Genomic DNA, 120,705 nt, shown 5'->3' with positions numbered 1-120,705 from the left:
TGGTCTAGCTGGTGGACCAGCATATCCATGCTGTTCTCAAGCAAAATGGAGGTGGTGATGCTAGTTCACCAGCATGGTCTTGCAGGCTTGAGTGTCAGTAGGCCTACTAAGCCAGCTGTCCTTATGCAAGTAGTGTTTTGGGGAGTTTTTCCTTGCATATTTTTCTATTTTACACATTAATAATGCAAAGGAAAAGCATATAAGGTTAAAACATGATTTATTGAATTATACGATAACTATGTCTTTTCTTTGCTCCCTTTACTGAAAGTAGTACTGAAAATTTCATAATCAGTTAAGCAGTTTGTTCAATAACAGGGGTTATAAGAGGAGATCTTTCAAAGGGATAGTTAAAGGGGTCATATGATGTTGCTAAAAAGAACATTATTTTGTGTATTTGGTATAATGCAATGTGTTAAAGGTTCAAAAAACACATTATTTTCCATATAATGTACATTATTGTTTCTCCTCTATGCCCCGCCTTTCTGAAACGCATCGATTTTACAAAGCTCATCATTCTGTAAAGCGAGGTGTGCTCTGATTGGCCAGCTATCCAGCACATTGTGATTGGCCGAATACCTCAAGTGTGTGATGGAAATGTTACACCCCTCACCATACTGTGATGCCATCTCCCACCAGGACGAGACTCAGTCCAGCTGCTCTGCTTGTGCACATACCATCATCGGTTCTCTTTTAGCAGTTCAGTCAATGTACTGTTGAATAACTGAATAACTCAGGATATTGGTTTGTTTCGCGGCAGAGGGAGTGTCAGGCACGTTTATAAACCAAATAAATTAAGTAATTTGTGGATTAGTGCGTACTGGAGACACGAACGGTTTTAAACAATTCAGTTCAACTCTTAACTTTTATAAAAAATATCTCTTTGGATTTGAGACTTTAGTCTTTGCAATTTTACAGATCTTCTTTATGCACCAAGAGCTTGTAACACTTCAAAGAGAAAGATTGAAAGCACATCATATGACCCCTTTAATAACAACTTGATATTGAAAGTTCAAAACCAAAAGTAGCTGTTTTTAAAGATTTTCATACTTATCTGGGAAGTCACATATGTCCAAATCCAACTATCAGTAACTGATTTCAAAAAGTGCACATTGAAAAGGTATGCCAGTGCAGTGAGGTCCATGAAATATTATTGAAAATAGTAATAGCGTGCACTTCTTACAATTGCTGAAACAAGAGCTAATTCGACCAAAGTCAATGGTGAAATGCCCAGTGAAAATGAACACTAATCACCATAATGGTAACATACCTCAGCAACCTTTGTACATGTACCATATGAAAGAAATAAACCCAAACTGGTTTGCAATAAGTGAATATGGTAATTCTGTTTTTGCAGTTGTTTAATCATCCTCTGGTGAGATATTGATTTCATCTAAGGCTGTGTGGCTGTAAGTAGTTGGGTTACCTCTTCGCTTTTTTTCGGTTCTTGCCGTTCCTCTTATTCTCAGTGATTCTGCTTGTTGACATGCTCAGCGCGTTGCGCTCATATTATGGGCTATATTCTGCTTGTCTGTAAATAATTGTATATGCTTTATTAATATGGTTTGTGTTGAACTTGGTCCTCCAAACTGTTTTAAGCCAAATTAACTTATTTAAGAATGTCCCGTTTATCATTATAGACCACTTTCCTGTGACCATTGTGTTTATAAAGTCATCAAGTCAATTTCGACTTGAAAAGTCATAATTTCACCTTTTAAGTCATAATAATCTCATAATTATGACTTAAGACATAATTTCAACTTTTTAGTTCTATCTCATAATTTCGACTTTTTAAGTCATAATTTCGATTAAGTCATAATTTCAACTTTTTAGTTCTATCTCATAATTTCAACTTTTTAAGTCATAATTTCGATTAAGTCATAATTTCAACTTTTTAGTTCTATCTCATAATTTCAACTTTTTAAGTCATAATTTCGATTAAGTCATAATTTCAACTTTTTATCTCATAATTCTGACTTTTAAAGTCATAATTTTGATTTAGTAAGTTATTTCAACGTTTTATATCGTAATTATGACTTAAGTATGTCATAATTTAGACTTTTTAAGGCATTAATTTTTTTCTGACGTGGCAGAAATGGGTTTCCATAGCTTTCAATAGGTGTTTACAGAGACAGTTTATTTCTTTAAATTTGCTGAAAATTATTTGCACTATTAGATTATCTTCATAATAAATAACTCATGTAGCTGACTGATTCAGTGATTTTAAATGTGTGCAAAATTGCACGTCTGACATTTTACACAGATCACATTTCCTACTTCAGCTCTTCAAAAACAAGCGTGTTCAGGTAAAAAGTCTTGTGGGCTGTGCTCATATTCAGTTTTTCTGCTGTGAGGTAAATAAAACTATTTGATGGAGTGTTTTTAGTCTTCATACTGCATTTCCATCCTCTAAATCTAACAGCAGCTTTCTAATAGCCTACATCAGCTATTATAAGATTTATAAGTTGCAGATATGACGTCTGAAAACCCGCCTAAAAACACACACTGAACGTATCTATATTCACTCAGAATTAGACCATATTTCCTACTTCCGCATTAAATTCAGAGTTACTGATATAACTCTGTGAAAGTGAATTGATGTGACCTGTGCTCATATAGAGTTCAGCTGTCCTGCATTGAGCATCTGGATAAGGAGTTTTCAGCTTTCACATTTCTAACTCCTGTATTTTCTAATAGCAGCTTTATTTGAATGTAAAGGTAAGTGTCTTTTATATGAAGTCAAATTCATTTAACCATCATACAAACAAGAGTTACGCATATTATCGGTGTACTGTGGGTGTGTACATGTGGCACAGGTGTGATGTGAATATAATAAATGCCATAGGTTACATAATTGTTACTTATTTAGAAGTTTCTGTTGACCTCTAGTTTCTGCTCTAGCTAATGTGTAAAACTTAATAAATCAACAAGTGTGTCACTAAGTATTTGTTTAAATGAATTTTTAATAAAAAAGTATCATTTTCTCAGGGTGGATTGATTTTCTTTTTAATTTCCTTTTAGCTCAAACATGGAGACCCTGCAAGCAGGTTCTTCAGCTGAACTGTTTTCAGGGTGACAATATGCCTGTTTCTTGCCTGACCACAACCCACCCGCTGGAGTCTCTGACAGTCAAACTACACAAGAAAAACCAAGTTAAAGTAATTCTGATATATCCAGACATCTCTCCAGCATCAGAGCACCAGGGATGGTCTGTGAGGAAAGATGCTGGAAATGTTACACTTGATCTGAAAGACATCAGATTATCTGATGATGGCTTTTATGACTGTCAGGTCTACAAGAATCAGGACTGCCTTCATTTAATCAACTCCATTTAATCTGAGTATTATAAGTGAGAATGCAAATTATTCAAAACAAGCTAATAATCACCATTAGAGAGTCATATACATGCATAATATGACTAGTAACGTGTTTCTCTGATTTCAGTGTAAAACTTTGGACTCTGTCTATTCAACACCAGGCTCATCGTTGTTGCTGCTATGCTCTAAGTATCCTCTACAAAACAGAACTGAACGAGTCACTTGGAAAGTCATTACTGGTCACCAACTAGCAGATATAACTCAGTATCAGCCAAACAAGCCCTCAAGCAGCACAGAGAAACTCCTGAAGTCTCTGTATGAGAGAGCAAGACAACTAGCAAACAGATCTCTGCTTATAAGGAATGCAGTCCACACTGATGAATTGTGGTATCGGTGCAGAATGAATGAAAAAACCTGCTATGAAGTGAAGCTGCTGCTGAAAGGTATCTTTTCAATCCCTATTTTTAAGTCTTCATACAGATTCTCTGAAAGAGATGAATTAGACTGAAAGATTAAGTTAAACTATGCTATCAAAATGTGATTTGTAATACTGTATGTTAGAAAAAGTATTTTTTCCAAGGTAATAAACATGATAAAATAGGTAAAGTATGTTTAGGTAAGGTTTAGATTAAAATGATGTGGTGATTATAGCATGTGGTTAAAGTGTCTGTTTGGTAATACAGCAGATGAGATGAATGTGTGAATTTTTAAACTTGTAGAAGGTAAATGTTTTTATACCCGCTGGAAAACGTAGATTTAACATTTGCATTACTGTTTAAATATGTATGAAATTATATATATATATATATATATATATATATATATATATATATATATATATATATATATATATATATATATATATATATATATAATTTTCAGCATCATTACTCCAGCCTTCAGTGTCACATGTAACATCCAGTCTGTCACATGATCATTTAGAAATCATTCTAATATTCTGATTTATTATGAGTGTTGGAAACAGTTCTGCTGTCTAATATATTTGATGAATAAAAGGTTAAAAAGAATTGCATTCATTCAAAATAAAAATTAAAATTCTAATAATATATATTCTAATAATATATTTTCTTTACTATCACTTTTTATCAATTTAACACATCCTTGCTGAATAAAAGTATTGATTTTATTTAAAAAAAAGAAAGAAAAAAAAATTACTGACCCCAAATTGAATAGTGTCTCAGTGTGTTGACCACAATAGTAATATATGTCCTCATATCACTGACCGTCTGTGTCCACAACTGTAGTCCTGGAAACTTAAACACTATTGAAATTATCTTAAACATCATATTTTAAATAAAAACGGCTTATTGGGGAAAATGATGAGCCAAACATACACATTTTTATGTGTCTTTTGTTATTATTCTACTGATCAGTTATGACAGAAGTCAGGATCTGCTACACCGATCTTACATTTGCTCATTTTGCAGTTGCTTTCTTTCAAATTAGTGAATTTAATTTCTGTTCTTTGAGCAACTGTATGATGTGCTATTACTATGTTTGTCAGTGAAAGCAAGCAACCAAATAAATGTATTTAGAATTGTAATGTTTTAAGTCTTCTAAGATTGTTTTGCAATGAGACATGAAATACAGTTCATGTCATGCCTTTATGGCGATGAGAGTCCTCATGTTGGAATGAAAGGCACATGGCAATATTGTAACATTTATGCAATATTATGATATTGATCAAATGGTAAAGTACTTATTTTTGTATCTTTTAGTTGAATTGAGCTGCTGGTCTACTGTATATTATTCCAACATTTCAGGAGGTAAGTGATATTCATTGTAAATCCATCTTTAGATGAACATAACAGGACCAGCTTTGAGTTACTGCAACAGAATCATTCATTTCTGTCCTAAACAATCTACATATTTGTTAACAATGAAGCTGGGACCCAGGATCCTGGAAGTCACATCAAATTGGTTTGGGCCAAGCTTTATATCTTAAATCCATATACAGTAATATCAGTTAATAACATGGACACACATGTACTGTATATGCAGAACACATCTGCAACTGTGCATGATTCAAAAATGACTTTTTTATCAAATTATTTTTTGTGCATTTTTTATTTAAATGTGCTTTTTTGGTGTTGTTTTTAGAAATAAGGTATCACTGATCCATCTCAATCTGGGGAAATTTGCTTAGTATCAGCTTTCACTCTGCTTCTGTCACATAGCTGAAACTATCTGAGTGACTTAATATTACTAAAGGGGAAAAAAAAGCTTTTTCTACATTTCACTCACAGACTTGCTGCATTTGGACCCAATTTTAACAAAAATGTTACTGATATACAGCAGGCGTAAAAGACTTTTCTTTTACTGCTAACAGTAATGACATTTAAAAATCATCCACTAAAAAAGTGATAGAAGACTTTACTGTAGCGTGTCCTTGAAAATCTCACTGGAAATTATGATTTATAGAATAAACTAGTTCTTTGCAGTTAAAAAAAAAAAAAAAAAGATAACAGGTATGCATTTTTCTACAGTACAAACAATCATATGAGAGACACAAATGGCAACTTTTTTTTTCTTTGCACATTCTTTGATTTTGCAATAAACAATCCTGAACAGACTTAAACTTGTGTTCTTGTGTGTGACTTAAGTTATTCCCTCCATAATACTTTTTTTCTGTAACCTGGGCTGACTGTCAGAAAATAAAACATGTTAGCAAAAACCAGTTTAGCACCACTAGATAAAGAATGAACTCAAGTAAGTGTTTGACTGAGACAGGATACAATAGTGCAGTATTTAAAATATTTTTTTGCTGTTTTGATGTGCTTGGTACAGTATTCAGAATATGATCCACAGTATGTGCATGCATCAAGTTTATTTTATAATGTAATGCTCACTGAGGCCTGCAGAGGGCAGTATGTGTCTCAAAATACTGGCGTGTCCAGACTGCTCACATCTCTAATCTCTTAAGGGCTTTAGCTTTCCAAACCTCACTCACAAATGATCTTCCCTCAGATCAGCTGCATACACACTGCTCATTCCTGCTCATACTGTGAAAAATCACTGTCGCACCCATCACATCATATGCACATCCTGGAAATCACAGAATCTCTTTCTAAATTAGTACTGTAAATCTAAACCTTCTGACTCAGTGTAGATATCCATAAATTAATTAACCATAATACATTTTTTTGAATCCAGCAGATTCAAGAATTGAAGAATTCAGATAGGAATTACTGTTCCAAATAATGGCTATAATTTTATTAAAAAGTCATTTTATATATATATATATATATATATATATATATATATATATATATATATATATATGACTTTTTAATAAATAACTAATATATATATATAATGACTTTTTAATAAATAACTACATGTTTAATAATTATGCATATACTTGTATAATGACCAACAGTCAGCTCTGGAGTCATCAGTTCTCAGCTCTGTGGATGATGATGATGATAGATTGTATGATCATTCCAGCATAACCTCTAAAACCTGCAGACCAGTTCCTGCTAAAAACAGAGACAGGAATCTGTGGAATGGGGTGTGAATGACAGCTGCCTGTTGATTAAGTACATACAAGGAAAAGAACTGAAGCTTCATTTTTGGACTAAATAACTTTAGCCCTGCTGTAAAATTAATAATAGATAGTGAAACTCTAGTCTTTTGTTTTCCATTCTTGAGCTTTAACTGGAACACCACATCACCATAATCACTGTATAAACCAGATGTGCAGTCTCAGGTTAAATTCTTTTCTGTCCATAAAACAGGGGAACGGCTTTTCACACACTGAGACACCTGACATTTTAACTGTTACTGAGTCAAATTCATTCAGACATGGCTTTATTATTAATCTAGACATCAGGTCCAACTTTAGAGGGTCTTTTGTGAAAGCGCTTTAATGATCCCTTTAGTTTGAGTTTTTTTTTTTTTCCAGAGTTAAAGCCAATTGAATTGAGAATATAACTGACCTCCGCAAATATGAGCAATTTAGACAATTTGACTTAGGGATACTTATGTATAAATTGAAGAAATAAGAAACTTTCGTTTGTATAAATTGAATGAATACAGATGGAGGGAACATGATTGAATTTAGTTTTAAGTTTTCACTGACTGATTATGAGCACTGATGATTTCATTAGGTCTGTGTTAAAAGAGGGAAATGAACATGGCAGGTTTGTACATCTTTCTAAAAATGTCAGTTAGCAGAGAGTATTCATAACTTTTTTTTACAGTGTAACATAGCAAAAGTAACACAAAGGGAAATTCCATTAATAATCCAAAACATTGTGTTCCTGTTTTACAGCTCTTAGAGATGAGAAATCACGGTTTAGAAATGAATGATTTCATTCTCTAGAGTGCATGTTTTTAATAGGTGTTTAAAGAGAAAGTGTATTTCTTTAAATATGTTGAATGTTATCTTTAAAATAACTACCTCATGTAGCTAATTGTTTCAATAATTAAAATGTGTGCAAAACTGCAAGTCTCTGACATTTAAACACAGATCACATTTCCTACTTTGACTCTTCAGAAACAACTGTGTTCAGGTAAAAGGTCTTGTGGGCTGTGCTCATATTCAGTTGTATTGCAGTGAGCTACTTGAAACTATCTATTTGATGAGGTGTATTTAGGCTTCAAACTGCATTTCCAATCCTCCACATCTAACAGCAGCTTTTAATCTGCTATTATAAGATTTAAAAGTTGCATATGACGTCTGAAAACTCCCCGTTGCGTACAGAAGCTCACTGAAGGCCTCTGTATTCACACGGAATTAGACCATATTTCCTACTTCCGCATTAAATTCAGAGTAACTGATATAACTCTGTGAAAGTGAATTGATGTGACCTGTGCTCATATAGAGTTGAGCTGTCCTGCAGTGAGCATCTGTATATGATGAGGAGTTTTCAGTCTTCATATTTCCAACTCCTGTATCTTCTAATAGCAGCTTTATTAGAATGTAAAGGTAAGTGTATTTTATGTGAAGTAAAATTCCTTTAACCACCACACAAACAAGAGGTATGAATATTATCAATGTACTGTGGGTGTGTAAATGAGGCACGGCTGTGACATAAACATGATCGATGTCATTCATGTTACATAATTCTTACTTGTTTGAAAATTTCTGTTGACCTCAATTCTTAGTTGTTGTGCTAACAAATGAGTTGTGTTCTACATTTTAAAGCAAGAAAGCATGTCATTAAGAACAGTATTTGTTTTATCTTTTTTTTTTTTTTTTTTTCGATTAACCCAGACAGATTAACCCAGACAGTACATTTATATAAAATTGATATAAAAGTCAGTTTATGGATTTAATATTGTTATACACTTGCAACCAAGTGGATCATTTGAGAATTTTATTACCCTGTGGTGGTTTCCTGTCTTTCCATGTCTCAGTTCTCTCAGGATGTCTCATTTCTCTTTTTAATTCCTTTTTAGCTCAAACGGAGAGACACCGCAAGCTGAGTGTTGATCAGTTGAACATAAACTGTGTTCAGGGTGACAGCATGACTATTTCTTGCCTGACCACAATCCACCCGCTGGAGTCTCTGACAGTCAAACTACACAAGAAAAACCAAGATAAAGTCATCCTGATAAATCCAGACATCTCTCCAGCATCAGAGCACCAGAGATGGTCTGTGAGGAAAGATGCTGGAAACGTTACACTTCATCTGAAAGACATCAGATCGTCTGATGATGGCTTTTATGACTGTCAGGTCTACAAGGATCAGGACTGCCTTAATTCAACTCAATTTAACCTGAGTATTATAAGTGAGAATGCAAAATTTTTAAACAAGTAACTAATTACCATTGGAGAGCTGTATACATATATAATAAGACTACTTCTGTGTTTCTCTGTTTTCAGAGTGTAAAATGTTGAACGCTGTTCATGCAACGCTTAACTCTTCAGTGTTACTGCCATGCTCTGAACATCCTCTACAAAACATAACTGATCGAGTTACTTGGAAAATCGTTAAGGATCACCAATCAACAGAAATAACCCAATATCGTCTATACAACCCATTAAACACTAAACACTCAAAGCCTTTGTATGAGAGAGCGAGACAACTAGTGAACGGATCTCTGCTTATAAGGAATGCAGTCCGCACTGATGAATCGTGGTATCGGTGCAGAGTGAATGAAAAAACCTGCTATGAGATGAAGCTGGTTATGAAAGGTGTGTTTTCAATGCAATATTTTGAAATCTAATCTAATCTAATTAAGCAATATCACATGAGGAGAAAGAGTGGTGTTCTTCCAAATATAATGTGATTCAAGCACTGATAATCAGCCACAATAATATTTAGACCTTAATAGTCCTATACTAACAAAAATAGTTCTAAAAGTCAAAGTAGGAAAAACTATTGCTTCTATGAGGTACACAGTCATGGTGTTTAAATGAATCAGTTGATTAAATGATTCAATGAGTCAGGTTTTGCCGCTTACTGGCATAATTATGTAACCTGTATAAATCCCCTTTACAAGTGCACAGACAGTCTACCTATAATAGTTTAATAGTTTTAAACTATTATAGTTTAACATTTTTATTACAGTCTAAATATATTCTGAAGAGATTAATAACACCAAACACTTCAGCATACATCACTATATGCTTTAGATTAAGTCTTTGAAAGGCCAAATATAATTACACTTAGGCTGCTGGCTTTATAAAAAGAATGCTGAGTTTAACCATACTTTTTAGATACATTTATTAATATTTTTTAATTTTAATTATAGATTATGAGACACCTTGTACGAAAACACTTTCCACAACATTGTTAGCCACAGGTAAGACCAGCACCTGAATATGTGTGTGTGTGTGTGTGTGTGTGTGTGTGTGTGTGTGTGTGTGTGTGTGTGTGTGTGTGTGTGTGTGTGTGTGTGCGTGTGCATGTGTGTGATCAAAATAATCTATTCAAATGATGTGTTGTTATGGTCTTTTCTTTATTGATCACATATGTTCCAGCCTCTGCTGACAGTCCTTTTGGCCAGACTGAAAGCAACACTGAGCCCAAGAGTGCAACAGTGACAAATATTCTGACAATAGTAGTGATGACCACAATAGTGTCTCTGTGTCTCTTAATATCACTGACCGTCTGTATCATTCTGTATTTCAAAAAACGAAGATGCAAATCCAACAGCCAAAGTAAGTCCACAATTGTATCCCTGAAGCGTAACACTATTGTGTTTTCAATGTCAGAGCAATGGCTTATTAAAAACCAGAGAGGAAGTGATGACTGTTATTGTCATCAGAACAAAGCTTGTATGTGTATATTATACTTCCAGTTATATATTTATCCTTGACTCTGACTGAACATTTATTCAGACAGAAACCAGAAACAGCTAACAGCAGCTTGTTTTGCAGTTGTTTTCCTTCAAATGAGTGAATTTAAGAGTAGATTTTTCTTGTGCAACAGTAAGATGTGCAATCAGTATGCCAGAAAGCTAAAGTTAAATTTTAAATGTAATAAGGATTTATGTAAGAAAGAAACATGTTTAAACATAATGTAACTTTTATGCATGATTGTAAAGACTCTTTTCTTCTCTTATAGCTCAGCTAAATGTATATTACTCCTATGTTGCAGATGGTAAGTGGCATTAATTTTAAATGTTTAAATGCATAAATAAAAATTAAAATGTATGTAATTGAATAGAATCTCTCTCTCTCTCTTTTTTTTTTTTTATTTTTTATTTTGACAGGGTTTGATGTACCATTGCATTCTTTAACTGGACAAAACACAGCAACAATGACCACCTGTAAGTTAATGCAAAGTATTATTTCTATACACATGCTACACTGAAAACGTAACCTATTTAAATGAATTAAATTAATCTTCAGTTTGTTTAAACAATTCACACAGAATTTGCAAATGTAAACTTGATTCAAATAATACATTAACTGATTTTTCTTTAATAATGGCAGGAAGTGTCAAAATTAATTTTTTAACTTTATCTCCCAACAGTTGGTGCTGAACAATCAGAAGCTCCTGCATTTAAACCAGATGACATGTATGAAAAGTCTTTTTTAGAAATCAGCAGTTAGTAATTACATGGCATCTCTCACAAATTGTAATAAAGGGGAACATCTTTTATACTCAGATAGTTCTGGGTGGCACTCGTTGAGGCTCCTTGTCATGCTATGATGTTTTTATTGTATTTTTAATCCTGTAATGTGAAACTATTATGTTGTCACGCAACTTTAAAACCTTCAGTTCTTTCAAACTTTATAAAGACGGTCAAAACAACTATAAGCCTTTATATCAAAACAGACATGCTGTGACTGATTTGTTTAGTGAGGGACAGTCACAGGCTGATGATCTGATAACTGATATGATGCAAGACTTAAAAAGTGAATGATAAAAATAAACATTATAGATTCCAGTGTCATCATAGCAGCAAATTTATCAAGAAATCTTTGAATTAGGTAGAACGTATTATTTAGAATGAAGAATGTAGAATAAACAATATGCAGGGGTTGGGCTCATATAGATCATGAGACACCTCATACAAAAACACTTTCCACAACATTGTTAGCCACAGGTAAGACCAGCGCCTGAATATGTGTGTGTGTGATTGTTTGTTTATGTGCATGTGCATGTGTGTGATCAAAATAATCTATTCAAATGAAGTGTTGTTATGGTCTTTTCTTTATTGATCACATATGTTCCAGCCTCTGCTGACAGTCCTTTTGGCCAGACTGAAAGCAACACTGAGCCCAAGAGTGCAACAGTTACAGTGACAAACAATCTGACAATAGCAGAATTCCTAAAATAATTTGCATATTTCCTCTCAGACCTATTGGTTACGTTGATAAAGTGCTAATTGTCAGAGATTTTAACATTCACGTTGATAATACAAATGATGCATTAGGACTTGTGTTTACTGACCTAATAAACTCTTTTGGAGTCAAGCAAAATGTCACCAGGCCCACTCATCGTTTTAATAAAAAATAAAAAAAAATAAAAATATGTTTCATTCATCCAATTAAAAAAAATTAGGGTAATGATTCACATCTATATTTTTTAACTTGAGCCAATGGAGAAAAAAATTTAATTGCCCTAAGAGCAAGTTATTTATTCTTCATTGGCTCAAGTTAAAAAATATAGATGTGAATCATTACCCTAAATTTTTTTAATTGGATGAATAAATCATTTTTTTCAGTGTACGCTAGATTTAATTATATTGCATGGAATCGATCTTACTGATATAGATATTGTACCTCAAAGTGAAGCTGTTGCCCCCATCAAACTGAAAAAGGTTAGAGTAAAACGTACTGTGCCATGGTACAACAGTAATACCCACTCTCTAAAGAAAGAAACTCATAGTCTTGAGCACAAATGGAAAAAAAACTAACTTGGATTTTTTAGAATTGCGTGGAAAAACAGTATGTCCAGCTGTAGACAGGCTCTAAAAACTGCCAGGGCCGAGCATATCCATAAACTCATAGAAAATAACCAAAACAATCCAAGGTTTTTATTTAGGACAGTGGCTAGATTAACAAATAATGAGACGCCACTCGATCTAAATATTCCCTCACAGTTAAATAGTAATGACTTTATGAATTTCTTCACTGATAAAATAGATAACATCAGAAATACAATAACAAATGTAGATTCTACAGCATCTTATACTTCAGCTTCATTCATCGCACCCAAAGATAAACTGCAGTGCTTTTCAACTATAGGACAAGAAGAGCTAAATAAACTTATCACTGCATCTAAACCAGCAACATGTTTATTAAATCCTGTACCCACTAAATTACTGAAATAGTTGTTACCTGTTGCAGAAGAACCGCTTCTCAATATTATTAACTCGTTGTTATTTTTAGGTCACATATTAAGCCTCTTATTAAGTAACCACAACTAGATCCTAGTGAACTGGCAAATTACATACCTATTTCAAATCTTCCATTTATATCAAAAAATTTAGAAAAAGTTGTGTCTGCTCAATTGTGCTCCTTCCTGCAGAAAAAAAAAAGATCTCTATGAAGAATTTCAGTCAGGTTACAGGCCCCACCATAGCACAGAAACTGCACTTTTGTTAAAATTACAAATGACTTGCTTCTTGCGTCAGACCAAGGCTGCATCTCATTGCTAGTTTTACTTGATCATTCGACACCATTGATCACAACATACTCATAGATTGATTACAAAACTATACAGGTATTCAAGGGCAGGCTTTAAGATGGTTTAGATCCTACCTGTCCGATCGCTACCACTTTGTTTACTTAAATGGGGAGTCATCTCATTTATCACCAGTAAAATATGGAGTGCCACAAGGATCTGTCCTAGGTCCTCTGCTATTTTCAATAATGTTGCCCCTTGGTAATATCATTAGAAAATACGGGATTAGTTTCCACTGTTATGCTGATGATACCCAACTATATATCTCAACGAGACCAGATGAAACTTCTAAATGATCTAAGCTAACAGAGTGTGTTAAAAATGTAAAAGACTGGATGACCAATAATTTTCTCCTATTAAATTCGGATAAGACAGAGTTATTACTTATTGGACCAAAAAACAGTACACAGAATCTCATAGATTACAATTTGCAACTAGATGGATTTACTGTTACTTCCTCTACAGTCAAAAATATGGGTGTTATATGAGACAGCAAATTGTCTTTTGAAAACCATATTTTCCATGTTATAAAAACAGCATTCTTCCATCTTAAAAACATTGCCAAGCTACGAAACATGTTACCTGTTTCTGATGCAGAAAAGCTAGCTCATGCATTCATGACCTCTAGACTGGACTAGCACTGGCTACCTATTGAGTTCTGTATCAGTTACAAAATATTATTACTTACCTACAAGGCCCTTAATGGTTTAGCTAGTCTTCTACCACGCTACAATCCATCACACTCCCTAAGGTCACAAAACTCTGTACTTTTGGTAGTACCTAGGATAGCAAAGTCCACTAAAGAAAGTAGAGCTTTTTCGCATTTGGCTCCCAAACTCTGGAATAGCCTTCCTGATAATGTTCGGGGTTCAGACACACTCTCTCTGTTTAAATCTAGATTAAAAACAGATCTCTCTGGCCAAGCATTCAAATAATGCATCTCATAATCTTGGATTGCAGTTCAACCTGATCAAATGCGCATTATTATTCTTTAGCTTGAGTTAAACAAATTAATTTTACTTGGTTGGAACAGCAGCTACACTAATTATGTCTCTCTTTGTTTCTCTGTTTTGCCACGGGATGTCTAGGATTTACACAAGCTCCAGTCTGGATCCAGAACACCTGAGAAGAGATGATGCCTACCCCTCAGAGGACCTCAGAGGAACCCTGAAACAACATACAGGACTACCAAATGTTGCTATAAATTTGATTGCATCATATAATAATTGCTGTTAACAGTGTTCATCGTCTGTTTGATTACGTCTTTAATTAATTTTTTCCATACATTTATGCCATATGTAAACTGACAGTCACCACTGATAAGCTACTACTAAATATTGTAGAAACTTAATTTTCTGTAAAGTTGCTTTGCAATGATTTGAATCGTAAAAAGCGCTATAGAAATAAACTTGAATTGAATTGAATTATATCAGAAAGCAAAAGTTAAATGTTAAATGTTATAAGGATTTATGTCAGAAAGAAACATGTTTAAACATAATGTAACTTTTATGCATGATTGTAAAGACTCTATTCGTCTCTTATAGCACAGCTAAATTTATATTGCTCCCATGTTGCAGATGATAAGTGGCATTAATTTTAACGGAGTGTCTATTTACACTAAGTGCAAATAGCCAGCCTTGCTGGCAGAGGCTATTTACACTAACTCCGCCCATCAACGTGTGATTCGGTTAGTCAAAATTTCAAAAGACAATTAATAACCATCAGCTTCAGGCACAGATGGTAAAACATGTGTTGTACTCATTTTGACGAGATCGACCCGGGTTCGAATCCGCCTTTTGGCAAACTTTTTTTCTCCCTTTTCAGATTTCAAATCATATCAGAAAAGCATTTATTTTCAATTAAAATGAAGGAAATAATGAAAAAGTTGAAAATAATTTATCGGGTAGGGTTAGGGTAGGTGTAGGGAGGGCTTTATTGTCCCAATAAGGTGGCATCCATTTAATAATTTTAATTAAAATTTACACTAAATAAGTTACTATTGCATACTGTTTTATAATGTACTACAATACTGAGGTGCAGATAGTTGCCACTAATTGCAATAAGTAGTATAAATAGCAGAAAATCCTGCTATTTTAACAGTTTAAATAGAATCTATAGCTATTTGCACTTATAGTGTAAATAGCATCTATTGCTAAGAAAATGTGCTATTTTCACTTAGTGTAAATAACATCTAATGCCTCTATCCGATTTACACTTAGTGCAAATAGCTGCTGCCTAATTTTAAATGTTTAAATGCATAAATAAAAAAGAAAATGTATGTGATTTATTACAATATCTTTTTCTTTTTTTTTGGACAGGGTTTGATGTACCATTGCATTCTTTAACTGGACAAAACACAGCAACAATGACCACCTGTAAGTTAATGCAAATTATTATTTCTATACACATGCTACACTGAAAACGTAACCTATTTGAATGGATGAAATTAATCTTCAGTTTGTTTAAACAATTTACACAGAATTCGCAGATGTAAACACGATTCAAATAATACAATAACTGATTTTTCTTTAATAATGGCAGGTAGTGTCAAAATTAATTTTTCAACTTTATCTCCCAACAGTTGGTGCTGAACAATCAGAAGCTCCTGCATTTAAACCAGATGACATGTATGAAAAGTTAACACTGTGAAACGAATATTGGCATTTTTAAACTTTTGTGATGTCAAAGTCTTTTTTAAAAATCAGCAGTTAGTAATTACATGACATCTCTCACAAATTTTAATAAAGGGGAACATCTTTTATACTCAGATAGTTCTGGGTGGCACTCGTTGAGGCTCCTTGTAATGCTATGATGTTTTTATTGTATTTTTAATCCTGTAATGTGAAACTATTATGTTGTCACGCAAACTTTAAAACCTTCAGTTCTTTCAAACTTTATAAAGACGGTCAAAACAACTATAAGCCTTTATATCAAAACAGACATGCTGTGACTGATTTGTTTAGTGAGGGACAGTCACAGGCTGATGATCTCATAATTGATATGATGCAAGACTTAAAAAGTGAATGATAAAAATAAACATTATAGATTCCAGTGTCATCATTGCAGCAAGTTTATCAAGAAATCTTTGAATTATGTAGAACGTATGATGTAGAATGAAGAATGTAGAATAAACAATACACAGGGGTAGGGCTCATTTCTTGTGAAAAGCTTCTTGTGGTTTTCCATGTTATCCATCAGTATCACATGATCATGTTTTTTTATTATTTTTCTTAAAAAATCATGGACCGATTTAATCATCATACTCAAGTAACATCTTTTGGTGCACAACCAGAAAAACAGATACCTTACAGTATATACAGTAAACATTCCATTAAATGCTGAATCTTTTTGTGCTTTACAAAGAGGAGTCAAAATCCACACCCTGGACACACAGAGTATAGTATCACTGATTCGTGCCAATCTGTGGAAATGTATTGCTTAATATCAACTGTAGCACTATTGCTATTTATACATACATCAAACAAACCATAAAAAAAAGGATCATTCATTGTCAGTCAAATTAATGCCGCTGGCAAATTTTCATGAATGCTTTTTTATATTTATCACTTAACAATCTATATTTAAATACAATTTAAAGCCATTTGAAGTCCTTGTTGTATTTAGACACATTATTGACACAACTGGGATTGCTGTAAACATATCTTTTACTTTTATATTACTTGAGAGTCTTAAGGGGCCACGGGTGCCTTTTTTCAGATTTAATTTTGGCTCAAAAGATGTAACAGGGTTGAAATTTTTTACAATTCAGTTTGACATCATTACAAGCCATGAGTGCAAAGGTTTTTGAAACTGCAAGGTACTTCTTATAAAAGAATGCTCATATGTCGATACATATCTACTTAAAATAGTTATAAATTAGTTTACTAAAAAATCAAGGTAACAGTGATGACATTTTAAAATCATCCTCTAAAAAACAATGTCCTTTACCACTTGAAAAAATGACAAAGTGACAAAGTTTTATTGATTTATAGAATAGTTCATTGTTGTTAAAAGAGAAAACTGATAACAGGGGTGTGATGCATTGTTATACACACACTCATATAGTATGAGAGACACAAATGGTTTTGTATAGAACTATTTGCTATTATGCTTTTTATTACAATTTAACAGAATTGATGCAATTTAACAACTAAACAACCTTGAAGAATGATACAGACATGAACAGATAGGGATATAAATGGAAACATTTGGATTTTTTTGTGGTTCATTATTATTAACTTATTATGAAGTTATTCCCTCTACAGTATTTCCTTTGTTGCATATCTGGGCTATGATTGTCCTTCAAACTCCAGCTCTCAAGTTAATACCAGTCGTGTCTGCTCTGGACCACAGTGATGCAAACTTGTTAAATATGTACTTTCAGTGTTCATCCAATAATTGCAGTGTGAAACATCAAATTCTAGGACTTAGAGATGGGATTCAGGTGAATGTTGACTATTACTCACAGGCGATTATACCTCAACTGAGTCTGATTTTCTTTTTCTCTATTAGCCTACTTCTTGATGTCCTTCGACTTTACTTTTGCTTTAAAGCGTGTCTGCTGACTTACCTTAGGCAGGCCTATGTTTTCAGGCTATTTCTCTGAAGAAACTGACTAACTTTTAAGATATTTTCCATCAAATCGCATTGCTTAATTTTCCGTAACCTCGGGATAGTGGAATGAGATCGTGTCGCTCAGGTGAAACACGCCACATGACGCGGTTCCCGCGGGCTGAGGCGAAACAAACGGAGAGAGATGCCGAAGTTATGAGGTCACAGGACAGATTTCATTCTGACGCTTTGTTAAGACCCGTGAAACCTGCTAGAGGGAGGGGAGGAGAGGAGTGTCTGACAGAACCGTTCAGCTCGCGGCGTGACCTGCACCGTGGATATATATTATTCAGCGTGACTGACGATATCAGAACACAACAACACACAACAGCGACGAGTTCGCGCGCGCAGCAGGATATTCAACTTCTGCTTATCTGGCGATATTAACTGAAGCAGGCTACTGTTGTCTTTTGAGTTTTGATACATTGAGCTAAAATGAATCGAATGGGGAGTATGTGCACATTTGATGAAATCAGATGGGATGACAGAATGGTATGCAGGCTATCAATTTATTCATTACTTATTGTTTACTAGATCTTGAAAAATAACAAATGTGATTGTTTTTACTTAATTTTGTCTGCATCGTTTTGCACAGGTCTGGTTGTTATCTGAAACAAAGTTACACATACAATTCTTGTCAATATATAATAGCCTATATGAATGTGGATGAATAAGCACAAGTGAAATTGATTCAAATATAACTAAAATAGTTAGTTTTGAGGGGAAATGTTAACACGTGTTGCCAAAGGTTTCTAGGTCGTTTTCTCATCATACTCATAAAAGAGAACTTTGATCCTCTGTAACGAATCTTCCTGGTAAAATATTAAATGCGCTACGTGTTCCCTCAAGCCTATTTACAAATTCCAGTGCTTCATTCATGCATTCATTCATTTTTACAGTCAAAATGAAGTTTGTAAAGCCAATCTATCTCAGTTTAAATGTGACCCTTTATTAAATAACAGTATTTATAGTGGCAAGCTGCACTAACCCTCCTTTGCCTTCCTTTGCCCTTCTCTGTATGCACAACAGATGCTTAATCTGGTTTAATGTCACTTACTTGATATTTGGTTTCCCTAATAACCTGTAAGAGGCATTTGTGCCAGCACAGGGGATAGTTAAGCCAAATACCAGCTGTGTCCATGTCTGTTCAACCAGCACTGTATTTAAAAATTGTAAAGGCAGGTTGGATGATTATTAACCTGAGCTTTCAATCAGGTTGCTGGGCAGCCGTTTGTGCCCTTACTGGTTTTATGGCTCCACAGAATATATATTTCATGCTTTCTGCAAAGTGGGCAAGAAAGTATAGGAAGTGAGACCGGGCTCAAGTATTTGCTTGATTGTGGAAGGTTTCCTTCCTTTTTAACATTATGGTCATTCAGACTGATTCAAAATCTGGCTTGATAATGCAGCCTATTGTAGCCTATGTTTTTCAGCAGCTACTGTTTTTGCATATTTTTCATTTGCTAATATGAGAACAGGATATCATTCAACAGGAAGCTCTTTAATGAACTAGTCATGCATCACAAGGTCAAAAACCATTTGAGATGCATTCTTTGGAGAGTCATGCACTTACAGATTACTTTTAACGAATCCATGTAGTTCTCTAGTAGATTAGGGTAAAGAAAACTTGGTAACACTTTAGTATAGGGACTAATTCTCACTATTGACTAGTTGCTTTTAGCATGCCTATTTTTAACGTATTGGCTGTTTATTAGTAGCCCAAAAACAAATCACAAACTATACATTTTTTTATATATACAATATAAAACATACAAAACTCCCCTTTATAAGATGATCCTACATTATCAAAAAAACTCCTGATGATCTGTGGTTATGTAAGGTGCTCCTGCTTTTTTAAAACATTTTTTTTAAACCATTGTTCAATCAGCTGTGTCAGTATATTTACTTTCTCTCTGCTCCATCTACTCTATTTATTTTGTTCATTTACCGCTCCCTTGATCAATGCCTCTTTTGCTTTTAGCATAGGCTTAGGAGTGAAACAACAAATATTTATCTTCAAACTTGTATTTACTCACTTTTTATGGGGCTTGTGTGAAAGTACAAATTTTGCATCTCTCATCAAGTTCTTATTATGAAGCAGACTGCACTGATAGTCATTAGCCTCTGTATGTCTATGGTACTTATGCTGGGGTAATGAGTACATACAATACAGTAGTTACAAATATGCACACTATGTGGCTTGGCTTGGCTGTGTTGGCTTGAGGTGACAGAGTTCCACAGAACACTGTGGTGAAATTGACTTGTATTTTCTCTTGTCTTGTCACGACAATGCTGGAAGCAATTCTAGTACACTAATGAAAATTAAGAACAATGTAAACTCATTCGTTTGTTGCTAATTTAATTTTTATTTATTTATTACTAATCTAAACTATTCATTCATTCATTCATTCCCCTTCAAGGATAATTAGATTTTTTTTCTGGTCTCAAAATATAAAAAATAAAAAAAATAAAAAGGCTCAAAGGGTATCACAACCATATGAAAATACTTTTGATAAAGCAAAACATTTATGAATAACATTCAAGTACATACTGTATGTCAATTTAAAAAAAAAAAAAAACTTTAGCAAATTAATTAATTAATATATTGATAGAATTAATTGAATATTGATAGAAAAACATAAAGCTTCCAACACCAAGTGTGGGATTAAACATTTTAGATTTGACTATAATGACATTTGGCATTTCATAATTTATTAACTTAATATTTTCTTTAAAAAAATCCCAGTTCTTTTCATTCTATCATGATTAATGGTGCTATCATTAATGTTTCAGTTCACTCAGATTCAGTGTTTGTATAAAATCACCATTGTCTATATACAGTCTCAGGTTTCCAGCAGCTATTCAGATTTCTCGCGTGACCTGTACATCTTACCGAGGAAAAAACGCTTGTGTGATTAGCTGAGTCTTTTGTCTGTCTCTTTGAGAGGGCCAGAGGCCTGTATCCAATGACACATTCCACTCAGGCTCTCATACAATCCCCCTATGTTCCCTCTCTTTTTCACCCATCCTTTCTCTATGTCCTGTCTCTCTCTTGAAGCTCTTCTCGTTCTGTCTCTCTGCTTTGTACCTCACACCTGCGTTCAGGTTTCACTCTGACCTGGTTTGATTTCCAGTGAACAAACACCTTGCACTCCAAGTCTCTCCATCTCTTATTAATCGTCTATTTGTTTTCTTAATACCCAGGTGCCAACGCCTCTTTTTTTTCTATTTCCTTGGTACATAAAATATGCAAATCTCACAGAGCTCATATATAATTTCTAAATAATGATCATTCCCATCAGCCAGAGACTTTGCATGCATATTTGTCTGCATGTTTAAATGTGTCCACTTGAAAGAGAGATGTCGTGTTATCAGATAGTTTTGGTATTTGACGCTCTGTTGTAATGAATAGCCTGTTCTGATGCCCCGAGCATAATCCTTACAAACTTCTTTCCAAATAGATTTTTTTAATCCTCTCCCATTACAGACATGAAAAATGTTTTGTGCTGGGTGAGTGTCATTTTGCAGGTGTGTGTTGTGTGTCTTTGTTGTTTTCTTGGGTTGAGGTGTGGTGTTGAACTTGACTGTTCTTGACTCTCTAAATGCTGCTTTGCCTTCTATGGAAACACCCGATTCGCACACAGTCACAGGACTTCCCTGCAGTAGTACCTGTAGATTTGTTCAGGTAAATATATTAAGGCATAATTCATTGACTTTGAATTTGTTTAGAGTCCTAAACCAACTTTTGTTGATTTGGTTGCCGTTTTGTTGATACTGACTATTCAGTTGCCTTTACGTCGAGTCTGTCCGTCTTCCTGCTGCGGTGTCATTGTTGTTTTGTCTCATTTATGGGATTATGATAAATGTGTTGTTTTGGCCAGGTGGGTTGAGGTGTGTCTGCGTTTGGTCTAGTGATTTTGTAAGTGGTACAATAGTAATAGGTCTTTTTTTTTTACTCGGACAGATTGCGTTCACAAACCTGCATCACAGACTAATGATGTAATCCGTCTTTGTGACATGTAACACAGTGGTGTGTAACTTCCAGCTTTACATGGAATGTTTTTGACAAAACATGTCGATTACAGAGTGTGCTGTGGTCATTTGGTGAACTGTGTAGCATCATGCTTATCTTGTTTTGTCATGATCATGACTTAATATTTGCCTGATCTCGAAATTACAATAGATGCTGTCTCATGATCTTGATTTGAGACAAAAGACTGGTCAGCTGCAAAGAATTTAATCAACATCTGTCAGACATCGTTCTGTAAACATGCAGACGTCCTATTCCCTTGAGGTGGCTGACTAAACTGAACCACATTTTCAGAGACAGTATAGAGTCTAAAATGTTGTAGCCTCCTCCTTTAGTGTCAGACACTAATTTGGAAGTGCTATTTCACATACTGGAGTCAGTTCCTGATCATAGTAAATCTCACAGCTCTGACTTTTTTCATAGAATTGCAAGAAAAATGTGAGAGAATTTTTTTTTTATTTTTAATTGTGTTATGCTGTGGCAGAAACAGGCTTCGGACATTTCAAAGTTCATGTGTATGCATTATGCAAATTCATTTTTATAGATTTAAACTCAGAACGGTGAGACATAAACTTGTGAGATATAAATTCAGAATTGTGAGATAAAAAACTCTCAATTCTGAGAAATTTGCAGTATTGTTATGAATCACTGCAGCTTCTCTATTTGTACATGATGTCAGTTTTAACTATAATAGTCATCTGCCATTATACCCCATTATCACTGTTCACCTCCTCTTTTTATATTCCTTGTCATTTGTATCAAACTGGTCTCTTGGCTTCTATACCCACATTATTTTTACCCTAATATTGCTAAAATAATACCTGCCCTAATGACAGTAAATATGAATCCCATCTAATCTAATACCGATTGTGTCTCATGTGAATGTGTAATGTTCTCTATCACCTTTGCTCTGACCTTTAAGACATTTGATCTTCACCCCAGTGATGACCAGGGAAATTTTCACAGTCGGACTGGGCCTGTCTCACACATACTTAATAAACATGTCACAGTTTGTGCATGCTGTCTACCACACGCTCACTTTCAGGACCTCCCGTCCCACTGTGACTCACACAGACTACTTTTAGAGTCAGTAGAATGTTCTGGATTTCTGCATGGACACACACAACCATTTTTCCAATGTTTATTGTTTTACATATTTCATCAGATTATGTTCTTTAAGATGGTTCTTCAGTTCAGTTTCTCTTGATTTGGTCATGTGGATGTTATCTTATGCATGAGTGTTGTCTTATGAGTGTTTCCTCTCATCTGTTTGTGTGGTTGCTTTATAGTCTCAGCTCTGTCTCTTCCTGTGTCCAACAGACATAGTTTATGTTGTTGATGGGTCTCCCGGTTGTCATGGTGATATTCCGTTCTGCGCTGGAACACATTGTTCCGTTTAGATTTGTGGCGTCCCGCCTCCATCTTTGTGACGATTTAAATTTACATTCAAATACAAAGCTTGGCGAAGCATGCAAGGCTCCAGAATTTTCCAGAAGCTGAGAAACCAATCAAATCAAACTTTGTATATATCCTAGAGACTGGACTGTAAATGCCTTTCGCTTTCACATTAAGTAACCACAGACCTTCCTGCCAAACTTTAATGGGCCACTGGCCTCCAGTGTCTCTCTCTCTTTCCGAGGGCATTACTCAGTTTCTCCTCCCCACATGTTCCCTTCATCCATACAGCTCCCACCCTTTTTCTTTCTATAACGGTCTCTTTGTTGCATCCCTCACTCACATTTGTGCTTCTCTTCATGTCGTTATTCAGAACGGGCACAGAAAGCTCAGACTGACTCTCCACGAGCAGAACCAGCACCAGCCGCCAACCACAGATAAGGTACATATCTGTTTCTTTCTATTTTACACATTGTCAGATAGAGATGGTCTAGTTTTGACATGTTCAGATATCACATTCCGCTTCTGATTCAATGTTTTTAAGCATTTATGTATGATTTTAAAATATATTCAATGTTTCAGACCATGGGAAGAATGAAAAAGTGCCTGTTTGAAACCATTCCTGTATTAAATCTCTATTGTTTATGCTTTAGCTGAAGTTATACCAGAATGTTCTAGTATAATACCAGGACAATTTTAGTATTATTGAGCATGACTTAAATATATTTTTAGTATGTATTTATATTTAGATCTATTTATTCATACCAGTGACTGTCTGCATAAACTGCTTAGTCATTTTTTTTTTTAAAGACATTACATAAAAGGTAAATTAGTCTAATCTGAATATGAAAAGTAAGACTTATTACCTATTTTCCATGTGCTAGTTGTTCAGACTGGTTAGCTGGCCACCAATACAGTATTGGATGTTTTAAAGTTGTGTATTGTATGCTTATCTCTACTGTTGTTTATGAGCTGATTATTTCTGGTTATGTTGTGACAGTGATTCTTTAGAATCAGTTCGGATTAACTTCAGTGGAATTACCCCCACCCCACACACACTCTCCTTGGTCCATTTCCCTCTGTCTGTCTGCCAAAGCTCTATAAACACAAGGAACATGTGGCTGTGTTCCAGGGGACGTTCTTGTAGGACCAAAGGCTCATTGTTTCAGATTCCAGAAATTGCATAACTTTCCATGTCCCTTTTCCCACATTCTGAGCACATTCCTGCTCTTAAGGGGTTTCCTGCTACTCTTTGTGTGTTGGAGTTATTTATACTGTACTTATTGTTTAGAAAGAAGCTTTTGTTTTCTGCAAAGAGATGCCGATGTAAAGGTTGATTCTGAGAAAGTATAGATTGGAATTCAGTTCTTATTAGGAAATCGTATAGATGAATCATATAAAATATTTTTTGCTGTATTTTATGTCAAAATAATTCTGTAAATTTTAGAGAACTAAGACATCATACTACTTTAATAGGTAGAAGTCCTCTTGCTCAAGCCTCTAGCTGTTGCATGACATGAAGGTGAAGTTAATAACACATGCATACAATAGGGATTTAATATGTATTTTTCATGTCATTCCAGCCAATTGGCAGAGCTTTTGCTTTGGTACAACCAACTTATGAGAGACAGCCATTGAAGTCAGATTTGATCAAGCAGTCTGAAGACCAGGGTGAGGTCATCAAGGTGGGTTTGTCTTTATAACATTATTATATATATTTCATTCAGGCCCTTGTTGAAATAAGTGATGTCAGTGCCCATGTTTTTATGTTTTTTAAATCTTTGTGTTTACTTGTCAGGTATATTTGGAAGACCGCAAAGAGGCACAAGTCAGACACCAACAGAGTCTAAAGATGCTTTCAGAGGAAGTCTCACAAATACAGGAGGTCAGAACAAAAATCCTCAGTATCAATTCTCACTTTTCTACGTTTGTATGTTTTCAGAACATGTGTATTAATAGTGTTGTACTGTGTGCAGGTGAGATACTGTCTAAAAAACCTTAGAGAGCAGATGGCAGCTAAAAGTCACAGGACAGAACATAAGGTGAGACAAAAAACACATCAATCAGCATATACTTCTTTTAAGCTATATTAATCATAAAATGTTAACTAACTCTTCTTTTCTCACCCTCAGTTGGTGTTATCTGGTCCCAAAAAAGTTAATGGGACTCATTCAGCACTAACAAAGGCTCTAAACGGTTTAGAGAGACAGGTGAGACTTTTATGTGCAATGCTGCTTTGCACACACACTTGCAGGTTATCAGTTGATACTGGATATTTAATTGCGCATGCTTATTTCCCCTATTTTTACATTTAGATGACCTTTGTCGCCTTCAAATTCTAAACTAATAATTTTTTAAACTGTTAAATGTGATCTTTAGCAAATATCTAAATTAATAAAAATTTTCATACTGTAATTTCTAATATAGTGATGCCTTAATTCACTTTTAGTATGTAAAATAACTGCAAAAGCATTTTATGTTTATTTTCCTTTTTTATATATATATATATGTTTTCCTTTCATCAAACACTAATAAAACTAATAAGAACTGCTGAATTTAATCTTTAGAAAATATCCAAATAAAAATGTTTCATACTTACGTTTATAATAAAGCGATGCCTAAATGAATTGTTAGCATATAATTGGTTTTAGCTTTTATTGTTTTATTTTTTATTTATTTAGAAAAAATAGTGTACTCAATTCCCCTATTTCTATCTTTATATTACATTTGATGTCAAAAACGCTAACAATTTTTAGCAGTGTTTAATGAAATATTTAGTAAATATCTAAATTAATATAATTTTACATTACGTACATACTGTACATTATAATATTGTGATGCTTAAACTACATATAGCATTTAAAACCATTGATTTTAGCATTTAGTGTTTTTATTTATTTTATTATTTAATTGTATTTTTTATTTTATTTCATTTTATATCATTTTATTTATTCCGAGAAAATAGCATCAAATTTTTATATTTGCCATTTACTGGTTATCAGCCACAACATGACAATAATTATCAATTTATTGATATATCCCAAAATGTTAATATCGGTCATCCCTCATTTTCATATTAACAAAGATATTTTCTATTCCCCTAAACCCAAACCTACTCCTCACACAAACCTGTTGAAATTATTAGATTTAAAGTAAGACATGATTTATGAGCCAATCAAATAGTGAAGAGCACTTCAGTTGTTCTACAAGCATCTATTTGAAACGACCAGCATGCTTCAGTGCAGCTAAGTTATATAATATACTGTGTTAAAAAAAATCTGTATCCCTTGGGTGTTGATTAGGTAATTGGTTATTCACAACTACATTACAAATCTCAACTATCTGTTAGCACACAACACATAAACAAACCCGCAATGGTAAACACCCATTAGTATGTATGTCATCCAGGAGACAGGAATTAAACACCCAGGAAACCACACAAAAACACACAGCTCAGGGAACAAGTTAAGCCGCCTGCAATAATTATCCGTGATTCTTTATAATCAACAGTTTTTGTTCAACAGGTTTTAACATTTCTCACATTCTTTAAATTCTTAACTTTTGTTGCTTGGTGAAAGTAAATGCGGTGGCAGCACATTCTTTTTGGGATTGAATAGTGTGGATTAGCCTCCCAACGGGATGTGTGCTTCTGGTTAGAGCAGGAGAACGGGTGGAAAAGCTGAGCTATGACAGCATACGTCAGTATTTTACTGTTAGAACACACACCCTGTTGACGCATGCACAGAGAAGGCCCCTCCCTCTTTCTGTCTAACTTACATCGTCCTCTCGCTCTCACACACGTCTAAAAATAAGTGCTGGGAGAGATGTGGGCGTGTTTCAATAGGCATAATTTGTAATTTGTTATAATTTTATAATTTGTAACTGTGGGATACTGACTTGGTTCAAAATGGAGTACAGTTTGCTCATATTTTTTTATCGCCTAAACCACTGGGTTGCATAACTAATTCAAAACACATGTGAGAACTACACAAACACACATACAAATTTGACTGAAACCAAACAAATCCCACATTCCTTGCATTAAAGTTTTGTCACTGTATTCTCTCTCAGGATAGTATGGATGAGCAGGAAAAAGAGAAGATGAGGGAGGCTAGTAAACGTCTGTATGCTCAGCTCCAAGAGGCCGAGAAGAAACACCAGGAGGAGAGAGAAAAACTGCTGGTTAGTCACTTAGCATGCACCTTCTGTTTTCCGTTTCTTTCTTAACATATAAGGATCCTAATGAGAGCACACAAAGGAACCTTTGTTAGATTGTCTACAGAGAAGGTGAGAGGTGAGTTGTACTATGCAGTGCCAGACATTCCTGCTGGCCAGCTGGGTCAGATCCAGGTTGGGAAAGAACAGTGTGTGCAGGGGTGAGAGTGCACATTCTTTCATGATGATGTGCAGTTTCCTAATCGGCTACTGCTTGTGTCTTATACATCAAGGATTTCAGTGTTAAGCAAACAGCTGATGTCAAAATGAGACAGTGAAAAATTAAACAACATCCTGAAATTGTCTCTGTTGTACAAATGTAGGTATCATGACAAGTTGTTTTAAATTAAATACTTTTTTACCGATAAGCTGGTCAGGATTCTGACAGAGGGGTTTTATATCATCCTGAAGTTGTTTACATTCCCTTTTTCCTTTTTTCTTTTCCAAAATGTTGCTTATAGTGACAGATAAAGAAATATCAGTTGACCAGTCAGAATTGAGTATTGCAGAAAGATGTGTAATAGTTAAACATAAATGTCTTATGATAGAGTTCTTTTGTTTTTTCTTTGTTGCTGTAGGCAGAGGCACAGCAGTATAAGCAGCAGTTATCTGAGCAGAGCGAGTATCTGAAGAGGGTTCAGCAGAGCAAAGAGCAGCAGGATCAGCAGATCGAGGACCTGCAGCGTCTCATGGGCGGCATGGATCAGGAGAGCTCCACCCTCAGAGACCAACTCATGACCAAAGAAGCTGAACTCCTGCAGCTGCGTGAACTGAGGGAGGAGGGCCATGCAGGGAGAGAGAGGTAGGAGACATGATACATGTTTATTGTACCGATTTTGTCATGTAATGTTGCCTTTTTTTAACTTTAAGCATCATTTGGGTGTTGCTATAAACAGTCGCTTAATCATTTAACAGGTTAGAAGAGCTGGAAAAGGAAAATGCTATTCTGAAAGAGAAGATTCATCACTTGGATGACATGCTCAAAAGTCAACAGCGAAAGCTACGGCAAATGATTGAACAGGTACATGTGTATGCACACAAACGCAGACTCTTGTGTAAAAATATGTCTTGTTTGGTTCACTTGCTAACTCAGGCTTTCCATCCGTGTGTCGTCTAGCTTCAGAACTCACGCATGGTGATTCAGGAGAGAGACAGAGCGATCAGAGAGCTGGAGGAAAAGGTGGCCATGCTGGAGGCAGAGGTCAGTCCACAGGATTTAAACAAACATCAAACACAAGTGGGGATTCACGATTCCCAACAATTCAGTTCAGATTCCTCTGAATGATTCAGGTTCCTTAACGATTCATTTACTGCAGTACTTTTCTTTGAGCAGTAATAAACACATTTAAAAGAATTATTGGAAAAGGTGTGTCTTTTTTTACAGAGTTCAGTCAGATCATTGCCTTAACTACACTGAAAAAAAATGCAATTTTTACTTAAAAATTGCTTGTAAATTTTACAAATAATTATAAAGAATGGGTGAGCAACATATTGAATTTAACATGGAATTTTAAAGCAGAAAGACTAAAATTGTAATTTCTTGTACCCTAATAATGTTTATTTACATCTTTATAGATTACAGTGTATGTATTAAAATATTAAACAAACAAAGTGTTAAAATTTGATTCATTAATAAGCATAAAGCATGCTGTAGGCTTTGTTTGATTCACTAAAAAATAACTGATTTATTCATTCAGGAATCTGCACTGGATCTAATCCTGCATCTAATTAATTACAATTAATGGCAAAATTAATGTTTGGAAATGTAAACTGATATTTCCTACTGACACACTACAGCAAAAGATAGAAATAACTGACTTTAAACCATTTTTTTATCTGGTGATAATACTAGTGTTCTAATAATTTTGGCCACCAAAAAAAAGAACAGATTCTTTAGAGTCATTTATTCAGGAATCAGACTAAACTTGTTGTGCTGTTTTTAATTCACTTAAAGGAACCAACTGATTTGAGTCATTTAGATTTGATATTTTAAACCGGTTCTGAAATAGAACCAGTTCTTGGTTCCTAACTTTAGTTCTTCTTAATTATTTTCGCTAATGATAATTTCATGAAAATGCACACAAATGTTTCTTTTAAACAGAATTCATTTTACCGCATATAAAAGCAATTAGTAAACTCACCCTTTAATCTCATGAACGTTTCCTGACGTCTGACCTTTGTGAATGTGCTTTGTTTACAGAACAAACAAATGCGTGATCAGATGGATTACTACCTGGGGAGTCAAAGGTCAAACTCATACCTGCCATCAGACGGCAATGCGCAGATTGTCTACAGGTAGGACATGCAAATGATCTCGATAGCTACATGCAATTTTTTTATGCAAATAGGCACAAATGCTTGATAGCGGACATAGAAGCCCACACATTCAAATTCAATTCATGTCTTCTCCACAGCAAACCACTGAGACCATCCACCCAGACCAACAAGAGCCTCCCCTTCATCAAGGTCATTGAAATTAAATCATGAACATTACCACAGCAACATCACAGCTCTGTTATGACAACCGTACCATCCAGAGTGCAGAGGAATACTAGCAACCTAACCATCACAGATCTTCACCAAATGACATGTGATTGCTTTAGTGTCTAATAGCCTTTTCTGCAAGAATACTTCTAACACTGTAGAGTTACTGTTATTGCCATTATTACATACTCTAACTATGAATTATCCATGTAGATTTGACATAACACGGACTGTTAAAGAGCATAATGAAGAATTAATATGAAGACAAATGAAGAAAACAAATGAAGAACTCATCTTTGCATTAGTATGAGACTTGTAATGGCTTCTAGATGGATTCTGGGGGTATTTAGGTATTTATTTGAGGCTGGCCCTCTGAAGACGATGTCTTTCAATCAACATTAATAGACTGACAGATTGTGTTGCTAAACGCCCTCATTGAGCTCTCCTTATCTCTCGTAATCTCCTTCGGTATTAGCTCAGCTAAACTTTAGTGGGTTTCTGAGTTTGTAGAAATCACAGGTGAAAATCTGTTAAAATTATAGAGATGATGGATGGGAAGAACCTTTTTATTATTATTTTATTTTTTTAAAGAAGGACAAAGGTATGTGAATTAAAGAAGGATGAAGGATTTTCGTATCTTATTTGTATCTATTTGTAAAGGCAGGAAATGTGTTCTGTGGTACTGTTTCAGCTATTTATATTTTTACAATAATTCATCCCCCGTTTCATTGATAACTGATGATGAAAGAGCTGAAGGGGAGACAGTGAGTCAAGTTCATTCTGAAACAAAAACTGCAACAAATATTTATTTTTGCTCTACATGCTTTTCTCAACCAAAGAGACACAGCAGGGAGAATCCAATGACTCACCTTCTATGCAAAACAAAGACGCCTTGTGAGTGTTTCATAAGTTTCAAAAGATTGTAACACTTGTCCTCCAGTGAGCCAGACCAGTTCAGGCCAGTAGGGCACAGTGTGACCTCTGTTATCCAGTCCAGCCAGCTTCTGCAGTACAATCTACAGTTACTCAGTTAGATATTTCCAACATTCAGTAAACTGGTTTTATAACACCTAGTTAGAGAAGTGATGTGATTGGCCGGAGCACCTGCCCACCTCAAAGTAACGTCATGTGAACCATTAATAATACAACAGCAGAGACTATTTATGCTTTGTTCATTTATATCTGGGCAGGGCTGTGTTGAAAAATGCACTTCATAACCATGTTTATCCACCTTCACGTTTGTAGATAGTGTGTATATTTTCTCTTTGTGTGAACTTTTAACCATATGTGAATTTCTTAGTCTTCATATTAGCATGTAACATCTTTTGTTAAAATATTTTTGTAGTAAAAACGAGTGGTTTGCAATGCTTGAATTAATCTCATATATTTAAATAAATGAGTTTCATGAAGGTTGTTGTTGTTGTCTTGCCTCTTCTGTGTCTGCAAAGTAATGTGGTTTATGGTTATATGGTTAGTTTTATGGCATCTTAAAAACAATGAAATATATACCCTGTCAAAATTTTATGACATGAAGTAGTACCATGGAATATGATCTCCACTGTAAACACACCAGGATGTTATTTTGTTCCCCTCACATTGCTTGTCCCCATATTTTATCTTCATGTTGTTTGAGGATCACAATTGCCTGTTAGGAGTTTGCTTGTACATACGCTACTGTGGGATATTATTATTTAGCAATTCTGAATTAAATGAATCAAAAGTCATAGTAAATACATTTAAAACATAACAACTTCATATTCTATTTCACATAAATGCTGTTCTTTTGAACTTTGTATTTATCAAATAATTCTGAAAAAAAAAAAAATCATATATGAAGCAGCTCAACAGTTTCAAACTTTGATAATAAGAAATATTTCTTTTAGAAACATTTCTGAAGAATCATGTGACACTGAACACTGGAGTAATGATGCTGAGAATTCAGCTTTGCATCACAGAAATAAATTAAATTTTTACAATATATCACAATAGCTAACAGTTACTTTAAAATGGAACAATATTTCACAATACTACCGTTTTACTGTATTTTTAATCAAATAAATGCAGCTTTGGTGAGAATAAGACAAAAAAAAAGTTTATATATATATATAAAGGAACAAAACAAAAATGAATAGATGACATCAGGGGAGCCCAGTCCTATTCCTGGAGATCTACCTTCCAGGAAAGTTCAGCTCCAACCCTTAAAAAACATGCACCAGCTAAACCAGCTAATTGAGTCCCTCAGAAGCACTTGATAATTGCAGACAGGTGTGCTGGAGCAGGGTTAGAACTGCACTGAACTGAACAGGTAAGTAGATCTCCAGGAACAGCCCTAGATTACATACCGAACCAGTGACGTCTGGCTGGAGGAGACCACTACTGGCAGAGCAGCGCAGGTACAGATGACGCAGACAGTTTATTAGATTATCTGATAAGACTTTAAAATACAGTGAAAGTCAATATAGACAGTCTCTCATACAACAACCAGATCAATTCATGACTCAAACCACACTTTTCTTCCTATACACACATTTACATCAACTCATTTAAAAATTACAATTGCACTTGAAAAGAAATAATCAATAGCACAGAAGTTAATATCATTCTCTCCCAATTTCTCATCCTCTGCACAGCTCTTCTCATGGATGTGGGACAGGTTCTTATTTAGAAACCTCAAACTGAAGTAGCCTTAGTCTAAAATTGGATAGTTAAAGGGCTAGTTTACCCATTAATGCAAATTCTATAAGCTATTTTGAAGAATGTTGCCAAGTAGCCATTGATTTACAGAAAAAAATCCATTGGAAGTCAACTGTTTTGTTAGCAACATTCTTCTTTTGTGCACAACAGAAGAAAGAAACTCACATTGGTTTGGAACAAGTGGATGGTGAGTAAATTGTCATTTTTGGGTGAACTGTCCCTTTAACATCCATTCAACTATTTTTAATTCATGCGTCTGTTCCAGTGAAGTCAATCCAGTTAAAATGTTATCATCTCAGCTAAAGGGTGCTTTGTTGGTGCTCTTTGGATAATAAAGATATAAACTTTACACTCCCTGTTCACATTAAAAGGCCATTCTCGCAAATAAAAGCTGGTAAACAGTGAAAAAAGCTCTTCCTGTTAGCTCCATCAGAAAAACATTAAAACTAAAAACATAAAATTCTCGCATTGCTTTCAAAGCAGTTGCACTGACATTTATCGGACAGATTTGGTCATATTGAGTCATTCTCACATTCTCAATGTGATCTGAGACCGTTTGACTGCATCTCCCACAGTTTTCATTTCTACATGAAGGATTTTCCAGTGAGAACTGAACATTTCTGATTCACAGTTTCTGAGTTGTATTTACACAGTTCCTCAAAAGGGTTCCTCTAAAGTGTGCTCTCCAGTGTATTATAGTTGTCTTTGAAGTTTTTGAGCTCCAGGAAGTGTTTGGGCCTCTTGCTGCGCTGTCCGGTGGACGGCAGGTACGTGACCTGAATGGTAGAGGCAGACGACGGGCCGGAGGAGCTGGTCAGATCTTTAGCTGCTGACTGGTGCTGCTGGTTTAGACTGCTGGTGCTGGAGTGGCTCTTCACACTGTGGAGAAATAAGGAAGAACAGAGTGAAAAGAGAGATCATTTGAGAGATAAACAGCAAAAATTGGACTGCAGCACTTACACAGCAGCCAGTTCTGCCAGATCTTCCTTATACTTCACAAACTCTGCCTCACCAAACACCTACAGGAAAGAAATCACAAGCCTCTTATATGTGCCCTGCAGCGCCCCCTGCTGTACATAACCATTTAACACACATTTGCACTCAGACTGACCCCTGTCCCATGACGAGCGTTGTCATAGCCATCCAGTAAGCGATCTATTAATGCACTGTGACTTGATTTGAACAGAGAGTGAGAGTTTCGCAGGTCCTGCAGCCACTTCCTGTAGCGGCGGCCGGTCAGAGCGCTGGCACTGCGACATAACTCATGAAACGGGATATCTACAGGTGGGACAGAACCAGATCACGTCAGATCAAGCAACACCTGTATGCATGCAGTTTTCTATTTCACAAGCTCATTACAAAATGATTTTCACCAGGTGAAACTTAATAATATAAAATAAGTTTAATAAATTCTAAGTTAACATTGCATATTTAATTCATAAGTTAAAAATTAAATGTGTATTCCTTTATGTGTATAATGTAACTAAATGATTAAAAAAGTTATTTTTTATCAAATAAATGCTACCTTGTTGAGCAATATAAAACTTCTTTAACAAATATTAATAAAAAATAAATAAATAAATAAATAAATAAATCTTACTCACCCCAAACTTTGTAATGGTATTATATAAAAAGAGTTGCAAAATTGTGTTTTGTGTATGTATGTCAGTATTATTAATGTTACTATTAGTATTATTATAATGTAAAAACAAAAATATTAACTGAAACAAATAAAAATGAACATACCTGAGAACTAAAACAAGAATACATTTTAATCTTTCCAAGACTAAATTAAATAAATAATGGCCTTAAAATCATTTTAGGCTTTTATGCACAGCATATTTTTAAGTACCTCTTAACTAACAGCTCTAAAATACTAAAAATAAAACAAACTAGAGTAGAACTCTAAAAAAAAAAAATAAAAGACAGAGTCAAAATAAAATTTAACGTGTAAACTGAAAATAAAATAGAAATAACTATATATTTTCTAAACTACTGTATAAAAGTAAAAATTTCTAGATCAAATCATCAAATAAAATTAAAATTAAAACTTCTAGGCCTTTACATTAATGAAAATTTAATGTAAATAAATATAAAACGTCTTTCCAGTAACCACTGGGCTTGACACAACACAATCTTTGGCTGCACGCAGTCAGAAGAGGGTCTTACCAGAGTCTCTGATGGCATCTAACGCTTGCATTCTGAAGAGGTAATTATAACAACCTGCACAAACACAAACACAGACAAGTGTTCAGATCTGAAACAGTATTTACAGAGAACTGCTTCTTTGTTTCTCTCACCATTCTGGCCTTGATGCTTCAGGCGATCGTCATCTTTAGAGAGTAAATGTGGCTCATAACGAATATCATTCACTTTTGACAAACGGGAATCAATCTCCTCTCTCAGCTCCTGTGAAAGATGCAGCCTTTCTTCAGTGCATTACAAACTTACTAGTTCCAGCAAAAAGCAACATAAAGTTATAAACAGAAGAATGATCGTATAAATGAAAGAGTGGCCAGGTATATTGTTAATACAATGCAAATTAGATACATAAATATATATATAGGACTCTTCACAAGAATCCAGAAGGTAAAGTCTGAAGACTGAAAATTACTTTATGCCTAAACAATAATCAAGTAGGAAGTAAAAAACAAATAATACAAAACATAAAACATGGAAACGTTTTACTGTTTATAATTTTATACCAACAGTTTCCCCCCAAATATCTTAGTTAATACAATAAACCAGGAATGTGGCAAGTATGGTATCGGAGGAATTCATAAAAGTAAATGTCCTCGACAAGACACAAATGATATTTTGGATTTGATACCTTTGGTGCGTTGTGCCCCAGCGGGACGTGCGGTCCTCTGCGAGACTTCATAGCGAAGCGCATAATCTGTCTTTTCACAAAGATGAAGAGCAGCACAAACACCTGCAGATGAATGACAGACATACTACACACTCAGATACAGTTCTGACACGGTCTGCCTTATTTTAAGTGGTATTCTCAGCAGACAGAGGCTCAAACGTTAGTGAGCTGCTTATAGACAGTATTTTTTAGACATCACGGGTGCCATAACAGGATGGGCAACTCATAACGTTAGGTTTTAAGACAGACACATTGCTTCAGATTTACGGCTGCTGCTGCTGTAGTAGTAGTAGTTAACACTATTAGTCAACTAAGCATTTAAGTATTCAGACTACGTTCAATAATGAAATTAATACAAATATTATGGAGTTGGGTAACTTACCAAGCTGCCGTAGGCCATAACAAGAACAACATTGACACCGGAAAGAGTGTTTCCTTCTGCCATTGTGAGATCCTTGTTAAATGCTCATGAAAGGAAGATGTCGCTCGATTTTAGTGGTCAATGGTAAAGTTCAGCTCTTTATTATTCGAGTTGACAGCAGTTTTATTGACATCTCTTGTGGTCTCTTCGTCGCATGTTTTGCACGTAAACTTCCGTCTACTCGTCTGTAACGCCACCTTGTGGCTTGGCATAAATAGCCCCCCCCCCCCACCAAAAAAAAATGTTTTACTGGCATGACTGTAAATGATACAATATTCCCAAAGCTTAGTATACATGTACAAAAATATTTTTATAAAAGAATAATATAATAACAATAATAATAATTAAATGAACATCACAGTAATAGAATGGATTATTATTATTAATATTATTATCTCTCTCTCTCTCTCTCTCTCTCTCTCTCTCTGGTTTTAATGGCGGGTCGCAACCAACTTGTTCATGTGCATACCGCCATCTATTGTACAGGGGTGTGCAACTTCAGAGCTTCATGTACTTCACAGTTATAATTTTTAAAATCATAGTAAAAATAATAATAATAATAATAAATAAACACACACACACACACAGACACACACTAAGCACACAGACACACACTAAGCACCCGTATATACTCTGCTCTAACCCTGTATCTTTAAGAAAATTAAAGAGAGCCTTACTACATTCCCACATATTCTCATCTGCTCCCAAAATCCCCTTCAAACTCCATTCTTGTTCCAACTCATATATCTTATCTTGCAAGATTCTCCTTTCTGTATTATATTTTTCACGCAACAAAACCTTGTCATCATCTTCTTTTTAAAGTTGTATGGCGGTTTAACGCTACATAAGTTAGACCCATGTCCAATGGGTCTATGCATGTCAAAATAAACTACAAGCAAATATGCCACCATTGCTAGTATAGCCTATAACAGCAAACAAAATACAAATACATTTGTAATATCTTTTTTTTTAAAGTTTGTCCTTTATCAGATAAATAATTCTCTTTTTTTCCACCTATTTTTAAAGAAAATACTTTTTTTCCTCTTTTGACCACATGACGATGCCTTTCACATTCCAGCATCCTATTTTAGGGAGTTACTCATAAGTGGTATATAGGGTATATAAACTTTCACCAGTACCACTGTGTCTGTCGTTGTTCCAAACCACAATGCTTTCTTGTCATCCTTTCCTCTGTGTAAGATTATAGCTCTCTAGGAGCTCACAAGCCATACACACATACAGTCAATGTATCCAAACACTATGCACATGGTTTTTCGGCATTCTAGACTTGATTTCAGTTAAAATGAAGTGAGCTGTCTGAGAACATTTGACTTGGCGGACAGCTGACCTTTATCGGATTGGAACAATGGCACTGATTCTTTCAGAAGGAACAGAAGTAGGTGGCAGATGCATGAAATGACAACAAGGAATGAAATAGTTTCCCAGCACCAACATACCGCAACAATCATGACTTTTTCTCAGGCCTTGGTAAAGAACGATGGAATAAACTAGAAATTAAAGCTCTATATATAGTGCAGACTGTGGTAGAAAAAAGAAAAAACGTGACAGCCACTCTGTCCTGTTAAAAATAAACCACACTAACCATTTGTATCCTGCATTTGTCAGATTTGTATGACAATCAGTGCAGAGATATGTAGTTGTGATATCAGATAAGGCATTCAATTTTTAAAGCTGCAGTGATGATTAAAGATATACAGCAGCTAAGTAGTTAAATTCCTCCTCTGTGACCGATTTCTCAAGCTGTTTTGGCTAAACAGGTTATCAAACGACAGAAGATGCTAAAAAATCTAATTATACCGTGTGTCCACAAGCAGCTCAACAATGTAGCTTATTTTGTTTACTTTATCATTCCATCCCATCTTTCATGTCAGTGTGCTGCTTGAGTTTACTTGCAATCAAAACTGGTCGAAAGAAACAGTTGCTATTACATTTTTGTTTCTCTGAAACCACAAACCAGCTTCCTCTGCTGTTGCCATCAGCAGTGTGCATGTGTCTATGTCTGTGATGCAAGACAGACTGTTGAGTGATGATGATTACTGCACACACACACACACACACACACACACACACACACACACACACACACACACACACACACACACACACACACACACACACACAAATTTATTCACAGAATGCTTGGGATTTGTCCTTTTTGATTTGGTTTGCAATATATGTGTGAAGAATGTATTAAATGTTTAATGGTTAATTCATCTTTGGTTTAGTTAGTTTGGTTAAATGTGGTGTACATTTATATCACAGTGTGTAATCAATATATGTTTATTGATCCTTATTAATAATAATAGTAATTCATTGTCTTATGTAATGGACATGCAAATGCAATATGAAAAAGCACCATAAAACATATTTTTGGGCTTGTAAAAGGTCTGGCTGTCAAGCTTCACATACATTTCAAACATAACTCCCGCCCATCTGCTCTCTCTCTCTCTCTCTCAGCCTCTAAGCAGCTCCTTTTGCTGCACTCTTCATTTGCTCTTGCAGCTGCAGGAAGTTGAGCAACTCACCCCACAAGTGTGCCACAGAATTACACCCAGGTAATCAATTGTCAAAATGTTTTGTTACCTTTTACAATGCATATAGTGTTTTTATAATGCTTAATGCAAGTAATGCATGTTTTAAAGTCAATTACACCTTTTACTACATCCTTTAAGGTTGTGCATGATCAGTTTTGCTGTGTATTGGAGCCTCCATCTACAGGCTTTTGTATTTTGAATTCATGTAAATGATGCACAATGACAGCTAACATGTTTTTAAAAAATGCTCACGTTGTAGCCGTTTGCAAACAGGTCCTTGGCATTTCTAGGTCATAGTTTTCAAGATCCTAAAATTATGCAGTATACTATGCCACTGGTGTTTCTGGTTTCACTTTGGTCATAGCCAGCCTATTCAAAGTTTTTAATCTTCTTTTTCAAACACTTGCATTATTTTGCATTCTCTTTATGTAAAAAAAAAAAAAATGCTGCTTTGTCATCTTTCCTTGTTGTTCACTGTTTGGTGCTTGATACTAAGTAAGTCTTCAATATTTTCCAACATCTGGCATACCTCTCTATATTGTATGTTTATAATCTCACATTATGAGTCATATAGTGTTTCAAGTAGTGCTGTTTCTATTTGATTTCTGATTCTCAAAGGGTCTACAGCTACAGTATAGCAAGTCACTGATTTAACACTGTTTAAGAGAACGATGGAACTGTGAGCAAGTAAATATGTACAGAGGAAATGAATGAGCAAAGACAAAAGATGGAGCAGATAAAATAACAGCAAACTGATTGGATAAACATATTTCTTAGCATTAGCATAACGACAGCCAAAGACATCACTAATGTCAAGACTGAAGGGTGTTGTCTAATAATAAATGAGTATCAATGCGTGTATCTACTATTTGTGACATCATAGTAGTAGTTAATTGTCAAAATGCAGAAACTTTATTTGAATATATTAATCACAACTGGAGAGTTTATTATACAGCTGAAGACCTGATAAAATCAAAACAAGGTGTTATATTGTAGCCATGTGTTGATTTAATATAATTTCATTTTTAATATAGTTTATGGTGTTGGCAATCTGATTTATTCAAATTTGTTTGGATTCTATTACTATTAGTTATGGACTTCAGATAGGGGTGCTGAATCAGTACATTTGTTTATACATGATGACACAATGCATAATCAAATATTTAGATGATTAAGTACATACTGCATGTCACTTTTGTCTCTTGTAGTCCAACTGCTGTCCATTCAACAGGTATACATGGGCTATAACTGTATTATCTAGGTCTGATAGTCCAACTTCACAAAAACCAGACATGTACGATTTCAGTTTAACTAAAGTGTTTACATTTTAATCCTGAAACTGAAATTTTATAGTGCGCTTAAATGTTGTTTCAAACAAACGTCAGTCCATCTTTAATTCACTTTGGGTTCTGAATTCATCAAATATGTGAACCATGTTCAGAGGTCTTATAACTCCAGGACCAGATGTCTGTCACAAGAATTTACCTACTCTACCCTTTAACACTTACTGAGTCACCAAGAAACCACGGACCAGGAATGTTCTCATTAGACATGAAGGGTGTGCATGTTGACAGGTGTGTATGTGTGTATGAGACAAAGAAACTGAGACACAAATAGATGGACGGAAAACAGAGAGAGAGGCAGACAGAAAGAGATTGGGGAGGAGAGAAAGAGGTAGGGAAATGAGAGAGGAAGGCACAACAATCAAAGGGGGTGGAAAAGGGTAAGCATGTCAAACCAGTCAGGCAAGTTCTTATTACAGTAGAAATGCATTATAGAAAAATGACAGGAGTGAGAGAGAGCTTAGAGGCAGAAGGCAGGATGGGGAACACCTGTTATCTCAAAAAGCTATAAGAGACACAGCAGTCCTCTAAGGTATGTTACTTCTATTTGTAGAAGAGCTAAAACTCATGTATGGTTAGATTATGTGGCAGGTAAAGTGTATGGCCATTATTGTTCAAGTGTGTGTGCCATGGGAGAACAGGTGTTTCTGTAAACTGACACTGACCTGTTTTCCTTGGAAAGTCTGAAATGTTGCAGTCATGTGGGACTGGTAATCTTATTTTGCATCCATATCTGTGAAATACAAGGCAGCAGTACAAGGCCATTTGTGGTTATGAGCAACCATGTAACAACCTGTATTTACTGTGTCAACTGTTTTCAATCAGTTCAGGTTTATGTTCATCAGGTCTGTATTTGCGCTCCTGGAAGGTGGACGTCACACCTCCTCCTCCTCCTTCCACTCTATCTCTGCTCGCTGTTTGCTCATGTCTTTTCTTTTAAACATAACTCTTGACATATATAAATGTTCAGTTTAAGATAACAAAAGCAATCTTCACAACAGAAAAAGGTGGGGCAAACAAATCTGGACAAGACCATTACAAAACCCTGATTTAAAATGTTAGCATTTCAGCTGTTGATTCAATGTTGCCTAAAGAGGGTTAAAACTGATTTGTACAGAGATTTGCTTGTTTGATTGCATGTGACTATTATCAGATGTTACTGAAGTGTCTGAATGAATTTCAATGTGCTGCTTTGAATAATGGTGGGTGAGTGAGACAGGGTGCAGAGTTCCTGCTAGACTAATTGACATTATTCACAGGTTTAAGATACATTAATCCTGTATTTTTTTATATTCCATGTTGTTAATTCACCCTTAGAAAAAATCAAGTAGCTTTAGCAATGTGTGGACTCTGACTCTGTAACACATGTGGTGTTTGATAGGATTGTAGTCTGGTGTGTTTGACCTGTTATCTGACTGTGTATCAGGTTTTGTAAAAGAGTTCAAGAGTGTGACAGGTAGCATCAAGAATGCTGTCAGAGTAAACATAGAACGAAATGCCCATATATACAAATGCTGGCTCACTGATTTTTAAACATTTTCAAGATGTTTCAGATTTACAGCCATTTGTCCAGAGTTTCTAGATGTTTACATATGAGGGTAAGGATGCCATATACCCGGAAGAGATTTATGGACTCTCATTGTAATAAATACAGAGTTTCAGTATGTTGAAATCCTGATGTACTAAAATGAAACATTTACACTTTAAGTTGGAGATGGTGTAGTTTAGTGATTAGTCTGGACCAGGTTGTAAATTTAGGCCAGAGTAGCAGGGTAATGATCCATTCAGAATTAAAATTAAAAAATCCTACACATTTCAATTAAATTGAAATAAAAAGAATTTATTCAACTTAAAAAAAAAAAAAAAAACCCTAACCTCCATATTTTGTTATTACCTTTACATGACAGAACAAGATAAGGACCAGAGAGTACTGAGACCCATTACTAGCTCTTTTTTTGGATCCAGAGCGCGTGAAACATCTGTCAGAAGAGCAACAGAGTAAAACTGAAGTTAGCAGGTCTCCTTCACTTCCCTGGATTACAAACAGATTTATTCCAGCTTTTACAATGATGGTAGGAAAATACAGCCTGCCATTACAAGCAAAAAGAAATAAATTTTTTTGCAGAAAATGTTAGCAACCAGCTTTCAATTCCTACTGTAATGAATACACTGTGTGACATTCAGCATGAGTTTGCATACTGGAACTTTTGTACATCCGTTTCCTGAATCAGACACGGCTAGCAGCGCAACTGAAGGTGCAGAATCATCCAATGGAACGGCAGCACAAAGTCATAGTCAGTTATCTGTAAAGCCGTTTGGCTCCGCAGCTGCTAGATTCAAAATCCGCTCTGCTAATACACTTACTACCAAGGATCTCAGGACAAAAAGCATTTTTTTCAAGGGTGGAAAAGTTGAAGACTCAAGTCAGAAAGGTGATCCTAGTGAGGACCTCAATAAAGCCAGTACTTCTGCTAGTTATACCCACACTAACACTGATGACAAAGAGACAGGTAAAACGTTAAGTAAGGATACACGCAAGGACTCAACTCTTCCCAGCAGTCCTGAGAAGGATGATGTGAGCGCTAAGAAGTTAAACACTCAAGAAGACAAGAGTCAAGCAGCAAGTGACAGTAGCAGAGGAGATGAGTTGAGGAGATTTTATCAGACAAACAAAAGCAAAAGCTTAGACTGGAGAGCAGGACGTGGCAACAGAACTGGGACGACTAGTGGGACCAGAGAATTTGGCATTTTTATGAGGCGATCTGATTTAGAGAGTTTAGAGAGAACAGGGACAAATGACAAGATAACGTCATACACACAAGAGAATCAACCCAGTGGTGTTTCATGGAGGATTCAAGCTTTCAGTGCAGCCAATCAAGGCAATCAGAACAGTGACAGAAAGGTTTACCCAGTCTCTGAATCTACATCTGTGAGAATGAACCGGGTAAATTTGGCTCTGGAACAGGCAAACAGTGGCCAGTCACTCCCATCCAGATTGAAGCCAAGACTTAGCCAAGGTTCTATTGGAGAAGATAGCAGTCTCTGGCAAGGTGAATCAAGTCTTGATCAGACTGACAATAGGAAGGGATCCTGGGCCAGAGAGCAAGGATCTTCCAATGCTGAGGAAATAACTGGAAATCAAACAATAATGGAAAGAATTGCAAAACTGTATGGGGCGGATGCCAACTCTGACCCACACTCAAAGGATTCAACCAGATTAAAACGCAGCAATACTGTAAGTTCTGATAAATCCGTTCCCAAATCTATGGACACAGTGGACTCTACTCCAAGTCACAGAAAAAACACTACTGACTATGTGTTTGGAACTTCTTTAGATTATTCTGACAGCCAACAGGGGAAACCTTCTTATGATACAGTAAAAGCTGGAACATTCCCTAGAGGGTTTTCAAAAACATACTTTGATCGGAAGCAAGAACCCTCTACCAACAGGGAGAACAGAAACGATCAAAGAGACAATTCCTCTGGATTAAGTTTTTCAGTGTCATCAAAGCCTAAATGGAGTACAGAAACATCTTCTGTCAAAAACCCTCAGTCGCTTCTGCCTGATGACAATGAAGAGACAAGCAGAACGTTGTTTACAGGGTCTTCAAAGTATTGTAGTCAGTCCTTAGAAAGGACCAAAAGTAGACTGTCCGCAACTGCTCAATACAATGCTCACAGGAACCAGCCTGACAGTTCAAGCATCTCCAGCCAGGGTGTCAAACACCCGTTAACCACCTCTGAGGGAATCAAGGAGGAAACTGGCAATGACAAAGAATCAGATAAAGAGATTACAAAAAGGCTGGACATAAATGAAAACAAGCATCTTGGTGGTTTACAAGATGGAATCACCCAACCTAAACACCCACTAGCCTCAAAAGGAGCAGCACAAAATGAAATCCATAAAGAGGAAGCAAAAGATGATGTATTCACTGGTAAAACTAAAGGAAGGAGAGGAGAAAGTGTGCTAGAAAAGTCACGTTTACCGTCCTCGGATTCTGTGAAGAACACAATCAGCATGTTTGAATCTTTGGCTCAACAAAGCAAAAGCACACCAGAGATTCTTCGCACCAGGAGGGCCTTATCTGTACCAGAGCATCCCAAGCCTGCGGCTCTAGTGAAGAAGAGTGATTCAGATAAAAATCTACATTTTGGAAATTTTGTAGGGGACAAAGAATACATAAGAACACATTTCTTTAGCAAAAGCAATTCTAATGAGGAGGCTGAATACACTCTTGACCTAGGTAGAACTCATCATTCAAATTCCACAGTCAAAGTAAGACCAACATTAGAACAACACCAAGAGACACACAAAAAGAGTGTTGAGCTTGATCCAGCATTAAAACAAATGAATGAATCAAGAACTGATCAAGGTATCAACATGAGGGATGAAGATGAAAGGAGGAATGTGAATAAAAAACACACGGATGAACCAGATTCTACTACCACTGCCAACTCTGGTCTCAGAGACATAGGGACAATGGAAGAAAAAGCAAGAATCCCATCAATCTCTCAACAGTCAAATATCAAAAGTTTATTAAAGCAGAAGTCAATTAATGTAAAAATAGTTGATGATAATGAAAACACACCAACTAACTCACCTGACAGAGCCCCTCTCACAATTAACATTCAAAAGCAGAGTAGCCCTGGAGCCGTAACAGTCAATGGTACCCATCCCAAAGTGCTCCCCAATCATTTTCAAACTTCTCCTCCTATCCAGACAATATATTCCTCACTCAGTAATTCTAATAACAACAACAGTGAAACAAAGAAGGATTTGACCACAATCACTACTGGCATGGCTAGGTGGAGCTCTGATGAAGAAGACGATGATGAGGAAACAGACACTGAAGAAGACTCTGACTCAGGAGAGTCATCTGTGACTATCACAAGCAACATGAGCCAATCAGAACGCAGAAGTTTCTCTTTAAGGTAACTGATATGTAAAAATAAGTGACACAACTAATTAGAATCTAATGGAGTGTCAGCTTAGTTAACATGCACAAACTAGCAGGTTACCCAGTTTTAACACCCTACTTTTTCTTCAATTTATATCTCAACTGTATATAACACCCTACTTTTTTTCTACTTATTTACCCTTTTAGTTATGTGGAACTATGTAATTACGGTGGGGTGGACTATAAACCATCAGACGATGATGAAGATTTGCCATCCACACGCTCTGCATCCTTGAGCTCAGACATCTCTGCCTTCTCTTCTGTGACTCTGCTGAGCACTGATGAACTTGATCGTTTACTGGATGATGTCAGGGGCTTGGGAGATGACACCCTACAGGTAAAACAAGTTATGTACATGTATAATGTACAATGTATAAAAGCTATAATTTGACAATGAAATAAACTTAATCTGTCATGACGTAAATTTTGTTACAAAATAAATATACAAAGATAATTATAGATATGTGCATGCTAAGGAATTCAAAAAAATAAATTCCTTCTGCTATTATAACTTGTACCTCTGACTTATGACAGAAATATGAAGATGTGCAAGTGGTTGTGTTACACAAGGAGATGGGGAGTGGTTTAGGATTTACCTTGGCAGGTGGAGTGGATCAGAATAAACCAGTCACAGTGAGTATCAATGAATGCTATAATGCTGACTAATAGAAACAAATCCAGGTGATCAAACAAAAGTCTATACAAAAAGTAGCAAATGCATATAAATAAGTGCAAAATGTCCCTGATTGTGTAGCTTTAAGTACACCACAATGCCTGTATGTTTTTGACTTTTTGCAAGTCATTGCTATTTGACTTTAACCTAAATGGCGAGTTTCACTCAAATCTCGTCTCTTAGGTCCACAGAGTGATCCCAGGTGGTGTAGCCGCAAAGGAAGGCTCTATATTCGAGGGTGCTCAGGTGCTGTCGATCAATGGCACTGCCCTGCAGAACTCCGCCCACTGGGAGGCTCTGCATACACTGAGAAAAGCGAGGGGGAAGAGCATGGCGGTGGTTGTTCTTCAGAGCAGTAACAGCAGAAAGGAGGTCACTGAAAGACCAGGAATCACAGGTGAGTGATGGATTGATATCAAAGAGTAGGTGATCTGAAGGGAAACATTTTCTTATACATATGCATGTGGTGGTCATTATGAATGTGAAAGCATCTGGAAATCAATCAACATTGAGGGAAGGTTTTACGTTATTTAATAATAATAATTATTAAGCCTTATCTTGTAGACAAATGAGATAAAAACGTGTAAAAAAGCAGAGTGTCTTGTGGAATCTGATGCTGATATTTTGTGTGTGTATGCCCCCTACAGGCAGCAAAGTCCGTGTTATTCTGAACAAGTCCAGCTCTGATCTTGGCTTCAGTCTGGAAGGAGGGGTGGGATCCAGCTCGGGAGACAAACCTCTAACTGTACAAAAAATATTCCGTGGTAAGACCACTTTTTCCCGAAACAATCCCATTCAACACAATTATTCAAGAAGTCTGTGAAAAGATAAATGTTCATGATCCCACCAATGCAAAAGTAAGGGCATGCTCACCTCACACCTTCTTGCTATTGGCATCCCTTTAGCTTATGCTGAGTCTCATCCCAAGTCCCTAAATAACAATTAAATGTACTACTTGTTTCCAGGTGGGCCAGTCAATGAAGTGTTTCCTGGGGATGAGTTGTTGGAGGTGCAAGGTCAGAGTTTGGTGGGTTTGATGCGTCTTGAGGCTTGGAACCTCATCAAGAAACTGCCCCCTGGTCCAGTGGAGGTCTTACTACACCGTCCTCAGCAGCCACGTTGAAGACCTCTACTTTCCTTCTTGCACCTCAATTCTCAAAGAAATTCAGTCAGAATTTAAACACTGTTTTTCCTATAAGGATTTTTTTCTGTTACAGGTTCTATGAAGTTATATTCTTGCAAATGGTCAGTTCTGCAATTAGGAAGTATCATTCATCATAGTATTTTGAATTTTTTATTTTTTTTCTTCACTGATATTAAATAACTATAAATTAATAATGCCAAAATTAAGGGCATAAAAGCACTGGAGGCCAGGTCACTTATTTTAAATAATGTTTAAGCTCTCACGTTATGTAACTATTAATGTAATATTGCACTATCAGTCTTTATCAGAAGCATTACATATTTTTTTATTTTCTTTAATGCTACTATGTATATGTGTATATGTTGTCTGTACAGCACAAATCCGTCCTAATTAAACTTTTTTTCATATTAAAGACAAAGGAAGCAACTATATTTCCTTCATATGGGATATTTATAGCATTTACATTATTTTTGTCTATTTTTTTTAAATAACAGACAATCTATTAAGAAATTTAAATTTTCAATCTTCATTTTAATGAAAATTAATTGCTTTGCTTACAAAGATCTTCAATACTGCTCTAGCTCACAGGTTCCATCCCTACTGTCCTTTCATGTCTCCTTTAAATAAAGAAAGAAAAGAAAAGAAAAAAAATCTGATAAATCTTTGTATTTTGCTAAATCAGCCCAGATCCTCAACCCTAAGGCTAAAACTATCTTTTTCGAAACCAATCTTTCATTCAAACCAAGCAGAGATCAGTTATTTTACTTATCCTGTAAGAATATACTGTTTCAATTATTGCTTGGTTGAAACAGCAACATTAGTGCCAATGGTAACATTAAACATAATTTTAAACATGGACGGTGGCTTTGGGAAAGAAATTTGGGTGTACAGATATTTGAGCTACATAATTGCACAATTACCTAATTTCTATATGTTATCTAATCTTCCAGTGTCAAAATGATTAGATTATCTGGATGTACAGAAAAGCATGATAAGTGTTTTACAGCAGCGGATCATAGATCACTAATTCTATCTCTTGCTTTCCTCACTTTCTCTTTCTCCTACATGATTATTAATGATTTATTAAGGGGTCGTAGTCTGGATCAGACAAGCTATAATGTGGGTGTTGACTGCTTAATGTGGGATGTTTTTACCCTGCAAGTGTATTTAAAAGAGGGTTTAAAGGTTAGCTGAGCTAATAGACACAGACTATGGTCAGAAGATCATCTTTGAAGAGCGGGACAGCAAGTTTTGCACAAAACCTAAAAGACAACACTAAAAATGAGTCGGTTAAAAAAAATAATTAAGAGGATGAAGGTGAAAAATGAACTGGTGCGACAGATTATGGGAGAGGTCTTAGGCACCTTTGTACTTCTGGTAAGTTTTTGCATATTCACTATTAAACAAACTTTGAGCATAGTTATTGATTTATACAGTTTTTTTTCTCACATATTATTTTTCTATTTTTCAATGCTATTTCATGCTTGTGCACATTATGTTAACTAATGTTATTTTATAATTTAAAGATGTAATATTATATGTAAAAATGAACATTAACCTATCTTAATAAATGTTGTATAAGTACATTGTACTGTAAGTTAACGATAACGAATGCATTAACTAATAAAGCATTCCTTAAAAAACACATCAAAGTTACACAAAACCGATATATTTTTATATTTTGATGGTTGTCTACATGCTGTTTTTGCAACATTTCCTGGATTCTCTGAATATGGGCTATTATTAATATAGAATTTAATCTCTGAATTTATTATTTAGAAATTTAATTTATTAATTGAATTTATTATTTAATACTCTTACAAAAGGAAAGGTTACTGATAAATATTACAGCAATATCAGTGATATGTTCATGCATAAGATGCAAAACATGCAATTTAGAGTGGCTTATGTCAATGTTATCATAAATGTTACACCATAAGATAAGCTTTTACAATGGATAAATCTAATGTTCTGTTAACCTAAAGTTCTGTGAGCATGTGCTTTTGGTTACATGTGCTGACAATGTGTTTGTCAATGCAGATGTTTTTACCTGAAATATCACCATCCATAATATAATAAATAATCCAGTGCAGGGTAAATATTTAGAGTACTACCAGGGCCAGTTCCAACAGAAATATCACATAAAAATGTTACCACATTACTAAATATTACCACAGCTGCAATACAGCTGCAGGTAACTGCACTCATTGCAGACCAAGAGCATGATTGTAATGGTGATATTTTTAATTCAGCAGTTAAAAAAAACAAGAGTTTATTATTAAGCAACTTGTGTTTCTGGCTAAATCTGTCCAGTTAATTTGTATATTTGTCCTCCACCAATAAAATTGGTTCAAAAAAGTCAAAACATCAAGCTTTGCATGCCACCAAGCATTAGTGTAAAATACGTTTATATTCAACTAGATATATAAAAAATAATGTTATTATTTTTTTTCTGCTGTAGCTGTTTGGTTGTGCTGCAGCAGCTCAGGTGAAAACCAGCAGAGAAACTAAGGGGCAGTTTCTGTCTGTTAACATGGCTTTCTCTATAGGCGTCATGTCTGCCATGTACCTCAGCAGGGCAGTATCAGGTAAATTGCTAATAGCTTGGACTGTTTTGGGGCATTTAAGGCAAAATCCTTTGTAATATAAATTTTTATTTTATTTTATTTATTTATTTATTTTATCGACAACACTAACTTCTCTCTTAATATTTCTTCTCCGTTATTTCCCCCTTAGGAGCTCATCTAAACCCAGCTGTGTCTCTGAGTTTCTGTGTCTTGGGAGACCTAGCCTGGATAAAGCTGTTACCCTATTCTCTGGCTCAAATATTTGGGGCTTACCTTGCCTCTGGGCTTGTCTATCTCATCTACCATGGTAAGATAAAAAAAAGAGAGAAATGAGAAATACTTTCTTAAAGATGCATCCTATATTTTTGCATTAATTTCAAATTCTATACTTGGCAGTTTTATGTTAAAAAAAAAAAAAAAAAAAAAAAAAAAAAAAAAGATGATTGATTTCTCAACTCTACACCAGATGCGATTATGGAATTCAGTGGTGGAGTTCTGACCGTATTTGGTCCTAATGAAACAGCCAGTATCTTTGCCACTTACCCAACTGATGTGGTGTCAATGCAGACCAGCTTCCTCGATCAGGTTAGCAAAACTCCATGGCAGATTAGACAAGTGCTCTGTAGTTTATGCAAGCACTGTAGAATTACTACTGATATAATAAAATTGTGTAATCTAAAAAGTGACTCTGCTGTATATTCACTCCCCCCACCTACAATCCCTGACGGTACCGAGACTCGAACCCACAACCTTTGGGTTACAAGTCCAACTCTCTAACCATTAGGCCACCACTCTATCTAAGCAATTGTCTAATATAGATATCAGATCATGCCAAAAATAAAAAGGCAGTCATCTGTCTCCTATCTGTGTGCAGGTGGTCGGCACAGCCATGCTAATGTTGTGCATTCTACCTCTGAATGATAAGAGAAATGCTCCTGCTCCTGAAGCGCTGCTCCCTCCAATTGTAGCAACTGTTGTCCTAGGGATTTCCATGTCAATGTCGGCTAACTGTGGAGCTGCCATAAACCCTGCCCGCGACCTTGGTCCACGACTCTTCACCTTCACAGCAGGCTGGGGCATCGAAGTCTTCACGTACGTAATCAAATCTGTCTACTACATCTATAATGTCAGATTAACAAAGCCTTGTTATCTCTGCATATTTGCCTCCTACCTTTCAACTTGTATCTCCACTGATAAAATTAATTACTGGTTATATCACTTTGCTTAGCTCCGGTGTTCTATTAATGATCTCAGCACTAGTTGCCACATTGGTATTTTCACTGAAGTGTGTAACCAGAGCTTCACTTCTCTCAACACTGTCAGTTTTAAATGCCTTTTTTTTGACCCACACAGGTGTTATGATTACTTCTTCTGGATTCCATTAGTGGCTCCTATGGTGGGGGGTGTGCTGGGGTCCATCATTTATCTGGTCTTCATTCAGTGGCATCTGCCTGAGCCTGAGGATGAATCTGAATCTGAGGAGTTCAACGAACAAACAAAGGTCACGGAGCACAATGACAAAAAGGATGAGTTTTTCTATAAAATGTCTTCACTTTAAAGACATGGGGACCGCTGAATCTAGCTCATGGCATTTCCAGATCCTGTTTCCTCTCTTCTCCACATTATTTCCAGATACATTATTTGTTTTATACTGTAAATAAAAAATGAGAAAAGGCCAAAAAAAAAAAAAAAAACACTGGGGAAAATGTACTCAAGGTGGACTCTTAAATCTTTCACAGAATAGCTAAAGCCTTGATATACCAAATGTTATTTATTATTTCAACTCCTTTTCATCCCTTCTGAAATATTAAACTGGGACTTACTTTCAATCACATGAAGAAAATTTGCCTTTATGTTGTCCATTGTTTCATAGAAGTGAATTAAAAGATTTGTGTATAGTAGGCCTATGTATTGTATATTAGCCATTTTTATTCTAGACCAGTGACAGCTACACACACACACACACACACACACACACACACACACACACACACACACACACATTATATATGCTAGAATTTAGCTCAATTTATTAATTGTAATCTTGGAAAAAATAGAATTTAACCACATCAAACTCTCATATTTGTTTGTTGCCTAGTGCTCTTTCTAGTGTATTTTGCAAGTAAAAGTTGTTTATGTTGCACCACTGTTACAGTTTGCACTTTTGTGGTGTACATTAACAGGTTCACAAACAAAGAGTTTTAAAAACCTGTTTGAAGCCACTGCTGAGCAAACATTTATCTGAACTTTGTGGAATAGTCGGTATATTGATTATATGTACTACTCAGAAGGCCACCTTCCTACCATTTCAAGGAATATCCTCTGTTGTGAGCCATTATTTCACTACACATTAAATGAAAGATCTTGCTATTAAATATAATGTCTATAATAACTGCAACCATACCGCAGGAATGCAATTAATTTATATCTTCTGTCATGAAGAGGTTTCAGTAATATTATTGATCAGGGAGTTTCATCTGAGCAGAGACATTATGAGAAGGTGTATGAGAAAGTTTCCTTAGCGTTTGGGCTCACTGGCTAATTCTGGACAAACTATTCAGGCATTAGCTCACAAGATTTGCAGATTAAATGTGGCCATACTGAAAGATTTTAAAAACTAGCCTACTAATTCACAAAATCTATAGAGGTTAACTCTATAAACTTAAACACTGATAGCACACATACATCATGGAGACTTCTATTTGACGTCTGCATTTACATCTGCAAGACGTATTTTTTAGAGTGTTTGCTAATCTGCAATACGTCTGTTGGACGTTTCCTATCAGATGTCAAATATTAGATGTCTTTAAGATGTATATGATTTAGAATGTATGTAAAACTGACATCTGAAAGACGTCTTTCAGACGTTTGTACACAGTAGATGCTATTGCAGATGTGTGCTATCATCCCAGATGTTTGGGTCAATATCCACAACAACCATAAAAAATATGTCCACGTCTTTATGTTCAGGTCATCATTCCCAAACTTTAGTTTAACAACAACTTTTGATTATACCTGCAAAAAGACGGCAAACGTATAGCGCATGCGCACATGTTGTGAGCACTGAGCAGCAAATTGAGCATAGTATCTCACTTTTTCAGAACAACGGCAGCAGACACAGGAAACACCGAAAGGATGCTGTTGTCTAATTCTTAAAATAATAAATACACTATTTATTTTAGTCTTCATCGCCAATCGTTTTTATTATGTTTCAAACTGTTCAGCCATCCTGCACTAAATGAGCAGAATGATCTGTGTCCAGCAGATGGCGCACTCATCAAACCAAAACAACGAGCACATGGTAAATGTCAGTACTGCCCCCATGCCGCTCTGTGAACAAAGTTGCTGCACGTATCTGCTGCATTCATTTAAAATTGTACGTTAATCTTTTAAAAAACACAGTAAATAAAATTAATATAGATACATTCATAAGCTGTGTTTAACCACACTTACTGGAACAAGCAGAGCAAATTTGGAATCATTTTTTCGCCTTTTATCTAACATTTAAAACATTACTCTTGAGCAGTGCAAGGCTGAAAGTGGGAAACAGCAGATGCAGATGCAAACACCGCCCCTGCACCCCGCCTCCCTCATCCTATTACTGAGCAGCTCCTGGCCTATCGAGTCCGATACACTTTCACCTTTCAAGGATGTTTTGATCGTCTGCATCCGATACATAACCTATGTTGCCTTAAACCCGACGGGATACCTGTAGAGAAGGAAGAAGATCACAGAGATGCCTAAAATCAACATTGCTTAGCCTACAGGAGGAGCTGATAAAGGTACCGGTGGTCTTATATCCGCTCACAATAAAAGCATTAACGTTACCTTTAGTTCAAGACTCTACGTGAGCGTGACTTCTGAGAAAACAGTTAGAAAATACTTTATGTAAATATCACTTTTTTCACTTCTTTTTAAAACTGTTGAAATAGATTAGTGAAACTCCACCACAGCGGCGTCCTGCATATTGTAACCAACCTGCTTAAACAGTTTATTTATTTCGTAACCTTTATTTATCATCTGCAGCCTACCAATAAGCACGCAGCAGTATATAAACAATATGGCCACCGAATGCAATAGACTATTTATTGTTACAGGCTTATTAAAGAACTTACACCAAGTTAAAATAATTTCTAATAAATTTGTGAATGTCGAAGATCAGTTTTTGACAGTCGCATCTCAACTCTGAAATATTTTTGAGCTGCGCATGTCTCAAGACCCCAGATGGTTGTTTTTGTTTTTTTGTTGTTGTTGTTTTTTGTATAATGTTAATTCATAAGTTATGATAAATAGTAATAAGATGTCCATCCTTGTAATACCTTGTAACAGTATGAAGACATATTATCCATTTACTTACTTATTGACGTGGTAACTTTTAATAAGAGCATAAGAGTATTTTAATAAGAACCCATTAGGCTACTTTAATCAACATTATATAGCTAATGCTTAAACGTTTATAACTTACAAGTTAAAAATAGATAAGAGTAAGAAATGGCATGAAAATGTAAGTTTTGTGTTCTATATCGTCTCCACAGGCCTCTCTGATGTACTATCAGAGACCCCTGGTTAAAAACCCTGAATTAAAACCCTAATTATTACTGTTATGTTAAAAAGAATATCAGACTATAACAATGTTTTGTGGTTAGAGATGTGGGTTCAGAATTTTGGTTAGGTATTTTCGTGTCACTTGTAATCTTAATTGAACCAGGGATTTAAGCTAGTTCTTGAAATTCCTTTGAGAGTAAAATTCTGACTGACAGCCAAGAAATGTACTTCATTGTGCGAAACAAGAGCCAACAATGTTATAATTCCCTAGAGAATGAAAGCATATCAACACCATGCAGAGGCATGACCAATATATATATATATATGTAATCTGTAAGAATTATTACTATAATTATGCACTTTAAAGGCCATATCTGTGTGTGTGTGTGTGTGTGTGTGTGTGTGTGTGTGCGTGTATAAGAGACAGCGTGAGAGAGCAGACTCTATATAATCAGTCAGTATCATTATTGTGGTTCTGGTTTGATGGTGATTTCCTGTTTGACCTTTTAAAGGGGTCATATGATGCTGCTAAAAATAACATTATTTTGTGTATTTGGTGTAATGAAATGTGTTTATGTGGTTTAAAGTAAAAAAAAAACACATTATTTTCCACATACTGTACATTATTGTTTCTCCTCTATGCCCCACCTTCTGAAACGCGTTGTTTTTTACAAAGCTCATCGTTCTGAAAAGCAAGGTGTGCTCTGATTGGCCAGCTATCCAGCACATTGTGATTGGCCGAATACCTCAAGCATGTGACGGAAATGTGACGCCCCTTAACATATTGTGATGCCCTGTCCGGCCAGAGTGACGAGACATAAACATTAAAACCCATTATAAACATGATTTCTAGTCGTGTCCTCTTTTTGGAGCCAAACAAAGTAGTTTCGCGTTCTCAACGAAATAGCATCACACTGCGGCCTAGAGTGAGCAGAGGCTTGAGTGAGCAGAGGCGGGCGGCTTGAGAATGGCACGGCAAGCGGATTCTACGAAGGAGCGTACCTTGGGCTTGCGGCAACCACATGTGACAACCCTGGGCTGGACTCCGCTTCGTCCACGATGAAAGTCGATCCGGTGATCCACAGTGCAAAGTTGGTGTATTTCCTCAGCGACCAGCACGGATCAGCACCAGGCATGACGAAGCGAATATCATCCTCTTTTGGAAGGCCAAATAAAGTAGTTTCGCTTACACGATGAAAAACACAGCGTCTTTATGACATGGCGGTGGCAACAACAATACTACAACTAGAATAAAAGGTATGCCTTCTTTCTTTGCGTGAACATCTGGGCGGCGTTATGCAAATCTTCCCACATACTGACGTAGAGATGTGGGGGGCGTGTTAGAACGAGGCATTTTAGGGGGGCATGGACGAGTCTCAACTTTTATAAAGAATATCTCTTTGGATTTGAGACTTTAGTCTTTGCAACTGTACAGATCTTCTTTATTCACCAAGAGCTTGTAACACTCCAAAGAGAAAGGAAAAATTGAAATCGCATCATATGACCCCTTTAAGACCCCGAGTGTAAAAGATGGATAAAGAAATGAGGTAAAACAGATGGGAAGCCAATGAGGGCAGAATAAATATTGAACAATAAACTAGAATAACATGTACAGGAAAAATACATGGGCAATGGAAGTAAAATATGCTGCACATATGCTGATCATAAATTATAGATCATAAAACTCCAAAGCTTACTTGTGCAGTCTTACATGACTGCAAATAAATAACAAAGAGTGTCGTTTTCTCTTGATTCAAATGCAAAAGGCACTTTCTGGTTTGCATTGTGTGATAGACTGTGTGTGGATGCTTGCATGTAAAATATGTGAGAGAATGTGTGCTGCATGACGCTTTTTAGAGATGGTGAGTCAAATGACCTGCTTTACACCACTGCAGTCTGTTGTCAGCGTGAAGATGTGTACTAGATCTGACTGTGTTTATATTCAACATGGTTTTCAAATCTGGGTTATTTAGTGTCAAAAGCAGTCTGTTTACTGAGTCTGTCTTTAAGTAGGTTTGTGTGTGTGTGTGTGTGTGTGTGTGTGTGTGTATGTGTGTGTGTGTGTGTGTCTGTTGTGGGTCATTGATTTTGATCTGGTGGTGTGGAAGCCTCCAGTCAGATACATGATAATAGACTCTAATCATGCCTGACACACGTGCACCAGCTTGACTATCTATGTGAGTGTGTGTGAATAGTCAGAATTATTCCATCTCACCTAAGTTAACTTTTAGTGTTAACTAACTAATGTACTAATGTAACTAATGTAACAGTACTAATGTACTGTGCTTTCTTTGTATCCCTGGATTTTGTCATCTCTGGATTTGTTATTTTTGTGAGAATATTTTTACCTGCTGCAGCAGATATATTTTTTTTCTGTTCTCAACCCAGAGGTGGCCTCCTCCAGCCCAAATCTTCCCACACTCTCGAACAGTCTACTTTGATTGTCTACATAAAATGAAATCTTATCTTTATTGTAGGTATTCAAAGCAACAGGTGATTGTCAATAATCTTCTGAGGGCAGCTCAGAGACCGAAAAATATCTCTCTGATGACTTTGCATGATGACCCTTGCTGGTTAAGGAAATATTAAAGTCAATATTAGAAAGATATAAGTAATTCACTGAGGAGATGGATTGGAGCAGAAGGGCCATTTTGCAAGCCAGTTATGATGACTAAAATTTCCTTCAGGGAAAGTCAGAATGCTCTAATGTGAGATGATGATCATGGACTAAAGCACTGAAATCAAAGCACTGCTGTGTTGTTTGAGAAAAGCTATGTTTCTAAACCAACCTAAAGTAAGTGATATTGAAATTCCAGCTAATACTGATGTTACATTCATGTTATGAATGATATTATATGGTTTTGTAAAAAGATTGGAAATTAAAACTTTCAAAACACTTAGGCCTGGTTTCACAGACAAGGTTTAGACTAAGCCAGGATTAGGCCATAGTTCAATTAGGACATTTAAGTAATTTTTATTAACATGCATTAGAAAAAACATTACCTGTATGCATCTTAAGACAAAACAAAGGCACTGATATATTTCAAGATCAGTCTGTGCAAGTTTCTTTCAGTTAAAACAGCTCAGATTTACACTTTAGTATAGGACTAGGCTTGAGCCTGGTCTGTGAAACCGGGGGATACAGTAATTTAGACATCACAATATTTTAATACAATATGAAACATACATATTGTATTCCTTTTGAAACTTTCATAGAAAATAGTATATACTTTTGAAAACATAAGCATTCTAAATAATAAAGGAAGGAACCCTCCACTGGTCAGATGTAGAGCTCTTAAAGGGTTAAATCACAATTGATCACCACCTTTTTAAGTTAGTTGCCTGTTATTCTAAATCTTAAAATTTGGCACAGTACAGTAAATAAGAAAAACACAGATATCAGTTGATAAATTATATGATGTCAATATATTGAACATTTAAACCAGGCCCCTATATGGAAAATGTTATTGTAGATTATAAAACATTTCATAAATGATGCTGATGTCTACTACTGTATGTCAATGTTGGTTTGATCACTAACTGAATGATTTTTTTAATTATCTATTCATGTGACAGGAAACTGCAGTTTAGCTTTACTTTCAGTTGAGGATGTAGTCATATCTTTTGTACCTTCATGAACTATCTTGCCTTATTTATGGAACCTGTATTTTCGTCTTTTGTTTTATTAATAATACTTCATAAGCAGAGTCACACTAATATAGAAAAGAGCAATTTAGCCTCCTATTCTATAAAATGTCTAAACTATTGAATGCTCTTCTTTCTGCCTCAATATTTCCTTTCTATCAGTCATAAGAGACAGAAACCAGACAGCATGTGGCGTCTTCAGAGAGAAATTTATTGGAAACCAGACCTGCAGACATCAATGTGCTTCTGGAGCAGACCTAACCAGACCACTTTCTATCACTTAGCACTAGCATTTAGTCTTAATAGCAATGATGTTTCCAGTTTGTTTCATAACTAATGTGTATGTGTAACCACTTTAAACAGTCTTATTAATTATCTTACTATTAGCACGATTAAAGAAAAAGAGATGGACAAAAATTTGTCTAAGGTTCACAACAGTCAGGCATCAAGATTACGGCTGCAGGTTCATTAGCAGTGGCTTAGTTTTAGCTGACTGATCTGCATACTGTCGTAGTCAAGGATTAAATATCATTGAATTTCCTGAGTGAGCGTAAACTTGGTATGTCCCCTGTTTTACCCTTGAGATCCTGTTGACAATGTGGTTCTCTCTCTTTCTCGCTGTGTGTGTGTCTGCATGTCGACGTAGATTTTCCCATGGGACAGAGCGGCAAAATTTCAGAGGTGTGGAAATGTTCAGAAAGAGACCTCCCCCAGGTAAACAATTAGCTACTCTTCCTAAACACAGACATACACACACTTTTAAATTTAATTTCCATATTGTGCTCTGAATTTGAAATACACACATTAATTTTAACTATTATGTATCAGCAAAATAATGTTTGTTAATATTCATTTTAGAAATCCCCTCAACATTAAGCTCTACCTTCACTCTCATGGCAACAGTGTTAATATTGACAGCAAATTTTGATTTAGCTTTAGTCATAGTCTTTTTAGTTTAAGTCATATTTTGTACAACATATCTTTGAGTTTTTACAAGGTTTAAAAAAAAAAAAAAAAAAAAAACATACCATTCCTCAGAACATACCCCAGGCTGGTAAAAAAATAAATAAATAAAAAAAACCCTTTTAACATTCCATAACTTAACAAATCTAAAGCTTCTTCAATATCTCAATTTTTAACAAAGTCCAAAAACACCTTCCAGATATCAAAAATGTAGATTTTTTGGTTTCTTTCTTATAACATATGTAAAATCTTCAAGATCCAAACATGTTATTAAGTTTTTTAGCCATACTCCAATGGAAGGGGGTTTTAGTCATATTTTAATCATCTGAATTGTTTTAGTCTTAGTCTAGTTTTAGTTGACTAAATATCATAAGACTTTAGTCAAGTAAATCTACAGTAGATTTAGTCGACTATAATTTAATGGGTTTAGTTATGGTGTAAGGCGTTTATTAAGCATTTCTCTAAAATTTCCAAACTCATATATTCCCGCAGAAAACATCTATTACCCTGTTAATATGAATGATATTAAGGTTTGAACATGCGATATAGACACAGATTTAACTCCACATAACATCTTTATCTCAAAATTCAATAAAATCACTTCTCATAAAGAAACAAGAACATGGCCTTCTTTTCAATACAATACCAATGGTTATAGGGCCTATAATATTCATTCTTTATAATAACTTGCATACAAAATTCTTCATTCTTTCAAGAAGACATTTATTTATATAAATTAAATTTAGATTAATACTTATGAGAGCTACTAAAGTGATCCTGTCAAGAGCAGTGAGTTGATTTCCTCTCTTTCTTTTGTTTTTTCATTAACAATAAGGTGACAGATAGCAATAAGTAAATTAGGCTGTTGCCCCTTTAAAACTGACTGCACAGATTCAGTATACTGGCTATATTCTCCCGACAGTTTACATTCACTTAAGACGTAACCGGGTGTGTTAACATGAAAAGTCTTCAAAACTGACAATTTTAGATCATTTTCGTGTATTTCTCTGTTAAAATGCAAAAAACAGCTCAATTCAGTAGTCGTGATCTGTTTGAGAGGTGCTTTTCTGTGTGCGGGATTGAGTTGTGTGCACTTAGAAAACCGGACCGAATTAAGTGCTCTTTCTTGAAAAGCGTCACGTATTTTAAAATTTATACATATGTCTGCTTTTCTCTTGCTCCCAGATGGTAAAATTTTTTAACGTTTTATGAGCTGTGCAGCAAATGTATGAAAACGTATTATCAGAACGTTAGAGTTGAAATGTGTGCCATATACCCTCCTTTTTACACAGTAAGTTCGTTTTGGATGGATTTCTGTCCAATCGTCCCTCCTTAACCTTTTTGTCTCGTTATTATTTGTTGATGAAAATGTCAATAGATTTTCATAATTTTTTATTTCGATTTCATCTCATTTTTTGTCTGTGAAAAAATTTTGTTGATGAAAATTATGACAAATATTTATCATCAACAAATCTAATTGGTGAATTGGTGGCTAATTCATCAGAATTCTAATTTGTATGTTTTTATATGATCTTAACACCCCACAGACCTGAACCAGGTTAGATGCCATAATGAATTTGACTTGGATGAAAACAAGGCTGTGAGGAATAGACTAACAGTCACTAAAATAACATACATCGTATAAGGTTCTAGATCATGTTTTTTTTTTTTAAGAAATTTTGTCAGTTGGACAGTCGGTATAGTTAAACAACAGTAGTATCCATTGAACACACTCTACTTCTATCCCTCACTGCCTCATTTTCATTCTTGTCAAAAATGTAGTTTGCAACTACTTGACTAAAGTTCTATTGATCGTTCGGTATAGGACCTTCATGCTTTCTTGTCTGTAAAAATTGTACATTTCCATATACAGATCACATTGCACAGATTGATACAAATTCGCCACCAGGTAAACTGTTTTTTTTTTTTTTTTTTTTTTTTATAACATTGGATTGTTTAGCTTAAGGAGTGATGCTTAAGAAAATTATCTTAAAAGATATGCAATATCCTCTTCATGCATCATTAGACCTTAGTCAGGGTAGCTCCATATTTAATTTTTGATGGGGATGAAAACAAGGCAATGAGGGATAGAAGTGCAGTGCGTTCAATGGAGTGTTGTTCAAAAACATACAGATTGCTCAGCTGACAAAACGTCTTTACAAAAATAGAAAAAACAGTTTTGAAAAGAATGAGTCAGCAAAAATGACATGATTTAGGACATTTATACCATTCATGCCATGATAAGTCTATGTTAGTCTGTCCCTCATAGTCTCGTTTTCACTTGCTATAAATTCAATATGAGGTCTAGTCTGACTGAAGCCCGGCTCACATGATGCAGTCAGATATGAAGAAAAAAGTGTGGTTATAATACAAATATTAGCATCCACACTTTTATATATAAAATTGTGTGATTGGGTAGCCATTGGTGCGATATTGTTCCAAAGCTTGGCTCTTGTGAGTTTTCACTGTGGTGCAGTGCAACATCAAAAGTTAAAGATGTACACGTGCGTATATGCTGGAGCATTGTGTTTAACAGTCGGGAGTTTTCCATCCTTGGCACGAGACTCCCTCTCTCTCCACACACTCTGAGATACAAAACAGACATAGCACGTGCAGAGACACCTGACTAGTCCAGATGTCTTCCGCAGTGCCACCCTTTCTCACCCCCTCCTTGCCCTAAAGTAGGAAACTGTCTGTTTATCAGCCATTTTGGCTCTGAAGCTTATGGATATTTCATTGCCAGATGAGTCTATAGTTGCTGGCTCCTAACCTATACATGTTTTACAGCTCTGCAGTCTTAAGTTGCCCTGGCAACCTCCTCAGCCAGCTCCTATTGGCCACATTCTCGACCAATAGAACGCCTTTCTGATTATGTCATATAAAAACAACGTCTAGTTCTAGTGGCGCTGCTCAGTGTTTTGACAGTGTTAATATACCATGTCGTATTCAGCCTGGTCAAAAATTTATATTTTAGTTGAATGTCAATTAATGTTTGCTTATTTATAAGTTTAAAGACATATTCCTTTATTGTACTTAAATATTTAGTCAAGAACAAGCATTTTACATGAATATCTGGAACGCAGAAAGTTACTTCAGTTGAAATGGATGAGCAAAGACAATGGTGTTGTATAATGTAAAATACTCGCGCTGCGTAAAAACATTTGAGAACTAGTTTAGTGAAAGTGTAGTCGAATCACACCGAATGACCTCAACGACTCTGCGGCAAATCAAAATTGAGAGGGAGTGAAGTGTATTTTACCGCCGCGTCTGTAATCGGATGTCTTCCACGCACCGCTCCGTCTTCCGGCGCCGGTCTGCAGCTGCCGCGCGCGCGTTTCTCAGTCTCTCCGCCGCTGTGATGTCTGACTGCTGTGTGCGCAGAGCTGTGTAAATGAAACGACGGTGGGACAACATGACTATCCTGAAAGACATCCCAGAGAAGTGGTTTCCAATCATCCTCCCTCTAAAAAGGAAGAAAGAGGGATTAAGCAACGCAACAAAAATAAGAAAAGGAGCAGGTACCTTTACTTTGCGTCAGCCTACGCATGTGTCATTTGTTTACCACAGCTCAGTCTAGTTGCTAGTTGGTAGTTACTATTATTCTAATATATGTGACATTCATATTAGAATAGAGATCATTTAGACATTCAGATAATAAATGTCAAATTTATTTATTTATTTATTATTTATTTATTTAATGTTTCTTCCTCCTTTAACACTTTCCTTTCCTGTAAATAAACCACTTTGTATTCTTCCATAAGTGTGCTTGCTCATTCATTATTTCACCCTCATGACTGTCTCACAAAATCACATCAATGTCCAGTGTGTCAGTGTTTGTCCCATGACCTTGTGATTATATCCATCATGCTTACCCCAGTCAACATTCACAAATCCACTCATTCAATTAATTGAATTTAATTTTAAATGTAAAACATTCTGTATAATCAAGCTTTAGAAGGTCTTGTTTATAGTGTTATTGAGATGACTGCATAACCTTATTTCTACAGTTTAATGTCTTTTATGATCTGGCACACAATATATCTCACAATATTTATCTACCCAACTTCAAATCACTTCTCATCTGCATTTTTCCCACGCCTCAGTTTATTTCACAGTAGGTAAATGAGTAATCTGTGTGAAGTGCTAATCAACATGCGGTCCGTTTTAAATGTCGTTTATGTAATGAACACAGCCTACAACATTTTCACTGTCATGTTTTGTTGTTGCAAAACAGTCTATTTTTCACTAAAGGGAGCAGGTGTTGGTGAAATTAAGTAACTGGATACTGTTCTGGTTTGTAAAGGAATTGAGCTGGACCTCTCAGATTCTGTAAAGCCAGACTGCAAATGATCAAGAATTGCTGTTTAATTGGGGATCAACTTTATGTGTTTTTTTTTTTTTTTTAGGTCTGGGGGATTTTTATACTCAGTGGCCTCAATATATGTGTAGCCATTTCAGTTTATTAAGTGGAGTCATTTGTGCTACATTTTTGAGATTTTTTTTTACCTGTACAAAAGGCTGGAAATGATTGTGAGATTACTGTTTTTACATCTTCATCTTTCATATTTATGTCTCACTTTCCTTATGACAAGGTAATTTAAGATGTCTGTAACATATCACAGTGTCTGTCACAGCATAGATGCTCTCATTATCAGTCACTATACAGATAGCACCATCTAAAAATGCCCAGAATGACTCAGGCTACAGAGGTGGCTGGCTGCCATGTGTAGAGGTATCCAAGTTTCATTTCAAATCAAGAAGAGTCCCACAAAAATCACCTCTGCTGTCTTATTTGTACTTGCTGTCAACCTTAAAACATTTCAAATGTGATTAGACATGAAGTATGGGTCCTGACCTTCAGTCGATCTTTAAAGGCCTGGAAATATCTGTGCATATGCCACAGAAAGAAATTCAGTGTCGTAGTGGCCTTTTAAACTTAGGTAGGAACAGTTATTGTCTTAGTAACTCCAGTTATAATTGATTTCTGATTTTTTTTTTATATTTATTATAATGAACAATATCCTGTAGAATTGAGGGTTTAAATATTCAAAAGTTTTATTTATTTATTTTATATGTGCAGTTTCCCAAGTGCTTTTTGTGGTTACAATCTCTCTCTCTCTCTCTCTCTCTCTCTCTCTCTCTCTCTCTCTCTCTCTCTCACACACACACACACACACACACACACACTAAAATCTAAAATAGCCTTTATGAAACATGTTTTTGCTTATTTTTGTCGCACTGAATGCATGATTTCTGTTAGAGTGAAATGTTCTGAGATGCAGTCAGTGGGTGTTAAGCCTGTCCTTATGTGAACCCCAGTAATTCCTTTACTCAGAGAGTCCAGCTAAGAAAAGAAGAAATACTGATGGTGAGAGATGGAGAGTGTTTTCCGATATGGATAGATGAGTCAGCCAGATGGGCATATGAAGGCACTTGGCAAAAAGAAGAAGGGATGGAGAAATGGGAGCATGACTGCAAGAGGAGGGAGAGCAAAAGCAAGCAAATGTTGCACAGAGACTGGAATGAAATGAAGGGTCATGTGGAGGTCATGCGCTTTTTTTATCAAATAAATAAATGCTTCATGATGCTCAGCATATGTTTTGGCATTATAGCATAGTACACGTTCTCTGAACATATTTTTCTGGAGAATGTGAGAGAAGTAAAATTTTAAAGCAGTAAATTAAGAGAATAACTCTTTAAGCAAATGCAAGCGTTTACATGAATACATTAGTGAGTATTTGGCCTCTGTTAAGGATGGAATCATGCATTTGGCTCGTGTTCTGGCTGTTCCTCTGCTGTGTGTGCAAAAAGGTTTGAGTACAGTAGCAATTAGCTCACCCACTAAGAGGCTAATTTGAGCCTGTGGCTTGTCTCTTTTAGACATTAAATGGGACAAATGGTTTGAAATAGTGGAGACAACAGAAACTTCAGTGGTGCTTTAGTGTTGCTTTGACACTTTGATTAAATGTGCACTATTTTTGAGACCTGACTGAAAGATTCCCTTTGATAGCAATTGTTTGTGTTTTTTCAAAAGGCAAAGTTGGTGTTAACTTGAGAAGAATCTATATTATTTGAAGTTATTTGAACTTTTGTTTCTCTCACATCATGGTTTGCTCTCATTTTACTTTCTTCAGACTTCAAGGTCAATGAAAAAAGCAAGTGTCCAAGATAAAGAAAAAACTTTAAAAGGTTGTTTTATAGCATATGCAAGTTTCTTTATGCTCTTTGTTTTCCTGTTAGATTCATATGATTTGAAAAACCATTTATATAATTTTAAAGAAAAAAAAATGTGGTAAAACCATAAATATATGTGAGTATCTCATTTTAATCATTTAAAAAAAAAGTTTTTTTTTCCAATTTAGAAAATTTAATTATTATTTAAAAATTATTAATTATTATACCATCATGTTTTTAAGTGGTTGTATCACGTAATATTTAACTAACCTTTCCTTCTCAAAAAATTATATTCTCAAATATCTGATACAGAAGACTTGGGTAATGGCTGCTGGAAATTCAGATTTGCCATCTCCAGAATAAAACAAAAATATTAATATTAAAATAAAAATCAATTCTTTTAAATTAGAATAATATTTCACAGTATTAGATATTTTACTGTATTTTTCATCCAATAAATGCAGCCTTGGTGAGCATAGGCTTAGGCCTATGCCAGAATACTATAATAGAAGAAATGTATTCAATGTGTATTTAATGTATTTTTGAATAAATGAATAATATATCCAGGTAAAAAATGAACATCATGTCAATCACAACAAAGCTTCACGTGACTTTCAGATAAGTCTATGCACCACTAGCTTACACAGACATATGCATTGCAGCACTGCACATGCATAACTTTGCTGGTCTGTTTGAATTTGCACAGATTTGTGAGCTAGCGTAGCGGATGTCCTTGGCAGTAGTGCTGAATCACAACAATAACCACTCCTTCTCTGTCAACGGCTGTTTTTTTTTTTTTTTTTTGAGAAACGTCACACAAGCAACGTTTCACTGCAGCTCTCGCTTGTCCTTGGCTGTATTGTTAAAAGTGCTTAATGGCCCAGTTTGCTGAGGTGCTCTCTTGATGGAACCAGACCCTCCAACGGCCAATGCCATTATGTCATTGGCAGCCAAGAGGCAGGTAATGCATGCTCAGACTCTGGGAGCAGCAGTGTGGTTTTCCATCAGGACTGATAACAGAGAGGCAGAGAGTACAACAGATAGCCACAAGCAAAGGTAAAGACGTGACCTTGAGGAAGAGATTAGAAGATGAAAGAGTATAGGATGAGTGATGGGACAGGAAGGAGATAGCACAAGGATAGCTGAGAGGACCGATACAGATTTTAGCTTTTCAAAATACAATAAAGGAAGTTAGTTAATTAAGTGAGTTAAATGTGTGTTAAATAAAGTCCAAGTCAGTCTTCATGGTTATTCATGTTTGTATGATACTACCACAGATAACTTTCTGATGTACAGTATATGAAGGACATCAAAATGCTATATTTTTAGAATTATGATCTTGAAAAAGACGTTTTTACTGTTTATTTCATGGAGTATGCAGCTTGTACTGTAGTGTGACCCATGTCAACAATGACAAAAGTTGCTTCAGGACCAACACTAACCCAGCAGCATCGAGTTCAAGGACTGAACCTCAAACTCATATAAAATATGAGTAACTACAGAATCACTTGATATCAGGTTACACTCCCTGATAAATCTGAAAATATTCCAAACGTATCCCATTTCATAAAAAAAAAAAAAAAAAAAAAAACCCTATTTAGAGAAATACAGGTTTCATTTATTAGGCCTATCATTGGAACACAATGTCTATTCAAACCAAGAATACAGAATAAAAAAGATAACTGTATTGATAACTATATTAGCTTCACACCAATGCACAGTAATGTTCTGTTTATCTTACATCTGCAGCTTTAAATGCTTGGACTTTATAAAGTTGGATTTCGATTGCATCTCAATGTTTTTATCATTCAGCAGCTGAAGAAATAGTTTGAAAGTGATTCCCATTCCTCTCTCATTATCATTTTAGTTGTGTTATTACTTTCCTATTCTCATAGAATTAGAATGATTATTAAAACTTCTATTAAAGTCATTCTAATACTTTGTGTGAACAGCCTATAACCTGGTGCATCATTGACCCAAATGACCCTAGGAATGGTACCTAAGAATAGTTAACCCAAAAAATTCTGTCATCATTTACTCACTCTTGTGTCATTCCAAACCTGCGTAATTTGATTTTCTCTTTTTCACAAAAGAAGATTTTGAACAACGTTGAGGTCCAAACAACATTGGACCAAAAAAAACAGACATTTTTTCAATATACCTTCATTTGTGTTCTGCAGAAGAAAGAAAGACAAACTGGTTTGGAATGACATGAGAATGAGAAAATGCTGACAGAATTTTCTCTGTCTTTAAAAGCACATATTAGTACCCTGACCTACTTATCTTCATACAGTTAAGAATACAAAGGTGTACTTTTAAGGGTACTGCCCCAGTAACAGGATAAATGTTCTTATACTGGTGGTGTACACATGGTTTTTTTTTGTTTTTTTTTGGCAGCTTAAAGTGCTTACTTCAGTGTGTTACTGTGTGTTGACTATGTGGGCAGTGCATTTAAATTGGCCATTAGAGCAGCGGAATATGAGAGAGCCAAGCTGTCTTAACACAGGAAACCACAGGCAGAGAGAGTCTCGGTGACTGAGCAGAGGACCAGAGCAGGTGTAAAGGGCGCATGCAGGAGGAAACAGACTACAGACTGGCTATATCTGTTCGCGTGCATGGGTTTATGGGTTTGACCTTTTGATGCCCATGTAAATGGTGCAGATGCAGCTCTTGGCCATTCATCAGACCTCTTTCTCTTACTCCTGAGCAGGGAGTAATGAGGTCAGTCTTTTTATTTTCGTACAAGATTCTCATCAATATTATAGCAGCACAGAGTGAAACCAGACTAACCAAATGCTTCATTTTATCTTTATCTGTATAATATGCATCTTGCAAACTACCACAGTGATAGGTTATGTTGAGGGTGAGGAAGAGTCATTTTTTTCTTCAGAGGAGAGATCTGATTGGGATGTTTTGCTCAACAGTTCCTTGGTCCATCAGTACTAGCCAACAAATTCTAGAGTGTTTGGAAATTCATGCTGGTCTAAGATCTTTTCAGCAGGGTAGAGCAGAGGAACGTGTCTCCTCCAAAAAGATGCTGCGAGTCACCCATGGATAATATGATGCGCTACACACACACACACACACACTCAGGCTGTCACATGGAGTGGCCATTACCCAGCATAAAAAAACTGCAGCTGTGAGCACAGGATGTGAGAGATGTATAGCAAAGTGAATCCGACAATTTCTGTCAAAAGATGAGAGAACCAAAAGAAAAGGCTTTTCTCAGATACAACCTGGTGTGTTTATTTACTACTTTGTGTGTTTTTGTATTTTATTTGTCAGTCTGGCTGAAACGCTGTGGTGTTAAGAGCTTTGTATGAACTTTTGAAACCGTGAGTCTCATTTTCAACAGAAGTGAAAACAGCAAGTTTATGACTATGTGCTAACCGCAGCAATTTTGTCACAGTCCCGTTTTCAGTCTCATAATGCAGAAATTAATCTGTCACACTACAATTAGCCACGACTTCCTTATTCTTTGTTATGTTGAGCTTGCCTTAGCAACCACAGATCTATCTCACTTGATTAAAGCTGGTGTCTAGCATTGACATGACCCTCTGACGCATGATATATGTGTGTGTGTGTGTGTGTGTGTGTGTGTGTGTGTGTGTGTGTGTGTGTGTGTGTGTGTGTGTGCGTGTGTGTGAACATATTAAAGGCCCACGTTGTGCGTTTTCTATTTCCCTTTCAGTAGTGTTTAAGCATTTCAGAAGCTTCAGATGAGAGAAAAATCAAGTTGTTTTGACCCAGCTAACAAATTTATGTTTATATATTTATATAATAATGTTAATTAAATAATAATGTTTTCCAAATATTCTTTTTTGGTTGTGGGAACAGCAATTTTGAGAAGTTCTTAAAACATGAAACTTAATGTTAGTATAATGTTATTTTTAGGTTAGTATAATGTTCATGCAACGTTCTTTTAACAAATTTTTTTAACAACTTAACATTCTAGGAATCATTGATTTGTAACATTCCAAGAAAATAAAAATGTCCAGTTTCCTTGATGATATTAGAGTATTATAGCGTGTGGGACAGTACCATAAAAGGGTAGTTCTTTATATTTATATTTATATTTAAATGTATACTCTGGAGCACAAAAAATATATTTTGAGATTTTTTTTAATCATACACTCAAAGGGATACTCCACACCAAAATGAAAATTTTGTCATTAATGACTTACCCCCATGTCGTTCCAAACCCGTAAAAGCTCAGTTCATCATCGGAACACAATTTAAGATATTTTGGATGAAAACCGGGAGGCCTGTGACTGTCCCATAGACTGGCAAGTAAATAACAGTGTCAAAGTCATCGTCAGAATACTCCATCTGCCATCAGATCCGCAATCTGGGTTATATGAAGCGATGGGAACACTTTTTGTAAGCGAAGAAAACAAAAATAACGACTTTATTCAATAATTCCTTTGTCATCAGTCTCCTCTCTGTCTCTGCATATCTCCGTATGCTGTGTATGCTCTTCTGTGTCATCCGCGCCACAAGGATGCACTGTTTTCTTTCAAATCAAAGCTAAATACACATAGAAACAGTGCATCCTTGTGGCGCGGATGATACAGAAGAACATACACAGCATTTTATGGACCTTGACACTGTTATTTACTTGGCAATCTGGGACAGTCACAGGCCTCCCGGTCTTCATCCAAAATATCTTAAATTGTGTTCCGAAGACGAACGGAGCTTTTACGGGTTTGGAACAACATGGGGGTAATTGATTGATGACAAAATGTTCATTTTAGGGTGGAGCATCCCTTTAAAGTCAATGGACACCAAAACATTTAGTAAGTCAGAGTGGTTTAGAATGACATTATGGTGCGTAAACAATTACTAAATTTTTGTTCTTGGGTGAACATTACTTAACAGCAAATCACGTGGTTGAAACAGAGAAAACATTTCCAGACATTAATAACTGGAAAAAAAAATTAAGACTAGTTTGTAATGGTCTATCACTGGCATCAACATTGTTTTTTATAGTTTATGTATTTCAGGCAATTTTTACATCTCGGTGTTTGTTTTCTTCACAGAGGAGGAAAGGAGAGTCCGAGCCAACGATAGAGATTACAATGAGAAGTTCCAGTATGCTGTAAGTCGCACATACAGCCTATACATCACAAATATACTATAGATTAAGTGTACAGTTTTCTTCTGCATCTCCTTCACCTCTCCCCATCATCTCTTTCACTGTCCACAGAGCAACTGCATCATGACCTCAAAGTACAACATCATTACCTTCCTTGCAGTCAACCTGTTTGAGCAGTTCCAGGAAGTTGCCAATACCTACTTCCTGTTTCTCCTCATACTGCAGGTATATGAATGAATGAACTGTGACTTTAAATGCTTATTACAAGTGTAGAGAAAAAAAGTAATTTATTTTGGAAAGGTCAATTCATGGGTATGACCATGGCAATATTCCTCCATTACTAAAGCCTACAGTTAGCAAGCACATGGATGCTTATAAAAATGTTCGCACTAATTACACTAGTAACACTAGTAGGTGAATTAGTGAGTGCTATAAAAATGCTTTAAAAAGTAATTGTGTGTACGTTTTTGTCTCAGTTGATTCCACAGATTTCCTCATTATCCTGGTTCACCACCATTGTGCCTTTAGTGCTGGTGCTGAGCATCACTGCAGTCAAAGATGCCACCGATGACTATGTGAGTCTCTGGCACACACATATAGCTTACTTTAACTGCCAAGCCCCCCTTCACACAGAAATATGGTAACACTCATGCCAGTCACCTAACACACCACAACTACCACACGAAAAAGCCTTCAGGCACACACATTTCACACACATCTCTGTTTCTCTCACAGTTTCGTCACAAGAGTGACAACCAGGTGAATAACCGTCAGTCTCAGGTACTCATCGGTGGCATGTGAGTCTCATGTTAATATACACACTTCATTTTACATTGTGTTCACAAGAAAATATAAATGTTGTTGTCACAAAGCATTGATGGGTATCCTATACTTTTTTTTTCACTTTCTCAGTCTTCAGAAGGAGAAATGGATGAATGTCAGAGTGGGTGACATCATCAAACTGGAGAACAATCAGTTTGTGGCAGTGAGTGTTCCTCTATAGTCCTTAATGACATTAATGAATGAATTAAACTTGGTTTAATAAAATAAAAAGACACTTTACTAGCTCAGCAGTCTCAGACATTACTTGCAGTAATTCAGGGTCATGTACGCATCAATGTCTGATGCATTTGCTCTCGAATACTGCACTGTGATATTGATCCAGTAGCCAAGGTCTAATTCGCTGATTATGCCTTTGGTTATGTAACCCTGTCTCAAGGATGCAGTTTAGGTGTCTTGTTAATATGCTAAATGCAGTTTTGGTCTCACTGTATATCAGTGTTATTTTAAGATTACATAGATAATATTATAGTTTTTAAGTGATATTTTTGAATAGCTTTCCTTTGTGTACTACTTAAATTAATTCTATTTTTCTGTAATTTAGTCATGTGCTTTCATAATTTATTAATTTTAGTTTTTTAAAAATGTTACTTTTTAGATTTTTTTTTATTTCAAATGTAGTTTTCATTTATTTTATTTCAAATTAGTAATCTTAGTGTGTCCAAATGCAGCTTTAGAAATGCTGCATTTGGAATAAGTTTTCACCTTATATTTATATTTTATATTGTTTCAGCTTATTTTAATTAACAAAAACATTTGAATAGTTTCAGCTAATAATAGCACTGCTGTATACTGTATATGTGTTACAGGCTGACCTGCTCCTGTTGTCCAGCAGTGAACCACATGGCCTCTGCTACATTGAAACTGCAGAACTAGATGGGTATGACTGTGTTTATTTCTTGAATTTGTGTATAACATGATTTCATGCTTCCAGTGCAGCTCAGTAAAAAGTCGATGATTTTTTCTGCCACAGCGAGACGAACATGAAGGTGCGTCAGTCTCTGTCTGTTACCTCAGAGCTGGGAGATCCTAATAACCTGGCCCAGTTTGATGGTATGTGATTTGGTATTGAACACGCTCCAAGTAGATGCGAAAGTTAGCCAGAGTGGAAATGAAAAAGTGAACTAGTAAGAAAAAGAAACAGCTGAGCAATCTTGTGAACTGATAAATGAGGGAACATGTTTGCGTGCAGTATGTTTCAGATTTGCAGAAGTTTATGGAACAAAAATAGAAAGGCAATAAAAGGAATTGCATATTTTCATTGGTGGTATTCCTGTGTGAGTTGCACTCACTGATAACCACTGTTTATTTACATATTTTAGCACAGATTCACTAAAGTAATTATGCAAAGTAGGTAACAGTACAAACTCATCCAAAAGAAATCTGTGCAAAATAGCTTAAAAGTAAAATAAATAATTTTTTTTTAAATAATGACTTTATTTAAGTATGCATGATGAAGTGCTTTACCAGCGCAGATAATGTCAGGATCAATTTGATTATGGGCTGAATAGATGCGCTAAAAATGCAAAAGTGCAACAACTGTTTGACCCCACGATGAGTTAGGTTACTGGAGGAAGCGAAAACAAAAGATACAGTGAGTCAAAGTGTGCGGAAAGTAAATTATGTGGTGGCCAGTTTCTCAGCAACATTTCTTTAACACCCAACACAATATACTGCCACACACACACACACACACACACACACCATCAAACCTGTGTCAGCACAGACCACCCACGCTTCCTGTTTTTAAAGAACAACAATAAATTCCAAAGCTTATAGGTTGTACTGAAACCCAGGATGCTGAACAGTTGGTCATAACACATATTATATAAAATAATACTGTTTTGATATTTCACACATGCTATTTGTATGTTCAGGAGAAGTGGTGTGTGAGCCTCCCAACAACAAGCTTGACCGTTTCTGTGGGACTCTGTATTGGAAAGACTGCAAATACCCCCTCAGCAACCAGAACATGCTGCTTCGCGGCTGCGTACTGCGCAACACAGAGAGCTGCTATGGCCTTGTTATTTTCGCAGGTTGGTGTATGTGTTTATGTGAATATGAGTGTGCGTGTGTGATTAGTTTTCATTTTAACCGGTCATGGTGCACCTCAGGTCCTGACACCAAACTGATGCAGAACAGCGGACGGACTAAGTTCAAGCGCACCAGTATAGACAGACTGATGAATACACTGGTGCTGTGGGTGAGAAACACACTCACTTACAAACCTCTGCTGAATTTCTGAAGATATCAGTACCGAAATATATAAACAGCATACACTCTGCAAGTTAATGTTTGTAATTTGCCCCTCCTCAGATTTTTGGGTTCCTGGTGTGTATGGGAGTGATCTTGGCCATAGGAAATGCAGTTTGGGAAAAAGAAGTGGGTGCTCTGTTCCAGAGCTTTCTTCCTTGGGACCCTCCAGTGGACAACTTCCTGTTCTCTGCCTTCCTGTCTTTCTGGTCCTATGTCATCATCCTCAACACAGTCGTACCCATCTCCCTCTATGTCAGGTGAGCGAGAGCAAGATGTGGAGGGAGAAATGTCGTAATGGAGGGGAAATGATGAATTATCCAGTGGGAACTGTTCAGGTGGCACTTAAATGTGGTCAAATAAAAAAAATATGGTAAATGGTCTGAAGGAGTAACATTTTTTGAACATAAATCTACAATTCATATGAGCGGTTTTATGTCCTATTTATTTTATATGAGGTTTGTCAACTATTCCAATTATCCAAATTTTTTACATTTTAAAGTTTTAATTTTTAGGGATAAACAATGCTAAACATTACATTTTAAGTTACATTTTCCCTACAATTATTTAAATATCAGTTTAACTGTTTATTTTAAAATTGTTTTGTTGTTATATCAGGGTTATTATCAATATCTTAAACTATTAAAAACACTTTTGTTAACTGAAATATAAATCTAAATATTAAATGAAAAACTGAAAATAGATGAAATTTTTCATTGGCAAAAAACAAAAAAAATTTAAAAATAAAAAAAACAAAAACTAAAAAAAAAGTAAACTTAAACTAAAACTTACCTAAAACTGATCTGAAATAAACGCAGTAAATTAAATCTGAATAATAAAAAAAAACAAAATACAAAATGAAAAAAGAATAAAATTACACAAAATTAATTAAATTACAAATATTTTTTATAAAAACATTGCATGATTTTAGTTGCTGGATGCTGTTTTTATTTGCTGTATACTAGAAGGTCAAGACCTTAGTGTCAGGCCAAAATCTGAATCTTAAGGGGGTTGCAAACATTTGATATGTTTAGGACTAGCTAGTTTTCATGTTCAGTTATTTTTATGTCAGATACTAGTTTATCTATTGCTCCATTCCTTTTTAAATAGTCTGGAGACACCAAAGTCTATCATATTCATGAAAATTCCAATTAAAATCTACTTCTCTTCTTTGATTTAGATGCTTTTTTTGGACGCACTAGCTTAAGTTCATTTTATGCTTAATGCATCCTTTATGCATTGTGCTGTTTATTTTATTTTTATTTATTTTGTTGTTTTCATGTTTCCTCAGACTTTCCCTAACAGGTAAGAGATAGACCCCATAGACTCCCCTTTTCTCTCTCTCTGACATAACAACAGCCTCCTGTATAACACCACTAAAATCCTGACCAAATCTTTCTGAACCAGCCCTCTGAATGAGCTCTAACTCTGCCGTGTGGTCCAGTGAATGTAACCCACCTCTGACTGGTACAGACTCTTACAGAAAGAACTGCAGCATGGCACTGAGCAGCACCATGGCACAGCAAGCACATACCCAAAATCTGTTTTTGCAGTTTTATGACAGATTTGTGAAGTCTCTATGAATTAAATCTTGCTTTTAATGGTCTGGTAGACTGTTGTCCCATTGTCTGTCTCAGCTGCATACTAAATAACCTATGTCTTTAGAACAGGAAAACTGTGTGTATTTTTGTGTGTTTTGTTGTGAGTTTGCCATGTGGTCAGAGATCTGCTGGCAAATTGAGTGTTTCTACTGAAAAGCAGGTCACATTTGCATTGTGATAACCCTCCGTCTGTTTCTCTTTCCATCGGTCTGAATCTCTTAGTGTGGAGGTGATTCGTCTGGGTCACAGTTATTTCATTAATTGGGACCGGCGGATGTTCTGCAGTCATAGTAACACAGCAGCGGAGGCCCGGACCACCACGCTAAATGAAGAGCTGGGACAGGTGGAGTACATCTTCAGTGACAAGACAGGAACACTCACCCAGAACATCATGACCTTCAACAAGTGCTCCATCAACGGTCACACATATGGTGAGGAGCAACATATGGCAGTTATACTCATGGTATAATGTGCAATCAGATGGCCATTATCATATATACTGTATCAGTTTGGCATCATGTTGATGTGGTTTATGTGGTAATAATGACCAGCTGACTGTACATTACTTTATTTATTACACAGCTGCTTACCAATCAAGTAAATATGTATGTATATATAGAGAGAGAGAGAGAGAAAAAGAGAGAGAGAGAGAGCAAATAAACAGATAAAACACATCGTTGATTTATAATATAAAATTATCAACTGTTCACTTGAATTAGATACAAAATATAGCCAGAAACATTTAAAATCTTTATTATTATTATTATTATTATTATTATTATTATATTATCATTGTTATTATTATTATTTATTTATTTATTTTTGAACAAATGGCCATTGAAAGCTTAACTTTCATTTGATCAAATGTTAATCATTAAGAGGTCAAACAAACCATAAATAAGATATTTTATTTGTACATTATTAGATAACACAAATTTTAATATTAATATTTATAATAATACATATTCCTATTGGAATATATATATATATAATTTTGAACAAGTAGTCACTTAAAACTTAATATTCAAAAATGTCCAAACAAAAATTTAATGTTTCTTTTCTACTCTTTATTTATTTATTTATTTTAATGATTTAAATTACATTTAAATAAACAATAAAAAAGTAAATAGGTAATAATAATAGTATTTATAATAATAAAATCATTTAATTATTGAAAATAAAAATAAATAAAATAAATAATAATGGATGAAATAATCAAATAAAAAAATAAATAAAATGCCTAGATGGTTTAGCAGGATTGCAGATTTATAACAATTTGGTGTCTATTTTAAAATATAATTTTTGTGATTATTGTATATTTTATAGTTATCAACATTTAAATAAACATACATTAGATAGATAGATAGATAGATAGATAGATAGATAGATAGATAGATAGATAGATAGATAGATAGATAGATAGATAGATAGACTTATAAATATGTTGTATTGGGTTTTTTCTTACAGATCTCAATTCATTCTGTCTCTTGTTTCACAGGTGAGGTGATGAACATTCTGGGAGCTCAGCAGAAGGTCAGTGCATCCAAGATTCACTCTCTGGAATTAAAGAATTTGTTATTTTTAAAATATTGTTGCTCAGAAATATCTTAGATAATCTGTTATCCTCAGAGGGTCCAGGCCCTGGACTTCAGTGCGTGGAACCCCTTAGCAGCCCGGGACTTCTGTTTCTACGACCAGTTTCTGTTAGACGCAGTGATGGAGGGAGAACCAGCAGTGCATGAATTCTTCCGGGTCTTATCTCTCTGCCACACAGTCATGAGCGAGGAGAAGAGCGAGGGTAAGGATCTGGAACAGTCTTTGAGGATCGATTATCTGCCTTACTCAGAGAGCCATTTCATCCGATGGAAGGGTTTAAATAAGGTTTACTTAAGGAAGCTGTTGACTTTAATATTGTTAGAAGGAAATGATATAGTAGTTCTGGATTGTAATGTGATTATTTTATCTTATTATCTGTCCTTTTTCTTGTTGTCCTCCTTGCTTATTGTCTCTGTCTTTCACTTCCTAGGAGAGCTTCTGTATAAGGCTCAGTCTCCAGATGAGGGGGCGTTAGTAACAGCTGCACGCAACTTTGGCTTTGTGTTTCGCTCTCGCACACCTGGCACAGTCACCACACAAGAGCTCGGCAAAGCCGTCACATACACACTCCTCGCCATCCTGGACTTCAATAACATCCGCAAAAGAATGTCTGTCATAGGTAACACAAGCACACACTCTCAGTTCTGCAACTTTGTGAAAAGCTCAATATGCAATATGTCACAAAAATGAAAACTCCTCCACATGAAATCATTTAAAAAAGTAAAGTTTTGTCAGATTGATTTACTTTTGAGCCCTAACTGTGGCTAGGTACATACACACACACTTTGTTGTGTGGTTAAGTGTGGCAAACTCCAGAGTGTACAGTTTTTAAACATTATTTTGGCTGTAATGGCAGATGGTTTAGCACTGTGAGAAAGAGAAAGAGCCAGTAAAATTCCCTTAGGACTGAGGAATCTAGATACAGCATAAATACTGCCCTGCCAAGCATCATAAATAAGTGGAACATTAGCGCTAAATTCAATATAGAAAGTGTTGTTTGTGTCATATACACTCTCATAATGCTGAATTATGGCCCTTATGTTTGGGTAAGTGGTGCTTACATTGCAGCAGCCATTTCATTTTTGTTGCATATTGTCATTTATGTACAATTGATCTGTTTACATGAAAAAAGTGAGAGATTTATTGAGTGCACTGCAGATTTTTCTCTTAATAAGTTTTAAGCATTTTTTCTCCACAACAATATCCAAAATATCTTAAAAATATGATAATTTGTTTTGTGATTTATAAAATGAATCATATACCTAAATCATATACATATACAGTTCATTGCCAAATGGGTAAGAAATATGCTTAATTCAAGATACATTATCTGGAAAGAAATCCGATAATGTTAGGACTATGAGATAATGGGAGCTATAATAAGAAAAGAGCTACTCCCATCACTGCAGATGCACAAGATGTAATTTAATGTGTGTGTGTGTGTGTGTGTGTGTGTGTGTGTGTGTCTCAGTGAGGAATCCAGAGGGCCGTATTCGTCTGTACTGTAAGGGCGCAGACACTGTGCTTTTTGAGAGGCTTCACTCTTGCAACCATGAACTAATGAATGTCACTTCAGACCACCTCAACGTGAGTGTCTGGTTTTTGGGGTTTGTTTATTGTGTTTACTGTTAGCCTAGCACTGTTTGTGTGAAGTTCTAAATTACCCCACAGGCTGCTGCTATCTTTATAAGACAAACAACAGAGCCCTCTAGTGGATGTTTTAGAAATTAAGCTCTATTAATTTTTTTACAAAATTTGAATTAACTTAACATTATATGGGATTTTTGTTGTGATATAGTTATTTTTTAGGAATTAAATGAACATTTATAATAGTAAAATATGAATAAATGTATATGTAAATAAAACGCAGTTGCAAGAGGACAGGGTTGCAAAATTAGTCAAATTTAAGATATCACTATATAGGGGAAAATATATCACTACTTAGGGAAACGGTTTGGGAACAAAACATTTGTAGTATGAAAAATTCATACTTTGCATGAATTTAAAGAAAAGTATTTATTTAATCTTTTTTTTGTTTTGTTTTTTGATAACAAGTGAATGATTTCTGTTTTTGTAATACTGAAAGCAGTGCTTGTATAATATTATTTTAATTATAAATAGACTATAGTTTCTGATAATTATTACTGGTATATTATTATTTATAATAGTTTTACTACAGTGAATTTGGGGTCAGTACGATATTTTTTAAAAGAAATGAATACTTGGTAACACTTTATTTTAAGGTGTCCTTGTTACACATTACATGTACTTACTATTATAATAATACTTGATTATGCATAATTACTTGCAAGTAACCCTAATCATAAATAATAAGTGCATGTAGTTAATGAATATTACTCAGTACTTAAATGTATAATTACAAGGACACTTTAAAATAAAGTGTAACCGAGTACTTTTATTAAGCAAGGATGCACTGATGTGACATGAAAATGTGACAAGAAAGAATTTTACATTGTTAAAAAAAATGCATTTAAAATAATTGCTGTTCTTTCTGTTCATCAAAGAATCCTGAAAGAAATGTATCATAGATTCCACAAAAATATAACACTTTATTATAACTTTCATTAATAAATCATTGGCAAACCTAACATAATGCTTAAAAGATTATTAGTTATTATATATTCAGAGAGCCAGAAACATGAGATAATATGCTTGTTAATGTTTACTAATAAACTTACTTAACAAGCACATTATCTCATATTTCTAGATATGTAAATATATATTAACTAATGATCTGTTAAGGATTATAATGTTAGTTAATGATTTATTAATTAAGGTTATTATGAAGTGTTGAAAATATGGTCAAATAGGAAATAATTATTATAAATTGTAATAATACTTCACACTATTATGATTTTACAGTTTATTTTTTTCTTGAGAAACCATGATAGTCTTTGAAAAGCGATATCATGATGAGCTGATGTTGACGTGTATGTGTGTGTATGTGTGTGTGTGTATGCAGGAGTATGCAGGTGATGGCTTACGGACACTCGCAGTGGCCTATCGGGATCTGTCTGAGGAGCAGTGGGAGGAGTGGTCAGAGCATTTCCGTGGTGCTGATAAAGCCACAGACTGCAGAGATGACCGGCTGGCTGCAGCCTATGAGGAGATCGAACAGGACATGATGGTGTGTTTGTGTGTCCAATTCCTTTTGTTTTGTTTCCTTAGTCTTTTTGTTAATAATATTAACTATTTAATCCTTGTCATAGTTGTTGGGGGCCACGGCTATAGAAGATAAACTGCAAGAGGGGGTTCCTGAGACTATCGCTATTCTCTCACTGGCTAACATTAAGATCTGGGTGCTTACTGGAGACAAACAGGGTAAGAACTGCATAAGAACAGGCCACAACTGTTATTATTTACTTGACAATTAAAACCATAATAATGTCTTTTTCTCCTTTTGTGACAGAGACTGCGGTGAATATTGGTTATTCATGTAAAATGCTGACAGATGACATGACGGAGATCTTCATTGTTAATGGACACACTGTCCAAAGCGTACGTGAAGAACTGAGGTACAATGGTGATGTTTGTCCAGTATGTCCTTCCAACAACCCTTGAAATATAAGAGATGTAAGCCTTTCAGGAAAGGCCTTTTCATTTCCTCATCCTCTTATGTTTTTTAGGAAAGCAAGAGAGCGAATGCTGGAATCCACACGCACCAGAGATGGAGGGAAGGAAGCTGAAGCTCAGGGATGGGGTGGTGCTTGTGCCTTTGGAAATGGATGTGGAGGTGGCGGTGCAGCTAACTGCATGCCTGATGAGAGTAAATGTCCCCCTTCTCAGGCTCCGCCCCCCTCTTTATTGGAGTCGATCAGTGGAGAGTTCGCCCTCATCATCAGCGGACACAGCTTGGTGGGTGGAAGAGCATTCAGGAATTAGATATGAATGTTATTCATGCTCTTCGGTTTAGCTGAAGGTTGAGTTGAATTAGGTTTATTCAGTGTTATTTTAGAATTACGTATATGCTACAGTAAAATTTCTTATTAGTTTGAATGAATATTTATTATTATTAATTGGATTATTGTTTAATCAAGATTCCTTCAAAGGAGATGATCATAACCGATGTTCATCACATATGCAGGTTGATATCAATTTTTTCTTTTTTCATTAACATTCAAATTTTAAAATTTAATAAAATGGAAACAATAAAAAAACAATTCGCTAGATTAGATGATTACTTTAAGATTTTGCTGCGGTTAACACTTTCACCGGATGCGATGAGACTTGTTTTTCGGTTTGGTCAGGTGACATTGTCATTTTGATTTGTTTTTAAAATTCTATTTAGCTATATTTTTATTTAAATTTTGATTTTAGTCATTTTAGTATTTCATCTTTTTAATTTCATTTCTTTTCCAAGGCTATGTTATTGTTATGTTATGTTATTATTATTATTATTATTATAATTGTTAATTATAAAATTTTATAATTAAATTTTTATTATAACACAAATAAAAGGAAGGCAAAACTATCAAGAACAGCAACAGTGAAAAAACACAGCTCAAAATTGCATATTAATAGCAAACAGGAAAGTAGCAAATAATAAACTTAAGAAATATATTAAAAACATCAAGAGAGTTTATTAGAATATAATCCTTATTTTTATAATATAGATTATAATTCCAAATAGTTCTTATAGGGCGTCCAAACCTTATAGAACTCATTATTTTTCAAATGGATTGCACAAGTAAGATGTTATAATGCAATAAACTCAAATATAACTTTATGCCATGGTTTTATTGAAGGATTCTTAAACTAATCTATGTTTATGTTTGTCATTTAATATTTAGATTTAATTTTATTTCAGCTCTATTTCAAGTAAAGAACAAGTTTAATAGTTTTACGTTTTTGGTAATAATAACAACACTGATTTTGTTGAGAAGATATCTGAACGATGCCATTTTTAAATATCAGATTAATGGTATTCATTTCAGTTTGGATGAAAACCCCTGATTTTAGCTGGTTTAAGCTGCTCTGACCAAGCTGGAGTTTTGCTGGTTCATCTGAGTTCCCAAAACCCCTCTAAATCCAGCTCACCGACCAGTCAAGACCAGCAAACCAGTTTAGGCTGGTTTAAGCAGGGTTTTTTTTTTTTTTTTCAGAAGGGATATTGAGGAATATTCCATTTTAATCCAGTTTACCGACTAGCACAGAATATTTCCCTCTCTCTCTTGGCCAGGCTCATGCTTTGGAAGCAGATATGGAGCGTGAGTTTTTGGAGACGGCGTGTGCTTGTCGAGCAGTGATCTGCTGCAGAGTGACTCCTCTTCAGAAAGCTCTGGTGGTGGAGCTGGTTAAACGGCATAAGAAAGCTGTCACACTCGCAATCGGAGATGGAGCCAATGACGTCAGCATGATAAAGAGTAAGAGAAAAAACACTTGTAGTCTTTGCCAGGAGAATAAAACTTTCTTTTTGACGGCTGATTTGTTTTGATGTGCAAACATTGGGGTCCTCAGAGTCAAATTACTAGGATTGGTTACAGCTATAAATAAAACACATCAAAATTTGAATAATATAACATAATATACTATAATTTTGTGTATATATATATATATATATATATATATATATATATATATATATATTTATTTATTTATTATTATTATTATTATTATTATTTTTTTTTTTTTATTTATTTATTTTTTTTTTTTTAATATAAATTTTTTGTGAGCCCAAACTTCAAATTCTAGTTCCTTTTTAGCTTGTGCAAAGGTGCCCCAGAGAAACCAAATTATTGATATTCGGTCAGTCCGTTCAGTTTGTTGTTGTTGCATGTGGTTGCTTCATTTCCCTTAACTGAGCAAAAACATCCCAGAACTGTGCCAGTGGGCTCTCACAGTGTCACAACTATATTTCAAAAGGCTCCTGTGAACATGGATAAGAACGAGATGTGGAGGATGTGGTTTATGTCCAAATCTCTTTGCACCATCCTGTGCTGTCCTTAACTCAATATATTTACACGCACACACACACACACACACACACACACACACACACACACACACACACACACACACACACACACACATGTTCTTGCCCATGTCATAAGCAATGTCCCATCTCCTGTTTGTTTGCTATGGGTGTGTGCGGGTTATTTTGCTGGTGTGTAGTCAAGTGTCAATCTCAGGAACATTAAAAATGCAGAGAACACTCATTAAAAGACTGATAGACAGTGATACTAGTGTGAAGGACAAATCTCTTTCACTGATTTAAATCACTTTGGACTGCCCCAAATCTATTGTTTTAGTCTGTGGGATATTTACATATTAGTTTATCTGCCTTAACCTACCATTGAACCTGACCAGCACTAAAATGGATTATAACCAAGAGCAGGGGGCTTTCAAACTAGGCTCCAGGGACTTTCAGGCGACCTCAAGTGGGTGGAAACATAAGAAAAAAAAAATATTTGTGATCTATTTTTAGGGGTATCAAATTGAATGTGTTAACTTGAGATATGCAGTATGTTTAATGCAATCATTTTTCACATTTAATGAGTTCAATAGCCTATTACTGATTCAGAAGGCTGAATGAAAAAATTCTTTTCTCACACAGTATAAATGGGTCTTTATATATGGTGTGTAGAATTGTTTTATCTGTATTAACTGCAAACCCTTCAAATGTGTTCAATATCTGAACTGCATTATCTGAAATGGTTTGTTTCTCTCTTTCTGCAGCGGCTCACATTGGCGTGGGCATCAGCGGACAGGAGGGGATCCAGGCTGTGCTGGCATCAGATTACTCTTTTTCCCAGTTTCGCTTCCTGCAGCGTCTTTTGCTGGTGCACGGACGCTGGTCCTATCTGCGCATGTGCCGTTTTCTCTGTTACTTCTTCTACAAGAACTTTGCCTTCACTATGGTGCACTTCTGGTTCGGATTCTTCTGTGGATTCTCAGCGCAGGTAGGATTTATTCTGAGTCTCATAAAAGTGTCTCATGCATGAGGAGATGTCATAACCTTGGATGTGTTTACTCTTTCATTTAGACTGTCTATGACCAGTACTTCATCACTCTTTACAATATCGTATACACATCCCTGCCTGTGTTGGCCATGGGCATCTTCGATCAGGTAAGAAAAAGCAAACATACACCTAATGCTGAATCATTTTTGTTTACCTTTTATAAGAAACTTACTCTTACCTCAATCTTCTTCTGTCTCAGGATGTTCCTGAACAGAGGAGTCTGGAGTATCCAAAGCTGTATGAGCCGGGTCAGCTAAACTTGCTGTTTAACAAGCGCGAGTTCTTCATCTGCATCGCACAGGGAATCTACACGTCTGTGGTTCTCTTCTTCATTCCCTACGGCGTTCTCTCTCACGCCACACAGAGCAATGGAGTCCCGCTGGCAGACTATCAAACTTTTGCTGTAACAACAGCAACGGCCCTTGTCATCGTTGTCAGCGTCCAAGTGAGTCCAGCATTAGCACTTAAGTAGTGCTTGTTGATTTATATGTACGGTTTGCAGTTTATTTTTTAGTTTAAGGTTTTATATAATAGAAGCAAGGAATTTTAGAACGGTTTTGAATAGCCCAAGCTTTTTGCTATTTGTTTCTAGATTGCTCTGGACACAGGTTATTGGACGGCTATAAATCACTTCTTTATTTGGGGATCTTTGGGTACCTACTTCACTATCCTCTTCGCTATGCACTCCAGCATTCTGTTCAATATCTTCCCCAAACAGTTCCATTTCCTTGGTGAGTCAGCACTTTGGCCTAAATGTGTGGCTGCCATCTTAAACAGAAACCCACAGCTGATAACGTCTATACAGTATGTGTCACAAGCACAACTTATCAGCTATAACATCTGCAAATGCAGACAGCATTACTCTATATTCAGGTTTTGAAATTATAAAATAATAAATAATGTTTATGTATAGACTACCATTGAATATTTGGGGTCAGGAAGATTTTTTTTGTTGTTGTTGTTGTTGGAAGAAATCCTGTTCTTTTGTTCAGCATTAAATTGATCAAAATTGACAGTGACGACTTAAAATATATATTTCAAATAAATGCTGTTTGAACTTTCTATTTATCAGAGAATCCTAAAAAAATCATGGTTTCCACAAAAATAAATATTTATTAGCACAACTGTTCTCAACATTGTTAATAATAATTAAAAGCTGTTTCTTGAGCACTAAATGAGCATATTAAAATGATTTCTGAATGATCATGTGACACTCAAGAGTAATGGCTGCTGAAAATTCAGCATTGTCAACACAAGAATAAATAACATTTTAAAATAAATTAAAATAGACAAAAAAAATTTTTTTCAAAATTGCAATAATATTTCACAATATTATTGTTTTTTATCTGTATTTTTGATTGAGCACAAACGGTTTCTTACAAAACTATTAAAAATCTTACTGACCTCAAACTTTTAAATGGTATTGTACGTCAAATTCCTTTGACAACCATGTAGGCTACACACTAAATGAATAGGTCATCTAAAAAATGAATACATAAATTTGTTACTATTATTTAACCTAAATTAAATAATGAAAATATAATGAATAGTAAATATATATATAAAAAAAATCTTTAAAATAAGTTTTAAATTGTGTAATTTTAAATTAGATCTTGTTTGTATTTTATCTTGATCCAAATATGTTACATTAAATTGTGTATGAATATGTGTGGCTTATTTTTTGTTTTGTGTGAATCCCATGTGTTAATTAACCACAGGAAGTGCTCATAACACACTCGGACAGCCAGTGGTGTGGTTAACTATTGCTCTTGCTACCGTCATCTGCATTGCTCCAGTCCTTGCTTTCCGCTTTCTCAAACTGGACCTTAAACCTCAGCTCTCAGATACTGTGAGTATGAGTGTGACCATAGTTTGTCTGTCCTAAATCGCACGCCATTTTTGAATTTGTTAATATCCATGTTCACCCAAGCAAACATTCACTATAACACAGTAAAGACAAGACTTAAAAAACACTTATTATGATTAAAAGTTCTCCCTTTTTTGTGATCATTAAATGAATTATGAATTTTAATAAGTGTGTTGCATGTTTTTAATGTTAGTTATTAATATTAACACATATATATATATATATATATATATATATATATTTATATATACTGTATATATATATATATATATATATATATATATATATATATATATATATATATATATATATATATATATATATATATATAATAAATTAATTTAAATGGTCTCAAGCACTGCTCATTGAAATTGTGTTTCTGATTGTTGGATAGTTATGGTTGGTTGATTACTGCACACTCTGATTCATACCATAGATCATATTTGTTTCGCATCAGTAGGTTTAACACATTTGTTAGTTTCTGGTTATCCCCTCACACTCATCCCCGCCCTTTATTGTTTTCTCACTGTCTTTCTGCAGGTGCGCCACACTCAACTTGTGCTGCAGAAAAAGCGGAAGCCTGGTGGTCGTGCTGGTCGTGGAGTGGGCGGTGCTGGTGTAGCCAGTGGCAGTACTCTTGGCCGCTTGGGACGAGGTGGATCTCGACGCTCTGGTTATGCGTTTGCGCATCAGGAGGGCTTCGGCGAGCTGATCACATCGGGAAAAAATATGCGCCTGAGCTCGCTTGCTCTCGCCACATTCGCTTCTCGCCACAGCAGCAGTTGGATCGATACCCTTCGCAGAAAAAAACACGCAAACAGCCCTGGTGCGCAAAACACCCCGCCCACTGGAGAAAACAGCACCACCTCCCCTCAAGCTCCACCCCTTTCCACGTCTTCCTCAGCAGCAGGCGAGGCAGAGCAACAAAGTAATGAACCTGTCCTCGCTCACAGCCCTGATGAAATTGCTCTCAGTGCTATTAGGTGTACAGTAAGAGAGGTCGGAGAATGTAGTACAGCAACTGTGCAGGTAAATATACATCTGAAAACAAGTTCAAGCACAAATTACATGCAGATACATCACACATGCAAGTCAACATGCACAAGTATAGTTTGTTATTCAACACTGGACAGAGCGTTGATTCTGTAGGAGCACACAAACTAATTTTGTGGATTGACAAAAAAATTAAATTTCCCCCAAGGAGAAAACGGCAGGAAGCAGAACTATTAAAAACACTTTCATTTCTCTCTTTTGTACATAGTAGTGGTCTCAGCTCAAAACCGTTCTAATTAGGAAAACCCTATTATTCTTTTTTTTTGTGATGTATACATTACTGTTTTTTTAAGAAATTAAAACTTATATTCACCAAAAGCATTACATTGATAAAAAGTGACATAAAAGACATTTATAAGACATTTCAGTTTACTTTCATTTGTCAAAGAATACTGAAAGAAATGTATAAGTTATAAAAAGCATTAAGTAGCACAAATCTGTTATCAAATTTGATAATAAGAAATATTTCTTGACCAGCAAATCAGCCTATTAGAATGATTTCTGAAGGATCGGCTACTGAAAATTCAGCTTTGCCATCACAGGAATAAATTACATTTTAAAATATATTAAAATAGAAAAAGTTATTTTAAATAGTTTTAATATTTCACAGTACACTGTCTTCACTTTTTTTTATGAATTGAATGAATCATTTTTTATATAGATATTAATACACAGTATACACATCAATAACTTTATTAATGCAGTGGTTGCATTTCAATGGTTATGTAAATGTTTAAAATCTGAAAGCTTAGCTGTTTTGGATTTCCCACTTCTTTTTCCCTCTTTACTGATTTGCATATATTTCAGTGCCTGTTCTTTGGACATAGATCTCACACAGAGCTGAAATCTAAAAATGTAAAGCAAAACTATTGGTTCAGACAGCAGCTGTTGTTGACACACTGTTCAACAGAAAAGGTTTAGCTGTGGTTGCAATGCGGGGATTAAGGGCAAACTGAATTTACTGATTGATTTCTGAAATAGTACACAACGCTATTCAACACTATGCAAACTGGCATACTTCCTAAAGTCCATGTTCTCCCCAAAAACTTGACTTGAAAATAACATTTTTGATTAATATTTTAGGAAAAATTGTATTAAAAGCAATCTTTTTCTGTAGAATTTTAGTAATTAGCTTCAGTTCATTAACTATTATAGTAATGCAATAATCCAGTTCACCCAAAATAAAAAATAAATAAACAAATCAAGTCATCAGTTACTCACCCTTGTGTCATTCCAAACTTGTATGACTTTCTTCCTTCTGTTTATGTATTTATTTTTACAATAAAAGTCAATGGTAACCAAACAAATAAAGTCATTTTGGGTTTGTAACAATACGAGGGTGAGTAAATGATGTCTGATTTTGTCATTTACTCTAGTGCAGATACTTCTAAGACCTTTCATTCTTTCTTCTAGGAAGCACCGTTTGTGTGGAAGGGAACCGGAGCTCGTATCAGTGGTGCCAGCAGTCCTGGTCCACCTCCCATTGCAGAAGAAACTTCCATTGGCGAGTGATGGATAGATGGACCAACTGGAATCCTTCCTGTGAACACTCACACCTTCTGACGTGTGCTCATGTTTCTGTCTGAGGACATGGGCAGTGAAGACAGCGCCCCAGACAGTTTGGGAGTAAACACATGCTTGAATTAAAACACATGGAAATGGATGCAGATTTAACTTGTGCGTACAGACAGCAAAAGACCATACATTTCCTGTATTATGCTCATTTCTCAGATTTCCTGTCAGCGAGAAGGACAAATCTGCTGTTATTTGAGCTGTTTATGACTGAGTTTTCCATTCTAGCCAAGTTATCAGACAACAAACCACTAAAAAACATTGCCAAGGCTGATATTACAACACACCTGACTATCCAAATAGGTTAATTGTTCTCATATGCTAAATGACATTTTACGTTAAATTAGATTCATTCATTTTTATCTTAAAAATCCAAAATTTATACATTAAAGCATTTCTGTCTCATATTTTACTATAAATATATCAATGCATAACACGATATATTAATACACTGCACATGTAACAGTTGTACAGATATTACCGATAACTAAATGACCTGAAGTATCAGCCTCAGCTATATCAGGTTTTATGTTTTTGTATTCAAATTGGGTAGTTCTGAATCTTTTCTTGTTCATTTGAAATCTCAGTCAGATCAAGGATTGTCTGTGTGTCTATATATTAAGAGTGGTTTATCTTTTCTTCTGTTTTTTAATCTTTTAATTACTTTCTTGTGGTCTCATACTGTTTTGACCTTTTTGTCAGCATATTGTTTTGCTGAGTCAAGTACTTCAGCTTTTTGTCTGTTTGTTGCTCGGAGGTTAAGGATGCTACTTGAGTTCAAGCAAGTGAACTTTGTGTACTGTTAGAGAAGGCTATAGATGTTCTGTTTTTCCCCACTGCTGAGAATAGCACTAAGATGTATGTGGTTCTGTGATAAAACACTATAGTTCTCAGTGAGAACGTGATTCTGCTGGATGAACCCGTTCTTCCTCTTTCATTTCTTTGCACCATATTGGTGCTGCAACCCTGACTGCTTGGACATGAATTGGACATAAAGTCCAATTCAACCTCAAACTCTTGAGGGTTTAGGCATTTGCATTGATCCAGTGAACTGTAACAAATGTTTAGGTAAATGGGCTTATAAGAATGTAAACACAGTGATGTGTGTTATTGTGAATGGGTGTGACAAACCAAGAAACTCGATAAAGATGTGTGAGAAGTTACTGCGCACCATACTTGTCCTGTTTCCTGTTAAAGTTAGGCCTAGCTCTCATAATGTTAAATAGGTAACAATTATATGCCTTAAAAGCTAACTTTGTGTGAGTGTTTTTTTTGTTTTTTTTTTTTAAATGTGTATCTCTTTCCATCCACATGTAACGGAGGCCAGCGAGTAGGTGCTGTGCAGATAAACCTCACTCCCATGATCTCAAGATACACACTTGCGACTGACGCTAGTGGCTGCAGTCATTTAGCCTCCTTGTTAGTGCGTCTGCCTCCCATGCCGGAGACCCGGTTTCGAGGCCCACTCGGAGCGAGTGCGAGGTGTGACCGTGAGGACCCGGGAGAGAGGGGTTACATTGGTGCCGTGACCCGGATGGGAGTGAGGTTTAGGGGGGTGAGTGTAACGGAGGCCAGCGAGTAGGTGCTGTGCAGGTAAAAACCTCACTCCCCTGATCTCAAGAGACGCACTAGCAACTGACGCTAGTGGCTGCAGTCATTTAGCCTCCTTGTTAGTGCGTCCGCCTCCCATGCCAGAGACCCAGGTTCGAGGTCCACTCGGAGCAAGTACAAGGTGCGGCAGCGAGGACCCGGGAGAGAGGGGTTACACACACATAAAAGCATTTACATATATTGAAGTAAGAAGTTAAGGTCATATTATGGATAGTTTGTTTCAGTGTCTGTTAGCCAAATCCACCTGATCTGTGAAGCAAACAGTGTGACCCTACTGTTGTGAATGGGTCTAGTGAAAAATTAAAAAATAGATATGATTAAATAATTTTAATCAAGTAAAAAAAAAAACTGATCAAGGCTGTGTGTCTAACTAGCTTTGAATAAATAATTTATAAAGGAATAGTTCATCCCAAAATTATATTTGTCATAATTTGCTCACCATCATGATTTGTTAGAAACAAAAAGGAGACATTCTGAATGTTATTTTGACTCTTTTCCATGCAGAATGGGGACCGAAGCACCCTAAAAATGGACCATATGATACTTTTCTCACAAGTTAAATAGTGATGCCCAATTTTTGAATGATTCGTTCTTTTGAGTCGGATCTTTTCAATGAATCAGTTCATACGGTTAAGAAGACGTTTAAATGATTCACTCACGAATTGAACTGATCCGGTTCTAGAGTTCAACTCACTGATTTAGTGATTTAGTCGAAGCCATAAAAAGTGTAATTAATAGCGACCACAGAAATGTATGGACTTTTATCGCACTTTACGTGTTTTTGTGAAGCTTTAAAGCTTGAATTTCTACTTTTGTTTTCCACGGATGACAGACAGTCAACATTAGGGTGGGTAAATGAGACTATTCATTTTGGGAACTATTTCTAATTATTAAAAAAACGTATTTATAAAAGCCATTTCTAATCCTATTGCCAGCAGCAGACCTGGTCTATTCTGGCGATCCTCGGTGATAGCAGGTCTTGGGTCACGTAGTAATGTTTTATAAAACTGACCGCAAACAGAATTAGTTTGTTCTCGGTCTTTGCCTTGTCAAATAGGAACTTGTTTGTCTTTGTGGTTCATCAGTGTCGCAAGAGCGGATTTGTTAAAGTAACAGATAGTAGCCTATAATGTGCGGGGAGGAGAGGAAGGGGCTGCAGTCTTCTGTCTCCCTCAGAAACAAACGAGCTCCGGATCGAAATCTAGTCGCAACTGATAATATTATTATTTTGTCAAACGAATAGCTAACGCTTTGTCCTAGATCTGTACCATGATTCAAGTAATAGGTGTAATGCAACAGTTACTTTTAAATTTTAAGGTTTTTTTAATTTAATTTGTTAATCTTTCTGAAATGTAGATGTGAGCAAAATGTAAATTTTCATCTCGTTAAACTTGCTGAAATGGTTGACATTATGACCCGTTATACCCATATTGTACATTTTGGTCGGTGAATTTTTTTTTTATTTTTTATTTTTTTTTTTAAAGTGAAATCTCATTTATAATGTGGACGCGATCTACACTCAAGTTTCTCCTCGGTGTGTTAGCTGCGATTAAAGTTCAGCCTGCCCCAGAAGAGCTGTGTCCTCGACAAGGTAATTAACCATTTCATTTCAAAACACAACCGAGAATTATTCACTTGGATGAATTTGTGTGATTAACCTAAATCAGTTAATCTTGACCTGTATGGTATATTCTGACTTTAAGATCTATAATTATATCTCTTTCATGGTGTTGTTAGGATGTAGTCAGAGTGATTCATCTCTGACTTAGTGGTTAATGGTTAATGATAAGCGCTCGTGGTTAAGAATAGCCCACTATTAGTAGAAATTCCTTTAGTATTTTAACAACTTTTATCACGGCAACTTTTCTTTGGTACAAGAAAAAGGTCACATTTAAACCATCTTGGAAACTTTTTACCTCACATTAATTGATTATTTTTTTGTTCTGCTTTAATCCTAAAATATGGGAGGGGAAAAAGACAAAAAAACAAACAAACAAACATTAAAATAATATGAATGATCATGTTTTAAATATTTTGAATCCAAAAAGAGTAAAAAAAAAATAATATAAACGATTCCTTGTCATTGATTGAAAATGATTATTAGTCTTTTCAAACTCTTTACTATATAAAAAATAGCATTGTGGCAAAAAAAAAGTATGAGCATATAAAGATGTGATGTGTGGATAGAAATGAATGTAAATTTCAATTTTATTTTGCATCATTTGCAATCAAGTTATAATTGCAATAAAAATGTGTTTTTAACATGGTTAAAAAAACAAAGGAGACCTTTTTAAGTACAAAAATGTTAACATTTAATTCCCACAAAAAATAAAAAATAAAAAAAATTCTCAAACAAAATATTTCAATTAAGATGTGTTGGAAATGACTGTAACATTCAGAAAAAATGTGTATGTCTGTTGGCATTGCTAGTGGACAAATTAAATTATTGTTGTTATTATTATTATTATTATTATTATTATTATTATTATTATTATTATTATTATTATTGCTAGTTTTCCTCAAAATTAATAAAAACAACTCAGAATATGACGCAAACTTGCAATAATTGAATATGTTAAATAATACAAATATCCTTTATGTATTTAATCCCATTTTACTAACCAGTGTCTTTGCTGCTGATCTTCGATGATCCAATTCAACCATACTAATAAGCAAAAATTACTCAAGATAAACATTTGTTCTTTTTTTTTTATTGCTGAAGAGTGTTGAACTTTCTTCTTCTGAATTCTACTCTACAGACGTAAATTTCCATTTCTTTAGCCTGAGGATTTTGGTAAAGGGCTTTTACATTTGCCAAAAAATAGAACTTTTTATATTAAAATCAAACAAGCAATCCCTGCCCAGATTTAAAAAGTAACGCGAAAGTAACGTAACGCATTACTTTCCATAAAAAGTAACCAAGTAACGTAATTAGTTACTTTTTTAAGGAGTAACACAAAATTGTAATGCATTACTTTTAAAACCAACTTTCCCCAACACTGTCCAAAAGTGTGCATAAATGAAGTTAACACTCACATGTGATACACATAGAAAGTCATCTATGAATATGATGAGGATTTCCCTGGTTATGTTGTAGCAGATGTTTGCGTATGACACATAAAAATTAGGCATAGTGTGGATTTTATAGGCTTTCAATACTACTTTATTGTTTCACAGTGCCATGAACTTGGAGAAAAAAAAGTTTACCATTTTCTTTTACATACAGTGATTCCCTTTTGACCGTTTATATTCATTATGCTGTTGTATTGCTTTTAAATCATATCCACTGGTTCAGCATACTTACAATGACAGAAAGAAAGAGTGATTGTGGGGAAGAATCTGGGGTATTTTAATAAAAGGAAGTGAAAGTAAAAGTACCACTTTGTTGCATAATTTTGTTCCATATTTAACCGACGCAATGAACTGTGGGTATAATGTACTGTAGAGACCAGTATATACGAGACATAAACAAAAACAAATAAAAACTGTTTTGAAACTTCTTCAGAGCCCCTTCCTGGAGTTTTGGTCTTGAAGTTAGGAAGCAATGTTGTGTTTGGCTGCAGAGGCTATATCACTGTGGACGGTGTGCCGTTGGCTTCGGCCAGTGTCATGAATAAAAAATACAGCAAGCAGAGAGAAGACATCACAGTCAGCTGGACATCCCAGAAAGGTTATGCTAATGCTACACAGCTAACCAGTATGAAGGGAAATGCTGCAACTGGGACATACCAAAAGACTAATTCTGCTATGCATACCAAAGCTATAGGGGACACAACGATCACCGTTAAACCACCTGTATCCATAAGAAAGGAACAAAACACTTCTAGACGTGTTTTGCGTGCTGTCACTCAAACTACTGGACAGGAGGAAGAGGTCTTTGGTATCACCATGGGGACAGATTTTGAGCAAGATGATTATGAGGACTATGATTATGAAGAGGAACGGTCCAGGGTGACAAGAGGCATCAAAAAGCGAACACGCTGGACTCTCAATGGACGACAAGTTCATGCTGGAGTGGAAAGGGGAGGGATTTTAAGACGTCCTCATCTCAGCTTGGCAGATGCTGGAAATTACAGCTGCTACAGAGGAGAGAGACTCATTTCCACAGTCAGAATCAGCGTAGGGGGTGAGGACCTTCTTTCACACTCATATTGATAAGTGGTTTACAGATACAAATAGAAGAAATTCACATCCTTGTGCTATTTTCACAGTGCCCCCAGAGAGTCCAACTGTCTACTGCTACAGGAAGTTTCACACAAGTAAAGTCCGCTGTGATTGGACATCCAAAAATCCAGTTACCCCACGGCCACTGTGTTACCTACTTCTTATTAGAGGGTGAGTTTGCATATGTGTAAGGCAGAATTCGTTCATTTAGTAGCAATCAGCACTTTATGAATAAATGGTTCACTGACTCATGCCATTTTCAAACTGGTATGCTTGTATTTACCTATATTTATATTAAATGTGAATTTAATGTAAAAAAGAAAAACTATGAATTGAATACAATAATTAACTTATTATTTTATTATTTATATACAAAGTATTATATACATTAAAATAAATGGTTTTTTTTTTTAGATTATAAAATGTGTATATGGAAAATATTTGTATATTTAAAAAACATATAATTAAAATTCTAAAATAAAATATTTTTATATTATTAAATATTTTAAAATAAGATTTCTATTTTATAAACAGGTTTAATTATTTTTTTCTATATTTAATGCATTTTGAAGGAATTTATCACTTTAGGCCTTTTCTAGGCCTAAACTTTAAAATGTTACAGTGAAACCTAAAAAATGAAAATTCTTTAGAAGCCATATGAAACTATGTGTGAGGAAAAGGCACCAATTTAACAATTTATGTATTAATAATCATCCCCATCCTTAAATATATACATATATAATTTTACTACAATATGGTGATAGGACAATATAGCTTATTGTAGTAAAATGTAATTATTTAAATACATGTATTATTTATTTATAAAATAAATATTTGTAGATTTCTAAAGCTTAATTGACTGAATTATTTTTGGTTTCCTTTAAATAACTGATCTCTCCTGTGCACTTTTCTTCCCTCTCTGCAAAGATTGTTTGGCAACGCCACTCAAATTCCTTGTTCATTCTCCCGCTCCCGCTGTTGGTGTGCTTTTCACGTGGAGGAGGGTGACAGAGCTCTCCATGCAGCAAAAATGTGCGTGTCTAATACAGCAGGCAGTGCCATGAGCCCTTACCTCCGCTTCAAGCTGCACGACATCAGTGAGTGCTTGTGTATTACTGTCCTGTGGGATGTTGATTATTCACACTTTTAGCACACCAACAATGTGCTTGTGAAACAAAGATCTTTTTCTGTGTAGTTAAGCCAGACCCTCCAACCGACGTGAAGGTGAGAGCAGTTGAGGGCCAGAAGCATATGCTTAAAGTATCCTGGTCTTATCCCAGTTCCTGGAAGCATGGCTTCTATGCCTTGCATTTCCAGCTGAGATACCGACCACAACTCAAAGAGCAGGTAAAGTGGGAAGGCTTATATGTATAATTCTTGAAATAGCACAGCTTGAGTTATGTGTAGAGTCTGTGGCTGTATTTACGTGTGTTTGTATGTGTATTTAGTACCAGTCAGTGCTGATAGATGACAGGATGGACAAAGAAGTGTCCTGGACAATTTATGATGCTCTGCCACACATTCAATATGAAGTGCAGCTCCGGGCCAAGGATGAGTTCGATGGCCTCTGGAGTGACTGGACTGACACAGTCTATGCAGTCACTTGGACAGGTAACAAAATACATGTTATTTTTTTATTTTTTATTTCTTGTTTTAAAAGGATACTCCACCCCAAAATGAAAATTTTGTCATTAATCACTTACCCCCATGTCGTTCCAAACCTGTAAAAGCTTTGTTCGTTTTTGGAACACAATTTAAGATATTTTGGATGAAAACCGGGAGGCCTGTGACTGTCCCATTGACTGCCAAATAAATAACAGTGTCAAGGTCCATAAAAGGTATGAAAGTAGTCCTCAGAATACTGATGCTGTTTTCTTTCAAATCAAAGCTAAATACACGTAGAAACAGCACATCCTTGTGGCGCAGATGATACAGAAGAGCATACACAGCATACAGTGATATGGAGAGACAAAGAGGAGACTGTTGACAAAGGAATTGTTGAATAAAGTCGTTATTTTTGTTTTCTTCGTTTACAAAAAGTGTTCCCGTCACTTCATATAACCCAGATTGCACGTCTGATGGCAGAGGGAGTATTCTGATGATGACTTTCATAGCTTTTATGGGCCTTGACACTGTTATTTACTTGGCAGTCTATGGGACAGTCACAGGCCTCCCGGTTTTCATCCAAAATATCTTAAATTGTGTTCTGAAGACGAACGAAGCTTTTACAGGTTTGGAACGACATGGGGGTAAGTGATTAATGACAAAATTTTCATTTTGGGGTGGAGTATCCCTTTAATCTATCTAAATATCATGCTACTATATAGAAATTAGACCAGTTTTGGTGTATTTTTAAGTATTTTGTGTATTTGGCACATACTGTACATGTATTGTTGGTTTTAAGAGAGCAAAGATCAGTGTTCATCAGATAAGAGGCTCTAAACAGATCATGTTATGTTGATCATGTAGTGCTTTACTGGGAGTCTGTGAGAACATCATTTACACTGTTTGCACTGGGAAAAGCATCTGATTGTCTGTTGGACATTGAGATTTCAGTCAGTTGGGCAAGCTGTGAAAAGGAACAGGGCTTTGCAACAAACATCCAAAATTGCTAGTAGACTAACAGTGGTTGAAATTAAAAACCACACAACTTGCTCAGAAATAGAGACGCATTTAGTTGAAGCCTTTCACAACACATTAAATTTAGTGTTTCAAATTAAAGCACCTAGCATTAGTATTTGTAAATATCAAAGAACACCGATTTCCAATAAGCAATTTCACTTTTTAGTAGTATTTTTCTGTTTTTATTTTGTACAACAATCAACAACATACACAATCACATACCAACACAACCGGCAACACTACATGTGTACATATATTTAACGAAATAATAATAAATCATAAAAACAGACTTCTGCATCGATTCAAACAAATCAAACTGTTTTGAAAATAATTTATGAAAGGTCGCCATAAAATCAAACTCAGAGTCAGACCAATGTTAATTTTGTCTCCTTTTTTTCCAGACACAAGAATTGTAATACATCTATAGCCCTGCACTGTTTTATTAGTAGCTTTTAGGACCAAACAAACAGACGAAATCTATATAATTCATGCAAAATACACTTTTACATCTTTACACAGCTGAGTTAAGGCTGCTCAAAACTCTTTTAAAAGCCAGATTAAATTATGCCTGCTCTGACCAACTTCAGCCCTTATTATTAAAGTGCACAATTATTATTACTGTGTAAATGCATTCATGCCACATCCAAGCAGCATTGACAGTCTCTGTAAAGAAACAATTTGAATTTTCTGAAAATACCTTTTAATCTTACACAGCTTTGCTGTAGAAGAGCAAAACAATAGCTTTAAGGTTGTGACAGCACCCTAAAAAAATTGAACATTGCATTGTTTGTTTGCATTTCTTTGTAGATCCTGAGATGACTACTACATCTGAGAGTATTACTTTGGTGAGTTCATTCGACAAAATATAACACACACACTGACATATCTCTACATGCTTTTTATTGTACCCGTTTAGACATATACACACTGATTAAAATATTTAAAGCTTTATGTTTATTATTCCTTCCATTGTCATCCAGGAGCCTGTTGAGATGTTTCCTGAAGATTCAGAAGGATCTGGAGAAGGCCCTGGTGTAGGTGAGCCTGAACAAGAAAACAGGGGTAACTTGTCTCATTGTTCTCTTTCAGGCACTGTTACTCACACATCTGCTAATTCTATAATGAAAGCAGACAGGAAATGAATGTGGCACCTTACTGGAAAGTCAAAACAGGAAATGGTGAACGTAACATGTTTGGAGTTTAACAATGTGCTGTAATTTCCACACATTTCAGCATTCTGTGACATTTCACCTCTGTCCTCATTTACTCTTTCTTTCTATCAGGTTCAGAGGTAATAGATGGAGCTGATGATATTGAATATGCAACAGTGTGTGTATGTGTCATGTGTTTTTGGGCTGTGTTTTCTTGTAGTCTCCACCATGCTCATAGTCTGTGTACTCAGGTAAAACTCTTTATGTTTTGCATCTTTTAATATCTATTTAGTGATTCCTCAGATCTGAAAATGCCTTTTGTCTTCTAAAAAACTGAAGTTGTTCAAAGTCTGTTTCTTTGCTTTTTTTCCATTCACTCCTCATATTTACCCCCGTTTACTTTGTGTTCTTATAGGAATAGGCTTCATTTCATGTCTAAAATAGGAAAACAGACTTTGCCCTTTGCATTCTTCCTTCATTCCCCTCGACCTGTTCCTGCTCCTGTCCACTCTGAGCAGCTTCCAGAGGAGGGAAAGTCACTGATGTCTCCTCCCAAACACAGCCAGCAAGACTTCCTTCCTGTTCAGCAAGAGGTGCTGGAGGGCATTCATCTGCATAATATTGATTACTTCCTGTCTCCAGGCATAGACAGACATGAGTAAACTGAAGAAATATACTGTGATAGACTAAGAATCACAGACTGGGATTTGTGTTCAGTAACAGTATTGTGAGTGCAAACTCAATTTTGAGTGTTACTGTATAGACAAAGTAATTCATCTTGTCCTACATTATTTTTGACTACTATCAGAACCATTTGTAAATAAAATTTTTAAAGCAATTTCTACAAAATGCCTGCCATCTGTTGACAATGGCAGTCTCAAATGTGAAGCAAAAGCACTTTTATAAATAGCTTTGGATATGAGTGTCTTCTAAAAGCCTTACATGAATGTTAAGATAATCTAATTCAACATAAAAAAAAAATATTTTGACTCATCCCTTGTTTAAAAAAATATAGGAATCGAGATTATGGTGAGTAACTTACAGTGAAAGTGAATGGGACCAATTTTTGGAGGATGTGAAGCTTACAGTTTTACAGTCATACAGTCGTTCCTGAGAGAGCGGAGATAGGACCAAGGTGTAGCCAGTTTTATTTGCAGCAGAGGAAAATCAGTCCCCTTTTGGCTTATATTGAAATCCTCTGCCATTTTTCTTTACAAATCCATATTTTGTACTTTTAATTCATTACTGTTGTTTTGTTTTGTTTTGTTTTGCTCTCTCCTCTCCTCCACTTCTTATTAGAGCTTACGCTATGCCTGCATCCTACGTCATCCGCTGGAACGCCACTCTCTCGTGAACAAGTGTATGACAGTTAGCGGACGCATGAGATTACAGTTTATAAAGTTTAAAATATGGGTATTTTTCTTACACAAATGCTTGGATTCATTTCAGAAGGTCTTTATTAACCTCTCAGAGCCGTGTGAAGTACTTTTTATAATGGATGGATGCACTTTTTGCTTCAAAATCTTGACTACCATTCAATGCCATTATAAAGTTTGGTAGAGCCAGGATATTTTTTTCCGTACTATTGAAACTGGATTTTAATGTGTACGGATTGGCCCCATACACTTCCACTGTAAAACAAATTTTACTTTAAAATTTTAAAGAAAAGTTTAACTTGCTTTGAACCTGGATGTAATTTTTGTGTTTGCAAATATGCCTGCTGATTAAAGCAAATTTACTTACGAAGACTACAAATCACCTGTTGGGAGAAGTTTTGGTGAGCTATATTTTTATTGTGTCTAACAGTTATACTAGTTAACTTCAGGGAGAGTCATTTTATTTGAATATGGCATAGAATAAGGAATATTGTGCAGTGTTTCACAGTTTCTTGTTTGTACAGAGTTTTATATGCTGAACATGTTTCATATTGAATATATGAATATGCTGGATGATATTTTAATTTAAGTTTGTTTGTTCATTGCTCATTTTTGAATATTTATTGCTCTATTGACACTTTATAAGAATAGTGACTTACAAACCCCATAGACATCAAAGGTGACACACTTCAGAGGCCGCTTCAACCACCAAATGAGACATTCTCTGTTTGGTGAAGGCAGCTCCATTGTTTTTACCGCTAAAACATACAAACAATTGGTGAGATCTACACCACTGGACTGCTCGGTCAACGCAGATCATCAACACCCTTACCGGGCAGAGACTAGGAAGTCGCACGTCACTTCCATTCCCTGCATCAGAAAGGGGCAAAAGCGTCCAAGAACACCTGCTGGAAGTGAAATGGGGATGATGCTTAGTAATATACTCAAGCCTAGGTAGCAGCAAAACATTAACCAGCCCCGGGGGAAAGTCCATACAAGAAGAGCTTATTGAAAGAGGAGTCACTGAGATCAAATGGATTAAGTCTTGTGTACTGGGCCACTCATGACCCAGAGTGTTCCTTCCCAGAGACGACGGAGGAGACAGTGAGAACCAGAGCAGGCAATGCGTAGTCATGCTAAAAGCAAACAACTCCACTAACGCTTAGCCAAATCTCTGCCATATGCAGGTCTCGAATTGAGGGGGGATGGCATCCCCCTGGTTAGAAAAACGACAAAAAGCATCCCCTCAGTAAAACCACCATCCCCCCTTACCATCCCCTTTGGATTAATAATGTGTATTATGTCAAGTCAAGTCACCAAAACCAAGTCACCAAAACAGATTGTGTCAAAGCAACTGAACAACATTAATTAGGGAAAATGTGTCAATATGTAAAACTTATCCTGCAAATGAAATGTTAAAATTATCTACTTAAAGGGATACTCCACCCCAAAATGAAAATTTTGTCAATCACTTACCCCCATGTCGTTCCAAAACCATAAAAGCTCAGTTAGTCTTCAGAACACAATTTAAGATATTTTGGATGAAAACTGGAAGGCCTGTGACTGTCCCATAGACTGCCAAGTAAATAACAGTGTCAAGGGCCATAAAAGGTATGAAAGTCGTCTTCAGAATACTCCATCTGCCATCAGACGTGCAATCTGGGTTATATGAAGCTACGGGAACACTTTTTGTAAACAAAAATAACGACTTTATTCAACAATTACTTTGTCAACAGTCTCCTCTGTGTCTCTCCATATCATCCGTGCTACAAGGATGCACTGTTTCTACGTGTATTAAGCTTTGATTGTGGTATGGTGTGTATGCTCTTCTGTATCATCCGCGCCACAAGAATGCACTGTTTTTCTTTCAAATCAAAGCTAAATACAATAAACAGTGCATCCTTGTGGCGTTAATGATACAGAAGAGCATACACAGCAAATGGTGATATGGAGAGACACAGAGCAGACTGTTGACAATGAAATTGTTGAATAAAGTAGTTATTTTTGTTTTCCCAGATTGCAATTCTGATGCCAGATGGAGTATTCTGTCAACGGCTTTCATACCTTTCCTGGACCTTGACACTGTTATTTATTTGGCAGTCTATGGGACAGTCACAGGCCTCCCGGTTTTCATCCAAAATATCTTCAATTGTGTTCCAAAGACAAACTGAGCTTTTATGGGTTTGGAACGACATGGGGGTAAGTGATTAATGACAAAATTTTAATTTTGGGGTGGAGTATCCCTTTAAGATAATTCACGAATAACTGCGATTGGCCTGCGATTTCTTTAAAAAGAAGACAGCAGAAAAGGTATGATTTTTCCTTCATTAGAATTTAAAAACATTCCCTTGACACAATGTGTGCTGTATGTAACTGTGAGGGATTGAGAGATGATAGGAGAGCTGACATTATCGAGTCACGGACTTTGCAAAAACAAAACAAAAACACATCTTGAGAGGTTAAAAGCATTCACTGTGCAATGAGGCCTATTGGAATACAGAACCTTATAATTCAAGTAATGAAAGAAAAAATAGCCATGTAGGAGTTTTTATGTCTTTTATATTCATTGCACAAGCAATGTTCTTTTCTGAATATCAGGTGGCCTACATGCGCGAGCACAAATGTGCGATTCATTTTATACAACAGTGCATAGTAACATGGTGTTTTGTTCCTTGAATGAATTAGTTTTTGAACGAATCAAGTGAGCCAGTGATTCAATAGTCCATTCAGATGTGTGATGTCCTTACATTAATGCACCACTAGATGGCACTCAAGCTTCTTGATTTAGATATATGCATAGGAAGTAAGTGAGAAGAGTAAGAAAGAATGCTGAGCATGTGCATGCATGTTATCTTGCTTGTTCATGATAGTAATTAAAGTTTACTAAGAGAAATACACAGTATTGTGCTTCTTGTCTACATGAAGACATAACAAAATTGGCGACGAGGAAGGTTTTTTTTTTTAACAAGATTTCCTGAGGGTGGTATCAGTAAGTGCAATATTTCCCAGTCCTTTTTTGCCTTGTCCCGGTGAGCCTGCTATACCACTAGTAACATGGCTGAAGATGTTTCAGAACTACATGCTCGTCATCAATGCTACTGGAGATTCCTGGCCAGAAGCCAGAAAACGGGCTTTGCTCCTTCACTGCCTCAGAACTGAAGGCCAGAGACTGTTTTATACATTGCCCAATACCGGTGACAATCTGGCAGATGCTATTAAAGCTTTGGAAGAGCACTTCATTCCAAAAAGAAATGTGGTCATGGAAAGACATGCCTTCAGGAAACGAGTGCAGAGGACAGATGAAACGGTAGTGCAATATATTGCTGCATTAAGACATTTGGCGACTACTTGTGAATTTGCTGACAATCTTGAAGATATGCTGCGTGACCAGCTTGTAGAAAACATTGCTAACTCTCGCATTTGTGAAAGATAATTAGCGGAATCTAAATTGACACTGGAGATTGCAATTACAATTGCCACACAGCTAGAGGCCGCTGATGCTCAGGCAAAATCAATGGCTACAAGCAACCCTGCTCCAGTACATGCTGTACATTCCACTCCTGCTTCTGGACGACAGCGTCCTAAAGCCAAATTCAAAGCACGTACCTCATCAAAACCTCTGCTTCTGCTCTGTCAGCTCGGACATGCTTTCACTGTGGCTCTGCTGGACATCTTGCAAACGCACAGAACTGCCCCGCAGCATCTGCTAAATGTAAGAATTGCAATAAGACTGGACATTTTGCACGAGTCTGTCGTTCTGCTCCTACTCATTCAGTGCATTCAGTTGAATTACCAGAGGTCTGCATTCTCTATCTACCTGGAGCAACTGACCGTTTGATGTGTGATTATAAATGCCACACCTGCTGCCATCCCTGTCTCTCTTCAACTCACAGTGGACTCTGGTTCATCAGTGTCCATCCTGCCAAAACAATTATATGAGCAGCATTTTCACACTGTGCCGTTACATGCTCCTACTGCTCGTTTAGTTACTTACTTACAAGAGCCAATTTCAGTACTAGGATGTTTACCTGCAACGGTATCTAAATATGGCCTTACCTGTCCTGCACACTTCTTCATCGTTGACAATGGCACAGCTTTGCTAGGCAGGGACCTGATTAAGGGACTCCAGCTTCGATTTGATGGAAACACTGTGCTGCCGCCGCCACAATCTGCTTCAGTCTGTGAACTCTCCACTCCTCCATCACAGCGTGCTACATTGGGCTGTGTGAAAAATTTTACACACAAGGTTAACATTTCTGACTCTGTACCTCCTGTCAGACACAAACTGCATTGCTTACCTTTCTCTGTGAGAGATGCTGTTTCTGCAGAACTGCAACGACTCTTGCATGCAGGTGTAATTGAAAGGATTGACTCCTCTCCATGGGTTTCTCCAATTGTTGTGGTCCAAAAGAAAACAGGGGGATCCGCATGTGTGTGGATCTGCGAGGGCCCAACAAGGCAGTTATAGTAGATAGCTACCCATTGCCCCACATGGAGGAGATGATGACATTATTGAAAGGTGCAACTGTATTTTCAACTATTGACTTGGAAAGTGCATACCATCAGGTACCTCTTCATGAAGACAGCCGGGACCTCACTGCATTCATTACACACGAAGGCCTCTTCAGGTTTTGCAAGGTACCTTATGGCTTGGCATCTGCTCCATCTGCATTCCAAAAGATGATGGTTGTCATTCTAAAAGGACTCCAGAACGTTGCAAATTATCTGGATGACATCATCATGTGGGGACGCACGCTACAAGAGCATGATCAAGCACTACAGAATGTGCTGCAACGTCTCAAAGATGCTGGGTTGGTGCTAAATGAGTCTAAATGTCAATTCAGAAAGCAGAGCTTGAAGTTTTTAGGACACATGGTGACGTCACAGGGTATTCAGCTGGATCAGGAACATCTCTCTGCAATAATCGATGCACCTGCACCATTGGATGCTGTTCAGTTGCATTCTCTGCTAGGCCTCCTCTCATGGTACAACAAATTTATTACCAATTCTGCTTCCGTACTGATGCCTCTGCGTGCATGCTTCAGAGATGAGTGGATTTCGCTGGTCTGATGAAGCTCAACAAAGTTTAGCTGATGTAAAAAAGCTACTGGTACACAGTCCTGCACTTGCACTATTTGACCCGGGGCTGCCAGTGGTCATTTCTACTGATGCATCTGCTTACGGACTAGGTGCTGTCTTCGCACAAATATGCACAGATGGTCAAAAACGTACTGTTGCTTTCGCATCCAGAACACTCACCTCAGCTGAACAGAAATATTCCACTGTTGAAAAGGAGGCTCTGGCATGCGTTTGGGCAGTGGAAAGATGGAGGACATACTTGTGGGGCTGCAGATTTACTCTGAGGACTGACCATCAAGCCTTAACGATGCTGCTGACCACAAAAGGGACTGATAGAGCTGCTATGCGCATAGCCCGGTGGGCTGCTCGGTTGCTCTGTTTCAACTATACGGTTGAGTATCGTGCTGGATCTGAAAACCACACTGTAGATTGTTTGTCCCGCTTGCCCCTGCCTCTTACTTCGGATGCTGAGTCGGATACAGAGCCTGAGTTTGTTGCTTTACTGTCCACTGGTCCGACTGCTATATGGAGCACCATATGCAAATGGAGCTATTGAATGCTTCCACAGAGTTCTTAAAAGTACAATTCAATCAGCAATCTTACAATCAGCACCTTGGAAAACAACAGTGACTGACTTCCTGCAGATCTATCGTGCTACACCTCATGCTGTGACAGGCATTTCCCCCTTCGAATTACTTCATGTAAGGAAAATGCGTACCCGCCTTAATGCCCTGAAACCCTCAACTTCTGGTCATGAGCCTAAACAATTGCAGAAGCATGTTTCATCACGTCAGGATGTCATGAAATCTCGGTTTGACCACAAGCATCGTGTGCATCACTTTTCTTTTCGAAAAGGGGATAAAGTGCGAGTTAAAAAAGTCTGCACAGGTACCAAAAGCCCATCCAAAATTCACTCCTCCAGTTGAGGTTAGGAAAAAAGTTGGCCCTTACACCTACCTCTTGGATGATGGAAGGAAGTGGCATGCATCGTGTCTCGCACCCGTGCCGACTAATGCGCTGGATAATGGACTGACCACCAATGCTGAAAACTTGATTCCCTCTCATGTTCCATTGTCTGGAAATTCAGTGTCTTCTGATGCTTGTCCACGGGAGAAACGTCAAAGACGTGAGCCAGGTTGGCTAAAGGACTATGTCTGTTAGTCACAGAAACTGACATGGACTTTTGCAACATACATTACACACACTCACATGGAAATTCAAGTACTGAATAGTAGTTGAGTAGTTTAGTTCATGTTGCTCGTTATTTGTAATGCTCGTTTGCATTCAGTTAATGTGTTTAAGTGTATAATTCATATACATGTGAAATTGTTGATACATTACAGATCTGATGTTCTTTATTTCTGTTTCATGCCAATTGTTAGTTACAGAAAGAATTCATTTAACTAAGAGGGGAATATGTGATGTCCTTACATTAATGCGCCACTAGATGAAACTCAAGCTTCTTGATTTAGATATATGCATAGGAAGTAAGTGAGAAGAGTAAGAAAGAATGCTGAGCATGTGCATGCATGTTATCCTGCTTGTTCATGATAGTAATTAAAGTTTACTAACAGAAATACACAGTATTGTGCTTCTTGTCTACATGAAGACATAACAAGAGGAACTCTTTCCCTGCGTCCCAATGTGCATACTATCCAGCCTATCTGCCCTAAATAGTATTGAAAATTACTAATATCACATAGAATTTAGGGTGGATATTATGCACACTGGGACGCAGGCTTGTTTCGTTTCTAATTGAATCGTTTTGAACGAATCGTTTGATTTGAACGATTCAATAATTCATTTATCAAAACATGGGCTTGATGCCACCTACTGGTGGTTTTATTGTCATCATTATTTATCCATGACAGGCCTAAACCAGGCCAATGTTTCAGCACAAAAGCACATTTAGCAAAATATTGTTTAATATTGACCAAAATCCCTCCATTTCAGGCCCGAGAAGGGGGAAAAAAAGCTTAGAAATAATAGTTAATTTAATAAGGCTAATTTTTCATTAAATAAAAACCTTTTTAAAAATTAGACACATTTTGTAAGCATTATGTAAAATTAGCTACAGGACCCCCATCCCTGAAAAAGTAATTAACCACACCATCCCCCCTGAAATTTTTTAAAAGTTCAAACACTGGCCATATGAGTGTGTAACCCATTCTGCCTCGAAATTAGGTCCCCTCCAAGGTTTATATGACCTTGGACATAAACTGCTTTGACTGACAGACACCTTGGTCTGCACCCAAAGAAGAACACGTCTTGCCAACCTCCACAGGGGGTGGAAATGTAGTCCCCCTTGGCAATTCAGGTATGAGACCACAGTCATGTTGTTCATCTTGACCAAAGGGGCTTTCCCCCTCGGACCGTTGTGCTGCTTGCATTCACACCGTGAACTCTGAAGCGTCCGACAGCTACATCTTTACACGATTGAAACAGCATAAAAATCTCATATCATCAAGACTGAGAAAAGAACACAACGCTGCAGACAACAGATAGCTAAACGCCGTTATCACTGTTTTCCATGTTTGTAGAGTATTTTTACATTGGATTTTTATAAATGCCAGGTAGCCAGTGTTTCGTATGCATCTGGCCAATCAGCATACACTGGTAGTTCCTATTGAACTGTTTTAGACCCTATTCTAAAGTAGGAGATAATTAAGTTCCCCAATTTAGTTCTCCCAAAAGAGTTTCTAGAACCCAGCAAATATGCCCAAAAGTAGGTACTTCTGCCAATAGTTCTAGGAACTATGAAAATGTTCCTCCGGTGCGAAACCCCCTAAATATGTGACAACCACTTAGATGTCTGAGTAGCAGTAACACTGCCAGCACCTCCAATTGATTTATGTGCCAGCAACAATGCACCTCTGTCAAAGTTCCAAAGGTTGGGTGTCCCTGATAGACTGACGAAAACCTCTGCGCATCATCAGAAGTCTGTGGAACAGGTGGCAGTGAGGTGAAATGTTTTGGTTTTTGATCCACCACTGGAATGGCCTCATGTGGAGCAGGCCCAACTGAACCACATGAGATGCTACTGCCATAAGACCCATTAGTCTGCAGCATAAACCTACGTGAACTATACGCCCTGTTCTGAACTGACTCAGACAGGTCTGCAATGACTGAACACATGCAGGAGACAGATGTGCCCACATCGTGCGAGAATCCAAGTTTACATCAAGAAAAGTAAACGTAAATTACTGACGTGGCAACAATACACTCTTCAGCAGGTTTACATATAACCCAGGCTCCTCAAATGTCTGAGTAAGTCTTGATTGCCAAATCCTGTGATTGAGTGTGTGTGTGTGTGTGTGTGTGTGTGTGTGTGTACGTCAGATAACAATGTATGTGGCTACAATATGTCCAGCCAGCTATGTTTGTGAAGATTTTTATTTGTATTTATTTATTTGTATTTATCATATGCTTTCAGGGAGTATATCCACACAGGTGTATTTTTCAGGTTAATTACCAAAATTATTTAAAAAAAAAAAAAAAAAAAAAAAAACATCCTGTCTTTAGAAACATACAGGTAAAAGAAACCTTATATACGGTGCATTACTTGACACTTAATCATTCAGAAATCAATCAGTGTTGTATAAGGGTTTTTTTATGTATAGGCCTAACAGTAAATGTGATGAAACAGAGCTTAAATTTTTTTTAAATAACTGGGCTGAGATATAAGAATTTTGATGACTGCAAAAATATTTCAATTCAGTATTGGTCTACACATTATCCCTCTGTTCACATTTCAAAAGAATTTGTAAATAATAATAATAATAATAATAATAATAATAATTTGTAAATAATAATAATAATAATAATAATAATAATAATAATATAATAATAAATATATATATATATATATATATATATATATATATATATATATAAAAAATAATTGGTCATTGTTTCAGAGGCGTAAATTGACCACTAGATGGAGCCACTAGAATACCTAATACATGGGATCAAGGCTCTAGGCCAATCTCATTTGACAAAAATATCAATAAATAAACAAATAAATACATACATCAATTAAGTACTGGTACTTTTTGGGGTCACCTTAAATTATCATTTATCCTGAACTTATTAAATATTAATAGAAATCATTGTATTAATCACTATTTATCATTGTGCACAATTCCAAAACAAATGAAATACAGTAATAATAACCATATATTTTTAAAACGCACAAAACAATAAAAATAAATCATTAAAACATATCATTAAAACAAAATTCCGTACCCTTTAGGCTATAGGATCCTCTGTGTTACACCTGGTCTGACAATGGGTCATACAGTTCAATATGTTGTCATTTCACTGAGTTATCCTCTGATGATATACAGAATATATGTAGTCCTCCCACAACAAATTTCTGATCACAGACAATCTTGTTGGGAATCTAAGAACATCTGCCAGAATTGGTAGGGTAGACTGGGGGGTCCAGGGGGTCCAGTTTCCATGTTATTAGATTTTTTTACAAAAATTACATTTGTACCAAAGGTGTGTTTTGTCCCACAGGTGCAGTAATTTGCTTTAGTCTAAACATTTCCAGCAGAATCAGAGTACATGCATCTAAAAGTTATAAAGAATATCATCAATAATTATGAATTGCAAAATTAAAGGCCTATTTGAAATTTATTGTTAGCTGATAGCCTATACTGACTTGCTAGCTAATAACTAGCTACCTGGTGCTAATCTGAGGTAATTTTTTAAATATCAAGTCACAATATTTTTAAACAAACAAAAAAAACATATTAAAAAAAAAAAAATGATATGATGTTAAGAACAGAGAAACTACAGCCATGACCGTTTTCCCCGACTCTACCCTACCACTGCATTTTCTGACACGAAATTCATTCAAGCAGTCCTAAATGTCATCAAAATTAAAAGGCATGTATGCTATTGCTTACACTGTAAATCTGTTTTTTTTTATTTATTTATTTATTGGCATCATACAAGAATAAAACAATAGATTGTTATACTTATTCTGACAATGGAAATCATCTATCCTTCTCTTGGGTTTTTAAATGTCCATTTTTTTTTTTTTTTTTTTTTTTTTTGCACTTGAATACGACACCACATACATCCTGCACGGAACGTACACTAGAGGCGCCAGAGCTTTTCAGGAGCCTTTACAGAAGGCGGGGTGTGATGATGCCGATGCCACTGCCATTGCCTGCGCTCCCACTTTGTGGCCAGTCTTCATTCATATTCAGTAGCACCAGCACTCGGAGGACAGCAGCCATGATTCACATCGATCTTACAACGATGGCATGCGTGATTTCTATATGCCTATGTGTGGGAAGTCCTTTGCCTTTTCAAAAGTTGTACGGTAAGAGTTTTAAGCCATAGCGATGCCTATATAAATGTTAAAACACTTTTTTTTATTTAAACATCAACTTAAAAGTATTCATCCAGTATCTATAACCTATAGATGAATTCGTAAATTAAATTCCTTGCTGTTTGTTCTGAATGGAAATAGGCTGGATATCTATATAGGCACCTCCAGAAGGTGTGTTAGACTACTGTTAACTCTGGGCTATGAAACCCTGCTCTGGAGCATTTATTGCGGCGAAAAAGATACAGAATGTGAAGTATTGTGGAATCTTACAGTTATTTTCATTTTGCGACAGCGTGTAACTTCAAATAGGCTAGCCTAGGATAGCTGTAAAAATCACAGAAACTGATGGACAACAGTTAAACGTGATAGGGCTTAAACCAGGATTGCGTTTTAACCGTGACGAAAAACCCATAAGCGATTTGGAAATTGACAATAATAATAATAATAATAATAATAATAATAATAATAATAATAATAATAATAATAAATCGCTTCACGTTTTTTTTTATGGAATTGTGTTTTTAGTTTTTCAGAGTGTCCCACAACGCAGGAAATGCTCTGTGAGAACATGGTCACCTCTAAGGGATTTACCTACAAGGTGCCTCAGGACAAGCTTCCAGACTTGAGAGATCGCGATTGTGAACATGGGTGGTTTTATCTGGTGGGAACGCCCTTTTTGTTTTTATTTCCATTTAAAAGACAAATTACAATATTACGAATATAAGTTGTTTTGTAATCATTATATATATATATATATATATATATTTTTTTTTTTTTTTCTGTTCATAGAATGAAACATTTATTGTTGACTCAACGCAGCCTGGGGAGAATTTAGGATTTGTAGTGGCTGTGACTTCTGAGAACCTGACAGTCAGCACCTGCATAAACCTTCAATGGCAACTTCACTGTGAAAACATTAAGGTAAAGCAACAACGTAAATGTTTCTGTGTATCTACACATTGAGAATAAGTGCTAAATAAATATATTCTAAAGATATAATTTGTGTTCTGTTACAGCTTCACTGTACTGTTAATTATAGAGGTAAGTACCATTAACACCATAAATGCTCTAGTCTATAATTATTTTTTTTTTTTTTTTGTGCTTTTGTTTATTATAGAAGATTACGTCATCCAAAACTGATAGGCCTAACTGTGTCATCATTTACTCACCCTTGTGCTATTTTGGAACAGTATAATTTTATTTCTTTAGTAGAACATAAAAAATAATTTTAGGCTTTTACTATATGGAAAATATGCATCATGCAATGATAATGAATTGTAACTCAGTAACATAGTTCCTTCTTTATAGTTTTTCAGCATAAATTAAGTGTGCATTTGTGTGTTTGTTTGAAGTGAAACATAAAGCGCCACATGAAACCCTGCCAGGAAATTACACATCTTCAGGAGACAAAGGAGATGGTAAGTAACCAATGTAAACATTGTAAATAGGTCATATATTCCACCATTGACTGAGATTGTCTTCAACATTACTGTGCACACTTTTCTGTTGTCATGTTTGTTATAGCAAGTTCTCCTGGCTGGCTTATTGCTGTAATCGTGGGGAGCGTGATTGTGTCTGTTCTCATCATATCTGCTACCATTTGGTTTTGTTTGAAGAAGGCAAGAAAGTAAGTTGTTATAAAATATTTTGTGTTCAATTTATTTCTATAATAGTATATAACATTTAGAACTGTTTTTAATTTTTCCTAGGTCAGCGTACACTCCTCCAGGTGAAGATGAATCTGAGGAAGAATTCTGAATTGTCAAAGTCTAAGCAATAGGTCAGCCAGATTAGTCTTAGCTCTGTGAAAAGTGTATCTTAACACTGTAAAGCCCACTGTTGCAGAATTACAACATCACTTTTAACAATTTAAAAAAAAGGCCTACAAATGGTTTTTTTTCTTCTCAAGACCACATTTACATAGTTAATGGGTTCTATTGTTTGTCCTCACAATGCTTTTGGATAGAAGTGTTTATAGGTCCGGTCATCTGGCCATGAACTCACGTATACCTGCAAACTTTGCGTGGAGCTCATCTCCTTTTTTTGCATGACTGGATTTGTCAAGATTCAAGTAAGAAAAATTCCCTACATATTTTTTATTTATTTATTTGTGTTTATTACAGTTTCTAGAACACATACATATTTAGTTATTTTGGAAAACATTAATCAAATTTAATTTAGAGCTTGTTAAGTCTATGTTGTAATTCTACAACGTTGGGCCAGAGTGGTAGTTAAAATAGCCTGTGCTCCTTACACATTACATAAGGACACTGCCCTTCTCACATGGTCACAAATTGAAATTTAAACTGTTAGATGATTCATTGTAACTAAGTTCTAAATGTGCTTTTCTGTTAAATTAGTACTTAGTTTAGCTTAGACCATAATTAAATGCAGGAATTAATTGTATGTGGTATTTGAAACTTCATCATCTAGAGCAGTATCTGAAACTCCCTGTATCTGTGTAGTTTTTATTTTTTTTTTTTTTAACTTCTAAATGATCCTGAAATTTTTTATGAGTGTTGCCCAAGTAGCATTTTATAGCATTAAAAGATATATATATATATATATATAAAAAAACAGAATGTTCTGAATGTTCTGGATTTACAACAATATTACAACATTTCCCTAAAAACTTACTAAAATATAAAAAAAAAATTGAAAAATCTTTAATTTATACATCAGAGACCTCCTAAAACATTTTTTTTCTATATTTGGGTAGGGTTAAGCGTCCAAAAGTGTCTGAATACATTTTAAGGCAAATTGAATATATTCACAACAATTACTTGTGTGTGCACCCTAGACCACAACAGTCTTAGGGCCAGTTCAGGCTACGATTTTATCCCAAATTTGACACGATCTGCTTTATGTAGAGTGTTGTGGGGATTTGTAAATGACAATGGGCATCTGGACGCAGGATTCAAAAATTTTATCTTGTGTAGAGTGTGGACAACAACCGATGCCACGTCTGCGATGCTTCACAACATCAACACAGAAAGACTTATGTTTAAATATCTGTGACACAAAGCAATAGGAGCACAGAAGCGCCTTCTTACATGCTTTCAAACAAGCCAAAACAAATGAGAGACAACCAGGGGCGTCATGCACTCATTATTCTTGAGGGAGCATGAGCTATTTATTTATTTATTTTTTCAAACTGAATTATCATGAAATATCTTAATTCTCACCTTTATAGATTATGATCTATAGTGGCGGATGGTCAAAGTAACTTATAAAAACCTGTCTGTTTACTTAATTAACAGATATGGGTGTCATGCCATAACATACTTTTAATACGACTGAGTTTATATTTAATGTAAATTTAACATTGCAAGTTAATGTGAATAAAAACATTGCAAGTAACATTATCAAAGAACTTTTTCACTGACAGTCTAGTTCGAGCACTCTCAAAAACTCCCATTAATATCAATGAAGCTTTTTTCTTCTCTCATTGGAATATGTAAATTAATTATATATCCGTTGTTGTCGTTCTTTCGTTTTATTCTGTGTGTGATTGTATTCAAACTGTATTTTATATAGAAAATATTAATCTGCAATTGTTTTGACTTTTGGAAGCTACATTCAAAATCCACTTGGCTCAAAAATCTGAGGGGGCACGTTTGTATAAAAAATCGAGTAGTTTTAAATCATTTGTTTCATATAATTTTATGATTTGTCTGATAGTTGTGATATTGCAAATAAATACAAAATGTATATGCATGAATGTCAGAGCTGTTTTCAGATGAAAGTAAATAACTGGTAACTGGATTGAATAATTATCACCATTGTTTGTTCAGTAACAGATAAGTGCATGGCATATTTTAGGTCAGCAGCCACCTGTTCTGATAATGCCAATGTGATGATTCATCGCGGTTTCCTCCCTTGGCAGTCACAGTTGCATCTCAGTCACACCTCTTGCAGAAACATCCAGTTTCCCAACCGCACACTACTGTTTGACAGTGTAGGCTACTTTAATAACAACACTAGAGGGTAAAAAACAATGTTAACCTGACAATATAGAGCAGTGAATCAACACAAAATACTAAGGCTGTTTAAGGTTAACTTTACAAATGCAGAAACATTTGCCTATAGCTACAATTAAGTATAGTGTTTATGTGGAATATCACAGTAGTAATTAATTACAGATAATGAAATACATAAAGGAAGAATTGAAGCCATATGGCACAAAAGGCCATGAAAAAAAGAGAGAAATTATTTTCCAGTATAGAGCCTCTTCTCCAACAAAATGGTGTCGGAGCAGTGACGTTACGTGGCTTCGGGATTTCTTTCCATGGACAAACTCCTTTCTTTCTTTCTTTCTTTCTTTCTTTCTTTCTTTCTTTCTTTCTCTCTCTCTCTCTCTCTCTCTCTCTCTCTCTCTTTCTTTTTTTTCTCTGAGAGAGAGTAGGTAAATTTATTTAAAAGTAAGTAAGAATTTAAAATATAGGCAAATGCTATTCCACAACTCCGGTTCCAGGTATCGCGTCTTTGTGCGTTGGTAAACCATGGGTTAGATTGCGCGTTCAAACCGTTATTTGGCTATAGCTTTTCATTTTATTTTTCATTAACTTTTCCTATTTATTATAAACCTGCCAGGGCTGTGTTTCCCAAAAGCATCGTAAGTAGGCTACATCTTGACCCATTGAAACCAATGGGGCTACGATCAGCTTACGATGCTATTGAGAAACGCAGCCCAGTTTAGTTTCCATTTTTATTTTTATTTCACATTATAATGGTCGATTTCTGTTTAAATTACTTTTTCAATGTTATTATTTGTTTATTTTGTTTAGTTTTTTAGCTAGGCTATATATTTTGTTCTTTAAGGCCTATAGTTTAAATTATAGGCCTTATTTTTGTTAATTAAGATTGTTTACATATTTAACGACATACAATGTATTTATTAGTTTACCCAGAAATGTCAAATTTTTCACATAATTAGCCTAATCGTCACGTCGTTCCAAAGCCGGGGTTTCCTAAAAAATAAAAAAGCCAAATATGCTGGCAATATCAACCCAAATGGTGGTGGTGCCATGATTTGAGAACAGAAGAGAACGAATTTTTTATTTTTTTAAAAAAGAAGAAGAAAAAGCTAGTTATTAAAATGTGTTTAGTGCTCACGTAGGCCTATTAATATATAGAGGTAACGACTTTTTAAATTTGTGGGCAAGATAATATTTCGTAGAGCTAGAGAAACTTGCGGTCCTTGTACTGCAGGTACGTAGAGCCAATACTTGAAAAAAGAGGGTGGCTAACCGCACACTGATCCACTCAAGACTAAAAAAAATCTTCCCAAAACATATTTTTTATTTTGTAAGTTGCTTGGTGCAAAAAGTGCAAAGTGCACTTTTTGTAAATTGTGTATTTATCTTTTATAAATATAATTCTGTGGAAAAAATTTTTTTTAATGATTTTTTAAATTATTTTAAAGTTAGGCTATTATTAAGTTATTATTAAAGTTATGCTACTCATATTTCACTGCTGGTTATATATTCTCTATATAATCGTGTATGTGACGAATAAAAATTCTTCTTGAATCTATTTCAGGAGAGATAGAGATGTATTATTGACCATTAAATTTAAATCACAAATGCGAACATTTTAAACAAAGCTTTGCTCGTGCCAACAGCCCAACGCGTTGTTTCTTTGACGCCATCATTCATTTTTAATAAATTTTCAATATAATAGCCTACAATATAAATATTTGCATTTCTAATCACCGTTTTTCTGATAAAATCTTTCTTCTACTAATATTCAGCTGATTACATGTGCTGAACACATGTGAATTCAAAAGGACAAGTGCTTACACGGCCCTGATTCTGCAATAATGCATGTCATTGAGAATTTTTAAAATACACATTTAGGTATTTACTGTAATCATGGATCGTGACCAATTTAATTATGCACACAAATAAGCCAACATGCAAAATTGCAGTAGCTCTTTCATTTACAGGTAGCTTATGGTGTCAATGAATCCTCGGTTCTCTCCCCATCGCCCAAGAACTCTGCTTCTGTTTTCCTCTTCCTTTCTTTTGACTCCAGATGTAATAATTGGCAGATCCAAATGCTTGCTCTCCATCTTGTCCGTCAACAGTTCCCATGGGTCTGAAATGAAATGTGTGAAATTTTAGCAATAATTCTCCAGTTGTTATTGCATCTTTAATAAAATATATATATAGCCTAACATAATTACACTTTAAAATCTTGAGCTTTTCACTAACTGACAAATATGCCTTTAAGATTTCATCTTTACTTTAAAAGAAAGTTTTAAACAAGGAGGAGTGACCCTTGGAAACATAAATTCAACAAGAAATCACACAGTCAGTCAACGTTGCATGCATTTTTACTAAATGTAAATAAATAAATAAATAACAAATTAAATAAAGTAATTGAAAGTAATTGAAAAAAAAATATTTAAAATGTCAAAATTTTAAATAGAAGACCAGAGACAACAACTCAGAAGATTCGATACGAGGCTGTAAGTTGGAAAGCTAAATTGTTTATTTTTGACGCTGCCTGGTTACAGGCAGGCTGATTTATTCTTGATAGAAGGTTTTTGAAATTAGTTGGGTCTTTCTAGCGCGAAAAACCCTTACTTTTTTATTTTTTTTTTTTATTTATTTATTTTTTTTTTTTGGTAGCAGGACATTCTAAAAGGCTTAACGTGATATTACTCACTTTATACGCTGAATAAGAGCTCGTTCTTATGACAGTAGCCGGTGTTTATTATAAGTCAAATTTGACAGAAGTTTGGTTTTCCCCGGTCGTTGTTATGGTACATTAAACCACTTCAAGCTTTCTTATAATAGACTTCTGGGGACGCTTAACGTGATATTATTCACTTTATCTGTGGAATATAGGCTCGTTCTTTTGACAGTAGTTCGTGTTTATTACAAGTAAGGTTTGACAAAAAAATGGGTTTCCCTGGTCGGTGTTTAGGTATCTTAAGCCACGTTAAGCGTTTTTCACGTTTAGCGTTTTAGAACGTCCCGCGGGTGGCGAGCTCCACATGTTTAGTCAGTCACGCCCACGGAGTGCTGCAGTCCGAAGCTCTGCCGTTTTTCCGCCTGGATACACACAGGCCTACACGGTGCCGCCGCATATCCTATGCTCTGAAAAATGCGAACAAGGATGGTACTATCAGCTGGGAACGTTTGATGTTCTGGAGTTAATTTTTATAGGCTCTAATTATCATTTAAACAGTCAAATGTTTAGTAACTCATTGGTTTGCTGTTGTTTGTATAGAATGGGGCGTTTATTGTTGACTCAACTCCGAATGCCGATGGAAAGGGGTTAGCGGTTGTAGTGGCTGTCACGCCTCAGAATCTCACACTGAGTGTCTGCGAGAACCTGCAGTGGCAACTTGACTGTGGCAAGGTAGTAGCAAGGAGTGTCTGATTAATTTACACATAACAAATAAGCCTGTCTGTGTGGCTCTAAATGCAGTGCTACATTGTCAAGCCATTACAGACCAGGCTCTAAAATAGCATTATAAAGCCTCACACCATACATGCTCTAGAAACTAATACTTTTCATGTGTATATTAAGTAGGCCTATGCTTTTGTTTGTGTTTGTCTAATTTGAAACATTCTGCAGCACTTGACCTGCCGAGAAATAATACAACAGTGGACAAAGAAGATGACAACTATGATGGCAATGGTAAAGGCAATGTTTTACCCTTTAGAAGTCTAAAGTTTTGATACTATTTCACCTTACAAAAAAAGAAAAAAAAAAACCTTCAGTTATCTTTTTTACATGTATTCAGGTTTACCTGGCTGGGGGATTGCTTTAACTGTGGTTGTGGCTGTTGGTGCATTTATCGTTTTGTTCATTGGAAAAATGTGAGTGCCTTTTGTAAAGTTGAGTTTAACATGTAAGGATGTTGTTTTCCTTCTGTCTTATTAGAAGAATTAAATATAATTTTATTCATAACTGGTGAAATTACATCACAGTTTTTGTTTGTGTCATGTACAAATTATTTTATTTTGACAGAAAGACTTCTGACTGTTTTAACCCTATAGGGCACTGCTTCTGTGAAAATGAAATTGTGTGGCGTAGAGGCAATGCTTTGTGCCTTCAAGCAAATCACCTCATGTCAGCTCAGGGACTGTGCCTGGAACACGTTATGTAAGACAAAAGTGCTAAGTTACCAAAATAATCTACTACTGTAATTTCTTTATTTCTAATTCCTTTTTTGTATGATTTTCACAAATATAACATTCTGTTGTTTAAGTAGCTTAAGGCATCTCATCTTTATGGATTGTATGAGTTTTCAAAAATACACACTCAGATGTAATGCAATGAAATACAAATTTGGAGAATTTTAGTTTTCACACTAATACCACTCAGTGAGATTTCTATAAAAACTGTGCATGTTGGGGGTACATGTATGTTGGACAGTACATGTGACGTAGAATTTTAAACCTACAAGTAGGTGTATTTGTATGATAGCACTAACTGTAAAGTGGTATGGGGTAATCAAAATAGCCTTTGTACTCAATTAGTCTGTGCTTTTTATTATTTTCATTTTTAGTTTAGTAACTTTAACTTCTGCTATAAAAGTATTATTTTTGTTTTTAAATTGCAATGTTACAATGTAATGTGATTTTAATCATTTCTTCCACATATGTCTACATGCTTACATTAACTTTATTTGTTTAATCCAAATACTGAGAGATATACCGCAAATCAGCCAAAAAATACTGAGATATGAATTTTTACTCATATCGCCCAGCCCTACACAGAAGTGTACTGGAGTTTTAATTAAAGTATACTAGAGTTTTTTTTTTTTTTTTTTTTAATAACAAGAAATAAAAAAAATAAAAAAATACAGACAAAATTACACAAAATTCCCACACAAAATTATAGGTTGGCAGGTCTACCATAGCTAACGATGTACCCCAGCAGAGCACCATAGTGATGTGGTCTGTCTGGCAATATTGTCTCTGAGGTCTCCATGTTCTGCTATTCACCCTTTTTTTTTGGCACTGACTCAGTTAAGTTGCATTTACGTAGAATATGAATAACTTTTTGAGAGTAAGCTGAACTTAGATTTTTTTGAGTTTTCAGTACAAAAGTTCCCTGCATGTAAAGCTGTTTTGTTAAATTAAAATGAACTTTTTGAGGTACTAATTTCCACTGACTTGAGTTGATTTTACTTAGATATTTTCAACTTGACACATTTAGTTAATTTTTTTGTTGTTGTTTGTTTTTGGTTTGATCAACAGTCATAAACTAGAAATCGAATTAGCTGTAAATGCAATGAATTTTAACTACTTATTCAGAATTATTTTTTTTTAAATATTTTAACGTGACGTGTGAGATCTACTGGAGCTCACTGAAGTTGGAAGTGGGAGATTTCAACTCGGATGTTTCCCTTTTCTGACGTTCTCTGGAACGCTGCAGAAGTAGGCTACCACCCTGCGGGTCATTTTTGATTGGTCCGCGCGCGGTCTGCAGGCTTTCTTCAAGAGGAAGGAACTATCGGTAGAAATAGAGTGCGCTGTTGTTGCACAGGGATACTTGAGGAATACTAGACTCCGTCTCTTCTTCAGTAGGCTATACGAGATGAAAGGGATTTTAAAATATCTCGGTAAGCCTTTTGAACATTTCTGAAATTTCTACTTTGTGGCAACAATACGTTTTGTTAAGCGGAATGGTGTGAATTATGGTTTCGGTTCTCTCAGACATTTGTCAACGTTAACCTTATCTGCCACAGATACACTACGCCGAAAATACGTTTTCACACATCAGTAAAAGGATGTGTGAAAACGTATTTGCGGCGTAGTGAATCTGTGTATCTGTTGTTTTACACCCTTAGCTGCTGTTCACTGACTGGTGTTAGTTTACGTTGTTTTGCGTTGTATTTATTGTCGTTTTACAGTATCGAGTTGGCTATTAGGAAGTTTCCCCTTAAATCGTAATTTTGAAAAAGTGTAGAATAAGAGGCAGCATATCATACCTTTGAGAGGATATTGTGTATCAGTATGTCAAATACTGTTAAACTGAGAGGACTGTACTCGAGTGGATTTATAATGTATTTGGAGCTGCAGCAGAACTGTGCCCACGTGTTTGTGTGTGTATCCTCACAGGGGGAGTTTCCATAATTGATTCTGTTGTTTTTATAGTGAGCTAATGATATTTTCTCTCTCTATCCCTACCCTGGAACTTGATACTCACAGAAACCTTTTTGCATTTTTATATATTATTATTTATCTGTTTAATGGGGAGTGTTGGCTGATCCCCACAATGTAGCTGCTCTCAGGTTTTACTTTAAATGTCGTTGAGGCATTTGGCCCACAGTGTAAACCAGTACACACACGTTTACTTAGTTATCTAAATAGGAAGTTTCGATAGACTGTTACTGATTTTATGTAGGCTACAGGTAGTTATCTTATTAGTCAGTCTTAATGAGTCAGTCAAACTTTAAAAAAAAAAAAAACACGTTTTGCTATCTGTTTGCAGATACCATAAAAATATAAATGAGTGAAAGGTACCATAAACTGAATCCTACCTGTCTGTGACTTAAGTGTAAACTCTAAAAATAGCTCAATCCAAAACAAATATTTAATGGCAAACAGTCTGAATACTAGCTAATAGGTTATCGGCTCATTAAAGGATAAGATGCTTTCCCACAAAAGCAGTTTATTTAGCATATAGGCCTAGTGAAGCCTCTCCTGCACTGACATCTATTCCTTGCCTTACAGTGGCTTTGTGGTTTATAGTAAATACTATAGTTAAAATATTAAAAGTGGTTCAATCCCATAAATAAAGCATATAATCACTAATTGTTTACAGTTTAATGGCAGTCACTTCCATAATACACACAAAGCATCATGGGGCATATGAAAAAGGTGGATACATCAGGTTAAACTGGGGAGACCAGCACCAAAATTCAAATACATAAAGTACCTGTTTTGAATTAATCAGGCCCTGACATATTGTCATACACAATTTGTGGTATTCTGCACTGTTACAAATACTGTATGAATTGACGATATAATGCTTAACTTTTTTTAATAACAAGGTTATAACAAGCAGCATCACACAAGTGACAGAACTCAGTTTTGTTCGTCTGATTAAATGGCAGATGTATGCTATTATTTGGCCAGGTTTTTTTTCTTTTTTCAAATCAAATTGTTCTGACGCAACATATTGTGTGAGCATACAAATCTGTTTTTCCCCAGCCCATAAAAATTATGACACTGATTGTACAGTATCTTTTTCATGAGTCATAATGCCCTCATCGGCGACAAGCTTCACTAAAAACTGTCTGGGCGTGTGCACACACGGGATGGGAGAAAAAAAATTACTAATTCATTGTGATTCTTTCTTTAAAATTATGAACCTATTGTCACACTTCACTCGAGGCAAGGAGCAAGGAACAAGGAAACACTGAGATAACTTCAATTCACAGTCTTTAATGATCACACGGGGAACGTAGGAGACACTAGAACACAAGGAATGACGTTCAAGGACCAACAAACACTAACTCAAAGGATGGGAGCTTTTAAACACAGGATAATTGGGGGAACACAGGTGCATGGAATAACTAATTAAAGGGAACACGGCACACACGGGGAGGAAAAATACAGTGAAATGAGTCCAGGGCGTGACACCTATTCAGTGGTTATTTTTTCACATATGTGTGATGGCACTTGATTAGACAAGAGACAGATGTAACTGGGTCTCTTTAGACCAGAGGGTTTCAAATGGGTCCGGAAACCCCCAGGTGCTGCTTGAGAATGTGTGGAAAATTTTTAGAGAAAAAAAAAAGTGTTAACCAAAAGCTTCCGTTA

The 120,705-nt window shown here is 35.7% G+C and overlaps 8 protein-coding genes and 2 long non-coding RNA genes across 15 annotated transcripts; 9 read left to right on the top strand and 1 right to left on the bottom strand.

Moving 5' to 3' along the window:
* Positions 1 to 8,138: 8,138 nt before the first annotated feature.
* LOC109105900 lies at positions 8,139 to 14,742 on the top strand. The gene is made up of 9 exons (XM_042740881.1): positions 8,139 to 8,265; positions 8,739 to 9,071; positions 9,166 to 9,477; positions 10,038 to 10,088; positions 10,267 to 10,446; positions 10,853 to 10,888; positions 11,001 to 11,057; positions 11,264 to 11,309; positions 14,512 to 14,742. Exons 1-9 carry the CDS (start codon positions 8,193 to 8,195, stop codon positions 14,657 to 14,659), a joined length of 1,236 nt encoding a protein of 411 aa, XP_042596815.1. The 5' UTR covers positions 8,139 to 8,192; the 3' UTR covers positions 14,660 to 14,742.
* An 877-nt stretch (positions 14,743 to 15,619) lies between these two features.
* LOC109105899 lies at positions 15,620 to 16,190 on the top strand. Its single transcript, XR_002020480.2, has 2 exons — positions 15,620 to 15,798; positions 16,005 to 16,190. It is a non-coding gene; the product is annotated as an uncharacterized LOC109105899 (long non-coding RNA).
* Positions 16,191 to 18,237: 2,047 nt separating this feature from the next.
* On the top strand, positions 18,238 to 31,571 carry LOC109105901 (tuftelin-like). Of its 3 annotated transcripts, none has more exons than XM_019119188.2 (12): positions 18,238 to 18,526; positions 23,833 to 23,901; positions 25,043 to 25,144; positions 25,258 to 25,344; positions 25,436 to 25,501; positions 25,592 to 25,669; positions 27,531 to 27,641; positions 28,253 to 28,476; positions 28,590 to 28,695; positions 28,792 to 28,875; positions 29,875 to 29,969; positions 30,089 to 31,571. In XM_019119188.2, the coding sequence occupies exons 1-12, from the start codon at positions 18,470 to 18,472 to the stop codon at positions 30,159 to 30,161; spliced, it is 1,152 nt and encodes a 383-aa protein (XP_018974733.1). In that variant the 5' UTR covers positions 18,238 to 18,469; the 3' UTR covers positions 30,162 to 31,571. The 3 variants fall into 3 exon arrangements, with proteins under 3 accessions (XP_018974733.1, XP_042596814.1, XP_042596813.1); XM_042740880.1 differs by lacking the exon at positions 18,238 to 18,526 and adding an exon at positions 21,639 to 21,719; XM_042740879.1 differs by lacking the exon at positions 18,238 to 18,526 and having other exon boundaries at positions 23,567 to 23,901.
* Positions 31,572 to 32,278: 707 nt separating this feature from the next.
* LOC109105903 lies at positions 32,279 to 47,845 on the top strand. Of its 3 annotated transcripts, none has more exons than XM_042740875.1 (8): positions 32,279 to 32,551; positions 38,621 to 38,718; positions 41,948 to 44,972; positions 45,146 to 45,344; positions 45,533 to 45,631; positions 45,855 to 46,068; positions 46,319 to 46,435; positions 46,637 to 47,845. In XM_042740875.1, the coding sequence occupies exons 3-8, from the start codon at positions 42,226 to 42,228 to the stop codon at positions 46,792 to 46,794; spliced, it is 3,534 nt and encodes a 1,177-aa protein (XP_042596809.1). In that variant the 5' UTR covers positions 32,279 to 32,551; positions 38,621 to 38,718; positions 41,948 to 42,225; the 3' UTR covers positions 46,795 to 47,845. The 3 variants fall into 3 exon arrangements, with proteins under 3 accessions (XP_042596809.1, XP_042596811.1, XP_042596810.1); XM_042740877.1 differs by having other exon boundaries at positions 32,281 to 32,551; positions 45,146 to 45,335; XM_042740876.1 differs by lacking the exons at positions 32,279 to 32,551; positions 38,621 to 38,718 and adding an exon at positions 39,917 to 40,572.
* LOC109105902 (protein C1orf43 homolog) lies at positions 32,553 to 36,323 on the bottom strand. Its single transcript, XM_019119189.2, has 7 exons — positions 36,104 to 36,323; positions 35,683 to 35,784; positions 35,153 to 35,261; positions 35,022 to 35,075; positions 33,964 to 34,130; positions 33,813 to 33,871; positions 32,553 to 33,731 (listed from the first exon to the last, which is right to left on the bottom strand). Exons 1-7 carry the CDS (start codon positions 36,164 to 36,166, stop codon positions 33,524 to 33,526), a joined length of 762 nt encoding a protein of 253 aa, XP_018974734.1. The 5' UTR covers positions 36,167 to 36,323; the 3' UTR covers positions 32,553 to 33,523.
* Positions 47,846 to 47,963: 118 nt separating the features above from the next.
* LOC122139969 (aquaporin-10-like) lies at positions 47,964 to 51,211 on the top strand. The gene is made up of 6 exons (XM_042740878.1): positions 47,964 to 48,192; positions 49,277 to 49,403; positions 49,552 to 49,689; positions 49,849 to 49,967; positions 50,257 to 50,474; positions 50,736 to 51,211. Exons 1-6 carry the CDS (start codon positions 48,097 to 48,099, stop codon positions 50,938 to 50,940), a joined length of 903 nt encoding a protein of 300 aa, XP_042596812.1. The 5' UTR covers positions 47,964 to 48,096; the 3' UTR covers positions 50,941 to 51,211.
* A 1,704-nt stretch (positions 51,212 to 52,915) lies between these two features.
* LOC109106504 (phospholipid-transporting ATPase ID-like) lies at positions 52,916 to 88,819 on the top strand. 2 transcript variants are annotated; one of them, XM_042740873.1, is made up of 29 exons: positions 52,916 to 53,164; positions 58,219 to 58,286; positions 69,749 to 69,807; positions 69,916 to 70,029; positions 70,281 to 70,379; positions 70,540 to 70,601; positions 70,717 to 70,789; positions 71,454 to 71,524; positions 71,618 to 71,697; positions 72,522 to 72,680; positions 72,759 to 72,847; positions 72,961 to 73,157; positions 74,721 to 74,929; positions 75,997 to 76,031; positions 76,128 to 76,296; positions 76,525 to 76,713; positions 77,566 to 77,681; positions 79,078 to 79,242; positions 79,325 to 79,436; positions 79,525 to 79,630; positions 79,742 to 79,970; positions 81,295 to 81,478; positions 82,791 to 83,014; positions 83,098 to 83,181; positions 83,274 to 83,519; positions 83,667 to 83,805; positions 84,793 to 84,923; positions 85,482 to 85,970; positions 87,408 to 88,819. In XM_042740873.1, exons 2-29 carry the CDS (start codon positions 58,262 to 58,264, stop codon positions 87,504 to 87,506), a joined length of 3,954 nt encoding a protein of 1,317 aa, XP_042596807.1. In that variant the 5' UTR covers positions 52,916 to 53,164; positions 58,219 to 58,261; the 3' UTR covers positions 87,507 to 88,819. The 2 variants fall into 2 exon arrangements, with proteins under 2 accessions (XP_042596807.1, XP_042596806.1); XM_042740872.1 differs by lacking the exons at positions 52,916 to 53,164; positions 58,219 to 58,286 and adding an exon at positions 61,400 to 62,053.
* Positions 88,820 to 89,899: 1,080 nt separating this feature from the next.
* Positions 89,900 to 99,079, top strand: LOC109105904 (interleukin-6 receptor subunit alpha-like). The gene is given in 12 exon segments (XM_042740874.1): positions 89,900 to 90,024; positions 90,662 to 90,768; positions 92,683 to 93,303; positions 93,389 to 93,512; positions 94,269 to 94,438; positions 94,537 to 94,688; positions 94,790 to 94,952; positions 96,771 to 96,808; positions 96,944 to 97,001; positions 97,247 to 97,292; positions 97,294 to 97,365; positions 97,530 to 99,079. Coding segments are annotated over 12 exon segments (1,896 nt in total). The 5' UTR covers positions 89,900 to 89,926; the 3' UTR covers positions 97,777 to 99,079.
* A 9,624-nt stretch (positions 99,080 to 108,703) lies between these two features.
* Positions 108,704 to 111,556, top strand: LOC109106697. The gene is made up of 7 exons (XM_019119992.2): positions 108,704 to 108,904; positions 109,447 to 109,574; positions 109,703 to 109,834; positions 109,930 to 109,954; positions 110,266 to 110,331; positions 110,438 to 110,540; positions 110,623 to 111,556. Exons 1-7 carry the CDS (start codon positions 108,724 to 108,726, stop codon positions 110,669 to 110,671), a joined length of 684 nt encoding a protein of 227 aa, XP_018975537.1. The 5' UTR covers positions 108,704 to 108,723; the 3' UTR covers positions 110,672 to 111,556.
* A 4,271-nt stretch (positions 111,557 to 115,827) lies between these two features.
* LOC122140097 lies at positions 115,828 to 117,139 on the top strand. The gene is made up of 4 exons (XR_006156810.1): positions 115,828 to 116,284; positions 116,504 to 116,566; positions 116,673 to 116,748; positions 116,929 to 117,139. It is a non-coding gene; the product is annotated as an uncharacterized LOC122140097 (long non-coding RNA).
* Positions 117,140 to 120,705: the final 3,566 nt, after the last annotated feature.

Source organism: Cyprinus carpio, chromosome B16 (genome assembly GCF_018340385.1).
Source record: "Cyprinus carpio isolate SPL01 chromosome B16, ASM1834038v1, whole genome shotgun sequence".
Classification (NCBI taxonomy): Eukaryota; Metazoa; Chordata; class Actinopteri; order Cypriniformes; family Cyprinidae; genus Cyprinus; species Cyprinus carpio.
The sequence above is the reverse complement of the archived record's forward strand: the minus strand, read 5'-3'. Positions and strand labels throughout refer to the sequence as shown.

Coding starts and splice junctions, on each gene's coding strand:
- LOC109105900 (XM_042740881.1), top strand. CDS start 8,193: ATGATGAGGAGTTTTCAGTCTTCATATTTCCAACTCCTGTATCTTCTA. Junction 10,089..10,266: donor CACAACATTGTTAGCCACAG/GTAAGACCAGCA, acceptor CATATGTTCCAG/CCTCTGCTGACAGTCCTTTT. Junction 11,310..14,511: donor GCATTTAAACCAGATGACAT/GTATGAAAAGTC, acceptor CGGGATGTCTAG/GATTTACACAAGCTCCAGTC.
- LOC122139969 (XM_042740878.1), top strand. CDS start 48,097: ATGAGTCGGTTAAAAAAAATAATTAAGAGGATGAAGGTGAAAAATGAA. Junction 48,193..49,276: donor TAGGCACCTTTGTACTTCTG/GTAAGTTTTTGC, acceptor TTTCTGCTGTAG/CTGTTTGGTTGTGCTGCAGC. Junction 49,968..50,256: donor AGACCAGCTTCCTCGATCAG/GTTAGCAAAACT, acceptor ATCTGTGTGCAG/GTGGTCGGCACAGCCATGCT.
- LOC109105902 (XM_019119189.2), bottom strand. CDS start 36,166: ATGGCAGAAGGAAACACTCTTTCCGGTGTCAATGTTGTTCTTGTTATG. Junction 35,076..35,152: donor GAAGCATCAAGGCCAGAATG/GTGAGAGAAACA, acceptor GTGTTTGTGCAG/GTTGTTATAATTACCTCTTC. Junction 33,732..33,812: donor CTGGCAGAACTGGCTGCTGT/GTAAGTGCTGCA, acceptor ATTTCTCCACAG/TGTGAAGAGCCACTCCAGCA.
- LOC109105901 (XM_042740879.1), top strand. CDS start 23,614: ATGCCTTTCGCTTTCACATTAAGTAACCACAGACCTTCCTGCCAAACT. Junction 25,502..25,591: donor GTCACAGGACAGAACATAAG/GTGAGACAAAAA, acceptor TCTCACCCTCAG/TTGGTGTTATCTGGTCCCAA. Junction 29,970..30,088: donor AATGCGCAGATTGTCTACAG/GTAGGACATGCA, acceptor TCTTCTCCACAG/CAAACCACTGAGACCATCCA.
- LOC109106697 (XM_019119992.2), top strand. CDS start 108,724: ATGATGCCGATGCCACTGCCATTGCCTGCGCTCCCACTTTGTGGCCAG. Junction 109,575..109,702: donor AACATGGGTGGTTTTATCTG/GTGGGAACGCCC, acceptor TTCTGTTCATAG/AATGAAACATTTATTGTTGA. Junction 110,332..110,437: donor TTCAGGAGACAAAGGAGATG/GTAAGTAACCAA, acceptor TGTTTGTTATAG/CAAGTTCTCCTGGCTGGCTT.
- LOC109106504 (XM_042740872.1), top strand. CDS start 61,927: ATGAAACGACGGTGGGACAACATGACTATCCTGAAAGACATCCCAGAG. Junction 70,380..70,539: donor AAGATGCCACCGATGACTAT/GTGAGTCTCTGG, acceptor TTTCTCTCACAG/TTTCGTCACAAGAGTGACAA. Junction 79,437..79,524: donor GCTTACTGGAGACAAACAGG/GTAAGAACTGCA, acceptor CTTTTGTGACAG/AGACTGCGGTGAATATTGGT.
- LOC109105903 (XM_042740875.1), top strand. CDS start 42,226: ATGAGTTTGCATACTGGAACTTTTGTACATCCGTTTCCTGAATCAGAC. Junction 45,345..45,532: donor ACACCCTACAGGTAAAACAA/GTTATGTACATG, acceptor GACTTATGACAG/AAATATGAAGATGTGCAAGT. Junction 46,436..46,636: donor TGTACAAAAAATATTCCGTG/GTAAGACCACTT, acceptor ACTTGTTTCCAG/GTGGGCCAGTCAATGAAGTG.